Source organism: Anabrus simplex, chromosome 7 (assembly GCF_040414725.1).
Source record: "Anabrus simplex isolate iqAnaSimp1 chromosome 7, ASM4041472v1, whole genome shotgun sequence".
Taxonomy (NCBI): domain Eukaryota; kingdom Metazoa; phylum Arthropoda; class Insecta; order Orthoptera; family Tettigoniidae; genus Anabrus; species Anabrus simplex.
Window position 1 is genome coordinate 80,475,876 of NC_090271.1, and position 144,179 is coordinate 80,620,054.

General features: G+C 38.1%; 1 protein-coding gene and 1 non-coding gene across 2 annotated transcripts; one reads left to right on the top strand and one right to left on the bottom strand.

Moving 5' to 3' along the window:
* Positions 1-25,231: 25,231 nt before the first annotated feature.
* Positions 25,232-78,573, top strand: LOC136877269 (enoyl-CoA hydratase domain-containing protein 3, mitochondrial). The gene is made up of 7 exons (XM_067151178.2): positions 25,232-25,347; positions 42,371-42,501; positions 56,764-56,899; positions 58,764-58,954; positions 63,294-63,454; positions 75,184-75,298; positions 77,516-78,573. The coding sequence occupies exons 1-7, from the start codon at positions 25,303-25,305 to the stop codon at positions 77,631-77,633; spliced, it is 897 nt and encodes a 298-aa protein (XP_067007279.2). The 5' UTR covers positions 25,232-25,302; the 3' UTR covers positions 77,634-78,573.
* On the bottom strand, positions 50,947-51,102 carry LOC136877858 (5.8S ribosomal RNA). Its single transcript, XR_011018621.1, has one exon. It is a non-coding gene; the product is annotated as a 5.8S ribosomal RNA (ribosomal RNA).
* Positions 78,574-144,179: the final 65,606 nt, after the last annotated feature.

Here is a 144,179-nt window from a genome sequence, read left to right on the forward strand (position 1 = left end):
TACAGTACATAAAAACTATTTTAAACATACATTATCTAGATATGTCTTTATATTACAAAGTCATGATATAAGTTCTGCCCGTCATACAAACAGAAAATAACCACCCTTTGCCCTGAACACCCTTCTTGATGCAATCTGGTGACTCGTATATCATCACAGCACACACCACTTTTCAGGTATTGTGGCTTCTGCCTTCAATAAAATCTGCTTTTAAAGATTCAATATTTTGATGGGGATTTCAGTAGGTTTTCTCCTCTAAAATATTCAATTAGCAATAGAATAAGGTCAGAGCTCCGACAACCAGCACTGAACTGAGGCACATTAATTCCTGCTGGAATAATCAGTGCTTACCTAACAAGGTGGGAATTAAGGGCTTCACAACCCTTTCCTGACTGTTGCATTGGTAGTTGGCAGCAAGTATGTCCATTCCTCTTGCACAGAAATGCAGTGATGTGTCTCTATCACATAGAAATAGATAACTTTTTTTTGTTTTTTTGTGTTTTTTTGTTTTTTTTTTGTTTAAGGGCCCACCTGAAGCCCACTTCTTGCTATATATATTTTTTTTAATTACAGCTAAAATCCTATTTGTCCTTATCATAAACAATAATACAAGTTTCATGAAAATCCATCAATCCATTTTCCCTTGATGCTGTAAAAAAAAGCAGACCCACAAACAGACAGACAAAAATTAAACTGAACCTGACATAGGCTACTATTTGTTCTGTTCAATATAAAAACCAAGTATCAGGTTAATATTAAAAAAGTACAGACAAAACTATTTTAAACATACATTATCTAGATATGTCTTTATATTACAAAGTCATGATATAAGTTCTGCCCGTCATACAAACAGAAATGACAACTTCAATAAGTGCATGCATCTTATTTATTCATTAATGACACGGTATACCATAAACAAATAATGCAAAATAACCACCCTTTGCCATGAACACCCTTCTTGATGCAATCTGGTGACTCGTATATCATCACAGCACACACCACTTTTCAGGTATTGTGGCCTCTGCCTTCAATAAAATCTGCTTTTAAAGATTCAATATTTTGATGGGGATTTCAGTACGCTTTCTCCTCTAAAATATTCAATTAGCAATAGATTAAGGTCAGAGCTCCGACAACCAGCATTGAACTAAGGCACATTAATTCCTGCTGGAATAATCAGTGCTTACCTAACAAGATGGGACTTAAGGGCTTCACAACCCTTTCCTGACTGTTGTATTGGTAGTTGGCAGCAAGTATGTCCATTCCTCTTGCACAGAAATGCAGTGATGTGTCTCTATCACATAATAATCTCCACCAAACCATCACTGATACTGGACGGTGACCTCTTTCCTCTTTGGGAAATTGTCAGCAGCTTCCCAAGAGCTGTGAGCACGCACTCAAATCGTTCTAGTTTTTTAGAACATTTTCTTGTCTACGAAGAGAATAATAAATAATAATAATAATACAAATTTAATAATAATTATTATTATTATTATTTATTTATTATTATTTACAGAGTTTACGCCCACATTGGAGCACTTAAATCAGACTATAACAAATTTGTCTTCCTTTTCTTCTCCCAAAAGGTCTTGAGTCTGGTTGACCTGGCTGCCCTCTCCGCATCCGTTATAACATATTGTTTCCTCTGTACAGTGGTCAGAGGAAGCCTGATGCATTTATTCTTCAAAATACTTTTCTCGCCACTGTTTTCTATGGTTTGCATGGTAATATTCAACTCCTCCAAATCACTTTGGACTTCTTTAAACAATTGTTTTTTGATTTATTATTCCAAAAGTAATTAAATATTATTATTATTATTATTATTATTATTATTATTATTATTATTATTACGAAGAGAATTTGGCAGCGACTGCCACTTTTCGTGTTTCTCCAATGGTCTCTTGATGACTCTTGTCTCACTTAAAGCTGCTGAACTTCAGTACACTCCAATGTTAAAATTTTGTTAATGATGTACAATACCTTTTGTGGCGAGATTTTCATTTCCTGTACAATAGTTCTTTGCTTGTGGAGCAGATTTTTTCAAATTCTCTCAGTGATAAATTTGATGGTCTAATTACCTAATGGCCTAATTATGGTACAGCCCCAGCATTTGCTTGGTGTGAAAAATGGGAAATCACAGAAAATCATCTTCAGGGCTGCTGACAGCCCTATCATCTACAGAAGAAGTCTTGTATTGTTTATACAAATCTGCTTATTATTTACAGCAGGTGTAACTCCACTGGAGTCCTGTTACACCTGTGTTATGAGACCACAGCAAAATGGTTCCCTTTCACTCCTCACTCTATTTTGACTGTGCAGAAACTGATCTTCAACTCCCACAGCTCAGATGATGATGTCTTTCGTTGCTAATACCACCGCCCAGGGGCCAACCTAACATATGAAGGTAAGGTCTCCTATTTTTTTATAAATACATAGACCTGTTTATTTCTACAACGGTGTACATCATTTTACAGCTTGAACATTTAGCTACTTTTCTACATAATCACCATTTTGGTCGATGCATTTTTGTAGACGTTGTGACAGGTTTTGTATGCCCATATCGTACCAGCTCGCTGCCATGCTGTTCAGAAGGTGTGGTCTTCAGTCAGCATGCGTGGCACCCATCTCGCGCACACCTTCTGGTATTTCAACTTTTCCGTTACAATTCTGTGAGCGGCGCTTCGGGAAACCTCAGGAACCAAAGTACAGAGATCATCCAGGGTGATCCGCTGATCTTCACGCATGATTTCCTCAACCTTCATGACTGTCTCGACAGAAATTGACGATCTCTCGCTCCTGTGTTCGTCAATTGGCGATGGATTTCAATCGGTTCAGTACCTTTTGCGTTCAAAAACTGAATAACTGCACGTACTTCGCACTTGACAGTAATATCCAATGGGAGCTCCGTTCTCAACGGCTGCCAAGCCAGCACTGAATGCCTCAGCGCGGCGTGCACATGTTTATATGCGAACGCAGGAAACACTCTTCACAATATTGTGACCAACAGCCACACGAACAGAGTTCTGTATTTATAAAAAAATAGGAGACCTTATTTTTGGGATTACCCTCGTATAATAGCTATGTTTGTAAATCGAATAATATTTCACTCAAATTTCGTAATTTTTAAATTTATTTTTGCTACTGGTCTAACGTTCACCAACACAGGTGGTGGTGGTGATTACTGTTTTAAGAGGAAGTACAACTAGGCAACCATCGTCTATATAACACTAATCAGAGAGGAAAAAGGGAAGGGATCCGACATTTCGAAAAATGAAGGTATTGGCCAAAGAAATACAAGGGCCACAGAGGGCGTGAAAATGAAAGACTCCCTAGCCCTCGGAAACCTAATAGCATCGGGGTCGGAAAAGAACAAGAGTTGACCAAGGGAGGTCGAATAGGATAGATGAAAGTGAGGAGCCTGGCACAAGTAAGTGGAAGCAATGCCAGGACTCAGCTAAGGGCCCCATGGTTGCCAACCCACGCTCCAAAGTTCAGAGCCCCTGGGCCCCTTTTAGTCCCTCGTGTCATGAATAAAATTCTAGTTGGTCCGTTGTCTGTCCAATGTTTGTATTTAGAGTCTACCCATCCAGGACGTTGTTTTAATATGCATATCATTTAAGAATCACTAAACAGACTGGAGGTTTGCAGGACGACCAGAAGAGGTTTTTTTTCAATTTTCTCTTACACTATTGATTATATCGTTACCAAACTTCATATGTAGTGTCTACCCATCCAGGAGGAGGTTTCGATATGCATATCATTTAAGAATCACTGAATACACGGGATGCTTCACATGAAATGTTACAAACAGTTCATTGGTCGCTATTCATAAAAGTACAGACATTATAAAAATATAGTAAAAAGCACCCCAGGCCTTTCTACAATCAAATTCTTCATTTGTTAGTTTCTTGATATTTATTTTAAACTTATTGGAAATTTTTCAATTATAATGTCAGACATATTCTGAGTCGTGGCCCTCCTTGTGCTCAGGCGGCTAGGACTACTCAATTCACCGGTGGTCCATAACCCGTTAGAGGAGAGATCCTCACTTGGACTATGCGCAAGTAGGGCAGCATCCTGCTTCATGAATTTACCGAGCTCAGAACACTTTAAGCAAGCCTCGGACCTATGGGAGTAATGGAGTCCCACTCCCATTTGACAGGCGAGGGACTCCTTGGAAACAACTTGGCGAACGAAATGGAATTCGATGGGGAGCTATCAATATTAATGGGGCTTATGGAAGAAAGAAGGTAGAACTGGCTGAGTCAGCAAAGAGGATGCATCTGGATGTGCTAGGAGTAAGTGATATTCAGGTAAGGGGAGATAATGAGGAAGAGATAGGAGATTATAAGGTGTACTTGACGGGTGTTAGAAAGGGAAGGGCAGAGTCTGGGGTAGGGCTCTTTATCACGAATACCATTGCACGCAACATAGTTTCTGTTAGGCACGTAAATGAGCGAATGATGTGGGTAGATTTGTCAGTGGGAGGAATTAAGACAAGAATTGTGTCCGTGTATTCACCATGTGAGGGTGCAGATGAGGATGAAGTTGACAAGTTTTATGAAGCATTGAATGACATCGTGGTCAGGGTCAACAGCAAGGATAGAATAGTGCTAATGGGCGATTTCAATGCGAGAGTTGGGAATAGAACTGAAGGATACGAAAGGGTGATTGGTAAATGTGGGGAAGATATGGAAGCTAATGGGAATGGGAAGTGTTTGCTGGACTTCTGTGCTAGTATGGGTTTAGCTGTTACGAATACATTCTTCAAGCATAAGGCTATTCACCGCTACACATGGGAGGCTAGGGGTACCAGATCCATAATAGACTATATCTTAACAGACTTTGAATTCAGGAAATCTGTTAGGAATGTAAGAGTTTTTCGAGGATTTTTCGATGATACAGACCACTATCTGATCTGTAGTGAACTAAGTATCTCTAGGCCTAGGGTAGAGAAAGTGAAATCTGTCTGCAAATGAATAAGGGTAGAAAATCTCCAGGACGAGGAAATTAGACAGAAGTACATGGATATGATTAGTGAGAAGTTTTGAACAGTAGACAGTAAGCAGGTTCAGGATATAGAAAGTGAATGCGTGGCATACAGGGATGCTGTAGTAGAAAGAGCAAGGGAATGCCTAGGAACAACTGTGTGTAAAGATGGGAAAAGGCGAACATCTTGGTGGAATGATGAAGTGAGAGCAGCCTGTAAACGTAAAAAGAAGGCTTATCAGAAATGGCTCCAAACAAGGGCCGAGGCAGACAGGGATTTGTACGTAGATGAAAGAAACAGAGCGAAACAAATAGTTGTTGAATCCAAAAAGAAGTCATGGGAAGATTTTGGTAATAACCTGGAAAGCCTAGGTCAAGCAGCAGGGAAACCTTTCTGGACAGTAATAAAGAATCTTAGGAAGGGAGGGAAAAAGGAAATGAACAGTGTTTTGAGTAATTCAGGTGAACTCGTAACAGATCCTAGGGAATCACTGGAGAGGTGGAGGGAATATTTTGAACATCTTCTCAATGTAAAAGGAAATCATCATGGTGGTGTTGCAAACAGTCAAGCTCATGGGGAGGAGGAAAATGATGTTGGTGAAATTATGCTTGAGGAAGTGGAAAGGATAGTAAATAAACTCCATTGTCATAAGGCAGCAGGAATAGATGAAATTAGACCTGAAATGGTGAAGTATAGTGGGAAGGCAGGGATGAAATGGCTTCATAGAGTAGTCAAATTAGCATGGAGTGTTGGTAAGGTACCTTCAGATTGGACAAAAGCAGTAATTGCACCTATTTATAAGCAAGGGAACAGGAAGGATTGCAACAACTATCGAGGTATCTCATTGATTAGTATACCAGGCAAAGTATTCACAGGCATCTTGGAAGGGAGGGTGCGATCAGTGGCTGAGAGGAAGTTGGATGAAAACCAGTGTGGTTTCAGACCACAGAGAGGCTGTCAGGATCAGATTTTCAGTATGCGCCAGGTAATTGAAAAATGCTACGAGAGGAATAGGCAGTTGTGTTTATGTTTCGTAGATCTAGAGAAAACATATGACAGGGTACCGAGGGAAAAGATGTTCGCTATACTGGGGGACTATGGAATTAAAGGTAGATTATTAAAATCAATCAAAGGCATTTATGTTGACAATTGGGCTTCAGTGAGAATTGATGGTAGAATGAGTTCTTGGTTCAGGGTACTTACAGGAGTTAGACAAGGCTGTAATCTTTCACCTTTGCTGTTTGTAGTTTACATGGATTATATGCTGAAAGGTATAAAATGGCAGGGAGGGATTCAGTTAGGTGGAAATGTAGTAAGCAGCCTGGCCTATGCTGACGACTTGGTCTTAATGGCAGACTGTGCCGAAAGCCTGCAGTCTAACATCTTGGAACTTGAAAATAGGTGCAATGAGTATGGTATGAAAATTAGCCTCTCGAAGACTAAATTGATGTCAGTAGGTAAGAAATTCGAGAGAATTGAATGTCAGATTGGTGATACAAAGCTAGAACAGGTCAATAATTTCAAGTATTTAGGTTGTGTGTTTTCCCAAGATGGTAATATAGTAAGTGAGATTGAATCAAGGTGTAGTAAAGCTAATGCAGTGAGCTCGCAGTTGCGATCAGCAGTATTCTGTAAGAAGGAAGTCAGCTCCCAGACGAAACTATCTTTACATCGGTCTGTTTTCAGACCAACTTTGCTTTATGGGAGCGAAAGCTGGGTGGACTCAGGATATCTTATTCATAAGTTAGAAGTAACAGACATGAAAGTAGCAAGAATGATTGCTGGTACAAACAGGTGGGAACAATGGCAGGAGGGAACTCGGAATGAGGAGATAAAGGCTAATTTAGGAATGAACTCGATGGATGAAGCTGTACGCATAAACCGGCTTCGGTGGTGGGGTCATGTGAGGCGAATGGAGGAGGATAGGTTACCTAGGAGAATAATGGACTCTGTTATGGAGGGTAAGAGAAGTAGAGGGAGACCAAGACGATGATGGTTAGACTCTGTTTCTAACGATTTAAAGATAAGAGGTATAGAACTAAATGAGGCCACAACACTAGTTGCAAATCGAGGATTGTGGCGACGTTTAGTAAATTCTCAGAGGCTTGCAGACTGAACGCTGAAAGGCATAACAGTCTATAATGATAATGTATGTATAATGAACCAATGTACTTTATATCGGTATAAAACAACATCTTTATATTTAAAAGTTATTTTCCACTTTTTAGTTCAGATTGCAATTGAAGCATGTTTTCTTTTTAGTTTTTTAAACTATAATTTATTTTCATATTTTTTAGTCTCAGAACAGGATCAAAAGTAGTTATAATCAAGATACTCGATTCCTCAGTAATATCATATGTGCGTCGATAGTTCAAAAATTGTTTCATTCATGTCCTCGTAACCTTGCCATTTCATCCAATGCATCTCCATTACATGGAAATCTCCCTGTTAACTTTGTGCAATCAAGTTCTTCTATTCGGATACCACTGAGTGACCTTCTGTGGCTGAGAACTACATAAGCCTGTCCTGCTGCAAACAACCGAGGGCCCAGATAAATAACTGTGTAATCTACTGTACAGCATTGCATTTTGTGTACGGTTGATGCCCAGCTCAGGATTAATGGCAGCATTCTTCTTCCAGCGGAACCATAGCTATATTTTCTGGGAACTGTATCGATATTGGTTTAATTACATGTATATCGTCAGGACCAAAATCAATATGGACTGATGGTATGTCTGTATCATATCACGGATTACAACGGAAATGTGGCCAGATTATATCAGTGATAATACCCATACTGCCATTTACTAGACCTTTTGCCACATCAATATTCGACCTCAACATTACTTTTGCTCCCACAGAAATGTTCGATACCTTAGGAAGACCTCCTGCCTTACTGATATAATCAGGTATAACAGAGTCCAGATTCTTATCAACTAAATTTTGATAGCATCAATGAGTTTATCTTGTACATTTATTGTATGAATACTTATCCTTTTTTTCTCTCAAAATACTGGAGAACTTTTTAGCTACTGTATCATTTGTTGGATAGATCCTTAGTGCTTTCTCAATGGAGAATTCATTGACAGCATCTGTTGAAAACTTTTTGTAGAAGTATTTCAAGATGCTTAGATGTCAATTCTCCAATTCTCAAGGCATTTAGTATATCAATGTGTATATATATATATTTTTTACAAGTTGCTTTACGTTGCAACGACCCAGATAGGTCTCACGGCGACAATGGGACAGGAACGGACTAGGAGTGGGAAGGAAGTGGCCGTGGCCTTAATTAAGGTACAGCCCCAGCATTTGCCTGGTGTAAAAATGAGAAACCACAGAAAACCATCTTCAGGGCTGCCGACCGTGGGATTCGAACCCACTACCTCCTGAATACTGGATACTGGCCGCACTTAAGCGACTGCAGCTATCAAGCTCGGTCAATAAATGTTGTGTCTCCTTTTTGGCGCATGTTTTGTTTAAGTTCAACTAGCGTTAACAGCCATCATAAATGTGTAGCTAGCTTCATATGTTCCGATTGTTGAAAAACTTGATGGCCTCGCACAGGTGGTAATTTCATTAAATCACAGAATAATAAAAAATAGTAGACAAAGCATCTTGTAAGGAACCACAGAAATGTCATCAATGAAGAGAAATTAAACCTTTTGCCATAGTTGTCGCATTACTCTTAAATAGTTACCAGTAAGGAGTGGCATATTGACAATTACACCATCTTTCTGTACTGGCAATTTTAGCAGACGGTGTAATGTAGATCCACCGACCAATCGCGCTGCAACTCCAGTGAGAGCACCAACTTTCCTTACTAATTTTCCATAACACCGGTTGACTTGGTTTTCCAACAACTTAAACAAAAAAGTTTTCCCAGTGCCTGCTCCACCAGTTATCGTTTTCTGTCCCCATTAATTTGGTCCTTTATACTCTCTGTAATAAAACTGAATAGTTGTCTTTGGTCGATATTCATAGCCTGATGTGCCCTTTGAAACTGTTCAGTGCTCATATTTATATCTGGCAATTCTTCCTCTTCTCCTTCAGGATATATCATCTCTGGCTGGTCCAAGATTTTAAATGCATGCACTTGATGGAATGCGTTTTCAAGTTGTTGATCACACTCACAATGTTGCCTTCAATTGGTTCTCTTGAGCTAAAGAAGCATCTTTTGCATTATCATACCCTTTGAGTAATTCAGTTTCTGATCAATAAGGCATATATTGAACTAATAAACTGTAGAAGAAGTTCTCTGGATCAGATGATGCTATGAAGTATGGCACTCTCACAATTGCAGGGACATTCCTCACAGCTATTTTACTGTTATCTGACAGCGTAATAAGTTGATAACAAATGTTCAAATGAGCTTCGTAAGCATCATGATCAATACTTTCTTCTGTTCCACTTGTTTTTTTTTTTTGTTTTTTTTGTTTTTTTTTTGTGATTGAAAGGTTCAAACACCATAGCAAATTCTGCAAGGCTCATAATCGAAATCATAATCAGAATGATCCATAGGGCATTTTTGATATCTTTCAAAATAACCAGTGGCATGACCGGTTTTGTCAAATTGCAGTACTCTATAACGCTGTTCTGGCTTTCTTGTATTAAGGAAAACACACCTTTGTGAACTATCACGTAAAGGAATATGACATAGGCGATACGCACGTTCAGCAGCTGATACTTGCCACTCATGAAGAATCTTCATACAAATCCGAAATAGCTTGCATGAAATATCGGATTCTTCACGCTGTATTTGTTGTATTGCCTGTGCTATTACAGCATCCAATCTCTCAGGTTCTCCTTTTGATAAGTACTTTGCAATATAGTACGCTATTGCATTGTTTGAGCCGAATGGTTGAATGTCCATGTTACCCATCCATAGTCTCAATAGATCTGGATGATAATTATTTACCCAAGCATCTTCCTTTCGATGCTTAAGTAGAGAAATTCTTCCTCCATTATGAATGAAGTCATTGGGGGAATGAGACACTATCTGGGTTACATTGCATTCTTGCCATGAAAAGTTAAATCGACATCTTACAGAAGTATTCCTTTTCGTACAAGTTTGTGTATGTCAATGGATTTGACATTTTTTTTTACAAGTTCATATAGTTCTGGATCTTCTTTTGCTGTGGGCATCTTACAGGAACAGTTATGATCAAGGAGAAGTATTCCTTCTTCTGTATCAAACTCTGGATGATTTTCTATCCAAATTACCATACGAAGGTGAGGATTCTTCGATACACCACCAATAATCTTTTACTTTTCCTCCAAAAATTTTGATATTGCTTTTTATATATTTTGTCAATGCATTTACTCTAACCATAAACTGTTGACTTAAAATTACTGGATATTTTTCTGTAAGGTGTTGTGTCTCGTAAATGTCTAGTGTACTTGGATCTACATCAAGTCTACCATCAGCTAGTAGTAAAGCCTTTCGTTGATCTAACCAGTTGAGATCATTTGAGCTAAATCTTACAAAGTATGCTGGAGGTCCCAAATTGTGCTAAAAGTTCATTCAAAGCTAATCTCCAATAAGCTGCAGACCCTATCAAATTTTTAACATAAAGATGAATATCTTCAACAGCTCCTTGTTGATTAAAAATTGTTTTCCCCATATGCTGATATAGTACTTTTCACCGTGACTATATTCAAAGAATGATAAGGCATAAAAGAGATAATCGTTACGTTGGAATCTAGTGTCACCAAAATTCTGTACTGAAAGTAATCAAGTGGGGTTATGTTTATGGGCCTTGTCTCATTAAGTCTGTTTTTTCCGTATGGAAATAAAAAATTCCATGCAAATTCTTCTGCTTTCAGTTCAAGAGCTACATTGACGATATTGTCGACTGTCTTGCAGGTTATTTCATTAAGGTTCCATGAAACGTGTATTTCATCTTCAATATTAGGTTGCATGACATCAATAGATGCCATCATGGACGTATGCATCAAAATGACTTCTTGTATACGTTGTTGTGAAGTAGGAATTGTTGGAGTTGATACTCCGTGAGTAATCTGTTGAGTTTGAGCTTTTGGCTCCACAAATCAGGTATCTCAAGAACTTCAATATCAATATAGTCTATTGTAAACTGAACATTTTCTTACATACATACATACATACATACATACATACATACATTATCATTATAGACTGTTATGCCTTTCAGCGTTCAGTCTGAAAGCCTCTGAGAATTTACTAAACGTTGCAACTAGTGTTGTGGCCTCATTTAGTTCTATACCTCTTATCTTTAAATCGTTAGAAACCGAGTCTAACCATCGTCGTCTTGGTCTCCCTCTACTTCTCTTACCCTCCATAACAGAGTCCATTATTCTCCTAGGTAATCTATCCTCCTCCATTCGTCTCACATGACCCCACCACCCAAGCCGGTTTATGCGTACAGCTTCATCCATCGAGTTCATTCCTAAATCAGCCTTTATCTCCTCATTTCGAGTACACTCCTGCCATTGTTCCCACCTGTTTGCACCAGCAATCATTCTTGCTACTTTCATGTCTGTTACTTCTAACTTATGAATAAGATATCCAGAGTCCACCCAGCTTTCGCTCCCATAAAGCAAAGTTGGTCTGAAAACAGACCGATGTAAAGATAGTTTCGTCTGGGAGCTGACTTCCTTCTTACAGAATACTGTTGATCGCAACTGCAAGCTCACTACATTAGCTTTACCACACCTTGATTCAATCTCACTTACTACATTACCATCCTGGGAGAACACACAACTTAAATACTTGAAATTATCGACCTGTTCTAGCTTTGTATCACCAATCTGACATTCAATTCTCTCGAATTTCTTACCTACTGACATCAATTTAGTCTTCGAGAGGCTAATTTTCATACCATACTCATTGCACCTATTTTCAAGTTCCAAGATATTAGACTGCAGGCTTTCGGCACAGTCTGCCATTAAGACCAAGTCGTCAGCATAGGCCAAACTGCTTACTACATTTCCACCTAACTGAATCCCTCCCTGCCATTTTATACCTTTCAGCAGATGATCCATGTAAACTATGAACAGCAAAGGTGAAAGATTACAGCCTTGTCTAACTCCTGTAAGTACCCTGAACCAAGAACTCATTCTACCATCAATTCTCACTGAAGCCCAATTGTCAACATAAATGCCTTTGATTGATTTTAATAATCTACTTTTAATTCCATAGTCCCCCAGTATGGCGAACATATTTCCCTCGGTACCCTGTCATATGCTTTCTCTAGATCTACGAAACATAAATACAACTGCCTATTCCTCTCGTAGCATTTTTCAATTACCTGGCGCATACTGAAAATCTGATCCCGACAGGCTCTCTGTGGTCTGAAACCACACTGGTTTTGATCCAACTTCCTCTCAACGACTGATCGCACCCTCCCTTCCAAGATGCCAGTGAATACTTTGCCTGGTATACTAATCAATGAGATACCTCGATAGTTGTTGCAATCCTTCCTGTTTCCTTGCTTATAGATAGGTGCAATTACTGCTTTTGTCCAATCTGAAGGTACCTTACCAACACTCCACGCTAATTTTACTACTCTATGAAGCCATTTCATCCCTGCCTTCCCACTATAATTCACCATTTCAGGTCTAATTTCATCTATTCCTGCTGCCTTATGACAATGGAGTTTATTTACTATCCTTTCCACTTCCTCAAGCATAATTTCACCAACATCATTTTCCTCCTCCCCATGAGCTTGACTGTTTGCAACACCACCATGATGATTTCCTTTTACATTGAGAAGATGTTCAAAATATTCCCTCCACCTCTCCAGTGATTCCCTAGGATCTGTTACGAGTTCACCTGAATTACTCAAAACACTGTTCATTTCCTTTTTCCCTCCCTTCCTAAGATTCTTTATTACTGTCCAGAAAGGTTTCCCTGCTGCTTGACCTAGGCTTTCCAGGTTATTACCAAAATCTTCCCATGACTTCTTTTTGGATTCAACAACTATTTGTTTCGCTCTGTTTCTTTCATCTACGTACAAATCCCTGTCTGCCTCGGCCCTTGTTTGGAGCCATTTCTGATAAGCCTTCTTTTTACGTTTACAGGCTGCTCTCACTTCATCATTCCACCAAGATGTTCGCCTTTTCCCATCTTTACACACAGTTGTTCCTAGGCATTCCCTTGCTCTTTCTATTACAGCATCCCTGTATGCCACCCATTCACTTTCTATATCCTGAACCTGCTTACTGTCTACTGTTCAAAACTTCTCACTAATCATATCCATGTACTTCTGTCTAATTTCCTCGTCCTGGAGATTTTCTACCCTTATTCGTTTGCAGACAGATTTCACTTTCTCTACCCTAGGCCTAGAGATACTTAGTTCACTACAGATCAGATAGTGGTCTGTATCATCGAAAAATCCTCGAAAAACTCGTACATTCCTAACAGATTTCCTGAATTCAAAGTCTGTTAAGATATAGTCTATTATGGATCTGGTACCCCTAGCCTCCCATGTGTAGCGGTGAATAGCCTTATGCTTGAAGAATGTATTCGTAACAGCTAAACCCATACTAGCACAGAAGTCCAGCAAACACTTCCCATTCCCATTAGCTTCCATATCTTCCCCACATTTACCAATCACCCTTTCGTATCATTCAGTTCTATTCCCAACTCTCGCATTGAAATCGCCCATTAGCACTATTCTATCCTTGCTGTTGACCCTGACCACGATGTCACTCAATGCTTCATAAAACTTGTCAACTTCATCCTCATCTGCACCCTCACATGGTGAATACACGGACACAATTCTTGTCTTAATTCCTCCCACTGACAAATCTACCCACATCATTCGCTCATTTACGTGCCTAACAGAAACTATGTTGCGTGCAATGGTATTCCTGATAAAGAGCCCTACCCCAGACTCTGCCCTTCCCTTTCTAACACCCGTCAAGTACACCTTATAATCTCCTATCTCTTCCTCATTATCTCCCCTTACCTGAATATCACTTACTCCTAGCACATCCAGATGCATCCTCTTTGCTGACTCAGCCAGTTCTACCTTCTTTCTTCCATAAGCCCCATTAATATTGATAGCTCCCCATCGAATTCCATTTCGTTCGCCAAGTTGTTTCCAAGGAGTCTTACAAACTCATCTAAATTATCACATTCAATAATGCAAGCTTTTCCACTGTCCTTTGCTTTTGCACCCTTGGACCACACAAATGAGAATCACTGAAGTAATATTTATTGTTATAACGCATTACTCCGAATGATTTACCTTCTGACATCAGTACTCCTGCCATATGATTTATAAAAAGCTCTACAAAGCTTGCCAAAGTGTAAGTCCAAGGTTTGACTGATTAACTTGATCATTTACACTCACAAATAAGCTTGGTTCTTCATCAAAATTTATCTGAAATCTTTTGTTGAGTAAAATCAGGTCATCTTTGATAAGGCTGAAATTTTGTATGAGTACGTATCCATCATGTTGTATAGGATGAGTTATGAGATTTCTTCCTGTTTGAAATCTGATATTACTATAGATTTGATCACCTGTTATCATATTTAAATTAACCCTCTAAGTGATATAACGACTCATTTGTGCCTTTGTGAAATGATAAAGTTGTTATTAACGACTCATTTTTTTAGAGCTGTGTTTCTGGGCAACCATTTAATGAATATGCACTAATCAATAGTTCAGTTCATTGGCTATTTCGATTCATCTAGCTGAATTATCAAATGGGTTTTTTTGCTTATGTACTGTCTTTTTTTTTTTTTTTTTGCTAGGGGCTTTACGTCGCACCGACACAGATAGGTCTTGTGGCGACGATGGGATAGGAAAGGCCGAGTTGGAAGGAAGCGGCCGTGGCCTTAATTAAGGTACAGCCCCAGCATTTGCCTGGTGTGAAAATGGGAAACCACGGAAAACCATTTTCAGGGCTGCCGATAGTGGGATTCGAACCTACTATCTCCCGGATGCGCCGGCCCCGTGGTGTAGGGGTAGCGTGCCTGCCTCTCACCCGGAGGCCCCGGGTTCGATTCCCGGCCAGGTCAGGGATTTTTACCTGGACCTGAGGGCTGGTTCGAGGTCCACTCAGCCTACGTGATTAGAATTGAGGAGCTATCTGACGGTGAGATAGCGGCCCCGGTCTAGAAAGCCAAGAATAACGACCGAGAGGATTCGTCGTGCTGACCACACAACACCTCGTAATCTGCAGGCCTCCGGGCTGAGCAGCGGTCGCTTGGTAGGCCAAGGCCCTTCAAGGGCTGTAGTGCCATGGGGTTTGGTTTGGTTTTATCTCCCGGATGCAAGCTCACAGCCGCGCGCCTCTACACACACGGCCAACTCGCCCGGTTATGTACTGTCTAAAACAAATCTTAGCATCAGTCGCTCGAAGCGCCACATTGCATGGCAGTGTTCTATTGTTGTTCTACTTGATTGGTTAGTATTTCAATAAACTAAAATGTGCGATCCATGTTGTTCTGATGATATTTGGGATATGTTAGGAGAAGATTATGAAAATTATGTTTTCAATGATGACAGTGATTTATCAGGTGACGAAATCCAAAAGACAGTTTCTTTGAGTGGTGACTCGTCAGAAAACGAGGATGATAAAAAGAAAGCGAAACAAATTCTGGTGCCCTAAGTGTAATTGTGGCATTCATCCTACTTCCTACACTTCTACAGGCCCATAGTAAATGGGAGGAAAAGAAAACTCTTGCAAGTGACTCGAAGTAAAGAATTATGCCCGAAGAGGAGATATACATAGTTTTGGTTTTTTGTACGTAACTTTCTGTTCTTTAGTTTTACGATAAATATGTACTCTAAGTCTTTTGTTGCTAACAAAATGGTGAACATTTTATAAATTTACCTTTTGTTTCGGTCTTTTATAGTTTTGAAGCTACGTACAGCAAAAGTTGAAACATTGTTTTTTCAAAAGTGAAAAATTGTAATTCACCACCCCCAATAAAAATGGAATCAACGTCAGTACCCAATATTATCACATAATCACATTCTCTAGTTTATACTGAACAGAAAGATATGTAATATGATATATTTTACTGTCATTGTGTGCTTCTTATGAATTTTTAAAAGAAACTTGTACTAAGACATTACAGTCTCTTATCACTCAAGAGGTTTTTATGTATCACTTGGAGGGTTAAGGATGTTTGACAACCAATGTTGTGGTGGAAGAATACAAACTCTTACAATATTTGCCAATACAGTAGTGCAGCATTGTAGTCCTGCAAAACCTGATGTGAATACATCACCGTTAGCTTGATGCCATGAAGCACGTAGAATTCTTGACGATTCATTAATTCTCATATAAGCAGTAGCATGCTGTGTGATTTCATTATTGGTCTCAGCAACATTCTGTATGGAAGCTTCTTCTACTCTTATTATATCTTCTTCATTAATTTCAATGTTGCTGTCAATAATGACACCTTTGTAAAGAAGGGGGTGCTAGAATCGCTTTCCCGTGCTAACTGCTCTCATAGCTTGTGACGTCACTGTGAGGACATTTCTACAGCGTGTTCCAAGCGATAACATTAGTAAGCGGTCTCTGGTCAGCTGTTTAATTGTTTATTACTTGTTTATTAAGTGAATTAGCACAATGTGCGAGTGATGTTAAGAATATGTGCTGTTATTTACTGCAAGGAGGTACTAAAATTAGTAAAAGCAGGAAAAACTGTGTTGTTGCAGAGTGAAAAAGTATGGCCTATAAAACTGAGAATTTTTGTCGTGGCTTTCCAAAAAATAATTATTTATGGGCTAATGGATGTTATGGTGCCAAAGAGCTGATAAAGTCAACCCTAATGCTGCTAGAATTTCTTCAGCACATTTCCTTCCTCATAACTATGAATGGGACTTCCTTCCTCATAACTAGAGACGGGAATTATAGGCACGAATAGGTTAGAATGCAAACGTATTTGAAGAAGGGGCAAGTGTAATCTAGCCGCCCTACAGTTATGTCGGGGAGTTGCATAAATTTTAGGGGTTCTGTTTGTCCAGATCGATAATATATATGCAAATCTCACCGCAGAACCGTCATGCGGGTAACATGCACCTGCGCCTTGGTTAAATACGTTTGCATTCTAACCTATTCATTCCTATAATTCCCGTCTCTACTCATAACTATGAATGGGACTTAAAAAACTAACTGCTGGGCTTGCCTTAGAAAGGAACTTTCAGGCAGATGCTGTACTCTCCCAAAATATTCCTAACTGGCATGGAAATGACATCGATGCTACAAGTACTGTACAAGAAATGATGTCGATCAGCTGTCAACATTTGCGCCATTAGTGGTATTAAAATAATTACCATGCTGATATTATGAATGGGGAAAATAAATTATTGTGAATAAGGTATTCTTATTACTATATTTCTTTCTCTCTATGATTTTCTACTTGTACACAGAAATTATTACGTTAGGTTCTACAGAACTTCACTAATCATCGAGTACTGACACAATTCTCGAGGTAGCTCACAATACCAAAGAAGAAATCAATCAGCTGAAAACAAAAAGAGACCGAAAATGGAAATAATCTATGGCCCTGAATAAGTCCCAAATTACAAAATATGCTGTACCTCTCACGAAACGATCTCTGCACAATACAAAACAAGAAGCACATAGTGAAGCGCGTCTGGTCCCATTATTTCTCTCTGGGCCAAATTCAATCCCTTCTGAGTAAAAACAAACAAGTGAAGTGGGGCCTCCAGGTCACTGCAAATGCGCTTACCTTAAGAGCTCTTTCTTTTTTTTTTACGTCGCACCGACACAGATAGGTCTTTTGGCAACGATGGGATAGGAAAGGCCTAGGAGTGGGAAGGAAGCAGCCGTGGCCTTAATTAAGGTACAGCCCCACCATTTTCCTGGTGTGAAAATGGGAAAACACTGAAAACCATCCTCAGGGCTGCCAGCAGTGCGGTTCGAACCCACTATCTCCCGGATGCAAGCTCACAGCTGCGCGGCCTTGACCACACAACCAACTCGCCCGGTAGTTCTCTCTCGTTAAGCATATCTTTATTTTGCGAAAACAGAGATATCTTGTATTTTGTCGCTCAACCATTCAAAATTGGGCCAAGCATTTTTAAGTGTAAACCTGGAATTCTCGATCTCATTAAGGCTAAAGGCAGAAACATTTAAGCACTTAGAGAAGGTAACAGTTATCAACTTCGACGAAATGAATATAGATGGTCGTGTGTTACGATCCATCTGATGACATGATTTTACATTCACATAATTCCCTGAAATTCACAACAAAATAATATCGCTGTATGTGAGAACAAAACATTCACTACTACGATTAGACGAACCAGAAAAGATATATGGACATTTTACGAAAGAATGCTGTGAAGAAGAAACTTCTCTTGGTAGCATTATCATCCTTTAAGACGCGTTAATATCTAATCTCCAATAGAACATAAGTCTAAATGTATAACATAATATTCTAAAATTATTGCATTTCCTGTAACCTACATATAATATAACTCGCATTTTTCTATCTTTTGAAGCTGCAATAATTAACTATAATAAGCTGGGTACTAATTGTCCTTTTTATGTAAAGTTGAAAAGTGTTGAATTCTGTGTTTACCTCATTTATATGCTTAGTAGTTTGAGTACTTTGTTCTTTTTCTTCATTTCGAATCACACATCTTTGGGGTACGTCAGATCAATCACTTCTTAGATACTTGTGCTCTTCTCTTCTCCCAATAGTTCTTCATTCTAACTGATCTCCTCCTTTCCTCCTCTGATATCTGAATTGGTTTTCTGGTGTTGTTCTTAACTTGGAACCTCTTAGTTCTGTCTTTGGTCATGGTTTTGACTGTACCATTCTTTAACATGAGTTCGGTAATCTTAAGATCTCTCAGATCCTTTTCAACTTCTTTAAACCAATTGGTTTTAGCCTTTTTTATGTAAAAGAAGTCAACGATCTGTTTAGTTAATCTGTCAGGATTCATTCGGAATATGTGTCCATAGAAATCAATCCTCCTTTTCCTCACGGTATCCGAGAGTCTCTCTGACTTTACGTAGAGGGATTCGTTTCTATAAAAAAGTTTGTTCTTTTGGAATTTGGGACCCATGATCTTCAATATTTTCCTCTCCTTGATTTCCAATTTCTCCATTTGCCCTTTCCTCCCCATGACTAGTGTCTGCTGCATTGAGAGCTTCCGGCTTAATTACTGTGTCATAATGCCTTATTTTGGTGTTCCAAGAGAGAGCTTTCTTATTGTATGTGTTTTTGGTTTTCTGGAAGGCTAGTTCCATTTTATTCCTCCTCGCTTCCATTGCTTTCCTTTCAAGGTTGTTCCATTCAATCCATTCCCCTAGGTACTTCACCACCTCCATTTTCTGAGCTCCTACTTTAATTCTCTTAAGTGTGTCAAGTATACTCGTCATGATCTTCGTCTTTTCAAAAGAAATCTTAAGTCTTATCTTCCCCGCCTGCTCTTGTAATTCGGCAATTTGTTCTTTTGCTTCCTCCCACATTTCTGCGAGCAGCGCCAAGTTGTCACCAAATGCCAAACACTTAATCGTGATTCCTTTGTTTTTTGTTCCTAGTCTTATTCCCCCCCTCTCGTTCTTGCATACCATTCCCTCACAACTTTTTCAAGTGCACAGTTGAACAACAGAGGGGAGAGACCATCCCCTTGCCGGACCCCTGTTCTGACCTCAAAAGGTTCTGATGGTTTGTCCATGAATCTGACTTTAGAGGACGTATTCGTGAGCGTCTCCTAGATGATGTTTAAAGTTTTCCCGTCCAAGCCAAACTCCTCCAAAATATTGAACGACGACTCTCTGTCTATGGAACTGTAAGCTTTTTGGAAGTCTACAAAAGTGACTATATACGGTTTCGCCTCTGCTTCTGGTATGCTAAAATGTTTCTGAGGTTTAAGATATGTTCAGGGCAAGATCTTTCTTTCCCAAACCCTACTTGACACTCCCCAAGTTGGCGATCCAACTGAGGTTCAGCTCTTTGCAGTAATGCTCTGGACAATATCTTGTATGTCACATCCACCAGGGAAATCCCTCTGTAGTTGTTGGGATCCAATTTCAAACCTTTTTTGTGAAGAGGGTGTATCAGGGCCATTTTCCATTCTTCTGGAATAACCTCATTCTTCCATATCTCTTCAAAAATTTTTGGAGTGAGACAATTGTAGTTTTGCTAGCATACTTCCATAATTCAGCTGTTATCTGATTTTCCCCCAATGCCTTGTTATTTTCCATATGAGTAGCTGCCTCTGTGGATTAGTGGTAGAGTGTCAGCTTCCGGATCCCAAGATAGCGAGTTCAAACACAGCAGAGGTAGTCGGATTTTTGAAGGGCGGTAAAAAGTCCATTCGACACTCCATGTCGTACGATGTCAGCATGTAAAAGATCTCTTGTGACACATTTGGTGTTTACTCGACAAAATTAATTAAATCTCAGCCATAGACGCCCAAGAGAGTTTTGGTTTACTCGGTCTGCCATCTAGTGGGCCTAGAGTAGAAAGGAACGTAGAAATTGAAGAGCAGACAGCCAGATGGCGTCAAATTGAAATGTCTGCACATGGTAGCTGAGGCCATATGATTATTATTATTCCATATCTTGCTTATAGATGGTGGTTTAGAGTCAGGGTTGGGGATGACTTTGGTTCACCATCGAACGCCATCTTTTGGCGTGATTCTTCGCAATTGAGAAGTTCCTTGAAATATTCTGCTAGTATCTTACAGTTGCCCATATTACTATACGCCATGTTCCCTTTCTTGTCCTGAAATTGGAGAGTTGGGGGGTCATATCTGTTTAGCTTCTCCCTGAAAATCCGATAATAGTTTCTCATGTTGTTCTTAGCAAAGTCATCGTTTAACTTTGAGTAGTTGGTCTCCTTCTTCCTTCTTAACTTTCTTGATCCCTTTGGATACGATCTTCCTAGTTTCCACAAAGTGTTACCAGGCACTCTTGTCCTTTTTGGTTTGCCAGATGTGCCACGTCTTCTTCCTCAGATCAAGTAGTCTTATCACACGCTTCGTTCCACCATTTGTTCTTCTTCGTCCTGGTAACAGGCACAAGCTGCTCTGCCTTGCTTTTAAGACTCTTCTCCATCTGCTTCCACTCCTGACCTCCTAGGTCGCTGGTTACCTTGCCCCAGTCCTCCTTGTTCTTTATTTTTTCCAGATCATATCTCCTTTGTGCAAGGTTTTTCCTTTGAAAGTTACTCTTGGGATTGATCTTCAGTTTCACTTTAGTAAGTAGTGGTCCGAGTCGAGGTTGGCCCCTCTGAGAACCCTAACATTTTGGATTTCCTTATGAAATTTCCGCATTATCGCAACATGATTTAACTGAAATTTTCCCAGGAGAGGGTTAGGTGATATCCACGTCTTCTGCTTTCTTAGCAATTTCTTAAAGCTAGTTGACTTCAGGACCAAATTGTGTGCCTGGCATAATTTGATGAGCCTGACACCATTTTGGTTGGTCCTGTTATGTGCTGGGTAACACCCTACTATGTGCCTGAACCTTTTCTCTCTCCCCACTTGGGCATTAAAATCCCCTAGAAGGATGAAGTTATGTTTATCGGGTATCTTCTGGATTGTGGCATCTAGTTTATCCCAGAATCTTCTCCTTATTCTTTTTGTTGTCAATGTTTATAGGGGCGTGAACATTCACAATCGTATATACTTTGTAGGTGGACTTAAACGTGAGTAAGGATAGCCTTTCAGATGTAGATTCAAAGCTTGTAATGGAGTCTAATACTTTCTTGTCGATTACAAAACCTGTCACAAGATTGGGAACATTTTTCATAACTGTTGTCCCCGTCTTCCCCTTAATATCCTGAATCCTCCTGATTCAAAGCTGTCCTCATCCAAGAATCTGGTCTCTTGCACAGCCGTTATGATGATTCTATGTTCATTTAATGTGTCTATTAGAGTTTTAAGTTTCCCCACTTTCAAAAGCAAATTTGCATTAAAAGTGGCTAAGTAGTTTTTCTTTCCTGTATTTTATTTTGTTTCAGCTTCCAAGATGCTCCGATTCGTTTTTGTGTGACGTTGCAGACTCCCCCAAATCTGAATGTCTGCTTGCGCACTTATGTGCACCTGGGGTAATTAGTTTCACATCACACTTTTCCATGATTGATCATTCTTTGAATTCAGGGGGTGACTTCTAGAGTCACCTTTTCTTACAACCAAGGTTGTTAACCCCGGAGGATTATTCACAGGATTATGAAGACAGACACTGACCAAAGGCTGCCCAATTTGGGAACAGTCACTTTTAGCTTTTGATTTAATTTTTAATTTGTGGTGAACTCCATGGATGAACTTCAGCGACAGAAAGACAACCTACGGGAGGAGTTCTACCTGAGTGAAGCAGTGACTAGCCAGGAGTGGAGCCAGGGAGGTTACAAACTAAGACATTTAGTAACTAGGCTCTTAGACCATGGATTTCATCACAAACTATACTTAACGAAGTGTTTTCCTGTTCCATGCAGCGACTGTAAATGCAGAAAATGTGCTGAACTCTGTGAAAGATACCATATTTTGTTAAAGTGCAAGTTGAGGATGGAATCTTTAACAAAGTTCTGTATGGAGGTTTGATTGTTTTGTTTTGTATTTTATGTATGGCTATTTGCTGCAATAAATATTTCATCATTTATACCCAATTCTCTACCAGCACCTAAATTTATTGGCAATATCAATCCCTTGATTTGGAGTTGACCATAGGTCAGATGAAAAAAATTGAAAGCCTGCCACTAATAAGCATACAAAATATCACATTCAGCTAGCGGTCCTATGGTCACCACTCCATGCTCCTTGGATGAGAGTATCTGAAGGTAATTACGAGGACAGTTTGAAAAGTTCTTGGAATCACCGCTAGACGTCAGTACTAGAGCAACGAGGTTCCCGTGCAATAATCACACATCCTTTGTGAGTGAACTCTTTGTTGTTGTTCCCGCGTAGTGATTTGTGACAATGGAAAAAACTGAGATTCGAGCAGTGATTAAATACTTTGTAAAGAAAGGTATGAAAGCAAAGGAAATTCATGCCGACTTTCGGAACACACTGGGGTCTCTGCTCCTTCATTTTCAACTGTTGCCAAGTGGACCAGCGAGTTTAAATTTGGACGGGAGAGCTTGGATGATGATCCGCGTAATGGACGGCCAAAAAGTGTTACGACCCCAGAATTTATCGCAAAAGTGCATAAAATGGTCATGGAGGATCATCGACTGAAAGTCCGCCTCCGTAGCGTAACGGTTAGTGTTATTAGCTGCCGTCCTCGGAGGCCCGGGTTCGATTCCCGGTACTGCCAGAAATTTAATACTGGCAGGAGGGCTGGTATGTGGTTGAAATGGTACATGCAGCCCACCTCCAATGGGGGGTGTGCCTGAAAAGAGTTGCACCACCTCGGGATGAGGACACGAATTTACTTATCGACTGAAAGTGCGGGAGATTGCTGAAGCTGTAGGGATGTCTTCTGAACAGGTATATTATATTTTAACCGAAGAATTAGGTATGAAAAAATTATCCGCAAGATGGGTGCCGTGGCTCTTGACACTGGACAATAAACGCACCAGATTGGAAATGTTCGAACAAAGTCTGGCCTGTTTTCAGTGCAACCAACAAGATTTTTTGCGCCGGTTTGTGACTACAGATCAAACTTTGGTCCACTACTATACCCCAGAGACAAAACAGCAGTCAAAGCAGTGCAAACATGCTGATTCACCACCACCAAAGAAAGCAAAGGTAGTGCGTTCGGCCGGAAAATCATGGCCACAGTTTTCTGGGATGCAAAAGGCATTCTGCTGATAGATTTATCTTCCTACTGGCCAAACAATTACGGGGCAATACTATGCAAACCTCCCAGACCAACTACAGGAAAAGATACGCGAAACAAGGCCTAGTTTGGCAAGGAAAAAGGTCATCTTTCATCCGGACAACGCTCCAACGCACACAAGTGTTGTTGCCATGGCAAAACTTCATGAACTGAGGTACGAATTGTTGCCACATCCACCTTATTCACCCGATTTGGCACCATCAGACTTTCATCTATTCCTCAAACTGAAAATTTTCCTCGGTGGACGGAGATTTTCTACAAGGGAAGAACTGACAGCCGAATTGGAGAGGTATTTTGCAGGCCTGGAGGAATCTCATTTTCGAGATGGGATCAAGGCACTGGAACATCGCTGGACCAAATGCATTAGTCTACAGGGAGACTATGTTGAAAAATAAAAGCAGTTCCACCAAGGTAAGATACTTAATTCCAGTACATTCCGAGAACTTTTCAAACCACCTACGTAAATTAGTTTAAAATGAAAATACGGATAACATTCTGCAACATACAAGTCTTAAACAGAAGCGACAACAAATTCCATATTATTCAAGAAACCTCTTATTTTAATTTCAAACATTTTTTTCTAATTTTATTAATGTACTGGATGTATAAAATAATTACTTTTGAAGGAAGTAACTATAGAATTTAACTAGACCTACTATAGTACTGGTATTAGTTATTTGTATCTTTATAAACTTCTGACACATTACAACCTATAATTACCGATATTCGAGAAGCTCACATATAAATTGTTTAGTGTCTGTTTATAGTTTCTGACCTGTCTGAATAACAAGGGAACATACAGGCCTCACAATAGTATTTATTTACAAGACTGAATTTGATCTCAATCCATTTTGTTTTTAATTCCGGAATTAGACTCGTCAATTTCCTAGAACGTTGCGTACGAGAACATCGCCCACGAACAAACAAACCAATTATTCTGTGCGCATAAAATACGAGTTTCCTTATTTAGTTGCCATTGACATACGAAATTAATGTGGGTTTTCCCAAAGGTAACTGCCATCATTATTGATTAAACTTTTCAGTCAGAATACAAGACTTCAGGATAATGACACTGGCCGTGACACGCTGAGCATTTTCAATACATTCATGGATACTGTATTAAGTTATTCTGTCAACGATTCTATCAACAAATTCGCTTCGCCCGTAAGTAGTAAAACATCTGAAAGCCTAGATATCTCTTCCTAAGAGAAAAAACATTAAATTCATGAAATACGTCAAATAAAATTTTCTCAGTAAAATGATATTCAATAAACGTTCAAGCTACTAGTAAATCTAACGAGTAAATTAAATATCGACTAATAGTGTCGTTCATGTGTGTTTACCTACCTTCTGTCTCTGCCATTTTTCGTTGCTCTGAGCAACCCGAGTCTACACGCCCATTGGTTGTTATGCCCCGGACATTCCATGTTGCTATGACAACGGATATTTGGCGTGGTAACAATTGACAGTAGAGGTGCGATCGGAAGAAGTGATGGTTAGGGTAGGATATTTTGATAAATTGTAATTGCAGATAAGAGAATCATTGCTCTATAATGTCTACTGTCGCAACACGTATGTCCATGGCAGTGGGAAAACACGTAGGTATTACATTTACCAACAAAAATATATGGATTTTTAGCTTTTTTTGTTGTAATTTGCTTATGGATGTATGTATTCTACCACTGTGCTTATCATCCAGCTCTTATATAATAAGTACGACACATATTTTACTCATATTTCATCACTTTGTACATTGCATTCTTAAATTATCCTATGTTCTAGACTGCCTCTGATTACCATGTAGGCCTATTTGAAAGGTCAAGTAGCTTATATGGGTTCTTTGACATTTTTACAATAAACTCCTTTTAAATAAATCTTAAATTGCACGCAGTGTACATGGATACAAGGTATTAAACTTCCGTACGGGAAAACCTTAGTGATTCTGTCCTCAATTTGCACTTTAGTACATTGTATCTCTTTCATAGTTCACCACATCTCCAGCACTTACAATCAATGCAAGGTTCCTGGAAACACTTTACACAATTTATAATGAAACCCATGGACAGCACACCTAGTCATTAAGTGTCTCGGTTCATAACCTCCTTGTGTGCATTCTATAACACCACGGCCGCTTCCTTCCCTCTCATAGCCCTCCCCTATTCCATCGTTGCCAAAAGACGTATCTGTGTCAGTGTGATATAAAGCAGATTGTAAAAAAAGTAAAATAAAAAAAAAAAAATCTCTTCTACATAATATGGCTCTCACTAACACATAAACAACACTTAGACTGAACATTCTTTCTTAGAAAGGATGATTTCAAATTATCTATTTATTTATTTATTTTATGCCTTTGTATGTGGCGAAGTTAGGGCTCACGGCCTTCTCTTACACTTAACCACTACGTACAGTACATAATCACATACATGCATTTTAGTTATATTTTCCAGTCTGTAGGTCATTGTTGAACTGGTTTTCAAATGAAATAATTCTATAGCTGTCTTGAGGGACAGGCTGCTTAGAAGTTTAATATCAAGAAGTTAATTGCTTTGGAATCAGCGTTTAATGTTTCTCGAACAAGGAGAGAAAAATGATTTCCAGGTGTCTGAAAAGTAACGCCCAAATATAGAAAATTTGATACTGATTTCAGCTGGCAGTCACCAAGGTAGGAAGCTTCCCGTTTACCTCCTTTTCTGAAGGTCATAGAGACAGTTTTATCTTTATTTAATCTCAGCTTAGTTTCTTCAGCCCAATTAATCACAAGATTAAAGCTAGTTTATAAACTGTCTCCAAAGGGATGTTATGAAAGGCCATATCATCAGCATACCTGAGTAGTTTGACCTTTTTTGACTCTACAGATTCTCTTTACAAAGGTGAAAAAATGAGTGTATCCTCCTAATTCAACACATCATATATTCCATCATTAGACGGAGTAATCAAATTCAAACATGTTTCGGCTCGATTGAGCTAGTTTTTTTTTTTTCTTTACGTTGCACCGACACAGTTATGTCTTATGGCGACGATGGGATAGTAATGGCCTAGGAATGGGAAGGAAGCGGCCGTGGCCTTAATTAAGGTACAGCCCTAGCATGGAAAACCATCTTCAGGGCTGCCGACGGTGGGGTTCGAATGCACTATCTCACGATTACTGGATACTGGCCGCACTTAAACGACTGCAGCTATCGAGCTCGGTGCTCGTTTGAGCCATCTTCAGTGAAAAAAAAAAAGTGGGGGTTGAAATAATTTACATAATACAAGCTAAAAAATGCCAAAAAACATAATGAAGGAACACATGAAAAACAAAAGAGAGCCTAGACGGAAACAAAATTAACACAATATACCATATTTACATCATCATGTGGAGCAAACAACAACTCCCTGCAACAAAAATCAGTGAAAACAGGGGTTAATACAAAACATAATTGAAATGAAAAAACTGTGTTAACATAAGAAGAAAAGAAATGAAAACCAATGATACAGATGGAAATTAACAATAAGTGCACATAGTGATGTTGCGAACCTCTTAATTTACAAAATATTGGTTTTGGTTTTTTCACTTGTTCCTTCATTATGCTTTTTGGCATTTTTTAGCTTGTATTATGTAAATTATTGAACCCCCCCTTTTTTTTCACTGAAGATGGCTCATTACAAGATATTAGAATCATTCCGTATTGAATAGGAGGATACTTTCATTTTTCGCCATTGTAAAGTGAAGATGGCTCAAACGAGCCAAAACATGTTTGAATTTGATTACTCCGTCTAATGATGGAATGTATGATGTATTGAATTAGGAGGATACATGCTTTTTTTCACCTTTGTAAAGTGAAAACCGTCAATATGGAATGATTCTAATATCTTCTACAGATTCTGTAATATCTTCTGTGGCAATGATGGAAAGTAGTAAACTGAGAGGATCACCTTGAAGTACACCAGTAGGTTGCAAAATTCTTGATCTGACGATGCCATCATTGATGTCAATCCAGTTGTTGATGAGTAGAAGAAGGTGGAAACTTGGTCCAGTAAACTTCTGTAATTTCTCTAGCAAGATAGTTCTGTCGATCGTGTCAAAAGCTTTTGAATAATCATTGAAAATGCATGAAGTTTGATTAGGCTATGGGTCAAGAAACTACATTTTGATATTTATTTTCTGATTGTTTCCTCCGTAATCTGGTCAAGAAAAGAGTCCCCACTACTTCAAAATGTACATCTGTAAACGTCTATCTTTTTACTTGCTTGGTTTCGACTTTCTCTTATCTTATTCATATTCCCTAAGTTCCATTTCTTACATGGTTTTCATTACAATTCAAAAATTATTGAAGCTAATATAAGAGGCAGTGGACCCAGTAAAGAAACCTGGCCATATGCTGAAGATGATGTCACTCAGCACACCAATGTATCTAGGCCATTTTGTTGGGCAGCAATCATCTTGGGCTGTACACTGGGGTGACCAAACTTCCCATTTTTAGTGCCAGTCCTCTTCTTCTTCTCTTTCCTAGCATTTTTCGCACCGACACAGTTATGTCTTATGGCGACGATGGGATAGTAATGGCCTAGGAATGGGAAGGAAGCGGCCGTGGCCTTAATTAAGGTACAGCCCCAGCATTTGCCTGGAGTGAAAATGGGAAACCACGGAAAATCATCTTCAGGGCTGCCGACAGTGGTGTTCGAATGCACTATCTCCCGATTACTGGATATTGGCCGCACTTAAGCGACTGCAGCTATCAAGCTGGCATTCTCCATTTGGTCCTGTTAAGTGCATCATTAGGTCTGACACCCACGATCTTTATGTCTTCCTTCAGACAATCAAGCTATCGTTTCTTGGGACGGCCGCGTAGTCAGTTTTCTCCTCACTTGTACTGGACAGCTGTCTTGGTAACTGATCCATCGTTTGTTCTCATGACATGTTCATACTATCTGAAGTGAGCTTCTCACATATAACTATCCCATTTTTTTCTGTCCACACTCACTGTAGATAAAATAATATTTAAAACATCTAAAATCCAAAATTACAATGGTGCTTTGAAAAAGTTCTCACAGCTTGGCTTTGTAGTATTGTTTCCATCATGCCAAACCGGTGCACGTTTGTTAAAGGAAATGGTATGACAAATGCTATCCGTGCAATTTGCTTATTCCTGGAATGACATAGTGTAAAAAACAAGACTGTTCACTAGTCTTTTTAGACTTGGAAAAGGCATTCGACAGGGTATCTCACAGTCTCATATGGCATGCAATGTGCTTTTATGTTTTCCCTGAAACCTACATCGAATGGACAAAAATTTTGTTGTAATGTCAACAGCGCTGTTTGTTTCGGCACCCTTTGCTACCAGCATAGGAGTCCACCAAGGCTGAACCCTCTCACCACTACTATATATTCTCTGCATGGATGCAGTAACTGTGTTGATCTTCAAACACCCTAGAAGAAGAAGAAGATGACAACTGCTTACACGCTCAGCATTGGTTATGAACAATTAACAAAAACCACAAAATTCAGGTATTGTGGTTCAGTGGAGACTTTCTGTTTACGGTTCATACAGTGCTTCTTGTAAGTGAAAGTTCTGTCAAGGGCTACTCCCAAATATTTTGGAGTGACATAGAACTGTAGCTGATACCTGACCACGTGACTTTCAGCTTCTGATGTGCTTGTTTGTTTTACAAATGAAAGCTACAAACTTGTGTCTATGCAGGAGTGGGTCTAAACTGGTTTGCATAATAGCTGGATAAGTTTTTTTGAGGGCAATAGTGAGATTTATTTCCACCATTTCAAATTTAGTGCTTTGTATGGCCAGGGCAAGGTCATCAGCACACAAAAAACTTCTGGTATTTGGACTTACTGGCCAGTCATTAGTATATATCTTGATGTATTGGAACCAATACACATCCTGTTTCTTTACTCTCTATTCACTGTGTTGCCCTTGGGAGTCAATGAAAAACCTGCTTATTTGGAGAAGAGGGACGATGAACCTTTAAAATCCACTGTCATTTATCAAATTGAAGACCTCAGCCAATTTATTATTTATAGTACAATTACCTTCCCCCCCTCACCCCCCCCCTCCTGCAAAAGAAGAGAGTCTGAATTTCTATAATAAATATAGGTAAACGGATTAGCCCTATACGATAAGTTATATAAGAGTAGGCAAAAGAATGAGGCACTTCAAACATTTATGTGAGTTCCACAAGCATGGTTCTTGAAGATCATCATGGAATTCTTGAGAGTAGTAGTGGTGATGTTAAAGATGAAATCTCTATTCAGTGCAAAGGTATTGCAAAAGTTGACAAACCAAGCTCGATAGCTGCAGTCGCTTACGTGCGGCCAGTATCCAGTAATCAGAAGATAGTTGGTTCGAGCCCCACTGTCGGCGGCCCTGAAGATGGTTTTCCGTGGTTTTCCATTTTCACACCAGGCAAATGCCGGAGCTGTACCTTAATTAAGGCCACGGCCGCTTCCTTCCAGTTCCTAGGCCTTTCCTATCCCATCGTCGCCATAAGACATATCTGTGTTGGTGCGACGTAAAGCAAATAGCAAAAAAAAAAAAAAAAAGTTGACAAAAAAATTAGTTATGGTTCCTCGGACACTTAACATCAAGCCGATTACAGAGATGGATGAGAGCTTGTACTTTTGCTTCTACAGGGTCTTTCACTCAAAGTGGGGCCAGCCGGGTAGGTGGGCGAGCTGAAGGTCAGATGAGCACATGGCAGCTCGCCGAGCTTGGGGCTGGGAGTTAAAAATTAAATATTTGAAAAGGAGGTTCAACCTATTCAATACTTAAAAGAAAGAAATGCAGTAATCACATTCCTATTTAAATGGGACCGGTTTCGACCTTAGTCAAGGTCATCATCAGCCGTAAAAACATGTACAATGTTTATGAATATTGGAGGTCAGTTTCACACTCTGATAGGCACGACACCACATTCTGTCATGCACAAAGTCACAACACTATCAACTAATATACGAAGATCAAAAATAACTTGAAGTCGCAGACGAATAAATTTGTAGTAGAATCGCATGTAAATAACAAGCACACATAATAATGCATAATCAAAGTAAAATAATTTCTCACCTTGTCACAGAATATATTGAAAATGTCTTCCACCTACATCTACACATATCTGGCTTCATCTAAGGAAATTTTAATTCATATGCATTAGTTCATATTCCAAGATAGCCTCAATTTCTCCCTTTGTTTTGTAAGTTATGAATTTCATGATGATCCATATTGACAAGCAATCACAATTTAAGGAAAGATCCACCTATTCAATACACATTATTAATTGATGTAAGTTATATTAACAGTAAAACATCATGGGACTAGTTTCGACCTGCTAAAGGTCATCTTCGGCCATAATGACCTAAAGTCATATGATAACTAGGGCCTATACAAAACACATAGGCCTATACATTTAAAATAAACGCTTTAAAACTCAAGTCTGTGGACTGTTATATAGATTTACTAGCTGATGTACCCATGCTTCGCTACAGGATTCTCAGAAAGACTGACTTTGTGGCTTTTGTAACTGAAGTCAACATGGGTCATTACAGAAACATCAGTAGGAAAGTAGCGATTAAAAGCAATGTTATCATATAAAATACTCAATCAAATGAAAAACCGCACATTTCTCACTTTTAACAAATAGTACTACGGTGCCGATCTCACAGTCCAAAGTTCCAGAACTGGAATGACCAGGCCGTAGACAGCCGTGAACACTCATCTGCCATTATTCTGTTAAATCTCCACATTGCTCATTCCAATCAGTGCCTCAGAGTGGAGATTGAATAGCTCGAATGCTATGATGAACCAGTGTGTTATGTACCAGTAGTATCAGAAAATTTATGAACCAGAGGAATGGAATGCTAAAGAAGAAAGTTATCTAACTCCCCAGCTATTTTCCACCAATATTCAGGCAGACTGTTACACTCGGTACAACCGGGCGAGTTGGCCGTGTGGTTAGGGGCACGCAGCTTTGAGCTTGCAACTCGGAGATAGTGGATTCGAACCCCACTGTCGGCAGCCCTGAAGGTGGTTTCCGTGGTTTCCCATTTTCACATGAGGAAAATGCTGGGGCTGTACCTTAATTAAGGCCAAGGCCGCTTCCTTCACACTCCTAGCCCTTTCTTAGCCCATCATCGCCATGAGACCTATCTGTGTCAGTGCGACTTAAGGCAAATTTTAAAAAATACTCGGTACACAGCAGTAATCCTATCTATCGGAGATGAGTGGCAACAGAAAGCACAAAGCACATCACAACAAACAATGGTCAATGTAATGTTATTGTTGATAAATTTTATGAGCTTTCTATATTGTGGGCCTTCACATTTAGTTTTCTTTCGACTCTGTGATAGTAAGGCGTCTTATAAAATTATTTATAGCGTAGACTGTAGTTCCTCATTCTCCGACTTTACATATCGATTTTCATTAAATCCTGCTTACCCATTTTCTCGGGACTCAGCGCTGATATGGATTTAGTAACAAAAATCCAAATTCATGAATATCTCTGTGATCATAGCTGGTACGGTAACAATGTATAAGTCATAAATGATCAGAAATTTAATACTAACTTATAACTAATAACATAATTATTTTGGAATTAAATTTTTGGCCGTCCCCTAAACTACCATTTCACTTCACGTGAATAAAATGATTTATGGCCTAAATTATAGGGACTTATTCTCTGACTTTGCATACCGATTTTCATTAAGATAGGTCCACTAATAACATAAATATTTGGGAATTCCATTTTAGGCCTTCCCCTAAACTATTTTTTCTCAGTGTGAATTCAATTATTTATGGCCTAGATTGTAGCGACTTATTCTCCAACTTCACCTGCCGAGTTTTGTTAAGATACGACCATTAATAACAAATATTTGAGAATTAAATTTTAGACCTTCCCCTAAACTACCGTTTCACTAGGTGTGAATCAAATTATTTATGGCCTAGATTGTAGCGACTTATTCCCCAACTTTGCATGCCGATTTTCATTAAGGTACAACCACTGACAACGTAAATACTGGTGAATTAAAATTTAGGCCGTCCCCTAAACTACCATTTCATTGAGCGTTAACAAAATTATTTATGGCCTAGATTGTAGCAACTTACTCCCTGACTTTGCATACCGATTTTCATTAAATTCTTTTCAGCCGTTTTCTCTTGATGCGTGTACATACATACATACAGACAGACAGAAATTACGGAAAAGTAAAAAGTGCATTTCCTTGTTACTGTGGACACGACTGATACAGAAATACCATCCTTTTTAAATTCTGAGCAATGTACAGACAAAACTCTTATTTTATATATATAGATGGAATAAAATAATAATATTCACAGTCTTTGCTGGTAAAATTCTAATACAGTTGATTCTGGAATCATCAGTTAACAATGTGTATTGAATAGGTGGATCTTTCCTTAATTTTATAATTGTCATGCTTTTTGTCTCGAATAGGTTCAGTTTTTGCTATATTCACTATAGTGAAGCTCGTGCTGATTTCTTGACAGAAGTTTATTGTTGAGTGTATAAAGACATTATTGGAAAAGTGCAAAATTTTTCATGAATTAATATGTTGCAGATATCTTTCCCATGATGCACAGAATAAACCCAGGCCTTTAAATATCAGACAGTATCATATGGTGCCAATAAATCCATCTGTGATCTTGCAGGATTCAGAACCGTCCTGTATAAACTGTGTGAGATTCAGAAGTTGTCCAATGCAGCTTTTGCCAGGACAGAACCTGGCTTGCTGTGGTATAAGTAATGGATCAATCATAGATAGAATGTGATTTAGAATCATTCTTTCCGGTAATTTGTAAAGGTGATACAGAAGTGCTATAGGTCTGAAATCTTTTGTATGGTTCCCTTCTTTGGCAGGTTTCAGTAAGGCAATTACTCTGCTCTTTCTCCATGCCTTTAGTTGTGACACTGTTATTGAAGAGCTGTAGAACCCATTCTTTGGTTTTTGGTCCAAAATGCTTAATCCGTTCTGATCATGTGTCGTCCAGGCCTGTTGAGTTACTGTTTTTACGTTCTTTAACAGCCTTGTCCAATTCCATCGTATTGAAGGGTACATTGAGATAGTTTTTCTTCCATGCGTTCTGTTTGTATTTTGGGTGTTGTGGCTTTATAGGTTGCCTTTCCACTCAGGAATAACTGATATGCAATTTGGTTTGCGTTGATGTTAGCATGTTCAGTGGTCTTCATAGTATTGTTGTTAAGGCGCTTCAGTAGTCTCCATGCTGTGTGACTGTCTCTTATCAGATCTAGATCTTCTACCATCCTGATCTGCTGATCGTTTTTTGCTGTACTTAAAGCTATTGCAGAAAATGATTCATTTTTGGCAACATTCTCAAATACTGGACATGTTAATATGCATTATTCGGCACCTGAAAATCCCAAAAGGATGAGAAACGTGACTTTTTAGCGTCACTGAATGTTTGGTGTGGGATTCTTGATAATGTTGTCATCAGTCTGTACTTCTTTTAAGGCACAATTACTGCTGAATCATATTGCCATTTTCCTTTATGTTTTCTTATATATAATGAAATCAGTAAAGATCTGGAATCACAGATAAGGATATTTTCAGATTGTCATACTGTATAGAGTCGTAAATGAGTTGCAGGACTGTGATGATGATGATGATGCTTGTTGTTTAAAGGGGCCTAACATCGAAGGTCATCGGCCCCCCGCAGGACTGTGAGCGACTGCAGGGGGACTTAAACAATGTAGTGAGATGGACAGCAGACAATGGTATGATTGTAAATGGGATGAAAAGTCAAGTTGTAAGTTTCACCAAGAGGAAAAGTCCTCTCAGTTTTCATTATTGTGTTGATGGGGTGAGAGTACCTCATGGGGAACAATGTAAGTACCTAGGTGTTAATATAAGGAATGATCTTCATTGGGGTAATCATATTAACAAAGTAGTTAAGAAAGGTTACAGATCTTTTCACATGGTTATGAAAGTAATTAGGGGTTATAGTAAGGATGTAAAGGAGAGGGCATATAAGTCTCTGGTAAGACTGCAGTTCTCCAGTGTATGGGACCCTCACCAGGGCTACTTGATGCGAGAACTGAAAAAAAATTCAAAGGAAAGCAGCATGATTTGTTCTCGATGATTTCCGACAAAGGAGTAGTGTTACTAAAATGTTGCAAACTTCAGGCTGAGAAGACTTGGAAGTAAGGAGACAACATGCTCGACTATGTGGTATGTTGATATAGATGTTGATTCCCGTAGGGAACCTGAAATATTTGTCCTGAATGAGTAAATTTATTATACCGATATAAATGGTCCATTATTGGACATTATAAATTTTCCAGCTAACTCATTCCTGGTTGCCAGCGTTTTGTCCCAGTGTGCTAAGTTGGGCTCATCAGTTGGTAAATAGCACACCCACCAAGACACGTGGCTAGTGCATACCGTGGAAGCCACTGTGTAGGCTACTTGGCGTCACCAGCAATGCCAATGCACTATCAGAGACTTTATCTCATTACCAAAAATTGATGCCTGCCTGGCCATCCGATGATATATAGAAGTTGATTCCCATAGAGAACCTGAAATATTTGTCTTGAATGAGTAAATTTATAATACCAATATAAATGGTCCATTATTGGACATAATCAATTTTCCAGCTAACTCATTCCTGGTTGTCAGCGTTTCACCCCAGTGTGTTAAGGTGGGTTCATCAGTTGGTAAATAGCACACCCACCAAGATGCATGCCTAGTGCATACTGTGGAGGCTACTGTGTAGGCTACTTGGAGCCACCGGCAGTGCCAATGCACTATGAGAGACTTTATCTCATTACCAAAAATTGATGCCTGCCTGGCCATCCGATGATATAGATGTTGATTCCCATAGGGAACCTATGCAAACTTATATTGTTTTATTCCTTGAATTGCCATCACTGATGTCCGACTCGTTGGCTGAATGGTCAGCGTACTGGCCTTCGGTTCAGAGGGTCCCGGGTTCGATTCCCGGTCAGGTCTTGGATTTTAACCTTCATTGGTTAATTCCAGTGGCCCGGAGGCTAGGTGTTTGTGCTGTCCCCAACATGCCTGCAACTCACACACCACACATAACACTATCCTCCACCACAATAACACGCAGTTACCTACACATGGCAGATGCCGCCCACCCTCATCGGAGGGTCTGCCTTACAAAGGCTACACTCGGCTAGGAATAGCCACACAAAATTACATTATACATCACTGATGAAGAGAATGGATGTTTTTTCTTAAACATGTATGATAAAATAAATAATTTCAATCATTAACCCTCGAAGTGGCGGTCATTTATCCTGTAATGGCAGCGATATTTTACCGGTGTTGCAGACTCTTAGTATAAATTGTATTAAAATTCGTTGACTTGTTATACATACATAAACAGCACACCCTTTTATCCTCAAAAGTACAAGGAATAAGATGATGATGATACTAAAGCTGTTATTTATCATCCACAAAGTGTAAGACCAAAAATATGTTGAATTTGTTTATATTATTTATTTTTGCAAAAGTTTTGCTATATATAAAATGTTTATATTTAGGTAAATTTAAAAAATGACATATACAAAAGAAGCACCAGTTCGTAGTAAATAGGTGCGTACCAGTATATAGTTTATAATACTGTTCTTAGCTGGAAAAATTATACAACAATGTATACAACAATTGTATGCTACCACTTGTACATTACACTCAGAGTCACTTGGGTGGGTCTTTCTTTTTACTCCATAATTGTGAGGCCTCCAGAAGTGCACTAGTTTATAACACCCCTGGTGAATACCACCATTACATCCTCGACACCAGAATGTAGACTTCTCCTTCTTCTTCTTCTTTACTTTCAAGCACACAACACATAGGCGATTGTTATTCTGTGGCAATATTTTGAGAGCATGAGAGAGGCCTCCTGCATGACCTGTTGGCCTCTCAACTGGAATTGGGGACTATTCATTTAGCAATCCCCTAACTATAGTGATCATGAAGTCTCATCTTGCTAAAGGCTTATCAGTGTTCTTTATGTACAGGACGTATGTGTCAAATAATGTCATATCTAGAAGATTTGAAAAAACTGCTTCCAGTACCTTCTAGTGGGTCTGGAACAAGTGGCATGGAAAATGCACTTACCTTTATTATCTACACCTCCCATGAAGTTATTGTACTTATGAATCAGTAGTGGTTTCAACCCCTCATTTCCCTCAGTGTAACATCCCGTTGTGAGACAATAAACTGGTTTCCTTGTTTTCGTCTCTTTATAAGCAACCAGTAGAACGTCACCTTGCCTAAAGTAAACGATTTGCCTAGGTTCAAGTTTTGTACCTAAAACAATCTGAGACAGTCCCTTTGAAGATTTATTCACTGTTCCTGTGAGGAAATGATTCAGTATTGCTGAGATGAATGCATATCAACACTTCAGATAGATATCAGAAGGAAAGCTGGCGACTAAATATAGCTGGCTCAGCTGAGACATTCGTGTGGCCGGCCGCTGAGTATGTAGCAGCTAGCACAAGACAGCGGAATTATGACGCTACTTTGGCAACGATTTACACTAGATTAGTGTAAGATGTTATTATACAAACTATTTCATGATTATGGCCGAACATTTCTCCTTCAATTGATTCGTAATTAGCACATTTCGATGAATAATAATAAGATTATCGAAATAAAATAAAGAGCATGTCAAAACGCCTAATATCAGGCGTTGCCACTGGGCAAACGCATAAAACGCCTGATATCAGGCGCTTGCCACTTGGAGGGATAAAAGTGTATTGACAAGGTGGATCCAACATAAACTATTTTAAATAGTTTTCTTTAATAGATTGGCAACAGTAAAGCATCATTTTCTAATAATTCTGATAATAGGTAGCCATGATTCAGTAAGGTTGTAGCCCATATCACGGTTGAAATTATCTGGTGTTTACATATTTCAACCATCTCCTTGATGATTCTAGGGCGATATTGTTTTATACAGGCAAGAACATCCACTCCTTGGAACATGACATCATGACCAGATGTTAAGGCATAATCAGCAACAGCTGATTTATCAGGTTGGTGTAGTCTGATACACCTGGTATGTTCTTTGATGTGAGTACATATCATTCTTGTGAAGTCTGCCCAATATAAACCTTGCCACAAGTACAGAGAACTCTGTAGATACCAGGTTTTTGCAATTTAGGCAAACTGTCCTTAGTTGGTCGCGGGAGTTGTCTAATCTTAATTGATGTTCCAAAAACAGTTCTTACATGGTACCTAATGTAGATTTAGGCAATAAGATCCGTCATGTTATGTATGTAAGGTAGGTAAGCAGTTCCTTTTACATCTTTTTTCTTAATAGACATCCGATTATATGTCAATTTCAGAACCGTAGAGATCAAAGCTTTGCAGTAACTGTTGCTCTCAAAGCTGGTTCTCAAGATGTTAATTTCCTCTTGTAGAGCTGACACTTCACAAATCCTCCTGCCCTGGTAGTTAGAGTTGTAAGGATACCATGTTTCTGGGCAGGGTGATGGTGAGAATCTGCGTGGAGATATCTGTTGGTGTGTGTAGGGAAATACACATCTACGAATGGCATTGATGGATGTTATAATTAGTTACTTTCGAAAAGAATCACCGATTGTTTAGATGTTAATGGAGGCTACTTTGGGCATTTAATGAAATAATGTGAAGTTATTACCTGGGTATTTATTGATTTACTTATTCATTTAGTACTCTTTTCTGCTAATGTATACTTCAATGAAAACACCCTATAACTGCTCAGTAATTCATTTAGAAAAAAGTTTTTAATAGAAGTTGCTTAGTTTATTGAGGGGAACTAGAGTATTATTTTGTAATGGTTCCATTTAAAATTCTGAAGTTGCCCCATGCCCCCTGGTGCCTCGTAATGGTCCCTGGAAAAATATTGCCCATATCACAGTTTGGAAGGCCCCTTCCACCAGTAACCTAAGGAAGACAAAGCATTCAGTTTTATCTGTTCATATAAGAGATATTTGCTTGTAACACTTTATATGAGCCACTCAGTATATCATTTTTCTCCTTTCTTGAAAAAAGATTTTCTCTTGCCAGTTTATTTTTAATAGAGAGTAAATTGTAGTAGTTACTTTTATGGGGCATGAAAAGAGAAAAATCCACTTTTGTGTATATTTCTGATTATTGTGAAATATGTTTGTCTTTGTAGATACTCTAGCTTTAATCAATACTTGTGGTTTGTTGCACAAACTTTTTTTTTTTTTTTTTTTTTTTTTTTTTTTTATGACAACACTATTTGCTGCTATGCTACCTTTCTTTAGCTATGGAGTTTAGAGGAATCATACAAGTGGTGCACATACCACCCAGTCTAAAATAACCAGAATCAAGGTCATCAAATTTGAGAACCTGAATTGGCATCATTGTCTTTTGATGTGAAGTCCTCAGGTGAAAGGCTGATTGGATCCTCAACAGCTCCACCTTCAACTGTTGTAACTTAGGGGTCGATATGATGAGACCTACTAGGGAAAAGAGGAGTGAAGTAGTTTTCTGTTGCTTTTCCCTCACCATGCCAGAGGATGCTATTGCCCTTCAGTCTTTCAAGACTACTACTACATGTTAGTTTGTAGTGTGTGAGTTGCAGGAATGTTGGAGATAGCTCAAACACCCATTCCCTGAGCCAAGGTAATTAACAGGTTGTTGAGTTGGGTTTTTTTTTTTTTTTTCATTAGAATCCCTCAACCTGACCAGGTATGAAACCCAGGGCCCTGAGGACTAAAGGCCAATACTCTGACCACTCAGCCATGGAACCAGGTGTTAAGCCTAATGAAATGCATTAACCAGATAACTCTATGAGTGACACCTTCTCATCATTCACCACAGGAACTGTCTGCATAAAGAATGGCATTACCAGCAACACTTACATGTTGTCAAAGCCAAAGATAAGACTAAGACAGATCTATGAAGGTAAAGAGTTTGCTCTAGGCCATACCAGGAGATACAAAACATTGTAAGCATTATATCACACCAGAGATAGATCTGGGCTGCATTATCTAAAATCACTACAAATTATCATGCATCTTCACAGTATTTCACAATTTTGTGCACTGTAGGACATACCGGTACTCAGATTTTCTCCTTCCATTTAACATGAGCAGAATCTTCTCATTGGTTCCAGCAAAGCAAAATCATCTCCACACAGGCCATGAAGGTCCTTGGAGGTTGAAAGGTAAGGGCTTCCACTATCCTTAACCTCAGCACTTGGTGGGACAGAGTGGTTAGCTCTGTGCTCGGCTACCTTTGCCCCCAGGAATTAACCTGGTACTCATTTTTGGTGTAGGCTGAGTGAACCTCAGGACCATATGCACTTCCAGAAGTGAAATCTCATTTCTTACATTTTTTGTCTTCCTGACAGGGAATCAAACCCCACGTCCTTCCAGGTGAGCTGAGCATGACTTTACCGCCTTGGCCTGGCAGCTTCTCTCACTGGTTTTAACTGGTGACTAATCCAACGACATAGTGACTGAGCTAATTTACATGCCCTCTTTTCTGAGAGGGTTATTTCATTGATACGTACATTATAAGTAACGGAAAGGAACGAACACTTCATATATATATAAAAACTAGTGTGTAAGCTTATCTTTGACTGCCAAAATTACTATGTGAAATGTAACAGGAAATTTGAAGTGAATATGTTAATACATCTTAAGAATAAAAATTATATTTCCCATGTTGCATACAAGTCAAATGCATAGCATCATAAGAGGAATTACAAAATTTACTTATGAACCAGACTGAGTGTAGTTGTAGGTGGAAGTTGTACTTTTACATCTATGATTGTCAGAGTCATTTCCAACGTACATTATTTTGTCACCTTTTGGAATGTTCAGAACCCTAATTATGTTCATTTGTTCTGCGACTTTCACGTGTGACTGCAAATAAAAAGCAGATATTGGTTGGTACTGACATTTGAAGTCATTTTAAGTACTTCAATACTTCTTCAGCTCACCTGACTGTAATTTTAATTTCTCGTCATTTATATGTAGATTTATGATTTCTTTCCGAAGTGCATACCTTTCTTTTAGTTGCAACTCCTTTCAACATCTCAGCAAACTCAAATCATAATGCAGAATTTGTGTATTTATGCATCCATTTACTTCAATTCTGGAAGCATGATGGCGAGGTGTTCTATAGTGTGTTATTCTAATTCCATGCTCGTTGGCTCCCAGTATGGCAACGGGCACAAATCTCGGCCTCAGCGAATGCATTGCAGTATATGTTGACATCTTGGTGTTATTCTGTGCTCGTTGGCAACCACCTACAACAAAGCTTCAGATACGTAATTTTCTTGAAAAATTACAAAATTTGTGATTGTGAGAGGTTCATTGTATTTTTATTGTAAAGAAGAGGCAACGACCTATAACTGGTGTGAATTTTAGCTGTGAATGTTGGACACAATAGGGATTTTATATATGGATAGAAACATGAATATGAACACACAGAAGGATACACACAATTACTGGTCGGTATTGTGTTCCTAGTCTTTTACCTACCACTTCTATTCACCTTTGTCTTTTTGTCTCTTTCCTTTTTCTGTGTTTGTATGAGTTTCTTCTTTTCTCACACTTTCTACATTAAGACTGACTATCTGTCAAGATGGCCTTTTTTGGGCATTGAAGCCTGCCCTCGTGATGAAGCTGAGAAGCAGAAATGAGCTTGGCAGGGCTGAGAAGATTTGAGATCCATCCATTTGAAGATGGCAGTGTATGAAGATGTGGAAATTGTCTTTGTCTTTTCATGTTTTCAAGTGTGTCCATGTCTCCTTTTCAAATACATCCTTGTACTTATCCTTTTATGTATTCCTATAATTGATACATTAATTAGACAACTTTATCAATGTATCTTTTACTGTATTGTTATGGCAATATTTGTGGGGTGCGAGAGCACAGTGATATCATCATTATCTTTGCAACAAGTCTGGCATGGTTTGAATCCCAGCCAATATATTTGCTTCTTTTTTTTTTTAAATGATGAATCACATCCCTGAAGTTCTGGTTCCCTATAAAACTAGAGATTCCCTGGCTATGATCATAATGTGGTAGATTCTTGTAAAACTGCAAATTTTTGGTAACATATAACACAACTATAATTTTTTTCTTAATGTAATCTCTGTCAGGGTGCTAATTTTGTAGTTTACAACTCTCATGTACAGTTCGCATATAAATTTGTATTTATTGTAACAGTGTACATATTTTGCTCCACTCACTTGCTAGTCATAAAACATTACAATGTGTTGATTATAAAAGAAATGATAATACACAGTTTCATTATTAATATTTCCTCTCACTTTCCTCCAATGTTTAAATTGTTATGGCTGTTCTTCCCTGTGATATCTACTGGAGAATGTTTGGCATAAAGAAAACTTTTATCTCTAATATGTAAAAGAAACTGATTTATGGATGTACTTACAAAATAATAGTGATGCACATAGGTATAATACTCTGATTGACTTAAACATGATTTGAAATCAGTTATTTCTCTTCAGATTTAGGAGCTTTTAAGTAGATATTATTATTATTATTATTATTATTATTATTATTATTATTATTATTATTATTATTATTATTATTATTATTATTAAATGTCACAGTTATAATCCTAAGATTCATAATTTTATTTAATAGGTGTCTCGGATACGAGGTAAACCAAAACACAATGTCTCCCTTTCATCTTGTGTAGTTATAAATGAGCCTCTCACTAAAACATTTCAATGTGATGGAGTCCGCAAGATAGTCATGACCAGCCAAAAAACAAGGTTCGTATATGAACTTGTCTCATCAGGTTTGAGACTGTTCTGTAGACCATATCTCTGATAAGTGCAAATGCATGCTGCACTTCATATTTTAAATTATATAAAATATCACTTAACTTTCTAATATTTATGAACTAACTAAAAATATAGTCATTAGAACCCTAGGCATAAAATAACTAAAAAATAATATGAAATCTTACACACTAACATAGTTCTTAAACTTGCTAACATTTTCTAGATTAATAATAAAGCTGTAAACTAAGAAATGTTGTATTAAAGTTTCATATTCTTTTTAATCCTAAAGGAAACACTCTTATACCTGAAAAATAATCCTTAGTAATACTGTTTACCCACTTACTTATTGAGTAGTTACATCTACATGCTCAGAGAGCATACTTTGAATCATGTGAACATTTTAGAAATTTTGTTGTACAATACTATTCAGAACTCTTCTTCTTCCTAGCCTTGCTCCAATTTATCTGGGGTTGGCACCTCATATGAATATGGCCCAGTTTTATGACCGGTTGCCCTTATGCTATAATCCACAGTTACTCTTGAGAGCATTTCTTCGGTATTATGCTTCAGAAAAATTTCCTTGTTTGATAAAATCTCACAAAGAAATTGAAATTTTATCATCTAGTAGAGGCAAAGAAGTTGCATGGCATTCTGTGACTGGTATTCTCTGTAACAGGAAAATTCCAGACTGACTTAACTCAAAATATTATATACTGTTCTTAAGTCTGCCTTGGTGCTGGACCCTCACCCATTGCCAAAAGAAAGTAGAACAATTTAATGTCATAGAAACGAAGATGCTCGGTGGGATACCTGGCCTGGCATTTGATGATCATGTCATAAATGAAGAAGTTCATTGGAGACGTGGAGTGGTACCAATCACTGAAAACTACCTATGGTAGTATAGGCACATATTTCGAGCAGCAGCAGCATCAGTTACAATTGGCTTTACGTCGCACCAACACAGTTAGGTCTTATGGCGACAATGGGATAGGAAAGGCCTAAAAGTGGGAAGGAAGCGGCCGTGGCCTTAATTAAGGAACAGCCCCAGCATTTGCCTGGTGTGAAAATGGGAAACCACGGAAAACTACAGGGCTGGCGACAGTGGGATTTGAACCCGCTATCTCCCAGATGCAAGCTGACAGCCGTGCGCCCCTAACCGCACAACCAACTCGCCCGGTAGCAGCATCAGTGGCAAAGACAAGTTTTGCTTTGTAAGTAGATGAGAAATGGCCAGTAGAATGGCCAAAGGAGTGTTGGCTTGATACTCTGTACATGGATCTAAAGATTCTCCATCCTGACTGGGAACATGATCGTGTCAAGCGGCGACATGGAATCAAAACAACAGACTCGCCAGCATGTGGTGCAAACACTAAGGGAGAATATGAAGAAGGTAGTGGTAAAGGAGTCTGTTCGAAGAAAGGAATGGTTGCAGAAGCTAAAATATAACTTTTGCACATAACAGAAGCATATGTCTGGGTAGGCAAATCATAACCCAATTCCCTGTTTTATGCTTCTGCCATTTGAAGCAATACATTTATAACCCATGAAGCTAGAGTAAAGATGATTCTGTAAATAAGGTAGCAGGATCTCTACACATATTCTCCATTCTGCCTTAAGCATTTGTTTTAATATAAGTAGCAAAATAGGAGTTTGGATAGGAAGACAGATAAAATACTAATACTACTAAATGTTTTCATTCCCCCCCCTGAAGGAGGAGGCGGGCCTCTTAGAGGGTTACGCCGTCTCTCAGGCCGGGAGATTTGTTACGGTGAAGGACATGTGCGGAGAAGGTGAGGGGGGTGGGCGGTCATGGCCTATACTACGAACTGTCCCGGCATTCGCCTTAGTTCAGGAGAATGGAAAACCATTCTCTGGACAGCCGACGGTTGGGGCCAGCCGTGAGGTCCAGCCCTGTCCCGTCTCCCAAATGCAGAGGCGTAGAGCCGTGGCCACCTCTCCTCTGCTCGGTTGGCCGGTCTGAGTACAGAGCTGTTGGACCACGGAACAGGGACGAAACCCACTCGTCATCTACCGACCACAGTTAGGATAAACACAATGATAGGTCAGTGTGGGAGGAAAGAGAAACTGAAGGAAGAGACAAGGACAAATATGAAATCATAAAACAACAAGGACAGTCTCCACATTGTCATACATTATCATCTCATAAAGTGGCTTTTTCTTCACCAATCCCAAATTTTATACATCAATTTCTTCTCAGCTCCCGCTGCTCACAAGAATATTGCCACCGAGCTCGAAAGCTGCAGTCGCTTAAATGCGGCCAGTATCCAGATTTCGGGAGATAGTAGGTTCGAACCCCACTGTCGGCAGCCCTGAAGATGGTTTTCCGTGGTTTCCATTTTCACACCAGGCAAATGCTGGGGCTGTACCTTAATTAAGGCCACGGCCACTTTAAGAGAGTAATAGATGAGTAAAATTAAAAATCCACCTTTTCAATACTAATATTAAACCAAATAAGTTATAACATTTGCTTGGAACTAGTTTCGACGCTGGTGAGCATCATCTTCAGCCAAAACAGGCAACCGTAAATATACATATCATCATTAAATCAACGCACATATAAACACTCTTAATATGGGACTTATGATGCCCATAAAAGTATCTGGAGAATAAAACTTCAAAAACTTGAAATCACGATTAGAACGTCACTTAACACAGTATAATCCTTTTCACTCAAGTTAGAACTTTGAAAATATTGTGTTCGACTTAGAACTGTAAGATTCTCAAATAAAGAAAACGTCTTGTCATAAATGAAATGTTATACAAAGATCGAACCACATATAGAATTTCTCTTTAAATATGAGTCACAGTTAGAACGACACTTAATTATTTTACTCATGACGGAATCTTGAAAATCCTGAGTTCTACTTAGAGTAGAAAGATTCTCAATTTAAATAAAAGGTCTTGTCACAATTGATCAGAAGCAGAAATGAAACATGTATGAAGTTTCTTTATAAATATTAAGAGAGTACCGTAAAATCTGCAGAAACCCCCTACTATCGGTACAAGAAGACATCCCTGCGCTCAATCTTCAAAGGTTGAAATCACACCATCCACCTTTGCGTGATGCTGTTGACATGACCCGCAACAACTGTAACGGCTGTGAAAGTTTGGAAGACCGTTGGGAATCTTCAATGGACTTGTCCGTTCACAGCGTGTTTTCTGGTGCACAAATTATTAGTGGATTTTATCTGCTGTGCAGGCAGTGAGTCACTCTTAACAGAGTTCGGACAGGAAGATGCAGCGACTTGCTGTACAAGTGGAACTGCATAACATCACCGGAATGCGACTGTGGTGTCCTACAGCAAACCATCGCTCATATCATTGGCAGCTGCAAACTACGTGCTTACTTGGGTAGCTGGGCTGATTTCCATATACCATCAGAAGCAGTAGATGGAAGGGTTGGACATCCTGATATGAAATTGTTTTCTTGTTATTGTAATATATTCAATTATATACATGTAGATTTTATGCCATACACTAAATAAATAATAAGCCCCCAACAGTCTCGTTTTTGCTTCCCTACTTCATTAGGAGGGCTGACCTTAACACTCATTGAGGGTGTAATCTGTACAGATCTTCATTCTTGATATGGGAAGTGTAGGAAAAGAAGAAAGCTGGCTAAACACTGGAAAAGGTAAGAGAAGAAAGATAAAGATTTAGACGGGCAGTAAAAGATATGTAAGGATTTGTTGAACTTCACAAGTAGGCCTAGCAGCGATTGGGAATCAGAAGTGGAGGGGCACAAAAATTTGTAGACAACAGAAAGTACGCGGGTCCTTGGAATATAGCGTTGGGGGGGGGGGGATCAAAATTTTAAAACGTAGCTGCAAAATTGTAATTTTTTATGCTCTCTCTGTGTATTTCGATAGAGGCGTAAAGGTTAACAGTCTACTAACTTAAGTGCAGAAATAATAGTTTCTTGACATATTGATTCAGTACTATACAATAAAACTTTTGCCAGGCTGAGTGGCCCAGACAGTTGAGGCGCTGGCCTTCTGACCCCAACTTGACAGATTCGCTCCTGGCTCAGGTCGGTGGTATTTGAAGGTGCTCAAATACTTCAGCCTCATGTCGGTAGATTTACTGGCACATAAAAGAACTCTTGCGGGACTAAATTCCTGCACCTCGGCATCTCCGAAAACTATAAAAGTAGGTAGTGGGTCGTAAAACCAAATAACATTATTATTCAATAAAATTTTCACCAAAGGAACAATAATTACATGTTTATTACAAATAAATAGAAATATGGCATGAATATAGAATTAAAAAGTCATTTAGTATTTGACTGTACACTAAGAAAGTAACAGGCACATTGTCTGAATGAGACTGCCAGACTAACAAATGCGCGTGGCAAGCAGGTAACTCATACCTGTGTCCATGACCTTGGAAAAATTATGCCCCTGCTACCCTTCGTCACAGCACATGCTACACATTGCTGCGTGGGCCTCCACCTTTGTGGCACTGTACATATCTGTTAGCCACGACTAACGACATTTTGCGCGTATTTCTGCTAACTGTTTTTCTTAATAAAGGAAAGAAACCAAAAAACCAACCCCCATAGCATTACAGCCCTTGAAGGGCCTTGGCCTACCAAGCGACCGCTACTCAGCCCAAAGGCCTGCAGATTAAATAAAGGAAAGAACTAGCTGAAATTGTTTTTTCTAAATAATTCCTAGCTTCTGGTGGCTAAAATTGAATTTTTTTTTTTTTTTTTTTTCCCCTCACAAAGTGGAGGATAGCTGCCTCTGTGGGTCCGTGGTAGAGTGTCGGCCTCCGGATCCCAAGATAGCGGGTTCAAACCCGACAGAGGTAGTCGGATTTTTGAAGGGCGGAAAAAAGTCCATTCGACACTCCATGTCGTACGATGTCGGCATGTAAAAGATCTCTAGTGATACATTTGGTATTTACCCGACAAAATTAATTAAATCTCAGCCATAGACGCCCAAGAGAGATCCGGTTTACTCTAGGTCCGCTATATGGCAGACAGAGTAAACCGGAACGTCGAAATTGATGAGCAGACAGCCAGATGGCGTCAAATCGAAATGTCTGCAAACGGTAGCTGAGGCCATACGATTATTATTATTATTATTAGTGGAGGATGACTGCCCTACTCGCCCCCCTTAATCGCCGCTACTGAACTTCACTATTCATTCTTAATCTTCTTCTACCTATGTGCTTCTTCAGTGGTCCAAAAGAATGGATATCAGTTGTACCAGTTCAAAACAAGATGATTCAGTGTACCTCCCAATGTTAGCTCTTGTCAATCAATCAATCAATCAATCAATACTGATCTGCATTTAGGGCAGTCGCCCAGGTGGCAGATTCCCTATTTGTTGTTTTCCTAGCCTTTTCCTAAATGATTTCAAAGAAATTGGAAATTTATTGAACATCTCTCTTGGTAAGTTATTCCAATCCCTAACTCCCCTTCCTATAAATGAATATTTGCCCCAGTTTGTCCTCTTGAATTCCAACTTTATCTTCATATTGTGATCTTTCCTACTTTTATAAACGCCATTCAAACTTATTCGTCTACTAATGTCATTCCACGCCATCTCTCCGCTGACAGCCCGAAACATACCACTTAGTCGAGCAGCTCTTCTTCTTTCTCTCAATTCTTCCCAACCCAAACATTGCAACATTTTTGTAACGCTACTCTTTTGTCGGAAATCGCCCAGAACAAATCGAGCTGCTTTTCTTTGGATTTTTTCCAGTTCTTGAATCAGGTAATCCTGGTGAGGGTCCCATACACTGGAACCATACTCTAGTTGGGGTCTTACCAGAGACTTATATGCCCTCTCCTTTACATCCTTACTACAACCCCTAAACACCCTCATAACCATGTGCAGAGATCTGTACCCTTTATTTACAATCCCATTTATGTGATTACCCCAATGAAGATCTTTCCTTATATTAACACCTAGATACTTACAATGATCCCCAAAAGGAACTTTCACCCCATCAATGCAGTAATTAAAACTGAGAGGACTTTTCCTACTTGTAAAACTCACAACCTGACTTTTAACCCCGTTTATCAACATACCATTGCCTGCTGTCCATCTCACAACATTTTCGAGGTCACATTGCAGTTGCTCACAATCTTGTAACTTATTTATCACTCTATAGAGAATAACATCATCCGCAAAAAGCCTTACCTCCGATTCCACTCCTTTACTCATATCATTTATATATATAAGAAAACATAAAGGTCCGATAATACTGCCTTGAGGAATTCCCCTCTTAATTATTACAGGGTCAGATAAAGCTTCACCTACTCTAATTCTCTGAGATCTATTTTCTAGAAATATAGCAACCCATTCAGTCACTCTTTTGTCTAGTCCAATTGCACTCATTTTTGCCAGTAGTCTCCCATGATCTACCCTATCAAATGCTTTAGACAGGTCAATCGCGATACAGTCCATTTGACCTCCTGAATCCAAGATATCTGCTATATCTTGCTGGAATCCTACAAGTTGAGCTTCAGTGGAATAACCTTTCCTAAAACCGAATTGCCTTCTATCGAACCAGTTATTAATTTCACAAACATGTCTAATATAATCAGAAAGAATGCCTTCCCAAAGCTTACATACAATGCATGTCAAACTTACTGGCCTGTAATTTTCAGCTTTATGTCTATCACCCTTTCCTTTATACACAGGGGCAACTCTCCATTCATCTGGTATAGCTCCTCTGTCCAAACAATAATCAAATAAGTACTTCAGATATGGTACTATATCCCAACCCATTGTCTTTAGTATATCCCCAGAAATCTGATCAATTCCAGTCGCTTTTCTAGTTTTTAACTTTTGTATCTTATTGTAAATGTCATTGTTATCATATGTAAATTTTATTACTTCTTTGGCCTTAGTCTCCTCCTCTATCTCGACATTATCCTTGTAACCAACAATCTTTACATACTGCTGACTGAATACTTCTGCCTTTTGAAGATCCTCACATACACACTCCCCTTGGCTGAATGTGGGCTGGTGCAGTGACAAAACAACTGTTCACAGCAACTCAGATCATTTTCTATGGCTATTTTGGTTGTAAATATGCCCTTTTATACACAGAAATGTAATTACACCCCAATGTTCAATAATTTTTCCATCAGACCTGTCATCTTACAATTGATGTTGAGACATTAACTAAGGTGTAGTCTAATGACTATGCAAAGAAATTATGGTATTTCTGCTCTGGATTGGTGGGAGACTGGAATGAAATAGAGAACAATACACATGCTAGAATTTTATTGATTTTTTGCTTGTTGGACCACCTATGTATACAGCAGAGTTTAAGCTCTGGGTACAACTGTTATACTATACGGTATATATATATATATTGTATAATATTTACAAACCATCTATAATTAAGTAAAATATACACAACAAACACACACATACATACATAAATAGAACATCCCACCTGGTGGCCATGATCATTAAAGCATCAAGTCTATATGATCTGACACTGTGTTTAGCCGGTTTGAGTCCCATTGGTGTAAAAAAATATCAGCATCAAAATGATGGCTGGTAGGGTAGGAGAGGTGTTGCTGTACAATTTCTAATTACTAGATTCTCTGCCAAACCTCTTCACATTGTTTATATGGAGTGAGGGAATACGATGCTGTTCATAGTGTTTCATTCATGAGATGTTAAGCCTTGAGCTGACCCGTTGGTGCTATTCGACAGGCTATGTGCCACTACCAGGTTTCATCCTCTCCCTTCCTGCTGTCATACATCATATCATTCATTTCATCTCATTAACTCCTCTGATGAGGTTAATGTCAGGAAGGGCATCTGGTCATAAAAGCTTGCTACATACATTTTTCTCACTTCATACCTGACCCCATACAGAAACAGGAAAAGGGTTGGACGCAAATATATAAACAAAATTTTGAACATCTTGGCCATTCAGCCTGGAGGAGAAGCCTTCACCACGTCATTCCCCAGTTGCCCTCTAAATACTATTGATTTGGGCACTCCTGGATGGTGTAAGTTATTGTCTGCTCTTGTGCTCTTCAATCACACTGTGGGGAATTGATGAGTATGCCCCACTTATAGAGTTATGCATTACATCTTCAGTAGCCTGGTGATGCGCAGTTCAGTCGGCACCAAGTGGCTCTTTTTTCTTCATTTCCTGATAAAGATTGAGTGGAGTCATCTAGTTTGATTTGGTGGGATCTGGGATCGCCATTCCACCTTTCCTTGATCTGGAATGGCTTCGATTGATTAATGTTGTTATCAGCCCAAAATGGCTTCCTGAATTTCAGATACAAATTAGATGGAATACACAGTATTGAATAAATTGGCAGGTGCCAAAAACTATCAAAATTGTACTTTATCCATTCACCTGCAGACTGTTACAGCTGGGAAGAAAATGCACGATTCATCCAACAGTTTACATTAATATACATACCGACCCTCAGCCAGGCGTGGTCCGGGAACGGAATCCATGGACTGCAATGTGCGTTCGAAATGTTGATGTTCATGTATCCTGCAGTTCACATGTCGACGCGCAATTTTGCTGCGTTCTTCATCAGCCCACAAGCCGAGTGATCCACCGTTCAGAGTTGTTTTTTTCATTTTTCGATCGTTCTCTCCGTGGTGAGTGGAGGAGAAACAATCAATTTCATGGGTTTCTCATCACAGAGCTAAGAAATGTTTCGAGCATGGGCGTTGTGTTCATTTAAAACGTGCCTGCCGGACCGAAGCCGCGACGGGTTCCCTCGTGTTATCCTCGCTCCACTGAGTGAGGTAGGTACCCAATGCCAAATATCTGCATCAAAGGAGACATGGCCACGCGGACCGCGACACTCACGCTGTCGGCGACGGACGGAGCCGCCGCTTACAGAGTACGTACGGGACTCGCCATCCCTAAATACTGTGAATAAGTGAAATATGGAAATATTTTTCAATTTCCTTTTAATATGTTATAGACAGATATGTTATTCACAGTTTGCACCAATCAGTCTTTGAAACGTCCATCATTAACATGCACACAAGCTTGGAGTCTCTTTAGCCAGTCATCTATCACAGAACGGATAGTATCAGTCAGGAAATTCTCCACTCCTACCCCCAATGAATACTTCAAGTGAAGGATGTCTTTTCTTGCATACCATTCTCTCTAGCACTGATCATTGTTTTCAGTCCATGGAGTTAAGGTCGGGGCTACCAGAAGGCCACTCAACAATGGAGATGAAGTCTGTTACATGGGTCTGCAACCTCTGTTGAGTCATCCTTGCCTTATGAGCTAGTGAAGAATTTTGCTGAAAGGTTCAGGGCTCATTATTGAACATGCTGTTACTCAAGTTCCCTCACAAGAGGGTCCAGAACAGTTTCTACAAAAAATTAAGCCTGATAATGCCCTCACAGCTCACCCCCACCAAACCATAACTGAGGAGGGGTGGTGAATTCTCTAGGCCTTAGAAACTCTTTCACAATCTTCCCAAGAACTTGCCACATATACCCTATCATTTTGGCTGTAAATGCTCTCTTCAGTTGTGAAGGCTGTCTCGTCGGTAAAGAGAATTCCTCAGTACCCATTGTTCAGTTTCCGCTGCTGATTCAGCTGCAGTGTCACAAAATGTCTGGTATTCTGCCAATGAGCTCTTACCCCGAGGTCTTCAGAAAGTAATCTGGATGTTGGTCATGGTGAAATGTTGAGCTCGTATGTCATTATCTTCAGCTTCCAGATGGGATTTTGCTAGATACAGGCTGGCACTGTTCTCTTACTGATTTTCAGCTGTTTCAGGGTTTGGAAAATCTCAATTGGTGACTTACCAACCTTGTGTAAGGCAGTTACAGCTGCCCTATTTTCATATTCACCCCATTCCATGCTTAAGCGAAGAAGATCCACTCTTTCACTGTGGAACACACACTGGTCAGGAGTGTTATTCAGCACAAGGGTTGCTTGCTACCTGGAAGAATAGTTCTACAGTCTAAGCCAAAACTTTGTGACAGTAGGTGACCTGCGCATCGTGATGAGTTTGAAATGATGATGAAGGTGACGCATACGCCCAGTTCCTGTGTCGGCGAAATTAACCAAAGATGGTTAAAATTCCCGACCCTGCCAGGAATCAAACGCAGGACCTCCGTGATCAGAGGCCAGCACGCTAACCATTTAGCCATGGTGCCAGGCATTACACTATAATATACCTGTAAAAACCACACTATTAAACAATTATTGATAACTGTATACTTCTTGCCATATTTCTTCTGTCGATGATGACATAGACATGTGTCGAAACCGGTCCCAAACAAATTAAACATGTTGTGACATAAATTTTGTGCAACAGTTTATCATTGTATTGAATAGGTGGAACCTCTCTCTTTTTAACATTGTGATTCTCAGTTCAATATGGATCATTTATGAAGTTTTTAACTTTAAATGAAAAGCTTGTAAGTTACATTTAACTGAGTGGTTACTGGAAAATATGGCTTCCTTCTTAACAAATTGTTTTGGGGTGTAAAAAAATTTACACAGTTACTTCACATGTTTGAAAACTCCATGTATAGAAAGATAGGAACATCGAAAAGAACACATAAAATGATAAACATAATGACAGGTCATATACAGTACGTATAGGAAAGGAACAAACAAGTGTCAAACCAAGTCAGAGAGAAACAAAGGGGAATAAGAAAGGAACACAATGCCACATCAGTGTGGAAAGAGGCAGACTGAAGAACCTAACAGTTATTTAAAAAGAAAAAAGCAGGAACAGGAATAGGAAACACAAAAGGACAAGGGCAATCTCCACATATTCATACACTTCCGTCTTCAAATATATGGACTCTCTCCTCATCACTCTAACTGCGGTCTTACCAGAGACTTAATGTACCCTCTCCTTTACATCCCTACTACAACCCCTAAATACTCTCATAACCATATGAGAGATCTGTAACTGTTCCTAACTACCGCATTAATATGATTACCCCAATGAAGATCAATCCTTATATTAACGCCTAGGTACCATTGTTCCCTGTGAGATACTATCACCCCATGAACACAATAATTCAACCTGAGAGGACTTTTCCTCTTGGTAAAACTTACAACTTAACTTTTCACCCCATCTATTGTCCATCTCACTTGAAAAAAAAATGCAAAGGAAAGCAGTGGGGAGACGAGATGCTCGACTATGTGGTATGTTACATAAAATCAGCTTCATGGTCCGTATTGCACTTAAACAGATTCACAACTAAGTATTTTTTATTTTACAACTTGTCTATACACTAAATTGCTTAAGGCAACTTATTGGTTAAAAGTGGTACATGTTTCATATATTATCAACATCTTCAGCCACATAACACTATTTAGATGAAACATTCATATATTGACAGTATTGTCAATCTTCTTATGACACTTCCTCTAAAACATTGATACTTTGTCATTGTATGAGCGATGCTTTTAAAAATAGGAAAGATCATAATATGAAGATAAAGTTGGAATTCAAGAGGACAGATTGAGGCAAATTAGATTAAATTATCAAGGGAAACGTTTGATAAATTTCCAAGTTCATTGAAAATATTTAAGAAAAAGCTAGGTAAACAGTTATAAATAAATGTAAATATGAGGTAAAAAATTGATAGGGAATCTGCCACTTGGGCGACCACCCTAAATGCAGATCATTGATGATTGATGAATCCCAGTTCTTCTACATCCATCTCTTCTCAGCCCCCAACGAGCTTGTTTCTGCTTCCCAGCTTCACCAGGAGGATGGGCTTTAACAATTATTGAGGGACCATCTTGACAGATCTTCAGTCTTGATGTGGGATAAGTGTAGGATAAGAAGAAATCCAGATAAGTACTGGAAAAGAGAAGAAACATAAGACAAAGTTAAATACAGGTGGTAAAAGAATAAGATCACAGGAAAAACACAAAAAGAGAAAAGGATCCCAGTGGAATAATATAGGAAAGGAACAATGTCAAATCAACTCAGAAAGAGTTTATGTTTTCATGTTTGTCCTCGTCTCTTATTTCTGTTGCTCCTTCTTTCAACACTGATCTGGCATAGTGTTCATCCTTCTCTTTCTTCTTCTTTCGTTTCACCCTCTTTGGGGTACGTTGGATCAATCATTTCTCTGTGTGTTGCTTAGTGCCCAGTATTTTTTCATTCTTTCTAATCTTTGTTTCCTCTCGTCTTCCGAGATAATAGCTTTGGCTTTAAACATGAATTTGTCTTGGAATCTCGTATTTTCATCTTTAGTTATTACTTTAGCTGTTCGATTGAACAGCGAATTTTCTGTAATTTTTAATTCTACTAGGTCTTTTTCAGTTTCTTTAAACCAGTTGGGTTTTGTTTTGAGGCTACGGAAGAAGTCAGAGATTTATTTGGTTAATCTGTTAGAGTTAATACTGAGAAGGTGACCATAAAAATTTATCCTTCTTTTTCACATTGTATCTGCGAGTTTTTCAATTTTCTTGTCGAGTGTTTCATTCTTGATGTATATTATCTTATTATCCTGAAATTTAGGTTATATGATCTTTCTTAAAATTTTCCTTTCTTTTAGCTCGAGTTTCTATTACATGTGTTCCTTCTTATTGCCCTTTCCCTGTCTCTTAGACTTGACAATGACAAGTCAGTTTGAAAAGTGAGAGAAATAGAAATAAAACACACAGGGACAATCTACATATGTTCATACACTGCCATTTTCAAGTAGATTGGCTCACTCCTCATTGAGTCCTGGTTCTTTTATATTCATTTCTTCTCAGCCCCTGAAGAGCTCATTTGTGCTTCCCAGCTTCTTGAGTATAGCGGACTCAACACTCATTGAGGAGCCATCTGGACAGATCTGCAGTCTTCATATTGGAAATGTAGGATAAGGAGAAAGCTGGACAAACACAGGAAAAGGAAAGACAGAGAGAAAGAAGATAAATATGAATACGGGCAGTAAAAAACTCTCTGTATTCATATTTCTTTCTCCCTCTCTCTCTCCTTACTCTTATCCTACCTTCCCCCTGTGGTTGGGAGCGGTAGCACTTTCATCTATCATATCTGACCTCCCCTGATCAACTCTTGTTCTTTTCCGGCCCCGATGGTATTAGGTTTGCGAGGCCTAGCGAGTCTTTCATTTTCACGCACTTCATGGTCCTTCTCTTTCTTTGGTCGGTATCTTCATTTTTCAAAGTGTCAGATCCCTTCCACTTTTTTCTCTCTGATTAGTTTTATATAGAGGATGGTTGCCTAGTTGTACTTCCTTTTAAAACAATAATCACCACAACCACCTCTTACTCTACCCTTCCCAAATCAGTAACAAAAATTTGTTAAGATGGCCTCTCAATGGTGAAGATGTATGTGTTTTTTTACAATTTCTCACTCTGACCTGTCATTGTGTTTATCCTATTATGTGTTCGTTTTGATGTTCCTGTCTTTACGTACATATATCAACCTTCGCTTACCTGACATACCATTTTATCCATTGTGTTCGTATATTGTCGGCATTGTTAACAACAGTGAAAAAGAAACAGATGAGGAACAAAGCTTACTTAATGAAGCTGGTACCAAAATAACTCACATTGAAGGATTTTTAAGCCCTTGAAGAAGCACTGAAATACATGGTGCAACAAGAAGAAATCTGCAGCAATGATGTGATACTTCTACAGAGAATGCGTAACATGGAGGTGAGAAAAAAACAGTCGGCAGGCAAGCAAACATAAATTACCATTTTTTAATAAATTTAAATCTGTATCAATACTTTTTTATGCTCAAAACTCAATTTTCATGCACAGTGAATGTAAATATCAATTCTACCAATAATGAAACGCCTATTAGCATTCACAATATTGCTTTTACCTTTCTCCCTTTTAGCCGACATTCCCGCTAATCCAACATCACACCAGCCCATTTATGTCAGATAAGTGTGACTCTCTCTACTGTATATATTTTGTGTATATTGTGTATATTTTGCTGGACTCACTTCAACCCTGCCCGTAAAGTTCAGCAGAAGGATTTTACAATATTATAAACTGGCAGGGGTTCTTCTTTCTTTCTGTTAATATTCTGTTAAATTTAAATATACATACTTTTTGTTAATTTATTTTCAAGTGTGGAAGTTATCATTGTACATTTGTATCCAAATAATTTGATATTTAATTATAGGCATTATTAAGAGTTTTCTGAAGTACTGATCTTACCAGTTCTTTAGCTCTTTACCTGCACCTTCATTAGATTAATTCATGAACTATTTTACTGTTTTAGAGAATAATGATTAACCACAATGATATGCTTTATTCCAGGAATGCCCTTTCCCTCCAGATGATGGAAGACCTCATCGATAGCATTACAACAAACCAAAATGATCCTGCTTTGCGTTGTATATTGCTGTATGGAGAAGGACGTATTTTTTCTGCTGGACACAATCTGAAAGAATTGGTAACTGACTCACATTATATTGCTCTATTTGAGGAATGACCATGAACAGATTTCATTTGGACCACTCACTCGAACATGAGATACCTATGCATTCAACCTTGTGCTAATTCACTCATTGCATCTCAGATCATATATTTATTTTTTGATATTTGGATTTCATTCCCTTTGTTCATTTATGTTGTAGATTATTAATTTATAATTGTGTTGTAGTATTCTGAATACCGTACTTATGATCGCATGTAGTTACAGGCTGATTAATAAATTAAATCCAGGCTGCCATCATGGCACACCACACTTAAACTACTCTCTGCCTACTGCAGCTCTCTAAAGTTTGGAAACAACACAGTGCCATACCACACCACTGCATTTTTGAAAACCTATGCTTACACCCTGCTGGATTCTATCTACCCAGGTGTCAGCAGGACTGGTCAGGGTAGTAGAGCTTTACTGAACAACTATAGATGGCAAACGTCAGCAGACTGTGACTGTGACAGCCAACTGCAAACTGTGGATCATATAGTGTTCAAATGTCCTCACTGAGCTATTCAGGGTAATATGACAGATCTCCACCTTGTGACTGAAAGTGCACGGTATTTTCAAAGTTTGATTATTTTTTGAACTAGTCTCAAATAAGAAACATATTTCTTGCTGTAGGTAAGCTATTGATAAACTTAACCATAATAGGTATTTGCATTTGTTTCCTCACTGACTTGTCTAAAACTATTAAAAACTATTTAAAACAGTAAGTGCTTGGTCCACCTTGTCAATATACTTTTATAATTGATGAAGTGAAGTAATCGGGAGATAGTGGGTTCGAGTCCAACTGTCGGCAGCCCTGAAGATGGTTTTCAGTGGTTTCCCATTTTCACACCAGGCAAATGTCAGGGCTGTACCTTAATTAAGGCCACGGCCATTTCCTTCCACTTCCTAGGCCTTTTCTATCCTATCGTTGCCATAAGACCTATCTGTGTCGGTGCAACGTAAAGCAAATAGCAAAAAAAAAAAAAAAAAAATTGATGAAGGGAATGTACTGTGTTACTGAAACATGTCTGAATAAATTATATTCAATTATAAAAGTGTATTGACAAGGTGGACCAAGCACTATTTTAAATAGTTTTAATAGTTTTTATTAGCTGTAGATGAGCTATACGTTATAAAAATATATTTTGATAGTCAACTTACCAAGCTGGTAATGTTATGAATATTTCATTTTCACAGCCGCAGTGTACTTAAAATAAACTTTCAAATTATTAGGTCGTGCTCAGTACATATAGTGCATATTGAAGAGATGTTAAGTAGTGAATAAAAATGGCCAACAGGTCACCAGTGGGATCTGAACCCACAACCTGCCCAAGTCTGGCACTACCGTGCAGTCTGCATTTGTGCTGGCAGTAGTGCCAGACCTATACTTCCGGTCCTTTTCAACAAAACAAATACGACTTAGGCCACCGTAGCTCAATGGTAAGAGCATCCAATGCAAAATGGGCAGTTTGTGGGTTCAGATCCCACATGTGACCAGTTAGATATTTTTGTTTGGTACTTCAGTATGCACTAGCCATGCATCTTGGTGGGTGTGCTATTTACCAACTGATGAGCCCAACTTAGCACACTGGGCCAAAACACTGGCAACCAGGAATGAGTTAGCTAGAAAATTTATCATGTCAATGACGGACCATTTTTATTGGTATTATAAATTTACTCATTCGGCACAAATATTTCAGGCTCCCTATGGGAATCAACATCTATATCAACTTAATATCTTGTTGATAAGTACTATATGTACTGAATATGACCTAATAAATTGAAAGTTTATTTCGAGTGCTGATGCTATATTTTTTGGTTACTGTTTATGTATTTGTTACAGACCAGCAAGGATGGTTCAGAACATCACCACCAAGTGTTTGCAACATGTTCACGACTCATGCTGGGAATTATGCATTGCCCTGTGCCTGTCATAGCTGTAGTACAAGGATTGGCAGCAGCTGCTGGCTGTCAGCTAGTTGCTAGTTGTGATATTGCCATCTGTACTGAAAATAGTGCCTTCTCTACACCAGGGTAAATTATATTAGATATTGATATAAACTAATTATCTTACTTGCTATAGAAAGGTTTGTTTAGAAATCATAATTTCAACATAAGGACAGCACATAACACATTTCTCAATTAATTTTGGTGGTTGATTTTTCTTCTTATTATTATTATTATTGTTCTAGTCTGTTCAGTCCCCTGCTGGAACGAAGGCCTCCCCTTACTTCTGGCTATGCAGTTCTCATCCAAAGTGAACCTGAAGCCTGCTTCTGAACATCAAACCATCTTGTTCAAAAGCATCCTCTGCCTTGCCGTCCTATAGAAAGCACTCATTTACACATTTACCCTCTTCATATGATCTACTCTCATTATATGACCTGTCCACCATTGAGTCTAGATTTCTCTTTTGATGTCCTTTACTCTCATCTTGCACCTGATTTCATTGTTTTTCAAATGGTCTTTCAGATAAATATCTATCTTTTCCATTTTCCTGTGCCAAACTGTCAGTTTATTTAGCTGCCTCTCCCTTTTGATGTTTATGGGCAAATAATTTTCAAAGATAAAATTTGGAGACTTGTACTGATAGCAGACATTTCCCATTCTGCTTCTTCCTTGTCTTGACTGTTAACGAATGGAACTGTTCGACCGAGATATAGATAATTTAATACATAATGTGGTGAATCACTTTATTATGATCTCCTACATTTGAGGTTGGCAGCGTGTAGCCCATGAAGTACATCACGTGTCATGAGCTGTAGCATGGTGGTTTTATGAGGAGTGCAATAGATCATCTCCACACATATCACTCATTATGGGTAAAAGGGGAAATTTATCCACATTGCACAAAGGAATTGTTATTGGCTTTTGGATCAACGATATCAGTATTTCTGAAACAGCAAAGTTTGTGAACTGTTCACATGATACTCTGGTGAAAGTGTATCATGTGTGGAACATTGGCACCATTGGGAATAATCTACATGGAAACTCCAGAGCACCATTGCCATTGATGTGGGAGGTGAACGTCTACTACTAGACATGTACGTAAAATGGTAGTTCAGCAAAACCTGCTGTGAAGAAGGTTCTGAAACAAATGCATGGTCAACACACCTATGCTAACAAAGGTTAATTTCAGAAAATACTTCAATTTGTGCGGAAGTAGCAAAATTGAACCTGCTGCTTATTGGTAGGGGGAGGAGGGTTGCCATCTCTGATGAGTTGTGTTTTTAACTTCATCAGACAAATGGAAATCGGCATGTCAGACGAGAAATGCAGAGAGCAAACACCTTGCAATCATTACTGGAAAAATACAAATGGTGACAGCATTGTTATGGTCTGGAGAATGTTTTCATAGTATTCCTGGAACCATTCATCCATGTGGAAGGCACTCTTGACTTATTTAATCATGAATCAATTTTAATTTTATTTTACAATTTGTTTTACGTCACACCGACACAGATGGGTCTTGTGGTGACGATGGGATGGGAAAGGCCTTGGAGTGGAAAGGAAGTGGCCATAGCCTCAATTAAGGTACAGCCCCAGCATTTGCCTGGTGTGAAAATGGGAAAACCACGGAAAACTATCTTTAGAGGTGCTGAATCAAATTTTACAAATCAGATGCAATATGCTCTTTGTCTTCCTTAAGGCAAATGTGATCTTTTAGCTAGACAATGAAACTTATCACGTAACCAGAAATTTCTGACAGTGGTTGGAGGAGCATGACCAAGACTTCCATGTACTTTTTGAGCCACATAATTACCCAGACTTCAACCCAGTTGAGCATCTGTAGTACCATTTCGTTTGTTGTGTTCAAACTATGGTTCCACCTGTCAATGATTCTGAATACATTATATACTTTAAAATTAACCAAGAATTTGTTTCAAATTAAAATAGAATTGGTATATGAAAAAAACATAATCCCTGGTCATTATGGAATCTATAATTTTTTAAATATCTCCTTGAACCTCCCATTGAAAGTTTTTACCTCTTAGGTCATAATTCAAGTACTGTAGATTATTCCAACTTGAAGTATATATGGCATAACAGGTGCTAGATGATTAGAGAATGTTGAATTATGAGGCATATTATACATATAAGACCATGAGAAGTTTACTATGTAAAACATATTTTGCTTTATTTATGTAGAAAGGTTGGGGCATAAGTCATGGCAACTGCTTTTTTCTTCACTTTTGCACGATGCTACCATGCAATGGTCATATGTCCTGGAAAGCATGGCATTCATAGTAAGTACATGGACAGAGCACAAGATGGCGGTACGTTGGACATGTACAACATACGGGGTGATGGGACTGCAATAGTGAGTCAGGCTTCATTCAGAATGGATGTAATGAGGCAAGAACAGCATGCAGACATCAAACTGGCTGTTCGCCAGGGTCGCAGTGCCAAAGAATGTCATAGAGAGCTTGTGGAAGCTGTGGCGAATAATACACTTCTGTACCGTACCGTTGCAAGATGAACAGCAGCTTTTAGCATGGACGTGAAATGAGCAGTGATGTGCAACAGTCCGGAAGACCTGATAGTGTCTGGACTGATGCATCATGAGCAGTAATTACCCAGTACATGGATGTGGACAGAAGATGGACGCCACTTGAGTTACAAGCCAAAACAGACATTGAAAGACAGACCATCCATAGAATTTTACGGAAAGATATTCATCCATGTAAAATTGCATCACGGTGAATGCCATGTGCACTCACTGACATGCAAAAGTGGACATGGTATGCCATATGCTCTGACCACCTGATACGCTACTGATGGGAAGGCAAGCAAATGATGGAGAGAATAGTGACTGTGGATTAATTTTGGCCAGGGTGTATGAATCATAGCTCAAACGCCAGTCTTCAGAATGGTGACAGGCAGGATCACCACGAAGACAGAAGTTCCAGCAAAACTCTTCCCTCATACAGCTGATGGTCATTGTGGCTTACAATGTCAGGGGCATGATTGCGTGTCACTTTGTTCCACATGGTACATTGGGTGACAGCAATGTACTACAGAACCTTCTTGAAGAGACAGTACATCGTGACATTAGGGATAAACACTCTGATTATCCTAGAAAAATAGCTGCTCATATGCTGTTCACTGGCCTACCTCTTGTCGCTGAAGAGGCTCTTCAGGCTGGCCTTGTGAGCAAAGTAACAACATTAGAAAATCTAGGTAAGTAAATAGCAGTGGCATGCAGTGAACATATTTGTTAACCCAGCTGCAGAAAAATGAAGCATTTGCAGCCCCAACTCTCACTCTAAAGCTTATATTATCATTTTATGAACTCACTTGATAACTAAATGTAGCAAACAAACTTATCAGAAAGTAAATAAATAAGTCATCATTTAGGTATTAAAGAACTCATGATAAATATCATCCTTCTCCATGACAACGCAAGAGTGCATGCAGCAGAGGTTGTACTGAGGCAACTTCAGCGTTGGGTGTGAGAAATACTGCAACACCCGCCTTACTCACCAGACATGTCTCTGTGCGATTTTGACCTCATCCCCAAAGTGAAAGACTGGGAGACTGGGACACAAGAGGACATTGCCAATGATGTGAAATATGAGATTACAGAATTCACACAAAATGAGGCAACTGGTATCCAACGTCTCCCACATCATTGGCAACATGATGTGGACAATCTAGGGGACTACTTTGAGGGTTTACCATAATAATAATAATAATAATAATAATAATAATAATAATAATAATAATAATAATAATAATAATAATAATAATAATAATAATAACAACAACAATAATCGTATGGCCTCAGCTACCGTGTACAGACATTTCAATTTGACACCATCTGGCTGGCTGCTCGTCAATTTCGACATTCCATTTTACTCTAGGCCCACTAGATGGCAGACCGAGTAAACCGAAACTCTCTTGGGCATCTATGGCTGAGATTTAATGAATTTTGTCGGGTAAACACCAAATGTGCCACCAGAGATCTTTTACGTGCTGACATCGTACGACATGGGGTGTCGAATGGACGTTTTTCCGCCCTTCAAAAATCCGACTACCTCTGCCGGGTTTGAACCCGCTATCTTGGGATCCGGAGGTCGACACTCTACCACTGATCCACAGAGGCAGCTGGTTTACCATAAAAGTTACTGTACTCCCTGAGAATAAACATTATGTTGCACAAGGATTTCATGGCTGACAGTTTCTTATCCTACACCTGGTAAACCTACTCGGCATTATTCGTACATTCCACAGCGTCTTATGCTCCCTGCTCTCATATATATTATTTCCATTTGTCTGGTAAATCCCACATTTGTGCAGAAAAGTTAGTTGCCACGACGTATGCTCTAACCCTCATATAAAATCTGTTTTTCATTCTCATGAACTTTTTCAGGGCCAATGTAGGCATTTTCTGTTCCACTCCTGGTATTGCAGTAGGGCGAGCTGTTCCTAGAAAAATAGCTGCTCATATGCTGTTCACTGGCCTACCTCTTACCGCTGAAGAGGCTCTTCAGGCTGGCCTTGTGAGCAAAGTAACAACATTAGAAAATCTAGGTAAGTAAATAGCAACGGCGTGCAGTGAACATATTTGTTAAACCAGCTGCAGAAAAATGAAGCAATTGCAGCCCCAGCTCTCACACTAAAGCTTATATTATCATTTTATGAACTCACTTGATAACTAAATGTAGCAAACAAACTTATCAGAAAGTGAATAACTAAGACATCATTTAGGTATTAAAGAACTCATGCAATGGTAATTCTCTTGAATGATTTATGGAGGTGAGCTCGACAACTTATTTGGTCAGGAGCTGGTACTCTGGAGCCAGGAAGCAGGTTTAAATCCAGTGTTGAGCTTCATGATGTGTAAGAGTGCTGAAACACCAGAACAATATGCCTTTGTTAGTTTGCTGAACCTTGAAGAATTCCTCCAAATTAATATTTCACCACCCTGCCAATCTTTTGACTGCTGAAGTAAATAACAAGATGAATAATTTCATGTTGATTTGTGACAGAGTGGCCTTTATAAAATGCTGTGCTGGACCATGTTGGCAATGCCCGACATATTTATTAAAATGCAAAATCCATTCTTCTCTTCTGCGTATCAAAGTAGTGTACAGTACTCTTGAAAAATGAATCTTTCTGGCCAACATCTTCCAAGAATGCTGCTTCAGTGAAACGCAGCCAAGTTTGAAAGTCTTTTTGTCTCCTGTTCTGTTCCTTGTGTATGTTTTGATTCTTTTTAAGCTGAAAAGGACTTTTCCACCAATTACGTAGACACTGGTATGGTACACATGATCATAATTAACTTAGAAAGTTGTGGGAAAGAGGAACTTAATGATGGTTTTGAAAAGAGGCTCAGTAATTCAAATAGACTCTTCTTGTTAATCTCTTCTCTACTATAGAACACAGTTATTTCATTTTTCAACCCGATTTCATCTAAATAGACAGGGTATGACTTTAGAAGACCAGGAATTTCGGCTTGTGGAACTTTTTCTGATAAATTTCTTATTTTCTCTTCTCCGCAGATACTAGTTTTGTCGTAATCCTGAAAGTGCATTTCACGGTAGCTGTCAACATTATTATTTTTTTATGGTAAATTTGTTTGTAATTAGGATTGTTTCCTTCTGTTGGCTCAGCTATTTTATGTACTTTTTCTCAAAGATGTACACGCACAATCAATGAATAGGTGCCTAAAACTTTATACATGTCAGAATTCAAAAATAAAATAAATACTTTTATTACAATTAATTTCATAAAATGGCTCTATTTTTATCAGCAAGACGATGTGCAAGTAGCTATATGGTTAGTATATTTGATCGTTCTCTTGTAGCCTCTTGTGTGTGTTGCTAAACGCTTCTCAAGTGTTGACTATTACAACTAATATGTGGTGCGACTCTGCCCTACTCTATCTAGCTTGTATGTTGCCATAAGGCGTTGTGAATCTCCAGGTAGGCCCACAGCCTCACTAGGACAAGGTGGCTTAAAGTGCATGCATCAACTCAGCAACTTGAATTCTGCTTGGGCAGTAATTTTTCATACACTCTCACTCAGATGGAACAAAAGTTTTTACATTTTCTTTGCAGTCTTGATTTATTGTTAGCTTAACATTTTCTGCAAGATTAAAAATGCTCACTGCTTTACAAAAAATTATTCACAATGTCATTGGCTCTTAATGTGTTTAATTACCATACAGATCAGCACTGGTAAGCAGCATTTTGCTTTTAACCCTTAACTATGGACGTGCGGTCAACATGACCGCGGTGGAAAAGTAAACACGTGCCACACCTCGCTTATCGCCCTGCCAGTATATTTGCTTGCAGTACCTTTCTATTTCAAGATGACCTCTCCACTGTATTTATCTTATCTGTCATAAATAACCGTGCAGCTGCGATAAGAAGCTGATGAGTTTCGTAGCGGCCTGGGTGACCGCACGTCCATGGTTTGAAGCAGTCTTCAGTTGATAGTGCTGTGTGTAGCAATGAGTCAGCGTGCAGGTACTTCGGCGAGTGTCCGAACATGTGATGCAAATTACGAAGGAACAATTACCGAGTGGTTTGAAGAAGACATGAGTGATGTGGACGATGGTGATAGTGAAATAGAGAGTGATCACAATACCGATACTGAGACTGAAGGAGAGGGAGAAGAAGATGAAAGTTCCGCGCTACTGCCTGATGATTCACGTTCTAAGTGTTTTTATGGTAGAAATAGGTACAAATGGTCGTCTGCGGAACCTCCACAGAATGTGCGTACACCTCGTCACAATATCGTGATTCACCTTCCCGGTTTGCGCCCTTCAGCTCAAGTTGGAAACAGTGTGGATCCTGTTACGGCATGGACACTAATATTTAGTGAAGAAATGGTGAACTTACTAGTGCGATGGACAAATGTGAAACTCAGTGCAATGAGAAGTAATTACCGAAAGTCTACCCGACCAGAATTACAAAATGTTGACGCAGTTGAAATGAAAGCTTTTCTAGGCCTTCTTATTTATTCGGCGGTTTTCAAATCTAACTAAGAGGACATCGCTTCAGTCTTCGCAGCTGACGGTACGGGCCGTGAAATATTTCGTGTTGTGATGTCAGGTACAAGGTTTTCCATTCTCCTGTGCAGCCTGCGTTTTGACAATCCTGAAGACAGAACGCACCCATATCTGAGCTTCTGAATATGTTGATTCAGAACTCTCAAAGGTGTTACTCCATTGGCACAAATGCAACAGTAGATGAGATGCTAATTGGTTTCAGAGGTCGGTGTAAGTTCAGAATGTATATTCCGAACAAGCCTGAGAAATATGGAGTGAAATTGATGTGCCTAACCGATTCGAAAAATAGTTATTTGTACAATGCATATATTTATGCAGGGAAGGACACTGATGGAATAGGTCTTTCAAGGGAAGACAGAAAATTTTCAAAGCCAACTCAGGCAGTTTTTCGTTTATCGGAACCAATACAGGGTACAAATAGAAATATAACAGCTGACAATTGGTTCACCTCAGTGGAGCTTGTTCAGGAGCTGAGGAAAAGGGGACTCACTTATGTTGGGACAGTAAGAAAGAACAAGAAGGAAATTCCAACTAACTTCTTGCCTTCCAAGCAGAGAAAGGTCGGTTCCTCTGTGTATGGCTTCACGAAAGACATCTCTTCTCTCACACGTTCCGAAAAGAAACAAAGCTGTTTTGTTAGTATCCTCTATGCACTATGGGAAAGCAACTGATGCGGACACGGGGAAGGAAGTTGTTTTTTTTTTTTTTTTGCTAGTTGCTTTACGTCGCACCGATACAGATAGGTCTTACGGCGACAATGGGACAGGAAAGGGCTAGGAGTGGGAAGGAAGCGGCCGTGGCCTTAATTAAGGTACAGCATTTGCCTGGTGTGAAAATGGGAAACCACGGAAAACCATTTTCAGGGCTGCCGACAGTGGGGTTCGAACCTACTATCTCCCGAATACTGGATACTGGCCGCACTTAAGCGACTACAGCTATCGAGCTCGGTTGGGGGGGGGGGGGGGGGGAAGGAAGAGATGATTCAGTTTTATAATTCTACGAAGTCTGGAGTAGATACTTTGGATCAGATGTCAGCCAACTACTGCACAGGTAGAAGAACAAGAAGGTGGCCGATGGCAGTCTTCTTCCGTATCGTCGATATTGCAGCTGTGAATGCGAATATCTTGCATCAGTCCTATCGCGAGAGCCCCCAAATGACCAGGCAACATTTTCTGAAAGAACTTGCTGCTCAACTCACTAGGCCACAGATGATAAGAAGATTATCAAATCCCAGGATTCCAAGAGATATTCGAGGCGCTATCTCTAGAATTTTGAGCATCCCTGCGGAGCGTATCAACATTTCCGAGGAGAAGCTTGAAAAACGGATAACTTGTCGTCTGTGCCCACCAGCAAAGAAGAGAAAAACATATTACAAGTGCTACAGATGTGAAAAACCAGTATGCTTGGAGTGTACAAGGAAGATCTGCTTCGAATATGTTGAGTGAGAGTAACATTGAGGGCCAAGTTCAGTGCTTGCAATTTCCACCCCAACAAGAGATCAGTCTAATGTGTCGTTAATTTTCAGTTCAGTGGTTATCAAACATCTTTAATACCCAAGTTAGGGTCAATTTTTGTTGATAGTGCAAAGGATATGTGTGTGTTTAAATAGAACAGTGTATTCTGAATAACGAAAATTGCTGCGACTGCAATCTGAAGGTATGAGGGTTATACAAATTAACAAATGGAAAAAATTTTTGTGGTTTTGGGTTCAATAAAGTGTAATTATTCAAATAAAAGCAGCTAGCAATTTATCTCATTAACCGTCCCTTCCGTAGTCAAATTAATTTTCATGCGGTCTCAGTGACCTCACGTCCATGTTGATGTCACTGAAAATGTACGTCAATAGTTAAGGGTTAAATCTGGTAGATTTGGGAGGTAGCAGCCATCCATGTTGTGCCATCATGAAATGCTTTCTTGTAGTTATAAATGTATTTAAACACCGATAAATCAGCAAGTGCATTCACAAACAGCATTTAATTATTGTGAAATTAAATTACTCTTAAGTTCATAGCTCCTGAATTCCAAGTTATTTTGCAACAACAATAACATTCCTGGCTTTGTATAAAATTGGCAAATTTGTGCAAGTTTAATTTCAAGTTAAAATTCAAAATTTGTTGTATAAACATTATTTAAGCATGAAACCATTGATTTATCGCAATTCACACAATTCATGACCGTAAACTATTCCATTCCCCATCCATGGGAATTTGATTGATGTGAGTTGTAAAACTCATGGTGAAAGTGTCCTTTTATTTTATGCCTCTGAGATATGATCACCCTAGGAATATCAACCAATCTACCTGTCTATTTATCTATATCAAGCAGAAAGTCTGTCTGTGTTCCTTATACAGATCTATACTGTTTTGCCAATCTGAAACTTTTAGGACCCTGCAGGTAAAACAATGTCTACAATAAATTTGGACAGTCCTCTCCATTCCACATTGGCACATTGGGTAATTTAGGCAAAATATCTAATTTTTCATACATGTACAAGACAGCTCATTTTAAGCCTCATGACGCGAGGAACAGAACCACAAAAAAACACATTTTAAGGCCCTAAAATCAACCGTTTTTTTTTTCCCTTTCTTTTTTTAATATATAGACACCACACTAGTTCCCACTGTTTGCTTATATCTGCCAAAGACATTATAATAATTTTTGTGCCATGGTTAGTAGTTTTCATGCCTAGGCAATGGCCCTCTTCATGTAATATCAAATAACATGCTATATCAAAAATCATTACAGTCAAAGAAACTTCAGTAGAATGTACAAATTCTTTCTGAGGAAGTAATGCACATTAATATATATAGGAGCTTTATTGTGTTTTGTCACAGTTCATTGCCTTTATAGAGGAAATCAAAAGTTGTCTCATATACAGCAATACGATCATACGTACTTCCGCATGCAGCAGTTTCATTTACAGCAATACAATCAGATGTGCTTCTGCAATGTATCAGACAGCTTCATACTGCTCATGTAACTATCTTTTATTCGTTATCGTCTTGAATGTATATATAGGTGTTCTATTCTATGTTGTTACAGTTCATTGCCTCAGCCTGTTTTGATTTTCTCTCTGTTAGATCATTCCTACTTTACTAAATACAAAAATGTTCATTCCTTACCCTGAAGGGGTTCAGCTGGCTTCTTAGAGGGTAATTCCCTCCCTCAGGGCAGGGAGATTTGAAGCAGGGAAGGTGATATATGGACAAGATGAGGGGGTTGGTGGCCATCACCTATACTAGGAGGAGAATGGAGAATCACAGAAAACCATTCTCAGGACAGCCAATGGTGGGGACCAGTCCCTCTCCATCTCCCGAATGCAGAGGTGTAGTGCCACGGTAGAGCTGTGACCACTTGTCCTCTGCTTGATTGGTCACTTGGAGTGCAGAGTTGTCGGACCACGGACCAGCCGTGGCCACTGTAGGCCAAAGCCAAAGCCAACCTTCTATTTTACACTAGAATCATTTAAGAGGCAATAGAAATTGCAAACTGCAATTGCAACTGTAAAACTCATGGTGAAAGTGTCCTCTTTTTTCTGCCACTGAGATATGATCACCCTAGGAATATCAACCACTTTATCTGTCTGTTTATCTATATCAAGAAGACAGTCTGTCTATGTTCCTTATACGGATCTATACTGTTACACCAATCTGAAACTTTTAGGACCCTGCAGGTCTACAATGAATTTGGATACCCTCTCCAATTCAGAAAAAGAAAAAGGATATGTAAAATTCACCTTTAATAACCCGAAGATTTACGAAATCACCAACTTATTCAAGAAACACAATACCAAAGTAGCCTTCTCTACAAACAACAACATGAAACATAGATTCTTTAGTCACAATAAAGTTAATAAACTTAAAGATGACGAATTCCAGGAATCGGGTATTTATAAGCTGACTTGTGCTCAGTGTAAAAAAAACTTACGTGGGACAATCTGGAAGGAACTTCTTAATTAGATATCAAGAACACGTCAACGCTGAAAAATACAAAAGATTCTCCGCCATGGGATCCCATATGAAAGAGTCCAACCACAAATTCACCAATATAAAACAGGACCTTCAAATTATCTGTATGATAAATAAAGGTAATCTTATGAACAACCTGGAAAACATCCACATCATTCTTGATAAATTGGAAAACGGTGAAGAGAATCTCAACTAAAACAACGAGCATAAAAACATCTTATACGAGAATATTAGCAAATACTTAGAATGGGTAGACATGAAACAGACTAGACGAACAAGAGATATATTCAAACACGACATCGCAAAAGCACAACCCAATCTCCCTCCTCCCTCACATGTTATTTTAGATGACGATAAAACTCTACTTCCCTTCTCTCCAGAGCTTACCATGAACTGTCAAACTGTATCACATCGTTACTTCACCAGGTCGCGCTCAAAGAGAGACCCTCTAGACAGCGCAGAATAAACATCTTTTCCAAACAAGAACAAGAGGCAAGATGTCCTATTCTGATGACCTCCATTTTTATCAAAGGAGTCTCGAAAGAACTTTTATTTGTGCTTACTGTCATAATGTTTTGTTTTTGTTTTTTTGTTTTTTCTTTTTTTTTTCAGTTCTTTATTTATACAGCTGAAGAGGACCACTAAGTGGTCGAAATATGTCCTGTAAGTTTTAATTTTATTCAATTTAGCCTGAGGCAATAATAAAGTATCGATTAGGTGGTTATTTATACTTCTTGCTTAAACATCGATACGGTCATGAAATGAACAACTTGTAATAAAGCAAGTTGTAAAAATAAAAATTGCAAAACACCCAAATAACTTCAGTTTGTTTATTTGTCCAACCCTTGTCCCGTTTCTCTTTGGGGTTGGGTATGAGGTGAGATGAATCTGTTGTGGTGGGTTTTTATGATCAGATGCCCTTCCTGACGTCAACCTCATCAGAGGACTTAATGAGATGAAATGAATGATGTGATATATGATAGTAGGAAGGGAGAGGGTGAAACCCAGTGCTGGCACATAGCCTACTCTTGTCGAATAGCACCAAGGGGTCTGCTGAAGGCTTAACGTCGCCATAGGACAGATGAATCACCATCAACAGCATCATATGCCCTCACTCTATATGAGCACTGCGAAGCGGTTTGGAATTTAATCCAGACTTTTGGCACACAGTGTAGTGATTGGAAATTGTACACCACCACCTCCCTTAACCTGCTGGCCAACATTCTGATAGAGAAATGTTTTTGAGCAGTGGGATTCAAACCGGTTAACCACGATGTCAGACCGTTTAGACTTCAACGCCTTAACGATCATGGCCATCAGGCAAGCAACACAAATAACTTCAGAAAAGATTAAAAAAGACTTGCATCGCCTGGACTAGCCTGATGCAAATCTTCAAAATTGACAACACAGGGTTGACTTTCATAACATCATTCGGTGGCGGCGGCAGTCGCTACTCGTTTACGAGAATACGTTTTTCTCCTGCAATTCTTCTTAAAATCTGTTGGCTCTGTGGAGATGTCGCTGATGACTGTTCAAGCCAGTATTCATATGAAACATGCGGCCACACAGGTCACATCTAAAGGTGGGTGGAAGACGCAGTTGGATCTGATGTAGTTTCCACTTTTCATTGAAACTATTGAAATGTCACCATTACCGTTCTAGTAACTCAAACCAGAAGAAAATTTCTTATTCTTCGAACCAAGACAATCCTAGATTTTATAGATATGAACTCCAGGCGAAGCTCTGGTTGTACTGGTATTTCAGTGAAAGGCTTTGGACATCAAGGCTATGAGCACTGCTTGCTTACCATGGGGATTAGATTTCTTTGACAGAACTAGACTTTCAAAAACTTGGTGATGGGAAGGCCTGTGGAGAATGCACATATTACCCAGTGACATATCATTTTGAAGTCTTTACAATATAATTTCACAAGATGTGTGCTATTTTATAAGGCAAGGGATTTCAGGAAATTTGGGGCCTTTGTAATTGTTAGGCCAGGCAAAGCTTGGTATGACAGCTAGTAGGATATAAACTCAATATTATATCCTGAGTGTTTGTCCTACTTTGTAAAGGCTGGTGTTTTTCTTTTTTGGTCAGTCATATTTTCTGTTTCACAAATTTTTAACCATCCTTATTGATTCACTGTGCCAAAATCTTTTTCTCATATTTTCAAGTAATAAATCAGTGCTGTGGTACCTAAATTAAGTTTAAAAGCAGGATTCTCTGAGAAGGATATCAAATAAATTACTCTTGAAAACAAATTCATCATGTAATTATTATTATTATTAAAGTCAGAAGAAATGAGAAGTTTTACTTTTTAACTAAACAAAAGAGAGCTTGTTTGAACTACTCTTGAATAGAAAATAATAAAGGAGAGGAGGAATGGAAAAGAAGCAGGATGAACACAGTGTGTTGAAATAGATGATGTGTAAAACAGAACGAGGGATGAGGAGAAGGGAGGCATTGAATGAGATACTGAGAAATATAAAAATGAATTTGATTACTTTCATATTTAATTTACTTCTGTATCTATTTGGCATCGCAGTTACACAGATTGGTTTTCAGTTATGTTGAAACAATATACATAAAGGTACTGAAAGGTAACAGCCATGACCTTAAGTTCAGTCTCGGCATTTATCTGCCATGGAAATGGGAAATTCATGTTCAGAGCTGCTATAGTTTGAACCCACCATCCCCCAAATGCAATCCTGCTACCATGTGGGCCATACCATGTAGCTGCTTGCTCTTTACAGGAATATAATTATATACTGAGGTAAATTGGAAAGGTCAGTGAAGATAATTTCCTTCTAGACACATGCAAAATATAGGCACCGAGCTCGATAGCTGCAGTCGCTTAAGTGCTGCCAGTATCCAGTAATCGGGAGATAGTGGGTTCGAGCCCCACTGTCAGCAGCCCTGAAGATGGTTTTCCGTGGTTTCCCATTTTCACACCAGGCAAATGCCGGGGTTGTACCTTAATTAAGGCCACGGCCGCTTCCTTCCAATTCCTAGGCTTTCCTATCCCATCGACGCCATGAGAACTATCTGTGTCAATGCGATGTAAAGCAAATAGCAGAATATAGGTAACACAGTTAAGCTGGGAAAACCATAATAGTTAGAAAGAGTGTTAAATTTATCATATACAAGTAAACGGGAGATCCTGAACTGCTGATGCATACTCCATGTGCTTCTTTTATAGAAACATTGACCTTCTCCCCTTCCAACTTATAATTTCAACATACAGCTGATATTTTTATACATCGATCAAATACTGTAAATTGGGACAGTTATCAAAACAACAATTTGTGACATAGTTAATTGTTGGTTTAGTGTCATGTACAACTATAAAAAAATTGAACTGCACTATCCTTCTATACATAAATTAAAATACCACTAAGCTGTGGTATTTATACTTTTAAACTACAGTGGAAGCTTGATTTAATGTGGTTGTTGGGGGACATGCTTTACCCATTAGCTTAACTGCAGTAAATAGAAATTGACCTATAAGGCAACAGAAGATTGGGAAAAAATAGTAGGCTACAAGAGAACACAATTTTATGAAAGATGCTGTATTTAAAATACACACATTCAACATTCCATTCTTTACACGATCGATTGTATTCAATTTATTGTTCACAGAGTATGCTTTTCTTTTTTTGTGACGACATTCTCCTGTGGTTGGTGGGGCTGGTAGTATATCACCCATGGTATCCCCTTCCTGTCATAAGAGGCGACTAAAAGAGACTCCAGGGACTGTTAACTTGGGAGCATGGGTTGGCGACCACAGGGCCTATAGCTGAGTCCTGGCATTGCTTCCATTTACTTTAGTCAGGCTCCTCACTTTCATCTATCCTATCTGTCGTCTCTTAACCAACTCTTGTTCTTTTCCGACCCTGACAGTATTAGCTTTTGCATATCCTAGGAAGTCTTTCATTTTCATGCCCTTTGTGGCCCTTACTTTCTTTTCGAAGTTTTGGACCCTTTCCTTTGTTTCCCTCTGATTAGTATTAATAGAAGGTGGTTACCCAGTTGTACTTCCTCTAAAACTATAATTATCACCACCACCTTTTGTGACTTCACAGCACTTGCACTGAACTCAAGATTTTACTAAGATAAAGAAGCCAAAAATCATGGTGGTAATCACTGCCTGTCGTAAGAGGCGACTAAAAGGGGCCTCAGGGGCTCTGAACTTTGGAGCGTGGGTTGGCAACCACGGGGTCCTTAGCTGAGTCCTGGCATTGCTTCCACTTACTTGTGCTAGGCTCCTCACTATCATCTGTCCTATCTGACCTGGCTTGGTCAACTCTTGTTCTTTTCCGACCCCGACGCTATTAGGTTTCCGAGGGCAAGGGAGTCTTTCATTTTCTTTTTTTGAAGTGTTTTACCCCTTCCATTTTTTTCTTTCTGATTAGTGTTACATAGAGGATGGTTGCCTAGTTATACTTCCTCTTAAAACAATAATCACCACGAGCACCTCACATGTTTTGTGAGCACAGGTACAGGCAGACAAGTGCAAGTCGTTGAGGGACGTGGGGGAAGGTCAGTACACAAAAGCTTGGCCAATTATTCAAGTCCTGTTATTTCTATGAATTGATAGGCACGCATTTTCTAAAACTCCATCCAGTCATCCCTTGAAGTTCTGTTTAGTGCAGAGCTGGTAATAGTTATAGATTGTAATGCAGAATTCCTCTATGCAGTTTGTTACTACATTTAAAATAAAATGTTATTGATGATTCGCTTTGCACTGTGTTCAGTCTGAATCTGTGGTGAATCGGACCACATTTAACTGGGCTTCCTCTGTATTAAATAATTTTTTAAGATTACATGTTAGAAATGTTACTTGTTGCATTTGAATCCTTTATTAGGTTTACATCTCTCCAAATATATTCATATTTTAAAAAATACCTATGAATCTGTGTTTTTAAAAGTGGCGGTGGTGTGGCGATTACTGTTTTAAGAGGAGGTAGAATTGGGCAACCATCCTCTATTAACAATAATCAGAGAGAAAATATTGAAGGTGTGTTTTTAGACCTTCAATATGTATACATATGTTTTTGTCACTTGTGAAATATGCTCAATCCTTTTAGGAATATATGTTAGAAGACAGTTAGCAGTTGATCCTGCTTATTCATCTAAACCAAAGGCAAACTGCTCACTACAGCTTACATACCTGCTGCTATAAACCATGCTGGTTAAAAGCTGTATACCTCCACCTATGCATGAGTTTTTTTTACATTTGGATTTATATCAACAGCCATTTTTTCTTTATGTTACAGATGAAGAAGTAAAGAAAACTGTTGATGCTATCTGTAATAAGAGCCGTTCCATTTTAGAACTTGGGAAGAAATTTCTATACCAACAGTTGGAGACCGATATCAGAACTGCATACAGGTTTGTAATGGATGTATTTATTCTCTTACATTACCATATGTAGGCATATATCCCCACATAGTTCTTTTAAAATTAGGTGGCGAAATTTTATGAAAGATGTTGTATCTAAAATACACACATTCAACATTCCATTCTTTACACAATTGATTATATTCAATTTATTGTTCACAGAGTATGCTTTTCTTTTTTGTGATGACATCCTCCTGTGGGTGGGGCTAGTAGAATATCACCCATGGCATCCCCTTCCTGTCATAAGAGGCAACTAAAAGAGGCTCCAGGGGCTGTTAACTTGGGAGCATGGGTTGGCGACCACAGGGCCCTTAGCTGAGTCCTGGCATTGCTTCCATTTACTTGAATCAGGCTCCTCACTTTCATCTATCCTATCTCTGTCCTCTCTTGACTAACTCTTGTTCTTTTCCAACCCTGAAAGTATTAGGTTTTGCAAATCCTAGGAAGTCTTTCATTTTCATGCCCTTCATTTCATGTTAGGGTGTGGGTATTAATTGCATCAAGTTTGGTACAATGCTCCTGACTTATAGAAATCTGAGAGAGAATATTTTTCCGCCTACTCTGTTGGTAACTCTATTCCTGCTTCAAGTGAGAAAGGCGCCATGAACATATCGAGTCATTTGCAGGCGTCAGTCTAAGTATAGCATGTGTTTAGAATGGCTGGTTTAAGTCCTCGTTATAAGTAATTCTAATTCCACATTTTGAAGAAGCAGAGCAAATTGGTAATTGCGCTGTGGGAAGAAAGTACAGTGTGGATAAGAGTCGCTTGTCTAGAACAGACAAAAAAGTTAAATTTCAAGAAATCAAAAACAGAATATGCAAATATATGAGTGAAAAGAGACAGTTTGGATGTGCAGTCACGAGTGAAATATGCCAAGATGTACAATATTATAGGTTAGGATCCACCTTTCAATACTCCGTAATAAGATGGTAAAAAGTAGTTACAACCTGTTTAATGGGACCGGTTTCAACACATTTTAAGTGTCATCATCAGCCAATTTGCGAAGATCTTAAAACAACTAGCACATTGAATACAGGCAAAAAATTACATTGTATCATAACGTAGCAATTCAGTAAATGTTCAAAACACAATTGTGTTAGTTGTGCTAGTTGTTTTAAGATCTTCGCAAATTGGCTGATGATGACACTTAAAATGTGTTGAAACCGGTCCCATTAAACAGGTTGTAACTACTTTTTACCATCTTATTACGGAGTATTGAAAGGTGGATCCTAACCTATAATATTGTACATCTTATTTCTCTATTCAATACGGAACAATAATGAAGTTTTTAACTTTAAATGAAATATGCCAGTTGAAAGCTATAGCAATATCAAGATAGTTAAAAATGGGTTTTAAGGTTAGCCATGGATGGATCAAGCATGTTTTTTAAACAAATTAATTTCAGTTTCCTTAGGAAAACTAGTACTGCACTGCACAACATCTTCCAGCCAGCTATGAAGAAAAGATTGTGAATATCCACATATTATGTCAGAGAAATTCATAAGTACTCTTGCAAATTGGTAATGCAGACCAGACATCAGTATATTTTGAAGAGTTCATTTCATAATAATTTATTGCACTGTAGTATTTACAGTTTTCAATACAAACATTTAACAAGTCTATACAGTTACAATTACATGGCTTCACAGAAGAATGTTAAAATGTTAAAAGTCTCCTGGGTTTAACATGTAAGCAATGATCAGGTTTTACAACGGGCACACAGTAAAAGAGAACTGCTGGTTACTATTAAGAGCAGAAATATAGCCTACTTAGGCCATATAGTTTGTGGCAAGAAATACAAGGTTCTGCAACTTACTTTAAAGAGAAAAATTGAAGAACGAAGGGGAAGATGGAGAAGTGTGCTCCTTTTGAGTAAGACTAAGGAATCTTGCTGAAGTCTAAATGTCCCCACCTGATGGATGAATGAGTGTCACATGCCCTTATGCTGCATGAGAACTGCGATGAGGTTTAAAATTGAACCCAGGTTTTTGGTACACAGCAATCTAGAGATTAGGAATTGTGTACCACATCTGCTCGCCAGACTGGTGAAAATTTTTTTCAGGAGACTTTAAAAACTGCTCTGTTGTTTTTCTTATATAAATTTGTATTGATTTTTATCATATTCGCCATTTTAACATCTTCTTTACTTGTTATACCTAAATTATTAAGCTTTTTTGCTTTGCTTTGTTTTGTTTTGTATACTTCAGGCTTGGAGAGGATGTCATGGTTAACAATTTAGGCCTGGCTGATGGACAAGAAGGTATTCGAAGTTTCTTGGAGAAGAGAAAAGCATGTTGGACCCACAGCTTCGAAAGAATTCATTGAATCTGGAAGGAATTAACTGTCTGAGAGTTATAAGTAAGATTTGCCAAATATCACTATTCTCTGATAATTCACGTTCCTATCTTATAGTCTCCATTTACTCATAGTGTTCATTATAAGGGAAGTATGGAGTAAACAGCTTACCTTTCCATGTTATGAAAGATATAAACTGTTGTAGGGACAACATAGTGTCTAAATAGCTATCTAATGTTTAAAAGTGTATTTGTACATAATTGAAAGTTTAGATGACGCAGTTATCCAGTGGTTAACTACACTCTTTTTAAACAAATTTATTTGTCATGCATTATTGATCACAAGGGAACAAAAGGAAAATGTTCAGGAAAGTCATGAAGTATCCATACTAAAATATAGTTGGTAAAATAAAAAAGGTAGAAATGGACAAAATAATACCAGTATATCATTTCACATGACACAGGACTTTAACTATAATACTTTATGAAAATTGATAGTTTTGTTGTTGTAATATCACAAATACAAAGCCTCGAGAAAGAAGGACAAAAGAAAGCTTTGGTCTCAGGAAGAGGTTTATTGAGAAAGCAATAATGTAGAACCTTGAAAATAAAAAATAAATATATAACCATTTCACAAGAAGGTGAACTTGGTATCACTAGTTTCTGTTCTGAATTGTTGAGAGTCCCTTGAAGAGCAATTGTTATCAAATTTATTTGAGGTTGACCACAAGTAGATGGTGTACAAAAATTTTCTGTTTTTAGTTACTGTGTACTGTACATCTTTCCAACTTGCTGGTCTAAAGGAGTGGAAGTTACTGGATGAAAAGGCATTCTTCAACTGAAGATAGGTTTCTAGCTGTTAAAATCAAACAAAAAGGCCTCATTGAAAGTAAAAGTTGTTTGATTTAGGAGATACAGCATCACAATCATCTCCTGGAAGCCATATCGGCTTAGATTTTAGCCATTCAACATAGACTTCAAAGCCCCTTGAAAGTGTGTAACTTATTGTGCAAAATTATAGAGAATGTTGGTAATGCAACCATCTTTCTAGTTGATTCACAGCAAATAGAACAAGCAAAATTGAATGGCTTACTATCAGTTAAAAATTCATCCAGAATAGGTGATATATGCCAGGAAAAGCTATACTAATACCTGTGTTCTTGTAGTTGGCTGACAAAAATCAGTTGCTCAAGAAATCGGTGGTGATTTTCGGTAACAGTACTCAAGAGATGATTCAGACTTAGACCTATGAAAAGATACACCAGTTATCAACAGTACATATAAGACATGCAAGAGTCATATGAAAATAGAAATCATGCTATAGCTGACTGCTAAACTGTACCCCTGGAGGCTGGTTGGATCCCCAGACTTTCCACCATCAACTGTCAGAAAAATCCCAGATATCATTGAAGAAGCATATTCAAGAAATGAAGAATAAGGCAGTTCGCTGTTGGGGTTTTTTTCCTCTCTTCATTTAGCCAGAAAGTACTATTTCATTGCATTCTGCCTAGCTCAGTGAAACATATATATTAACCAATCCTACAGGCAATACTTTCTCACCATTCATTGCAGGGGTTGGCTTCATAAGGAATGGTGTTTCTAGTATTGCTCATACTTCAGGCACTTTCATATTGTAAAGACCATTGATTAGACTGAGACAAGCCAATGAAAGAAACAAGCTCGTTCTAGCCCATATCAGAAGACAAAGTGCAAAATTGCTGAAATGAAGGCTAATATCTCCTGAAAGATTAATTGATTAATATGAATGTTTTAAGGGACCTAAACATTTCTTTAACAGCATAGAAATTAAAATATAACTAAAAGTGTAATATTTAGTTAGTGGTATCATTACTGAAAGTGAGGTGAAAAGAATAATGGGATGCAACATAAAGACATCACTGAATATATTTTATAAGATGTCATTAATAACTGCAAGAAAAAGGTTGAATACTGAAATAGAAAACTGCTAGCCATTATTCACACCCTGTATGTTTGAGTCCTCAGTCCAAAGGCTAGTTGGTCAGATCCACCATCAGCTTTCATAAGTAGAAAATAATTTATCTTGAAGCTAAATAAAATAGATAAGTCTGTTGACTTGTTCATTGCCATACTTATGTTTAGTAGAGATAAACAATGAGGCATCACTAATATCAGACATCTTTATGCGGCAGTGGAACCCCTGGCAACTAAAAGACCACTCTGATGTCATGGACACGAGTCCTGTAACTGCACAGTTGCTGATTGCTAGTCAGCTGATAAAATGTGTATGAACTGCAAGAACAGATGGTAATAGTGATAAAAGGAAAATATATTTTACATTGTATAGAGTAAAAATGGGACCAAAGGTTTCCCAAATTTGCTACTCATTCTGCTTATGGACTATGGACTGAAAACTGACCAGTAGGGACAATAGTCGATTACAAATACAGAAATAAATTTCATTGGGTCAAACATACAGAAGACCAGAAGGAACAAAATCAGAAATGTGTTCTATGTAAGATACAGAAATGCATTTTGAAATATTGAGAAAAAAATTATATTCGTATCAGGTGTAAAAATGTTCATATAACCAGGCAAATGATATAAAGGTATTAGAAAAGGTAAATGAGGACATAGTAGTGGCAAGTGTGAAAATATGTGCACTTCACATATGGTTACGAGCAGTTGTGGAAAATGGTTTCTTATTGTGGCACAGGAACTGATTGGCTGTGGTGTTTATAGGTCAGTTTCAGCTTCAAACATAATTGCTGATTGTGCTGAAAACATGATGGAACATCTTTGACTTGGGAACTATATGCAACTTGGAAGTACAGTATTTCTGGATGTTGAACAGTATGCCGTATTTCCTTGGTACTTGTTCAAGCTAGATGTTCTACATGTCAAGGCAAGAAACACTTTATGATTCAGATTGATTTTCCTGAGTTTTCCATTTTTTATATATAGTGGAGAAAGGGTCTAAACCTTATACAGTTCTGTTTCCAAACTATTATGGGACTAAAGGTTTCCCAAATTTGCTACTCATTCTGCCTATGGACTATGAACTGAACTGAAAACTGACCAGTAGGGACAATAGTCGACTACAAGTACAGAAATAAATTTAATTGGGTTAAACATACAGAACATACAGAAAGAACAAAATCAGAAATGAATCAGTCTACCTTCAACTACAGTAGAGCTACAACAGAGTGTACGTGATATTCTAGAAGAATCAAGACTGAAATGGTTTGACCGCATTATGAGAGTGGATTTAACAAGTATAGCAAAGGTCTACTTTGAAAGAGAGACTGTGAGACAGGCTTAGCAATGGTTGGACAAAGCAGATAGAAAATTATTTGGCTAGGGAAGCTCAAAATGGAAGAAGATACTAGAAGAGAATTGGTGGCAAGGTAGAAATTTATTCATGTTCATTCCCACACACCACCTGCTGGAGTGGAGAATCGATGATGATGATGATGATGTCTTTTGTTCAGTTGTATGATTTTCTTTTTATGACTTCCTTGCTCGTTTCTGTTCATTTTATATTAAAGGTTTGAAAGTTATTTTCTGAAGACTAAAGATAGCTGTTTCCTTCATATGTCTCCTATATTTTCATGGTATAGTTCCTAGCAGCAGCAGTTTACTGTAGTTACAATTAAATTTCTTATTGCTGTTCTCAAAATGTCTTCACCCACAAATTATAAAAGCTATTGACACAATGAAGAAACATAGTTGAATTATTCTGTTTTATAATGGTGATTGGCATCTCTATTGTTAAGAGGTAGAGGCTCTTGTATGGAAAAAGGTTAAGCACTTGTTTGATGTCCACTGACTTACCTGAAAGCATGCGGAAGTGTGCTAAGTAGACTGCCTCATTTTATGGAATGGAAGTCATTCTTGTAATGTACTGGATCAGATGTTGTTGTTGGTTTCTTTACTAGTCCTCAAGGAAGTGTTTATAGATCATATACAAATTTTCCAGCTGTTGAATTCATATGAAATCTGGATTACATTTGGTTTAGTTTATAGAAGTTATTTTGAAAATATTTTTTACAGAGTATTTAGCCATAAAGGCAGGTATGTTGTTTCCAAAGGGTCTTTTCTAGTTCTTCATTCATCTCTCCCCCTCACCCTTTGTTGTAGTCCTATAGTCACTCAAATGGTTATCTAACCATATGTTAACTATATCTAATTTTTTTGAACTTTGGATTTTGATCACAATCCAGTGTTTCAACAGGTTGAACTGTAAGCAGACAAGATATCATGTGCCAATATTGTAAAAATCAAACAAAATAAAATCTGATAATTGTAAACAAATACATTTTAATGATATTTTCACACAGAAGTACAATTTAAGAAAAACATCATCAATTTCCCTCTTCCAGCTTCAGCTGGGTTGGAAGGTTAATGGCACCTTTCCATCTTCTTCTATCCAACATTGCTGCTCCTTTGTTCCAATCCATGTTCCTTCTTATAATGCTGTTCTTGATGGATTCTACCGACCTTAGTCTGGATTTACCTCTTTTTCTCCTTCCTTCAGTCTTGACTCCATCATCTGCTTCGGTATCCTTATGTCTTCTATTCTCTTAACGCAGGGCCTCTCAGGGTGCATGCACTGTGCACGGTGCAAAAGACGACTTCGCTTGGTTGACCAGAGTGCAGACCCCCACTCCTCGATTTGGAGCAATAGCACTGTCTCTCTCTTTCCCCACGCCTGTCTCGCTCGCTCCCCCTGTCTCCCTCTTCCTCACTTGCTGCGTAGTGCTCCAAATCCAAGCCGAATTGATCCAAGTTGAGCCGAGCTTAGCCGAGTAGCCCAGAGACGAAGCGTTGGTACGAGCCGTGCCGAGCGGGAGCGATGCACAGTGCACGGAGCTCTTGCGCCTCGATTTGCACGCGTGAGATTTTGGGCGTTTGAGAGGCCCTGTCTTAACATGTCCATACCATCTCAGTTTATTTTACTCCATTCTGTTGAAAATTCTCTAATTTCCTTCCAGACATCCTCATTTCTTACTTTGTCCTTTCTTGTCTTTTCCTATCGCATTTATTAAAAGTTTAATCTCATTGGCCTGGATTTCACTCTTGTCTTTCCATTAGTATCCAGGTCTCCGCTGTATATGTCTGTATGGGGCAATAATACATCTTATAAATCACCTGTTTACACTTCCTTGGTAAATCACCTGTTTACACTTCCTTGGTATTTCCTTCTTCTAGATCAAGTTCCTCATAGTCCTATAAAAATGCATTTCGCTGCTGTGTTCTTATACTGATCTCCATGTTCAGTTCTGCATCCTGCATCAGATTGCTTCCCAGGTATGAGACTTGAAGTTTTTCACAAATTAAAGGTCTTGTTCCCAATTTTTATAATACCTTTCCCTTCTCTATCTGGCAGAAATGTAATAGGATCTTGAATTTTCCCAAAGGATTAGTTTGAAAAAGATTTTTTGGTGAAAAGTACGGTCAGAAAAGGAGCAAAAAAGCTTCTGAAAATATATACAAAAAAGATGCAAGCAAGGTGTTGATGAAATTTTTTAAATTAATGTTTAAACCAGTTACATGAACTTTATTTATCACATTTACTGGATTCTAATAATTAATCAACATGTTATATTGGATTACACACAATATTTCAAAGTTTTTGACAGTAAGTCACTGGCGCTTTGAGCTCAGTAGATCCTTATATAGCGAGAAACTCCTCTCAACATCTACAGAAACCAATGGAGCATATGTTGTCAGCACTCATAAAGGGAGTTCAATTGAAGTTGAAAAAGTTTCCGCATGTGGATTGTTCTTCAAATTTAATTTGAATTTGTCTTCAGCAAATCTATAGGGGTTGTCCATGTTTTTGTGTAATGAAAAATATGCTCTGGTCTGGACTGGTAAAGAAGTGATAAGGCTTTTTGCAGATGATGTTATTCTGTACAGAGTAATAAATAAGTTACAAGATTGTGAGCAACTGAAAAATGACCTCGATAATGTTGTGAGATGGACAGTAGGCAATGGTATGATGATAAACGAGGATAAAAGTCAGGTTGTGAGTTTCACAAATAGGAAAAGTCCTCTCAGTTTTAATTACTGCATTGATGGAGTGAAAGTTCCCTTTGGGGATCATTGTAAATACCTAGGTATTAATATAAGTAAGATCTTCATTGGGGTAATCACATAAATATGATTGTAAATAAATGGTACATATCTCTGCACATGGTTATGAGGGTATATAGGGGTTGTAGTAAGGATGTAAAGGAGAGAGCATATTTGTCTCTGGTGAGACCCCAACTAGAATATGGTTCCAGTGTATTGGACCCTCACCAGGATTACTTGATTCAAGAACTGGAAAAAATCCAAAGAAAAGCAGCTCGATTTGCTCTGGGCGATTTCCGACAAAAGAGTGTGTTACAAAAATGTTGCAAAGTTTGAGCTGGGAGGACTTGGGAGAAAGGAGACAAGCTGCTCGACTAAGTGGTATGTTCCGAACTGTCAGTGGAGAGATGGCGTGGGAAAACATCAGTAAAACGAATAAGTTTGAGTGGTGTCTTTAAAAGTAGTAAAGATCACAATATGGAGATAAACTTGGAATTCAACAGGACAAATTGGGGCAAATATTTGTTTATAGGAAGGGAAATTAGGGATTGGAATAACTTACCAAGGGAGATGTTCAATAAATTTCCAATTTCTTTGCAATCAATTGATTGATTGATTGATTGATTGATTGATTGATTGATTGATTGATTGATTGATTGATTGATTGATTGATTGATTGATTGATTGATTGATTGATTGATTGATTGATTGATTGATTGATTGATTGATTGATTGATTGATTGATTGATTGATTGATTGATTGATTGATTGATTGATTGATTGATTGATTGATTGATTGATTGATTGATTGATTGATTGATTGATTGATTGATTGATTGATTGATTGATTGATTGATTGATTGATTGATTGATTGATTGATTGATTGATTGATTGATTGATTGATTGATTGATTGATTGATTGATTGATTGATTGATTGATTGATTGATTGATTGATTGATTGATTGATTGATTGATTGATTGATTGATTGATTGATTGATTGATTGATTGATTGATTGATTGATTGATTGATTGATTGATTGATTGATTGATTGATTGATTGATTGATTGATTGATTGATTGATTGATTGATTGATTGATTGATTGATTGATTGATTGATTGATTGATTGATTGATTGATTGATTGATTGATTGATTGATTGATTGATTGATTGATTGATTGATTGATTGATTGATTGATTGATTGATTGATTGATTGATTGATTGATTGATTGATTGATTGATTGATTGATTGATTGATTGATTGATTGATTGATTGATTGATTGATTGATTGATTGATTGATTGATTGATTGATTGATTGATTGATTGATTGATTGATTGATTGATTGATTGATTGATTGATTGATTGATTGATTGATTGATTGATTGATTGATTGATTGATTGATTGATTGATTGATTGATTGATTGATTGATTGATTGATTGATTGATTGATTGATTGATTGATTGATTGATTGATTGATTGATTGATTGATTGATTGATTGATTGATTGATTGATTGATTGATTGATTGATTGATTGATTGATTGATTGATTGATTGATTGATTGATTGATTGATTGATTGATTGATTGATTGATTGATTGATTGATTGATTGATTGATTGATTGATTGATTGATTGATTGATTGATTGATTGATTGATTGATTGATTGATTGATTGATTGATTGATTGATTGATTGATTGATTGATTGATTGATTGATTGATTGATTGATTGATTGATTGATTGATTGATTGATTGATTGATTGATTGATTGATTGATTGATTGATTGATTGATTGATTGATTGATTGATTGATTGATTGATTGATTGATTGATTGATTGATTGATTGATTGATTGATTGATTGATTGATTGATTGATTGATTGATTGATTGATTGATTGATTGATTGATTGATTGATTGATTGATTGATTGATTGATTGATTGATTGATTGATTGATTGATTGATTGATTGATTGATTGATTGATTGATTGATTGATTGATTGATTGATTGATTGATTGATTGATTGATTGATTGATTGATTGATTGATTGATTGATTGATTGATTGATTGATTGATTGATTGATTGATTGATTGATTGATTGATTGATTGATTGATTGATTGATTGATTGATTGATTGATTGATTGATTGATTGATTGATTGATTGATTGATTGATTGATTGATTGATTGATTGATTGATTGATTGATTGATAACACGGCCAACAAGAGAGTACCGGTACACAGTAGATAGGTGGAACCGTTAAATTCATGCCAGTACTAACTGAACTTAGTTTAAACTGTTGCAGTATCATTGTTTAAATTTTAATTTGATTTCATAGCTGTAGATTGGCCATCGTTGCTAGGATATAAATGACTGGTGGTTCCCATAAATTATATTTTAATATTTATTTATTGACTAGTGTTGAGTTCTGATCAAACAAAATTTAAAAATCTGTTGAAGAAAGCAAAAATGTCTAATCTTAAAAATGCAGATAAACATGGGGTGAAAGGTGCTGAAACATGAAGTAGAAGGTGGCAAAATACAAATTGTATTTATTTCGCTTCATTTCATGTCCCCACATACATATATCGACTTATCTGTATGAAAATAGCTATATTTTTTAAAAGGTGCTGCCCCTTCAAATCCTTCGCTAATTAAAAGTGTGATCAGTATACTCAGAAGACAATAAATTAATTTCATTAGTTAGTAAGGATTGAAATAATGCTGTGTACCCAGTGATTTCCTCTTAGAAGTTGTTCAAAACAAACAATTTCATAAATCAAGTAGAGTTTGTCGTTCATGTGATTGGTTTTTTTTTTTTTGCTTTATATCACACCGACACAGATAGGTAATATGGCGACAATCATGTGATTGTTGATATTGTGGTAATAGCCATCTAGTTTTACATAGAATAAACAGTAGCATAATGTTAAGGCCTACAATGCAGGCAGGCCCAAGGCATAAGGGACCTGCAACTTCCCCAGAAAAAAATTAATAAATGAATACATAGTTTTACTCAAATGGCACTCTGTAAAGGAAGGTGACATCCTGATGTTGTAGAATGAGCCAAGAAAGATTGCTTTTACAGTTCATTAAGTAGACTAATTGCCAAAATATAATTTCTTTTAGACCAAATTATCCCTGTTACTCTTTCTTCCACAAAACAACCATTTTTGAAATTGAGACATAAGAACTGCAAAATGGTATGACCCAAGACAGACTCAGCGAATTCAGCCTCCTCAGCATCATATGTGACATCTACCGATGTCACTGAAATTTTCAATGTCTTTGGATCGCAGTACATCGCATGGTCCAGTTTCTTTAAACTCTAATATGAGTACAATAAAATTTAAAAAATTTAAAAACAAAAGATAGAAATATATTACTTGTTTATGTTGTACAGTGTTCAGTCCCTACAAAATATTAATTTTCAAAATAAAATGACTTATTTAGTTTATACGAGGGTCGAGTCAAATTTTTTTCTCGCGAAACAGAGACAATACGGAAAATCTAAGATATTAATTTGGAAATATAGGGCATGTACTTATGTATAGTGCCTGAAGACAAATTCTGACTTCAGGAGATTCTCGTAGGAAAGTGACAGAATACAGGCTATTGGTAAACATTGTTTTATCATGGTATAGACAGCAAATACATAAGACTACGTACAAAGGACAGGTCTCCACTGGTTACAGACCTTCGAAATAATCACCCAAGGTTTCCACTGTGCGTTGCCAGCAGTGGGGTAGGGGCTGAATACCATTCGCTGCATGTGTATCGCTAACGTGCGACACCTCTTTCCGAAATGCTGTTATGATGTCCTCTTTGTTAGCAAACCATTGTCCACGTAATGGCTTCTTGACTTTGAGGATTAGATCATAGTCACATGGGCTCAGATCAGGCGAATAAGGCAGGTGTGGAAGAACCTACCATCCCCACCGTTGTACGCGACGCTGGGTGATGGCTGCTGTGTGAGCTGTCGCGTTATCATGTAGGATTATGGTGCTGTCCTCATGTAAACACTGATCGATCACCATTATCCGTACATGGACACTGGACGGCCTGGACGAGGCAAATCGGCAGTTGATACTCTACCCCGTTTCAACCTCTCCACCCACCTCGCCACTGTTCTATAGGGCATGGCATGCACACCTAATGCTTCCTGCAGCTCTGCATGGCATTGGCGTGCGTTTCTGCCGCGGAGAACTGCTATTTTAATATACGATCATTGCTCCTGCTTGTTGACTTCTATTTTGTGACGCTCTCACTCACACACTGAACTTGGGGACGTGCTTAGACCCACACTGTTGTTTACATACACCATCTAGTGGCATCATACGCAAGTACATACCATACATTTCCAAATGCATATCTTAAGATTTTCCATGTTGTCTCCTGTTCGCGAGAAAAAAATAGTTGCCATGACTTATGACTCGACCTACGTATATCATGAAATGGATATAGATTGCATTAAAGTTATGCTTGTATCTGCTGTAATTAATTTTGTATGTGTTACTGATAGGTTGTATAACCGAGTGGAGTGGCTGTGCATTAACATGCTACAGCTATGGAGCCAAGCTCTGCATTTGGGAAGCGAGTGAATTCGATCCCTACCGTCAGCTGTCCTGAGAATGGTTTACTGCTGCTTCCCATTTTCACTTCTTCCGAGACAGTTCCTATTCATAGGCCACTGCCAGTTCCTTCCACCTCCTTACCCAGTTTCATTCACCATCATTCAATTCATCTTCATTAGCTCCTCAACTGAGGTTGGCATCAGGAAGGGCACCCAGCTGTAAAAACATGCCATATAAATTCATCCACTTCATCCCTGACCCCATATCATGAAAATGGGACTATGGGATAGATATACAATTGATAGGTTTTATACAGTTTCTGTGAGGAGGTCTAATTTTGTTTCCTGCAGGCAGGCCTGTATCATATTTATTATGCTGCTGGGAATAAACTATATGAGAATCACTTTTTATTACAAAAATCCCACCTACATTCGTCAGAATTTAAACTACAGTTGCAGTGGTGAGAAGTTAACAATGTAAATTGACTGTCATAGCCCAATTATATAAATATGGTTAACTGGATTAAAGCCATTTATTTATTACTAAAACAAAGCCGAGATTTCTGCCAAATTATGTTGGCATTCATCAGGGCATGTGAAGATCTGCTTCTGACAGTGGTAGTAGAAATTCTTCAAAGAACGTGGAAGTCACAACCATACTATCCATGCCCCCCCACTAACTGGACTCGGGTATCATTGTGCTGTGGTGGTTAGGAGTTATTTATTCACCGCCCTTTGTCAACAGTTTCTGGAGTGCGTCGCGCTGTGCCATGGTGTTATGCATGAATTTATGAAGTACAAGTCTCCATGCATTTGATAACCTGAAGCTATCTTCCCTGTTGGAGTTATTTTGGTGTAGCTCTATCTGTATCGCTTCCCTCACAAGTTGAGCATAGAAGTCTTTGACAGGCGTGATGACCCTCACCTGGTCAAACAGGATTTGATGGTCTGTATTTTAGAAGTGTTGTGCTATGGCCGACTGGTTTATAGCATTTTCTGTGGAGGATGAAATAGTAACATTTTTGACTGACCTGATGTGTTCTTTCACCCTGGTGCTAACAAGCCTTTATGCAATGCCAATATATGAGCGACCACAACCACATGGAACTTCATAGACGCCCAGTGTTTCAGGTCTGTGGTGAAAACTGGAACTATACTGTACTTCCTAAGAATGCACCCTATTCTGTCAGTTATACCTGCCACGTAAGGAAGGAATACATGCAACAACTCAAGTAGAGGACTGCTTTTCAGAGTGGTAAACAATGGAGACTTGACCCTTGGCACTGCAACAGTAGTTGTGAATGTTTGACTAGACGACAGTAAGGTTGAATATATGGAGCCTAAGCTTTGCGCTAAGCCTTGGAGCTCTTTTTTAATTGTTATGAAAAGCATTTTAAAAATTCATAAAATTGAATGCAGATACAACTCAGACTGGGATTGACCTATATTCATATAACTAAAGCTTACTTTTCAAATATACAAAAAACAGACAACATAATATAAATTTTACAAAACCTGTTCAAGGGAGTAATTTACCTAAACTCTGTTCACAGAATATATGAAGTAAGATCACACTTGTTGTCATTCAAGAGAGGATGGCATCTGACTGCGCATGCTTCCTTTACTCTCTCCCAGCCAGTCAGCGTCAATGTGATACTCCCTCTCCCGCTCTATTCCTTTCGCGTTGACTACTCATTGGACAGCCAGATTTGGCACTGCATGCACAGAAGACTTGTTTTCTCAATGCCACTTCACAGACTCCATGAACGGAGTATAGTAGACCTAGTAGTGATGGTTGTATGTGTTGTTTTAATAGGTAAAACTAATAGGTTATCATCTTCTCTTAATATTAACTTTAGGAGAGAGCTCCCTCTGTGTATTAATAGTAGTATGTCAGCTTCGGATCCCAAGATCACAGGTTCAGACCCAACAGAGTGAATTGGAGTTTTGAAGGGTTGATTAAAGTCAATTTGACACCCCAAGTTGTACAATATCAGCACGTAAAACAGTTCTGGTACATTTGGTGTTTACCTGACAAAATTAAAAGAACTCAGCCATAGGTCACCCAACACAGATCTGTTTCTCTGCTCTCTCGTAGAGTAAAACAGAATTGAAATTGACATGCAGGCAGCTTACTGTAAATGGCATATCAAAACAACTGCACATGATTGCTAAGGCAACTTCTTTTTTTCTTTTCTTTTTCTGACTCTGTGGCTAAATGGTTAGCATGCTGGCCATTAATTCATCTGGCTTGGGGACTGGGGTTGTGTGCCATCTTCATCATTATGATTCATCATAGTAAGCCCCATTATCACAGATGTGCCGGTTACCCGTAAGCATCAGTTCAAAAGGCTTGCACCAAGCCACTCTAGAGACCTTATACAATACCAAAAAATATTATTATTATTATTATTATTATTATTATTATTATTATTATTATTATTATTATTATTATTATTATTATTATTATTCACCTCTGTGGTGTAGTGGTTAGTGTGATTAGCTGCCACCCGCAGAGGCCCGGGTTCGATTCCCGGCTCTGCCACAAAATTTGAAAAGTGGTATGAGGGCTGAAACGGGGTCCACTCAGCCTTGGGAGGTCAACTGAGTAGAAGGGGTTTCGATTCCCTCCTCAACCATCCTCAAAGTGGTTTTTTTTTGTTGTGGTTTCCCACTTCTCCACCAGGCAATTGTTAGGATGGTACCTAACTTAAGGCCACGGCCACTTCCTTTCCTCTTCCTTGTCTATTCCTTCCGATCTTCCCATTCTCCAACAAGGCCCCTGTTCAGCATAGCAGGTGAAGCTGCCTTGATGCATTACTTTTTCTTCTGCCCAGTTGTATCCTTCGACCCAAAGTCTCACTCTCAAGGACACTGCCTTGAGGCGGTAGAGGTAGGATCCCTCGCTGAGTCCAAAGGAAAACCAACACTGGAGGCTAAACGGATTAAGACTGAAATATTGTTATTATGCCCAACTAAGGAGCGTGATTGAACCTATTTAGCTGATGCCGTTGCCTTTTTTCTTCTCCCAAAATCTTGTCAACTTCTCGCTGTAGCTTTTCTTGCAATCCTCTGACCAGGTTTTGTTGGTGGTAGTGCTTGGATGGTGTGTAAAGTGGTGTTTGTCCACTAATTTTCTGAACTTAGATCTGTCTTAACACAATGTCATCTGTGATGCCCATTTCCTGTAGATCTTTTCCAACTTCGAGCAGCCAATTGTTTTTTAGTTTCATTGATAGGGCAAGGTTCAGAATCTTTTGGTCATTCTCTGATTACTCATTCTGAGAATATGTCCGTAAAATATCAAACTTATTTTCCTAAATGTGTCTGAGATTTTCTCCGAGTGCTGATACAGGTTGTGAGATTTCCTTACCATCCAAATTATTTGTTATTATTAACTTAAGGAGAAAGAGTTCCATCCTCTCAAAGAATGAGGATATCATGTAATGAAAAGGAAGAGCCATGAAAGGGAAGAAAATGAATGACTCCCTAGGCTCTGCAAATCTAATACCATCAGAGCTGGAAGAGAACAAGAATTGAGCAAGGGAGGTTGGACTGTAGAGATGAAGGAGAGAATTCTGGCCCAAGCTCGTGAAATCAGTGTTAGTCTTATCTGGTATGCCTGGTATCCAAGCAGTGTCTCACAATTGTGGCTCATCTGGGCAAGGACAAAAATTACACTTGCATCGTAGAGATAGCCAACAAAAAAAAGCCTTGGTTTGACAACTTTTTTGTGATGTTGTACTCAATGATATGAGAATCTTTCAGATCTCTATTTAGACAGGTCACTTTGTTTCTTTACTTTTCTTTCTCCAGCTTAGTTTCTATTGACGTTGGGAAGAAAGTAAACTGGACAATGAAATGCAGTGTATAATAGTATCTTCTTCTTCCCCCTCCATGGTGCTGTAACCCTGATAGACTTTGGCCTACCACGCAACCACTGTCAGCCTGAAGGCCTGCAGATTATGAGATGACACTGGTCAGTGCAGCGAATCCTTTTGGCAGTTATTCTTTACTTCCTAGACAGGAGCCGCTTTCTCACCGTCTGATAGCTTCTTAATTATTCTTATGTAAGCTGAGTGGACCTTGAATCAGTCCTCAGATTCTTGTAGAAATCCTTGACCTGAATAAGTATCAAACCCAGGGCCTGCAGGTAAGAGGCCGGCTCGCTATGCCTAGACCCTGGGGGTAGTGTATAATAGTATACTTGTCATCATTAAGGGCAGAAAATAAATGTGAAATTTGATATGGAATTACATAGTCCAGTATTCACTTTGAATGAAATAGAAACAACACTGTGATAAGTCTCTTAAAGTTATTGCTCTGGAAGAAAATGACCTTGAAATGTTTGTGTATATTAAGGCTTTTGTTTTTTAAGGTAAATAAATACATTAATCCATGGTTATATAAATAACATTCTTTTATATAAATAAGGACTAATTTACAGGCAACAGCTGATCCAGTACTTATGAAGCGAACTTGAATAGAGTACAGAATGATTTCAATTTGAAGATATTGAGAGATGTTTGGAGCAAACTACTTTAAGTAGAAACAGTTTTATTGTTAGTTAATTGGTTGGTTTTGAGACTTTTGATCATGAGGAATGAGGGATTATACAGCTTTTTGTACATTTTTAAAGTACTTGTGTTAAATGAACTTTGAGTCACTTTTGCTTATCAAAATATACAAGACTATTGTGTCTTCCTCTCAGCCTTCTTTGGCTAATCTCACAATCATTTGTAAACTTTCCTCTCTTCATTGCCTCCTGAAAATAAGCCAGTATATAATTGTATTCCAGAAGTCCTCACATTTGTAACATACCATCTAAACTCAGTCTTTTGGAGAAATATCTCAATAATTACCTTATTTTCATAAACTGCAATTGATGAATGCCATGTTTGTTCCATATATCACAGACTGAAACATATTCTAATATATGTATTTTTATCTTACTAAGTATTCAGTGGTGGAAATACAGAACATTCCAATTAAAGGAATTATTATTTTATTATTTTTAGAAGTTTGCTGTTGTTGAAATATTTGCTTGTGCCAGAAGGAAATCAAGTGTTTTTGAAACGATGACATTTGCTAGTCTGTTCCTGTCTGCAGTGAGAAGCAGAGCAGATGGTTGTATTCTTACCTACTCACAGACAAATTTTATTAATTTGTGTGTATTAGCACACTTCTCCCCAAAGTTTAGCTCTTTCTCATCTAACATTCCTGAACCAAGCCTTATGCTGCACTTCTAACAAAGTTGACAACAAAACAAAGAAACTGACTGCCAAAATCCACTGAATGGCTAGGTGGCGTTCCAAGATGTTAGATAGCGAGTTTTCAATGCAGTCTACAAGTCATTAGCTTAAGCCAAATTGAGTCCAACGTTGCCACTTTGTGTTTTTCTGTAACTGATCCATATAACCTGTGTGGTATGCATGTATGTATGCATGCATGCGAGTTTTCAGCCTGAAGACTGGTTGGATCACCATCAGCTGTCACAGATAACCTAGTTGTCACTGAAGAAGCGTACTAGTGAAATGAACAATGAACATCTTCCCTTTACTTTCAACAACGAGTCAGATGGTACTATTCTACATCAGTCTGTCAAGCCTACTGAAACGCACAAACCAACTGAACCTATGAGTGACACTTTCATACCATTCTGGACAGAGAAGACCAGCTGTGTAAGAAATGGCATTACTAGCATCGCTCATACCTCAGTTTCTCTCATATCGTCAAAGCCAAGGATGAAACTGAGACAGATCTCTGAAAGTAACAAATTTGTTCTGTAAACACTACATCATACCAGAAATGAATCTGGACTTCCATATAAACCATAAAAAATAATATGAAACATCACATTCTTATAATGATTCCTGTATATAAATTATACTGTCTACTCTCACTGTGATCTCATTGTCACCATAGGTGCTGTTGATTGTTTTGAAAACCTTCTCTTGGTCCACTAATTCCCCAGGATGGTCGATAAGTACCTTTTCTTTTTGCGCTCTGCCATACACCTCCTCGAGATCTACAGAACATGAACCTATTTATTCCTCATATTGTACTTCTTAATTATTTGACACATACTGAAACCTTATTAACGATTCTCTACGCTAATGTCTGTGAAAACTTTCTTGTTATGCTTATAAAAAACAAAATACTACGATATGTGTTCTGCTTGTCTTAATGCCCTCTCTTCGTAGATTAGTACAGTTACTTCTGAGTCCAGTCTGGGTGTACCTTACCCAAACCTCATGTTAATCTTATTACTCAATGAAGCCCTTTTATCCCTGACTTTTCACTTTACAGTATTCATTTTTAGGTACTTCAAGCATCGTAATCATGAACCATCTACTGTACTACAAAAGTGTAACTAAGAAATGGAAAGGAACAAAAAGTGTTTATTCCATTATGCATTCCTTTCATAACGTGTAACTAAATGTAATTATAAATATTTGACACGAGTTTGTTGCAATGTTCTCGAATCCTTAGAAGGATTTCGGATTACTGCTTTGGTCCAATCAGAATGTCCTCTTCATTTATCCCCATTTTCAGACACACAGTGGGTAGGATAATGTACCAAATTCCTCCACTTTATTCTGTCTTTCGACTGTTCTTCTTCATTGGGCTCTGTGTCTGTTAGCATGCTGGCCTTTGGTCTGAGATGTCCTAGCTTCAATTCCCAGCCAGATCGGGTATTTTAACCTTCATTGGTTATTTACTCGGGCTAGGGGACTGGGCATTGTGCTGTCAGCATTAGATTTTTCATCTTCGGAATGACTCTGTCCTCACAGACACACAGGTCACCTATGGGAAAAAAATAATACCAGGCCTTCCAGAAGTCATATACTGTACCTTTATTATTGCCATTCTTCGATCACTGTGCTGCTGTCTATGCCTCTTGCTTTGATGCTTCCCACTACTGAGTCCTTCTGTCTCATTCAAGGTCATACTCTAACTCTCTTTACAGAGATCAATTGCTGGAAGGTTTCGTTGGAATCTTCTTCTTTTTTATTCACTTCATATGTCCAAACTATCTTAGCTTTTCTCTGTCAGTCCTTTGTTGCAATTTATGAACACATACTCTTTTCTGTATCTCATCATTTTATATTCTGTCTCATCGGGTCTTTCCTTGTATATTCCTTTGGAATCTCATCTCTACTGCTGAATTCTGCTGTTGTTTCTCCTAGTCAAGGTCCAGACTTCTGAAGCATATGTCAGTATTAGTACCAGTACTGTACACAATAAGATCAATCTGACTGTGCTTTACCCAAATCGCATGCTAATCTTATTACTCAGTGAATCCATTTTATCCCTGCCTTTCCACTATATTTCACATTTCTAAAGACAAGCAAATTACCTTGTTCCATTTCCATCACTGGAATTTCCTTGTTGATGCACTTTTTTCCATGTATACAATCATCTTCAGCTACTGACTGCTGAAAGAGGAACTCTTGAAATGTAATTAAGAATATGAGTTTGTTGTAATGCTCTCAATTCCGAAGAAGGAACACGTAAGCATATACTAAAACCACTCATTAGATGTTGTTATTTCATTTAAGGGACCATCAGCCACATAAGTAAAACCCATTATTTATCACTGTCCAAAATATAAGCAGATCATTTTCTTTCGCTTTTACCATCTAAAATTCGTAGTTTGCACAGATTTAATATCTTTATTTAATGTCTCAGTCTTCATGTAAAATGACTACTTGTGGATAGAAATGTCCTTAATATAGTTTTTCAGTGCTTTGGACCATACTAAATCAAGGTAGACTGCAAGTTCCCAGAAACACACATCATATTTTTCCTTTTCTTTTATTTTGACCTTGGATCAATGAGACGATCATACAGCCAGCCTGAAAATAACTCTTATCATCTCGTCTTACAAAACCACTATTTATTTATTTATTTAGTTATTGATGAACTTTGCACATTATCGGCATTGGTCAATAAAGAAAACAAACAAATAAGTGAATGAAATTAATCAAAAATACAGAAGACACTGCTATTTACCACTCTCCTATTTGTAGGATGGTATTTTATTGTACTAAATTATAAAAACTGTAATAAATTGTTTTAATATTCTTAACAGTGAGCTTATTTTGAGTTATAACTCTGGTTTTCACCACTTTCCTAAGGGGAAAAAGTTGGTAAATAATGGGTAAACAAAACAGTTCAACTCAAAACTTCAGCATAAAAAAATTAACGTTTCGTACTTCATAGCTGCCATTGTCTTCTCAGTTTTATATTTAACATAAATGTGTAAGAGTACTGTATATTTGTGACTATCAAGATGTACTTGTTTATAACATTTCAGAGGTATGATTTAAAAAAAAAATTATGATTCTGTTTGTATTTATGCATATAAAAAACTATTTATTTTTTTATTTGTTGACCAGGGCTGTTATGCACTAGTCAGTATGTTCTGCTCATACTATTTGTTTAGAACTTTCTTACCATGGCATATTTTAATATTAATTGGACTACCAAGTTTTGGGGGATCTTCAAACTGCTTAAAGCAATAAATTTGTAAATTATGTCATGTACTGTATAATTATAAATTGAAGTTTCAGATATGGTAAATTCATGAAAGATTTTCTTGTCTCGTCTTACATAGAGGAAAGATACTCAGGGTATCACATACTGTGAGGTGACTACAGTCAAAAAGTATTACCATTGTCCTAAAAACATATTTAAGAGTAGATTTACATGTTTATCACATTAAATAAATCATCTGGAACTGAGGAAAACTAACAGAATTCAGATTTCAAAAATGTATTTCATAAATTGGTCTCTTATTATTTTTAAATAGTTTTAGGCCAGAATCTCCCCTGTGGTTGTAGTCATACCAGTTGACTACTTTCGCATTTTAAAAAAATTGTCTCTTGTGGAAGAGAAAAGAAGTTGGTTTCACTGGGTGCATACAGTTTAGACCAGAGGTGCTCAGCTGGGTGCCCATTGAGGCTAGGCCAGTGTAGCCGAGCTGGCGTAACGTAAATGCAGGTAGCGTATGCAGCAAGCATACGTCACAGTGAAGTAAGAGAGCGAACACACTTTGCAGGGAAGAGAGGGAGCATTGAAGTTTGATTGTGATTTTGAAGCTCTCCTGCATTACTCAGCGAAGTGCTGATTGGCATATATTATTTAAAATGAAACTTTACAATCACAGCAACAAAAACTGACCTTTTCAAGATATTCTGGTTTGATTTATACTGCGCTCGATATAAACAGTCAGTTTTATTTTCTTATATTTATTTATTCATTCAAAGAAGAACTGACATGTTATAATTTTTGTGTTACAATCTACAAAGGTAGCCTACAGGGTTTAAGCGTACAAGCTACGATTTACAATTCCTTGGATGGGAATGACGGTATTTTCATTTAAAAAAGGTAAAATTCCTGTTATTCATTAAACAAAAAGTACTATAATTACATAATGCAACAATGATTTTGCTCAGTGTTGTAGTGTATTGTGACTTTCCCTGTTTGCTGAATTTCTGAAAATAGTATATAAAATTTAACAGGTGTCCGGTGATAGCAGCTAGACTCTAAATAGAGAAGGGGAGTTTCATCACGAGTGAGGACATAGATATTTACTATCCTACATCCAACATTAAAGTACAACACCACTGTTCACATATCTTCCAGATAGATGTACGGTATGCCGTCAAATAAATAACCTCATTGATTTTATTCCTGGTAAGCATGATTGGATTGTTGGTGAGTTTATCAGATAATTTAAACCCAAACAACCACAAACCACAGCTTATCCACCTTAACTCTGTATTATATTAGAACTGTTTTTAGAGCATCTCTTAAAATGTACTCGTAATAGTGAAAATTGCAATTCATTACGTACATTATAAAATATTTGAGGTTGTAGCCTAACTCTTTATTGTATTCGGTCAAAATACATAAACTGCAATGAGCATATGTAACTTATTTCTTACAATGTAAATTGAAAATGATGTGGATTTCTGCCCTCTTTCTTTCATTATTTTCTACCTCCATTTCAAACCTGGGTATCGCAGCAGAGATTGAGAGTGATTGGGAGAAGTTTGCCCAACCTTCACGGCCTGTGATGTAGCCACGTCATTGTGGTTAAATAGCATACGCTGCACTCTTCGCCTGCCAGCCCGCCCATTTAAAGTGTTGGGCCCACGCGGGACAGAATGCCCAGCGTGAGCACCTCTGGTTTAGACTGTACACTTTACAACATTTTATTCTAAAATTGAGGAAATTGGGATAACTCCCTGACTTGACTGTCTTTACCACACAAGAAATCTATCTCATACTTATTTTTCCAGCACACTGTGTTGTTCTGACACCACCTAGAAGGTTGAACATAAAGTCAAAGACATTTGTGATTAATTGTGATAGAATGTTAGCCCTTGTAATCAGGAAGCTGAAGTCTTAACCATTAAACCATTTGGCTCACATAGTATCTTTGTTAATCTGAACAAGATACAGAAAAGTGTTCTCATAACAAAAGTTGTAAAAACTACTGAAAATCTGTTCTGCAAATACAGAAATTCATGCCTTAATACTTGATGTGATGTCCTTTGTTCTTCAAAACAGCATCAACATGTTCTGGCATGAATTCCACCAATTTTTCACAAATATTATTTATCTCTTCATCGTGAAGCAACACCTTGATAAGCAAGCATATCGTGCTCGCTTTGGCTGATCTATCCAGTTTTGACGTTCTCTTTTTAGAAATGATCCGTAATTTTTTTGATGAGGTTGAAATCAGGTTAATTGCAAAGCCAAAGGAGCATTTGGATGATATTTATTTTATTTTTATTTTATTTATTTTTTTGTTCTTCAAAGAATTTGTTCACATTTTTGGTTCTGTGATATGATGCAAGATCTTGTTGAAAAACACTATCACCACATAGAAGAGAGCTTTTGTAATTCAGGCACTACCCTCTTTCAAAGGATTTCTATGTACTGGTCACTGTTTATAATACCCTTAACAGGGACTAAAGATCCTGACCCCTTCTATGTAATACATCCACAGAACATAACTTTCAGAGGATGTTTAGGTGCTTGGTGAATATGGGCTGGTGATGTTTTCTCTGATGTTTGTGTACACACATAAGGAACATGCAGACCACAAACTTCAAAATGGCTTTCTTCTGAAAATAAGACTTTCTTCCAGTCTTCCACAGTCTAGTCTGTATGTTGTTTAGCCCATATCAGTCACTTTTTCTGCATTACTTTCATCAAAACTTGCTTCTTTGTTGGTCTGTGCACTTACTTCTTCCTGCCACCAACACTCTGTGGTGAACTGTTGTAATGTGAACATTTCACCCACTCTGACTTAAATCTTGGTTTAGCTTAACAGCTGTGAGCCTGTGGTTTACTTTGCTCTTCCTAATGAGTAAACGGTCTTCTTTTGGTGTACTGAAAGTTTTGCACTTCCAACCTCCATTTCCTTCCTTCACCAATAAAAGGACTGGTTTCTTGATTAATTTACCATAGCCACACCAGCAGCACAGAATAAATCAATGTGTCTTTGTGTCATACAGGAATGCTCAGCTAATGTCACAGTTTTTTTTAATTTCCACAGGAAGATATCCATTTTCAATTTGCAGTACAGTAACAACACAATGCTGAAAACTTATACAACCTTACTCCGAGGCATTCATCTAATGATTGTATTATAAATAACATCCAATAATGTTAACAATAATGCCCTCACACACTTACAATGCAATTCGCTTGAAAGCAGGAACAGTATTTAGCGGGAACACACAAGTCTGCCAACATTAGTTATAAATGCCTTAGAAACAACTGGGTATGGATTCATTTGCCCACCACTTTATTGTTATTTTAGATTAAAACTAGCAGAAGCCTGCTCATACCATCTTTTCATAATAATAATAATAATAATAATAATAATAATAATATTTTTACTTGGAAATGTGGGAAATCTCTCATGAGACACTTGTGAGAGTTCGCACTCCGCAAGCATGTGAGATTCCTACTCACTAAAACCCACACACTCTTTTCCCAGGACGTATATTTCCACCCTGGAACCACTCTCGCATTACTTCAGGGCGGTGTAATGCTTGTAATTTCTCAGTTTCTTCTTCCTTTATTTCTCCTTTACTGCCGTTCATGAGCATTCTACATATAATGCTACCTGATCCCAAGATTCTTGGTTTCGTAGCATCATCTGCACAATAGTTTCTGGTGTCACTTTTCCTTGCTCAGTTTCTAAACATCTTCTCTGTGTTGACCAATAATAACATACAAAAAAAGGTGTGAAGTACATCGTCAACATCATTGCAATAAATACACGCCAGATCACTCACTCTACCTACTCTGTGTAGAAATTTCCGGAAGTATCCGTGACCCATCAAGAGCTGCGTAAGGTAAAAGTTAACCTCACCATGAGCTCGTGCAACCCAGTCAAACATTGTATCAGCCGCTTAGTCCATTTTCCTCGAGGATCTTCCTCCCATCTTTGCTGTCATAGTTCCATTCGTTGCCTATGAGCTAGCTCCTTAGCACGCTTCTTTCTGACCTTCCCTTGAGTTCTCCAGACTTCCTGTCTCTCTAAGGCAAGTAAGTCAATCGATGCTACCGCTCCTACTGTAAGAACTGCAGGTTTGGATACTGTGCGATATGCATTTGTAATACGCAAAGATGATCTCTGCTGTATCGCAGCTATCCTTCACCGGTATTTTTCAAACTTAAGAGATTCAGCCCAGACTTCAACACCATATAGAAGTGTCAAGTGAACTATTGACATCAGAAGTCATCGTTTGCTAGATTCTGACCTTTAACATTGCTCATTAGTCTACTCAGCACAATCGTTGTTTTCACCGCTTTATCTGTCACCCATTTGATAAGATTCCAAAATGTAAGTTTGGTATCAAGTATCACTCTGAGGTACTTTATACTTCTACATGTTTCGATTTCTGTTTGTCCAATATACATTGGAATAACGATCGTGACCCTTTTTCTTGTCAAGAGAACTATCTCTGTTTTATGATCTGCCAGTTGTAATCTATGATTCGCCATCCAATCTTTTACCCATCGCATCACTTGATTTAGCTTAAACTGAGCCAACTCCCAATTTCGAGCTAGTATCAAAACAGCTATATCATCAACATAGCCCACTAGCATCATGTCTTCTGGCATCTCTAACCTCAACAATCCATCATACACAATGTTCCACAGATGATGATGATGATCATGATTGTGATGATGATGATGATGATAATAATAATAATAATAATAATAATAATAATAATAATAATAATAATAATAATAATAATATGACGTCAGCTAACTGGTTGCAGCCCTCAGAAGTGGTGTCATTTAACTGACATGCGTATCAACATTGATGCTGTAAGTGCACTCGCGTCTGATAATGAAAGCAGAACTCGACTGGTCAGTCTTAAGTTGCGTCATAAAGTTTTATCGGGTGGTGTACCATCAGAGATCTTCAGCATGCCAACAACATAGAGTGCCAAAATTCTTGCTCATTCTTTGAAAATCAACTACCTTGACTGGAATCAAATCCGCCATATTGGGATCATGAGTAGGATACTCTAGCTCTGACTCATTAAGGCACCTATACTTCCTATTAATAAGTAAATCTGAGATCATTGTCACTACTCTGTGTTCAACAGGTCCAAAACCTGTTCATATATGGACAAATGTTGCCAGTTTCTAATGAGTTTTAACTGCTAAAAGTCATTTAAAAGAATTAAAATTAGGCCACTCCTGGGGAAGAATATTTTATGAAATGCTTTGTATATGAGAATTGTAGAAGCTCTGTGATGTAATCAGTAATGCTGTATAGCATTGTTACAAAGCTGAAAGGTGATGGCAGGTGATGAAAGTGTAGTTTTAATCTGTAGGCTCTGTTAAAGACCTTGTGTCTGTAACCTTTTATAAATAATTATACAAACATTGTTAATTTCTTATTGTTCCACTGTTACCATTGTAAATTTGGTAAGACTGAGTATTGAAAATACTGTAGACATTTATTTTATTTGATAATTGTATTATATGAATCAATTGTGTTATTTAACCATTTTTAGTTCATTATATATCAGTGATAAGTACAGATGAAATATGGTAATTTCTCATGTTAACAATCAACGATGATCTTATTATTATATTCTTCAGTAGAATATAAATTGAAAGTTTCTACTTCTTCCTGATGTAAAGAAGAAAATAGAATACTTTTTCCTTTTTTTCCAAATGTGTTGCTATGTCCACGGCCTCTTTCCTTCTACACTAACATCAGAATTAAAACTCCTTTGTTTTTAATATTATGATGCAGAGTGAGCAACTTATGGTGAAGGATGGACGTAGGGCTATGGCTTTGGGACTTCTTGGGAGATTCTCTTTTGGCATTTTCTGAGGATTAGAAAGAGGAGAAATCAATTTGCCTGTTTTCCAGTGATGTCAGTTTAGAAATCATGTCTGCTTTACCAAGAGCATCCAAATTTTAGCCCAAGCTGGATAGAATCTACTGTTATCTACTTCATACTACAGTATGTTCAGAATTGTTTCGTGCAGTACAAATATATGCAGTACAAATGACGTATATTTCAATCATCCTTAACAACATTTTTCATTCTACAAGTTATTTAATGAAATTAGTTGCACCTAAAGGAAATATACTAGCTTATATAGCTAATTATTATTAGTACAGGGTGAGTTGGCCATGTGGTTAGGGACGCACAGCTGTGAGCTTGCATCTGGAAGATAGTTGATTCGAATCCCACTGTTGGCAGCCCTGAAGATGGTTTTCCATGGTTTCCCATTTTCACACCAGGCAAATGCTGGGGCTGTACTTTAATTAAGGTCACGACCGCTTCCTTCCAACACCTAGACCTTTAGTATCCCATCATCGCCATAAGGCCTATCTGTGTCGGTGCGATGTAAAGCTACTAGCAATTATTAGTAGTAGTATGAACCTGGATACTTACCACTCACTTGTTTAACATGGTGGTAACTTCTTCTGCTGCATATGATGGTTTATTCTGAAGTACAGTGTTGGAACTGCTTGTTTCCGTTATATTAAAAGTGGAAATAGGAAATGCCATTTCCTAGGTATATCCTTGCAGTAATTATACTGTATATGTTTGTATTTTATATGTGAAGTCTTAACTTAGTAATCACAGGTTCCTTGTCATAGAGTAACATTAAAAAGAGGAAAGATACAAACTTTGGTTCTGTATCTTTACAAATAAGGTTAAGTATAGGCATATAGCTACACCTAACCTTTAATATGTACAGTAGCTTGACATATACGTATCACTTTGATTATCCATCACTGAGGTATAAAGTTATTGTCATATTAAGATATTAGTTACAAATAGAATTGCATTATGTACAATGGTTTTAATGTTACATAAAGGTAAATAAAAATATGCTGAGTAAGATATACCTGGTAAGAATGCTATGAATAGCTTACACTTACAAAAAAATTATCACACTGATTTGAAATTTTGGTGCAACCTTCTCTGGATTCCTTAACTTGGATTATTATACTAACATTTTGTACTTTCCTATCTGATTTATTGGGGTCTATGCCAGTTTAAGATAATTACAACAATTCAATTATTGTAAAATATTTTTATTTATTGTCAATCAGAAAAATACCTGGAAGTTATAAAAGTTAAACTAACCTGGTCCATTTCCAAGACATACACACTCAGGACAGCTATCATTGTATTGACCAATAAAAGAAAAAAGAAATAACAGAGAAGTTAACAGTCTCTTAACTAGGAAATTCTAAATGTTCAAAGCTTCCAATATATTTCAAACTATGAAGAAAATATCTTAATACAAAGTAGGTTTTTCTTGTAATTTAAATAATTTCTATCTTTTCTAAGTAGACTATGGTATATTAACATATCCTCTTACCTAAGAATATAAACATATACTCCAGTTAACTCGTCTATTATATCTAGCTTTTTAAATGTTATTACTGTAATTCATATTGATGAAGTTCCACTCGGACATAATATCTCGGTGGCATTTCCTTTAATATGTGTTCACGGCATTCTTGCCTTAGTGAAATATTTTGTTATGTTGGGTTTTTTTTTTTTTTCCCCCATGTTTGAGGTAGTGCAATATTCTTTGTTTGTATACTTCATTCATTATAAGAAGTCCCGTACAATACTTTAATTTAATGTTTTCTTCCTATTTTTGGTCTCTGTGAATACAGTATACAATGTAAATGTCACTATAGTTGGCGTCAACTCAAGTCCTGAGCGATCCCTTTTATGTTATACAGGTAGGCAACTGAAAAACTGAGGAAAATATCCGTCTGCGTATGAGCACTTCTTCTCTTTCCCCTTCTCCATCTTTGTTTTTCTCCTGAACCTGACAGGTAATGTAAGCGGCCTTCATATAACATGTATAACATCAAAGGGACTGCTTAGGACTTGAGTTGACTCAGGGTAAGAATGGACTCAGCAGACTGAAAATAAGTGCTGTACCTTTATACAGAATGAGAAAAGAGAAAGAAAAAGGAAAGTTATCATTCCGATGTCAATATACATTAGTTATTAAATAAATTTCCATTGGGGTAGTTTTTCCACATTTTATTGTGAAGTTCTGGGATCACTATCAGTCTTATTTCTGCATGTTTGTTACATCATAGTATGCATGCATTAAACCATAATATTTATCTATTGCATAATATCAGTATTACCTTCTAATCGCCTTCAAATGGAAAATTGACAATAAATGCCAATGCCTGAATCTTAATGTCTCTCTGTTCCAAAGTTGGTATTTATTTCACTCTCAGACTGTAAGTGATATATATTGACAATAGATAGTGCTACTGTGCAATCAGATGTGCATTACAGTATAATTATTAAATATCCTTACTTCCAAGCACTGAAATATCTTTATTATCCTCAGTATTACTGCAGGAACTGAAAACTGTTTAAACATTGTTGTTGTCATTAACTTATACATACTGTTTGTTGATAATTTCTCAAAGTTTTAAAAGAAATCTGTTCAAACAACTTGAATAACAAGGTTATAAGCTAAAAGCTATTGTATATTAGAAATTCACGTTGAGAATTGATTGTGATTGTTCTGATGAATTGAGTTGAATGCATTGCAAGTTTCTATTATTTCAAGTTCCATGCATTGTCTACATACTACCAAAGTATTTATTGTTTGTCAAAACCTGCACATTTAATGCAGTTATGATCATAATGGCACAGTTTAACCAGAATATTACTCTCTGTTGTTTTGACAAAATCTACTTTACTCCAAACTTTGTATCCACCATAAGCTGTGTTACATGTTCTTTAATGATCTGTTGATCCATTGATACTTGCTATGAATGTATTTTGATGTTATGTATTGATTGATTACAATAATGTAAAGTGACCTAAAGTAAGACAACTGTTAATTTTATCTGGAATGATTTAAAGTGCCAGAATCAAGATAAAAAGTTTAATTAATTGTTATTAACTGGTATTTTAAACTCTAAGCTTTGATAGTGTTTGTGTTTCTGTTGCTCTGTTAAATTTATGTATAAGATTTACATTGTGATTGCTGCAGTTTTGTATTCTACATATACCATCAAAATAATAGTCTAAAATGTAATATCTTGTTCATGGGCTTCTCTGACTGTGTGTGAGTATAAGGAGTGATATGTACTCTTGACGAAAATTAAAGTAGTATTGTAATGAATTGGTTTCGAAAAAGTGACCCATGCAGCATTAACAGAGTAAAGAACCTTCTCTACTTGTGCAATGGTTGATTTGGGGGAGACCCTGAATGTGGACTCATCTACCTGCTAATCAGGAGCCTGACAGCTTTATCAGTTCTTTTGAGAAGAGTTCATCCCCAGCTTGCTTGTTGCTTGGAAAATAATGTACCCTTGCATGAAAGGCATATGCAGGTGATATGCCGGTGCTAATATGCTTGAGAGAGAAATATGATTTATTAAACGATCAGCTTCCCATATGTACGGGCTGCCAGTAATGGACAAAGTGTACAGTAGGCAAATGAAATATATAAAGCTACAAAAGTTGAGAACGAACATACTTCCTCAATTTAAGCGGCAGACTCCCTGTTTATGGTCCTTCCTTCCTCTCTCCTGATCGCAGAGACTTATCTCCCAATTTTGAGAACAGATTTAGTATTCCTGAATTTTTTGAGAACCCAAGGGTGTTTCCTCATTCTTTAAGTTGGTGGAGAGAATTGATGTTCAATGGACACTGGCAAAGACAGATGCAATCAGCTGGTGGTGTTCTTAATTATGACAGAATCTGTAACATAATGCGTTTTATTTTATTATTTCCACATAACAATGCTGACTGTGAAACATATTTTAAGCATATTTACAAGGACAACTACTCAATTGAGATCAAAGCTTCTTGATTCTGAAGAAAATTAACACTTTAACTCTCCCCAATTTCCACACACCAGGGATGCCCATAATTTTTAAACTGGTGATTAACAATTCTGAGGTCTGTATAATATGGTCATTATTATGGCTGTATTCTTTCACCATTCAGACATCAGTCAGATATTTTAACAATGACAAAATTACAGTTATTTGCTGGAATGCTGGGAATCTTGACATGTAAATATGTCAGCAGACTTTTTTTTAAATTGTGTTTTGTATGTATTTGTTATACAGGTATAGTATTCTGAACATATCAGTACTTTTATTCTTTGAAAGTATATTAAAGTTGAGAGTTTACATTTTAAGGTTGTTCTTATAGTTGGTTTTCCTCTTTGTTAGAGCTTTTGTATAATGATACTGGGTTAGAAATTAGGAAGTTTATTTGAAATGCCAGTCAAACTGTGCAATAGTAAGTAAAATGCTGCCAAAATTATGCAATGTTTGTTAAAGCACGAAGTTTATAATTTTCTAGAATATTTACCCTGTATAGATGTTTACAAAAAGAAGTAAATAAAATATTTTATTGTTTCTGTGATCTTATTAGATTATTTCATTTCTCTTCAGGATAAATAGTGCCTCATAGATTTCAGAAAATTTTATTCAAGCAGATTCAACATCCCTTATTCCTTTAACCCAACAGTGCCGAGTGTCGTGCTGGGTACAGCATGCCTCAAATGTTGGCAGATGTAAAGTGCCGTACTAGTACGCAACGTGCAGCCCCTGCATTATGCTGCCGTGTGCCTTAGGAATTTTGAACTATGTTGTGGATTTCACAGACATTCCGCAATTTTGCTGAGTAAGAAGAATGTCCAGGCCAAAATATTTTATTGCAGTTATTTAGAAGCTTTGAAAGTCTCCAATTTCAGTTCTGAACTGCTCAAAACTGAAGGGTATAATTTCTCTATTCCTGGGCATAGTGCAAATATAGAGAGGGTGTTTAGTTTGCTCAGTGGACAGAAGAAAAGATTAGGTCATGAGAGGCCGTAGTTTTTTGAAGGGCGAGGAAGATCTACGCACCTTATCACCTAAAGGGGAAGACACTCCCCCCCCAGTATATTCTTGTGGTGCCGAATTCACCGTGGCCCACATTCTCACAGAGTGTGCCGATCTCTCTGGCCTAAGGCAGAACCTCGGTCTACAAGAAACACTCGAACTCATATTAGTGGATGATGGGAATACTGCTGATCTCGTCATTCGTTATATGAGTGAGAGTGGACTAAACAAGGGGTTCTAAATTTCAAGTTTTCAGTGTCCTTTTTGGCTTAATAAAATAATTTTTATTATTTTTTATAATTAATTTTCAAATTTCTCCATTCAATGAATTGTTTAAAATTTATTTTCATTTTTGTTTCCACTTAATTTGTTCAGAGAAGACGGTTACCTAATTGTACTTCATCTTAAAACAACACTCACCACCAGCACTAACATCTGTAAGTACAACATGAAACATAAGTTGTAGTGAGTTTCATAGGCTCATTCAAAATCAGACCAAGTTCCTTCCTTCTGTTCTTGGCTCTGAGAAGTACGAGTGGTATATAATTGCTTAATCTTAGTGCATTATAAGTATGCATTTCAGTAGTAATACAAGTTTCAATTAAATGTTGATACAAACATACTAGCATTATTTTCTTTTGATAAATGCTTCACTATATTTGCTGTACTGATACGTAAATTAATTCCTGGCTTGGGACCCTTAAATTGCGACAACGTTCTGGTTTTGCACTTCTGTATTATGGCAACTGTATATATACCGAGTGTAACTAAATATGTGGGAAAGCTCCAGGAATTCAATAGAGGACCTGACAACAAGCAGAACATGTCCTGTAAACATATGGTTTATTTGCTTTCGTTTCTGTGTTTCCCATTTTCACACCAGGCAAATGCTGGGGCTGTACCTTAATTAAGGCCACGGCCACTTCCTTCCAACTCCTAGGCCTTTCCTATCCCATCATCGCCACAAGACCTATCTGTGTCGGTGTGACGTAAAGCCCCTAGCAAATAAACCATTTATTTACAGGACATGTTCTGCTTGTTGTCATCAGGTCCTCTATCGAATCCCCGGAGCTTTCCCACATATTTAGTTACACTCTGTATATACTGTATATACATCAACTCTCTCTATTGATTTTACCTCTGAGCAACTTGAAATCCATCAATTTTAGCTCTGTGACAATCAACCGACCATCGCAGGAAGAAGTAAAACCCAGCTTTCTGATGAGATAAGACTTACCATGACTTGGGTGATAGTGGTCTTGATTCCAATACGGTTCATTGATAAGGGATGTTACTGGGTGGAAATGAATGCAGAAAATGAAAGCAGTAACGAGGTATGCGATGATGAACCAATGCTTGCGCGACAGGCGCCTTTGCACTTCAGTGTGAACATATGCCTTCTTATGTGGTTCGGAGAAATTATTTTGTGAGGTACCCATCTGCCTCCATAGCGTAACAGCACTATTAGCTGCTGCTCTCGGGGGCCCGGGTTTGATTCCCAGTACTGCCAGAAATTTAAGAATGGCAGGAGGGCTAATATGTGGTTAAAATAGTATATACAGCTCGCCTCCATCGCAGGTATGCCTGAAAAGAGCTGCACCACCTCAGGATGAGGACAGAAGGTAACTTACTCTATTATGAGGTACCCAGCTCAAGCAACAAGAAAGAGTGTTATTATATGAAACTTGTGCATGCATATGTGTCAAAACTATCAAGCAACAGCAGTTCCAATATGGCATGTTTTGCACTTTTAACTCATGGTGAGTAATGGCCGCCTCCCTCGCTAGCAAATGACATGCTGTGACTGTGACTGTTCCTGTGGTGAGGGCTGAACAGGCGATGCCTATTCAGTACAGCTTCTCTTACATTTTAGAGGTAGTGGGGTGGTGATTATTGTTTTAAGAGGAAGTACAACTGAACAACCATCCTCTCTCAATAGTAATCAAAAAGGCAAATGGAAGAGGTCTGGCTTCAAATATTGGTCAAAGAAAGGGAAGGGCATGAAATTGAAAAGACTCCCTGAGCCTCACAAACTAAATCTCATCAAGGTTAGACAAGAACAAGAGTTGACTAAGGGAGGTCGAATAGGAAGGATTAACGACTTATCGTGTAAGAAAGTGTGAGTAGGTACAGATAAAAGAAAAACATGCATCCAGAATTTTCAGCTGCAGCCATCATCAGTGGAGGATACAATAATTTTGGATCCATGTCTTTCTTTTTTAAGTGTACTCTATCTATGCATTCTTACATGGTAAGTCACAGCTCACCATCTGTTCCTAGACATATATATACTGTATATTGCTCCTTGTAGCTTTCTTATCTGAGCATTTGGGAAAGATTAAAGTGAGGAATCATCTAGGGACCCCATGGTCGCCAACCCACACTCCTGTGTTGAAAGCCCCTGAGGCTCCTTTTAGTCACCTTTTATGACACCCAGGGGTTTGCATTTTTTGAGGAACATATCTCTATTATGAAGAAAAAAGTAATACATATCAAAAGGTTTCCTAAATCAGACAGTAAATTTGTCAGTCATGCAACAAACAGACAAACTTACATACCTGATTATTGGAAAGGAACAAACAGGTGACTTATATACCTGATTAAGATAAATTAATGTGGGAAAAAAGGTAGTGATCCCAAAAAAATCCAAAGGAGAATAGGAGAGAACTGATGACCTAGATGTAAAGCTCCACAAAGCAACAATCATCATCAGAACAGGAGGAGAAAGAATTAACAGTCTATCTTGTTCTTACTCTGCCACTTTTCCTACACCATGGTGAGGTTACAGGTACAATCTATGGCCCAGTTTTACGGTTGGATACCCTTTCTTATGCCAACTCTATCTAGAGGGATGTATTCAATTACTATGAATTTCAGTGGTGGTTACCTGTGGGGGTAGTAGAATAACACCCACAGTATCCCCTGCTTGTCACAAGAGGAGACTAAAAGGGGCCCCAGGGGCTCTTAACTTGGGGAGCGTGCGTTATCAATCATGGGGCCCTTAGCTGAGTCCTGACATTATTTCCGCTTACTTGCATCAGGCTCCTCACTTTCATCTATCGTATCTGACCTCTCTTGGTTAACTCTTGTTCCTACCTAACCCCAACAGTATTAGGTTCGCAAATCCTAGAGAGTCATTTTCATGCCGTTCGTGAACCTTGTCTTTCTTGGGCCGATGCCTTCATTTTTCGAAGTGTTGGACCCCTTCAATTTTGTTCTTCTAATTAGATTCTTTAAAATATTCTTCACAGGTATAAAATTGATTTTTTAAAAGGACTGGTTATTTCATGTCAAATGAAGAAACTACTTCGTGAAATCATTTTAAAATGACACTAATTTGAAATTTTATACAGATCATGAAATATACCAATATATTCAGTTAGGTATTTAGGCCAGTGTAATAACAACAATAATTATTATTTTTATTTTATTTTACATTTTATGGCCTTCATTGGACCACTTTTAGTCAATTATACAATGGATTTTTCGATTTTCTCAGCCTAGTACTTCTTCATTCTCTCGGATCTTGATTTTCTCTCCTCGTCTGAAATCACTATTCCCATGGTTTGCCTGTTGATGTTGGTCTGTAGTCTAGTGTCTATATTTCTGAGTGTCTTGATTCAGTGGGTCTTGTTTTTTTTTTAATCCTCTACTGTGATTTGTAGTTCCTTCATATCTTCTTTGATTTCTGTAATCCACTTAATATTACTCTTACTGTTCCACTCTATTATTATCCTGCTGATTCTATTTTTGGGTGTTCTAATTAGGTAACCAAAGAGTGAGATGATGATGATGATGATGATGATGATGATGATGATGATGATGATGATGATGATGATGATGATAATAATAATAATAATAATAACCTCCCCTGCAAACCATGAGACCTTGCCGCGGAGGGGAGGCTTGCATGTCCCAATGAAGCAGATAGCCGAGCCGCAGGTGCAACCATATCGGATGGGTATCTGTTGAGAGACCAGACTAAGGAATGGTTCATCGAAAGGGGGGTAGCAGCCTTTCGGAAGTTGCAAGGGCGGCAGTCTAGATGATTGACTGATACGGCCTAATAATAATACTCAACATGGGTTAGCTGTGTTGATACTGCTACATGGCTGAAAGCAACAGGAAACTACAGCCGTAAATAACTCCCGAGGACATGCAGCTCTCTGTATTAATGACATACTGATAATGGCTTCCTCCCGGGTATAATATTCTGGAGGTAAACTAGTCCCCCGTTTGGATCTCTGGGTGGGGACTACACGAAGATCATCAGGAAGATGGATACCGGTACTGACATTCTGCGAGTCAGAGTGTGGAATGTTAGAAGTTTGAATTGTTGTGGTGGGTCAGAGAATCTGAAAAGGAAGATGGATAGACTAAAGTTAGATGTAGTTGGTATAAGTGAAGTACGTTGGCAGGAAGAACAGGATTTTTGGTCAGACGACTACCAAATTATCAACACTAAATCAAACAGGGGAAATGCAGGAGTTGGTTTAATAATGAATAAGAAAATAGGGCAGCGGATAAGCTACTACAACCAACATAGCGAAAGAATTATTGTCGTAAAGATAGACACCAAATCAGTGCCCACCACAACAGTGCAGGTCTATATGTCTACTAGTTCAGCGGATGATGAGGAAATCAAAAGAATATATGAAGAGATAGAAGATTTAATACAATATGTAAAAGGTGACGAGAATCTAATTGTGACGGAGACTGGAATGCAGTGGTAGGCCAAGGAAGAGAAGGTAATACAGTAGGAGACTTCGGATTAGGACAAAAGGAACGAAAGAGGAAGTTGGCTGGTTGAATTCTGCACTGATCATAATTTAGTCCTTGCCAATACTTGGTTCAAACACCACAAACAAAGGCTGTATACGTGGACGAGACCTGGAGACACTGGAAGGTATCAAATAGACTTCATAATGATTAGGCACAGATTCAGAAACCAGGTGTTGGATTGCAAAACTTTCCCAGGAGCAGACGTGGACTCTGACCACAACTTGTTGGTCATAAAATGTCATCTGAAGTTGAAGAAATTGAAGAAAGGAAAGAATGCAAAAAGATGGGATCTAGACAAGTTGAAAGAAGAGAGTGTGAGGGATTGTTTCAAGGAACATGTTGCACAAGGTCTAAATGAAAAGGTTGAAGGAAACACAATAGAGGAAGAGTGGAGAGTCATGAAAAATGAAGTCAGTAGGGCTGCTGAAGAAATGTTAAGGAAGAGAAGATCAACTAAGAATCAATGGATAACTCAGGAGATACTAGACCTGATTGATGAATGACAAAAATACAAGAATGCCAGAAATGAAGAGGGCAGAAAAGAATGCAAGCAATTAAAGAATCAAGTGGATAGACAGTGCAAGGTAGCTAAGGAAGAATGGCTGAAGGAGAAGTGCAAGGATGTCAAAGGTTGTATGGTCCTGGGGAAGGTAGATGCTGCATACAGGAAAATCAAGGAAACCTTTGGGGAAAGGAAATCTAGGTGTATGAATATTAAGACCTCAGATGGAAAGCCACTTCTAGGGAAAGAAGACAAAGCAGACAGATGGCAGGAACATATCCAACAGTTGTATCAAGGTAAAGATGTAGATAATCTGGTTCTGGAACATGAAAAAGCTGTTGATGCTGATGAAATGGGAGACCCAATTTTGAGGTCAGAGTTTGACAGAGCTGTGAGTGACCTAAATAGGAACAAGGCACCTGGAATTGATGACATTCCCTCTGAATTACTGCCTCCCTTAGGAGAAACCAGCATGGCAAGGTTATTCCATTTAGTGTGTAAGTGTATGAGACAGGAGAAGTCCCATCCGATTTTGGGCAGAATGTTGTTATACCTATTCCCAAAAAAGCCGGTGCTGACAGGTGTGAAAACTACCACACCATTAGTTTAGAATTTCATCCCTGCAAAATTTTAACACGTATTATTTACAGAAGAATGGAAAAACAAGTTGAAGCTGAGTTGGGAGAAGATCAATTTGGCTTCAGAAGAAATGTCGGAACACGTGAAGCAATCCTGACTGTACGTCTGATCTTAGAGGATCGAATCAAGAAGGACAAGCCCACGTACATGGCATTCGTAGATCTAGAAAAGGCATTCGATAATGTTGATTGGACCAAGCTATTTACGATTCTGAAGGTGATTGGGATCAGATACCAAGAACGAAGAATTATCTACAATCTGTATAAAAATCAGTCTGCAGTGATAAGAATCGAAGGCTTTGAAAAAGAAGCAGCAATCCAGAAAGGAGTGAGGCAAGGCTGCAGTTTGTCCCCCCTCCTTTTCAATGTTTACGTAGAACAGGCAGTAAAGGAAATCAAAGAGGAATTTGGAAATGGAATCACAATCCAAGGAGAGGAAACCAAATCCTTGAGATTTGCCAATGATATTGTTATTTTATCTGAGACTGCAGAAGATCTCAAGAAACTGCTGAACAGTATGGACAAAGTCTTGGGTAAGGAGTACAAGATGAAAATAAATAAGTGCAAAACAAAAGTATTGGAGTGCAGTTGAACAAATGCAGGTGATGCAGGGAATATTAGATTAGGAAATGAAGTTTTAAAGGAAGTAGATGAATATTGTTACTTGGGTAGTAAAATAACTAACGATGGCAGAAGTAAGGAGGACATAAAATGCAGACTAGCACAAGCAAGGAAGAGCTTTCTTAAGAAAAGAAATTTGCTCACTTCAATCATTGATATAGGAATTAGAAAGATGTTTTTGAAGACTTCCGTTTGGAGTGTGGCATTGTATAGAAGTGAAACATGGACGATAACTAGCTCAGAAAGAAAGTGAATAGAAGCTTTTGAAATGTGGTGGTACAGAAGAATGCTGAAGGTGAGATGGATAGATCGAATCACGAATGAAGAGATACTGAATTGAATTGGTGAGAAGAGATCAATTTGGATAAATTTGACGAGAAGAAGAGATAGAATGATAAGACACATCTTAAGACACCCACGACTTGTTCAGTTGGTTTTCGAAGGAAGTGATGGTGCTAAGAACAGTAGGGGTAGACCAAGCTATGAATATGACAAACAGATTAGAGCAGATGTAGGATGCGGCAGTTACGTAGAAATGAAAAGTTTAGCACAGGATAGGATGGCATGGAGGGCTGCATCAAACCAGTCTATGGACTGATGACTCAAATAATAATAATAATAATAATAATAATAATTTAATGTTCTTTCATTTACTATAGATTTTAAGAGATGCCATGTATAAGAATTTTTCTCTGATGAGTTCCTTTATGTAAGGGATGACAATGATGTCCATTTCTTCTTTGTCCTCAAAAATCTTTCTGCTTTCCTCCAACTCTCTCAGAAGGGTGGACATCAACACTCACTGAGGCACAATCTTTACAGATCTTCAGATGGACTTGTTTATTCCTTTCCATTACTTATAATATTGTAACAGTGTGTTTTGTATGCTAATGTAAAAAAGGGGCTGATCAGGGTCTTGTGGCACATCAAAGTTTACCATAAAGGATTGGCACATAAATCCGGTAAACTGTTGTTACTTTAATGAATTTAAGTGGATTATATACTGTAGCAAATATGTAGCTATTATTCAGAGACTCAAAGTAGCTAATCATGGAGTCAGACCATATAGACTTGATCCCTTAATGATCATGGCCACCAGGTGCGCTATAAAAGTCCAGGTTAATACCTGCTTAAAATGTAAAAATGGTTAAAACTTCCAACTGGTAAGTTATAACAATAACTAACTTATTATTGTTAAAAGTTTTTTTTTTTTTTTTTTTTTGTTTTTTTTGTTTTTTGTTTTTTTTTGTTTCATCTGAAAAGGCTGGTCTCCACTGATTAACATTTAACAACAGCATACCGTATTAAATGTTAAAACTGTTAAATGTTAACTGGTGACACTACCACTACCAACATGCTAACTATTTCATTTAACATTATGTCCACACTTATAAACATTTTAAACTTGACTCCTTTCTTTATACACAGCTAGTTTATCATATTAGTTTGTGTTAATACATTCAGGTGGTGTCTTGCATTTTCAAACAAGGACCATGGACTCAGATGAAGATTTAGTTTTGTTATTGCCACTGTTGCTTCTTGCAGGATTTTGAGAAGCATGATAATGATGATGATGGTGATGATGATGATGATGATGATGATGATGATGATGATGATGATGATGATGCTTGTTGTTTAAAGTGGCCTAACATCTAGGTCATTGGACCTTCTTGAGAAGGTAGGATAAGGAGAATGTGGGTATGACAATATCTGAATAGAAGGCACAATGTGGATAAAATTTTGAATGATCTTAAAGTAGAAGACAGGCTTGTATTTAAAAACTTTCTAGAATGTCTGAGCATGATTTTAATGTAATTTACCTATACAAAATTTGTCGAAGCCATGCCGATACCACACGAACAGTGAATTGATTTAACATGTTTTCCAATTCCACCGGAAAACATGCCAGCATGTTAGATATGTTAACTTCAACATATCAAGTTAACATGTTAAGTCAACTAACAATGAAATGTTCATATACATGTCAATTTCAACATGTCATTTTTAACATGTTGTTGTTAAACTTTAATTAGTGGAGACCCGGCTGAAAGCAAACATCCACCTACTGCCATTTCTTGATGTGATGGATGCAGTACTTTTGCACCTGTCTCTTGTCCAGCTCCATTGCTAAATGTTTAGTATGCTGGTCTATGATCCAGAGAGTCCTGGGTTTGATTCCCAGCTGGGTCAGGGATTTCAAACATTTTTTAATTCCGATGGCTCGGGGGCTGGGTGTGTGGCCGCCTTCATCATTAGAATTCATCATTGGTAGGGCCCAGGTCAAAAGACCTGCACCAGGCTTCTTTGGAAACCATACATTATTATTATTATTATTATTATTATTATTATTATTATTATTATTATTATTATTATTATTATTATTATTATTATTATTATTATTATTATTATTATTATTAACAGTCTCTTGGCACAGGCCAGAGCAAAATATAGCATCCACCGAAATCCGAGTCTCATTCATGGCTATGATACTATGGAAGTTGTGAGGTATGGGTAGTGCTGGGTAATGATATTCGGAGCATAACAAGTTCATCTCTTTGCTATAAAAGGTGTTGTTCGTGGGGTCAGTCATGCTGCAGTAGCACTTTCTGGCCCCATGAGGAAAGCAATGACAAACTACCTCACTCCTCATCTTGCCTGGTACGCCTCATTTTGGAGCCACCATCGGTTCTTGCAGTTTCCCTATAACCAGATAACTTTGGTGATGCTATTTGAGGATCCAACCAGCCTCTTGGCTGATGACCTGGCACACAAAATAAACATATTGAATGGTTGATAAAGAAAAGTACTTAAGATCTAAAAACATTTAAATCCTTTTATACACCTATTTACATGTCAAATATTTTATAATGACATACTTCTTACTCAAATCATGTTTACAATAATCTGTAGCTTCTAATGGGTTCTGGTTGACAGTTCTGTGCACTGTTAAGTCAAATCTGTGTTCTGGCATATACCATATTTAAAGGTACCTTTGGTTATACATTCTCTTTTATTATGATGTCATAGAGTTATAAAACTTTAGATAGCAGGCTCATGGTGATACTAAGTAAGACAGTAAAGGAGAGTCAGCATGGAGTAACAGTACTCTTATTCAAAACCCATGGCCTTCTGTAATCTCTAAATCAACTTACAATACCTCAATATTATTATTCAAAATGATGAAACATGTGCAGATCAAAGTATATGCTTCTTTACTTTTTACCAATGTTTGAAGTGTTAAAAAGCTAAGAGGCATGAACACCTAGCATCATTTAACTTTGAAGGTAAAAAAAGAAAGAAAAATGAAAACATTGGAAGTTAGAACAATTAATAAGTAGCAAGTAGAAGAAATATTTTAGTTTCCACTGCCCTTGTACTTCAATAAAAAACCTAGCAGAGACTTTAATACAGGCCGATGACCTTCGATGTTAGGCCCCTTAAAACAACAAGCAACAAAGACTTTAATACATAGCTATAATTTTATCATCAAATATTGAGAATAAATTTAAAGAAGAGAAAATACTCATGCAGATATTGAATGATTAAGTTATGTATTGGAAAACATATTAGACTGCATAAACTTGATACTGATTTCAACAAAATATGAACTAAGCTTCTTGTTTTTTTGTTGCTTTTTTAAAGTTATGTTGATATAGATAATAGGGAGTTCATAATTCAGTTTTGACCAAACTCAAATTTTCTGGAAGAAATTTAGTCTGTCAAACCATTATACTTGGAAACACCATGCAAACAGAAGTGGATAAGCTAACCATTACAATAACTTTATATGGAATTTGGTACCAGAAACCCTGGAAATTATACAGATGAACTGAATGGTGATGATAAGAATGCAGTGGATTACGTTCTGATGTACTGTCTATAAATGAACATGATTAACCATGGCCGAGTTGTCAGGGACCCGGGTTCATTTCCAGGCTGGGTCATGGGATTTTAATTATTAACGGTTAATTCCCTTGGCTCAGGGACTGAGAATTTATGCTGTCCTCAACATTCCTGCAACTCACATTTCACACATTACACACAATACTGCCCTCCACCACAATAACACATAGTTTTCCATACATAGCAGATGTGTCCAACACTCATCAGAGGGCCTGACTTACAAGGTCTGTATCTAGCTGTAATGGCCACACAGAATTATTATTACTAAGAGTTAACAGTGAGACAAGAAGGTCCCCCTGTGAGTGGGGGCGGTAGGATAAAACCCTCGGTATCCCCTGCCTGTTGTAAGAGGAGACTAAAAGTGGCCGCAGGGTCTCTCAGCATGGGAGCTTGGGTTGGTAACCACAGGGCCCTCAGCTGAGTCCTGGCATTGATTCCACTTGTGCCAGGATCCTCACTTTCCTCTATCCTATCCAACCTCCCTTGGCCATCACTTTTTCTTTTCGACCCTGACGGTATAGGTTGCCAATCCTAGGAAGTCTTTTATTTTCATGCCCTTCATGGTCCTTGTCTTCCTTTGGCTGATATCTTCATTTTTGGAAGGTGTCGGATCCCTTCCATTTTTTCTCTCTGATTAGTGTTGTATAGAGAAAGGTTGCCTAGTTGTACTTCCTCTTAAAACAATAATTTCCACCACCACTCATGAGAGGTGACTGAAAGGAGATCTCTCAGGGGTTCTCAACTTGGGAGCTTGGCAACCATGAAACTCCTAGCTGAGTCTGGTGTTGCTTCCACTTACTTGCGCCAGGCTCGTTTTTTTTTTTTTTTTTTCCTAGTTGTTTAATGTTGTTGCACTAATACACTGAAGGCTTTCGGCGACCCAACGATGGGAAGGGTAAGATAACTGTGGCCTTAATGAAGGTATAGCCCTAGCATTTGCTCCTTATTTTCAATTTTCCTAGCTGACCTCTCAACACTTGTTCTCTTTTAAACCCATCTGTATTAGTTTCACAAGATGTAGGAAGTCTGTTGTTTTCACACCCTTTGTGGCCCTTATCTTCTTTTTTACTGACATCTTCATTCTTTGAAGGGTTGAACCTGTTCCATTTTTCCCTCCAATTAGTGTTAAGAGAGAATGATGCCTAGTTGCACATCCTCTTAAAAGAATAACCACCACCACACCACTTTAACATACAGCTTTTGAAAGACAGCATGGTGTGTAGTCAACTCAATCTTCTCTCACTTCCACTTGGTTGAGCTAGATTCCTGTTACCTTCCGACCTAGAGCGCTAGCTGTTTGAGGCCTAGAGAACCTTTCATTTTCCCCCATAGGCTCTCACCCTGGAGGCTTGGAGTTGCAACCATGGAGTCCCTTCCTGAGTCTGGCATTGCTTTCTCCTGTAGATGGGGGTGGTAGAATAAAACCTATGGGCGACTAAAAGGGGCCCAAGGGCTTTCAACTTGGGAGCGTTGGTTGGAGACCACAGGGCCCCCGGCATTGCTTCCATTTATTTGTGCCAGGCTCCTTACTTTCATCTATTCTACCTGACCTCCCTTGGCCGATCTCCCTGTGGGTGGAGGCAGTAGAATAACACCCACGGTATCCCCTGCTTGTCATAAGAGGCGACAAAAAGGGCTCCATGGGCTCTGAACTTTGGAGCATGGGTTGGCGACTATGGGGCCCTTAGCTGAGTCCTGGCATTACTTCCATTTACTTGTGCCAGGCTCCTCGTTTTCATCCATCCTATTCGACCACCCTTGGTCAACTCTTGTTCTTTTACAACCCCGACGCTATTTGGTTTCCGAGGGCTAGGGAGTCTTTCATTTTCATGCCCTTCATAGCCCTTGTCTTCCTTTGGCCAATATCTTCATGATGACTCCATGGAGTCGAAACCAGTCTTCTCATAATTGAATAAATTGTTGTAATGTGTTGAATGGTGGAACATCCCTCAAACTCTACATTATTGGTTAAACGTCAACACGGAAATGAAGATCATAACTTACGATGATCAAACTGTCGGATGCCTTCCATTTTTCTCTTTGCCTAGTTGTACTTCCTCTTAAAACAATAATCATCACCATCACCATAGAGAGTGTTTAATTTTCACACCCTGTGTGGCCCTTCTCTCTCTTTTACTGATACCATAATTTTCAAAGGTTCAAACCCCTCTCTTTTCCCATCCTCCCACAAATAATAATAATAATAATAATAATAATAATAATAATAATAATAATAATAATAATAATAATAATAATAATAATAATAATAATAATATCAAAAAAGGGATAGAATCTGATTATGGTCTTTCAAGAAATAAACATATCATTATATTTTAATCATGTCTTTTTCAGGTATGCTCTGTTGTTGTATGTTTGTTTTTCAGGTATTTTCTAAATTTTATTAATTCATTAATTAGTCTTGACAGACTGAAGAATGCAACAGTTATAAATTAACTTGAAAATTAAAAGAAATGGCTTCCACTAATAAATGATAGGTATAAATGGTAAAAGGTTAAGTATCATTAAAATTCATGACTTTCCAACTAGAAAAATTATTATACAAATAAAATCCTTCTGTTTCATTTGCAGAGGAGGTTGTCATTGTACAAGATGGAGCCAAAGACATCTGATGCAAGTGTTCATGACGAAAATATAACTCGTATTTTAGTATTTGATCATCAAGAATGTGAACCAAAAGTCCAAAGTGACACTGAAGACAATGAAGGACTAGAAGAATTCGTAGAAGAAGTACTCATTGATGATGAAAATGAAGATAACTTTCTATCAGAGAGTGACAAGAAGGGTCCACCATCAAACATAGTATTTGAAGAAGAAGAAGGAGAACATAATTTGTTGGTAATTATATGAGGCTTATTTTCTTCATGCATCACTTTACAAATACAGTATATAGTACTTACTAGCTGTTGTGTACTTGTATGGGTTAGTTTTTTGCAGCATTAATGCCATTTAGCAGGGATGAGGAGCAGTAGAAGTGATAAAGTACACCTCAACTAATAACAACAGTCAATCAGAGCAACAATGTTAGTGGGGCTTAGGATATTGCAGGCCATCATATTTTGTTTACTTCCAGAGTAGTGATATTATAGCAGTTGAGATCTAGCCTTTTGTCAATCATTTTCCTCCTTTATTCATTTTTCTTCAAGTGACCATTTCTAGGGACTTACAACATTGCACCATCACATTTTTTTTCTTCCAGCTTGACAATATTAGGGCACGCAGGCTTGTTATAAAACAATTGTAATTGTCTAGTGGAGATGAATGGTATTATTAGGTACAGAGCACACCTCAGCTAACAACATTTAGTGTAATGTTATTGTTGATCATTTTTATGGGTTAGGACATTATAGGCCATCGTTCAGCAATATTAGGCTATCCAAGGTCAAGAAAATCTTTCATTTCCCCCTCTTTTTATGACCCCATTTTCTATTATTATTATTATTATTATTATTATACATACATACATTATCATTATAGACTGTTATGCCTTTCAGCGTTCAGTCTGCAAGCCTCTGAGAATTTACTAAACGTCGCCACAATCCTCAATTTGCAACTAGTGTTATGGCCTCATTTAGTTCTATACCTCTTATCTTTAAATCGTTAGAAACCGAGTCTAACCATCGTCGTCTTGGACTCCCTCTACTTCTCTTACCCTCCATAACAGAGTCCATTATACTCCTAGGTAACCTATCCTCCTCCATTCGCCTCACATGACCCCACCACCGAAGCCGGTTTATGCGTACAGCTTCATCCATCGAGTTCATTCCTAAATTAGCCTTTATCTCCTCATTCCGAGTACCCTCCTGCCATTGTTCCCACCTGTTTGTACCAGCAATCATTCTCGCTACTTTCATGTCTGTTACTTCTAACTTATGAATAAGATATCCTGAGTCCACCCAGCTTTCGCTCCCGTAAAGCAAAGTTGGTCTGAAAACAGACCGATGTAAAGATAGTTTCGCCTGGGAGTTGACTTCCTTCTTACAGAATACTGTTGATCGCAACTGCGAGCTCACTGCATTAGCTTTACTACACCTTGATTCAATCTCTCTTACTATATTACCATCCTGGGAGAACACACAACCTAAATACTTGAAATTATCGACCTGTTCTAGCTTTGTATCACCAATCTGACATTCAATTCTCTCGAATTTCTTACCTACTGACATCAATTTAGTCTTCGAGAGGCTAATTTTCATACCATACTCATTGCACCTATTTTCAAGTTCCAAGCTATTAGACTGCAAGCTTTCGGCACAGTCTGCCATTAAGACCAAGTCGTCAGCATAGGCCAAACTGTTTACTACATTTCCACCTAACTGAATCCCTCCCTGCCATTTTATACCTTTCAGCAGATGATCCATGTAAACTACAAACAGCAAAGGTGAAAGATTACAGCCTTGTCTAACTCCTGTAAGTACCCTGAACCAAGAACTCATTCTACCATCAATTCTCACTGAAGCCCAATTGTCAACATAAATGCCTTTGATTGATTTTAATAATCTACCTTTAATTCCATAGTCCGCCAGTATGGCGAACATCTTTTCCCTCGGTACCCTGTCATATGCTTTCACTAGATCTACGAAACATAAACACAACTGCCATTCCTCTCGTAGCATTTTTCAATTACCTGGCGCATACTGAAAATCTGATCCTGACAGCCTCTCTGTGGTCTGAAACCACACTGGTTTTCATCCAACTTCCTCTCAACGACTGATCGCACCCTCCCTTCCAGGATGCCAATGAATACTTTGCCTGGTATACTAATCAATGAGATACCTCGATAGTTGTTGCAATCCTTCCTGTTCCCTTGCTTATAGATAGGTGTAATTACTGCTTGTGTCCAATCTGAAGGTACCTTACCAACACTCCATGCTAATTTTACTACTCTATGAAGCCATTTCATCCCTGCCTTCCCACTGTACTTCACCATTTCAGGTCTAATTTCATCTATTCCTGCTGCTTTATGACAATGGAGTTTATTTACTATCCTTTCCACTTCCTCAAGCATAATTTCACCAACATCATTTTCCTCCTCCTCATGAGCTTGGCTGTTTGCATCACCACCATGATGATTTCCTTTTACATTGAGAAGATGTTCAAAATATTCCCTCCACCTCTCCAGTGATTCCCTGGGATCTATTATGAGTTCACCTGAATTACTCAAAACACTGTTCATTTCCTTTTTCCCTCCCTTCCTAAGATTCTTTATTACTGTCCAGAAAGGTTTCCCTGCTGCTTGACCTAGCCTTTCCAGGTTATTACCAAAATCTTCCCATGACTTCTTTTTGGATTCAACAACTATTTGTTTCGCTCTGTTTCTTTCATCTACGTACAAATCCCTGTCTGCCTCGGCCCTTGTTTGGAGCCATTTCTGATAAGCCTTCTTTTTACGTTCACAGGCTGCTCTCACTTCATCATTCCACCAAGATGTTCGCCTTTTCCCATCTTTACACACAGTTGTTCCTAGGCATTCCCTTGCTGTTTCTATTACAGCATCCCTGTATGCCACCCATTCACTTTCTATATCCTGAACCTGCTTACTGTCTACTGTTCGAAACTTCTCACTAATCATATCCATGTACTTCTGTCTAATTTCCTCGTCCTGGAGACTTTCTACCCTTATTCGTTTGCAGACAGATTTCACTTTCTCTACCCTAGGCCTAGAGATACTTAGTTCACTACAGATCAGATAGTGGTCTTATCATCAAAAAATCTGCGAAAAACTTGTACATTCCTAACAGATTATTATTATTATTATTATTATTATTATTATTATTATTTATTATTATTATTATTATTATTATTATTATTATTATTATTATTATTATTATTATTATTATTATTATTATTTTGATGGTAAATATGGGCTGACGACCATGCAGTTTTATACCTCATGAAAACAATCGCAATATCAATGATTATCACCAGTTATCTCATTATCATGACAGTACAACAACATTCCCATATTAGCAATGTTTAGTGTTGTTGGACTTGATACTAAACATTTTAATTAGTGAATATCTGTTCTCATACCCAAACAGTAATGAAATGAATGGCATATGGTTTTTAGTGCTGGGAGTGTCTGAGGGCAAGTTCGGCTTACCAGGTGCAGGTCTTTTGAATTGACTCCTGTAGGCGACCTGCGTGTCGTGATGAGGATGAAATGGTGATGAAGATGACACATACACCCAGCCATGTATAGTGAGACATCTTAAGGGTGGACTAATCCACACACATACAGCCCCACAAATTTTGTACCAGCAAAATTAACCAATTATGGTTAAAATTCCTGACCCTGGCAGAAATCAAACCTGGTACTCCTTTGACCAAAGGCCAGCACGCTAACCATTTAGCCATGGAGTCAGATCCCAAACAGTAAAAATATATGATATATAAATTATCGGAAATTGCACTTCGAAAGCTTTTATTTTTATGAACAGCTTTTAGATACAAGTAATATATTTGGTATTTTGTGAAAAATGTAATAATTGTGAATATCTCTATTATTTTTCCTTGTATGGTAAAAATGCACGAAACCTAAAAGTCAGAAATAATACAATATCCAAAAGAATTAGTGGAACAAGTTTTTGAACATCTGGTATGTTTTGACATAATTGGTATTACTGACCTCATTGCATAGACTGAGACCTTGTGTATTCAAAGTAGGAAACATCTGAGTCATACAGTCTTTATATCTTAGCCCTGCCAGGAGACCCCTCAAAAGGAAGTGTCAATGTGCAGGTGTGCCATAGCGAGGTAGACAGACTGAAGTTGCAGTTTGTGGAGTTTGTATATCTTCAACATGTACAGTGAGACATCTTAACAACATACAAGGTGCAAGAGCAGTCACCTTGATCCAGGAAGGGTGGACTTACAGTCACATTGTTGAGGATTTCAATGTCTCCCCATCTGTCATTTATTGGTTGTGGAATAGATACGAGACAGGTCATTTCACCAGGTGGGTTGGACAAGGTTGTCAGTGCATCTCAACCCAACATGGTGACCAATATCTCGCTATTTCTGCGTTGCATTGTTGTATTGCCAGTGCCAGAGAACTGCAACAGGAACTCAGAAGGGCAACAGAAGTCATGTTATCTGATCAGATTGTAAGGAACGGGTTACGCAAAAGGCACTATGACCCAGATGACCTGTTTGAGAGTTTTACTTAATGCAGTAACATCAAGCAGCTCACCTTCTGTTTGCATGTAACCACATCAATTGACAACTTTGCCATTTGAGAGCTTTGTTGTTCACAGATGAGTCACATTTTCCCCTGTCTCAAAGTGAGTGTCCTGTTTTGAGTGTTACTTGCCAAATGTTATACAGCAAGTGCACAGATCCGGATACAAGGTTCTGTGGTGGTGTGAGATGGCTTTAGTGTCAACAGCCATAGAGATCTTGTTGTTGACCCTGGCCAGCAAGGAGTACAGCTCTTGTTAGACCATGTGATGGTTGCTGCAGTGTTCCTTCTCATGCACAGGCGACACAAAGGATTTCTTGAGAAGGCTTCACATTCAACTGAGTCCTGATATGAATTGCATTGAGCATCTGTGGGACACGCTTGTTAGATATGTTCATGGTCATCCTGTTGCACCACGGACTCTCCAGGAACTCTCTCAGGCTCTCATTGAAGAATGGGAATCATTACCACAGAGTGACCTCTGTAGACTTGTAAGGAGTATGCCACATAGGTGTCAGGCTGTGATAAATGTTTATGGAGGAACACACACACGATACTAAATTTCTCATACTCGGAGGAAGACCAAATTGGATGACTTGATGAGCAGTTATTTTCACTTTGTTTTTCACACTGTTCAGATTTATTTTTTATTTTTTCAGTTTGCTTTTCCATCGCACTGACATAGGTAGATTTATGGCACTGATGGGATAGAGAAGGGCTAGGAATAGAAAGGAAGCGATCATGGCCTTAATTAAGGTACAACCCCAGTATTTGCCTGGTGTGAAAATCGGAAGCCACAGAATTATGTGAATAAATTAATTTGGTTGTGATTTGAATAAAAAAAAGATAACAAGTAAAGAAACAAGCAATTTTAGGCTGTTTTTCCACAACTGCATTTAGGCTGGAAGTGATTTTCGAAATTTGTTTTTTTAGTGTGATAAAGCTATCTAAGACTCACAATTTAAAATCTTTCCAGGCCCTTTAGCCCTTCAACATTTGGCAAAATCGAAATTGCTTAATTTTATATATTTTTCGTAGTATGGGTACCCCCTACCCCTGCCCTACTTTGTCTGCTAAGAAACATTTTCAACAAAAAAGAATTTTCTACATACTTTTTTGGTTTTACAATGGAGAACATTAAAAATGTAATGTGTTATAGGTGCCATTTTTACACACAAATTACAGTGAAGTGGAATATGAAACTAACATGATTGTAGGTTTTAAATTTAATTATATACATTATAACTGTGGGAAAATGAGAGACTAAACTACTCCATTGTGAAACTAGCTAGTACATTTTTAATCTCAGACTGTTGTTGACAATGCTCAAAGTTTGATTTAGAGTTACTTATAACTAAGACATCATTACATAAGGCAACAAGGAGAAATTGGTATTGTAATAAAAAATTAATTAATACAGGGTTGTAAGTCAAATAAGATAAATTTCTTAATAGTTATGAATTTAACACATAAAATTTTCTGGCATTTTTCGTCAGTAGATAGTGTGAATAGTCAAAAATATCAATATCTAACTTATTCACATTTCTCATCATTCTCTGTATTGGACAATGAAAGGTATAATTGGTTCTATTCCAATTAATTTCAAATGACTTTTCTAGGGAAAATATTCACCTTTTGCAGCAAATTCAGAGAATTTGAGAGTTAAATACTTTATGATTTAAACAAATATCAATGTTTCATGTCATTCCTGAAGATATAGTAATTTTAAAGAGCCTTCCAATTCTTTATATTCTATGCAGACATTTGGGATATCAATTCTTTAACAATAAATATGCAAACATTTAAGTTGGGCAGACTCTGACTCTATTCTAGATGGAAAGAGTATAGTTAGGATTCCATATCTGGGTACAATATTTTAGCAATGGACGTACCAATGTTACATACAAGTGTTTATAGGTGAGTAAATTAGAAAAATCTCTGGAAAACCTTGTTATGCAGCCAAGTCTTTGCAAAAAATTTTACATATTTGTTCAATATGCTTACTGAAGTCCAAAGTACTTGTGATTAATACATCTAAGCCATTTATCTGTTCGACAGTATTTACAGGAATTTTAGAATTTAATTTATAGTTGAAGAAAATATTATATTTCCCTTTAGAAAAACAGATTAACTTCCATTTTTCTTAATTGAACACAATTATTACAACAAACCTGAAGTGAATTTAAGCTTTCTTGTAATCTAAGATAATCTTTAGGTGTATCGATTCCTGTAAAGAATTTTGTATCATCAGCAAATGTTAGGAATTCAGAATTAAAAAAGAAAAAAACATAATATTGTCAATATACAGCAGAAACATCAATGGAGGTTAGCATTTTATGGTATTATAAAGGCTAGAAAGGTGATTGTGAATCTTAACTCTCTGTGTACGTCCTTGGAGATATGATCAAAACCAGGATAGAAGAGATTCATGAATACCATATTTTATTTAGTTGAAGGCTATGGTCAACTTTAGAAAATTCTGTAAATAAGCAGTAAACCTGCCCGTGATTTTCCACAACATCGACAACAAATTGATAATATAGCATGATGTTAGTACAGGTTGAACATCCAGGAACAAATCCATGTTGCTTTTCTACCATTATTTTCTTGATATTATTTGATCAGCTATTATAATGTCATCAAAATGGAGAAAAAATCATCCCAGGAGATATGTTATTCTGAAAAAATTTCTCACACTTTTCAGAAAAGACGATTGAATTTTATGGACACATTATCAGAATGAACACTAACAGGCTAACTAAAAGAATTCTCAACCTGGCCCTTTCATTAAAAACCAAGAACAGCTGGCTTCATGAAATTGAAACAGATCTCCAGGAAATCAACATCTCAGAAGACATTGTACAGGACAGATGTAAATTCAGAACCAAAATCGACAGTCACCACTTTGAAGACAAACCCAACACTAGAGCTACTATTACTTGGACAGAAGAACGAAGCGAGAAGCTCAGCGAGAGGATGAAGAGATTTTGGGAGGAAAAGAAGGCCAACATATCAGCTAAGCAGCCGTGCTCCTGAGTAGGGGATAACAATGTAAAAAAAAAAAATTGAGGCATATTTGTCACAGGTCTGTGTTCTTTTATATCCATTTTACACCCATTTTTAAACACTGGGATTACAAAACTACACATACATACATACATACATACATACATACATACATACATACATACATACATACATACATACATACATACATACATACATACATACATACATACATACATACATACTATTTGCGCACCTTTTCCGGATAGATTTACACCCTAGTGCTGAATTGGTCGACCTCGGCAATCTTCAAGATTCGTACTGGCAACCTTTGAAACACAAACTATGAATCGCTTATGCATCGCTGTGCGACATCTGGCATACACTTTACGTACTAGTACCGTTGTTATTTACATAGCAAAGCCAAACTATAGAATTCACTCTAGGAATAAGATTCGCATCGAGAAATGTTATATAATGTTATATAATGTGTGTGTGACACAGTTGTTGGCTTAAGATAACAAAGGTTTAGCAAAATTCGTATCGATCGATCATATTATCGATTCAATTCAGATTTCATTTCCATTCAGTTGGCAGTACTACTGGAACCGGAATTGCTCCCTCCTTACTCCTCAAACCCGTACACAAATCTATCGATAAAAAGTGTGCAGATAATACATACATACATACATACATACATACATACATCGTCATCATCGTCGGCCACTATTCGTATTCGAGTGTATGTTTTCCTCTTGCAATTCATGTACAGTCCATTTAAATGACGTTGATGACTCATCAGGCCAATTCTTGCACAGAATATGCGAACACATTTGGCACACTTGAGAGAAGGGGGTGGACGTGGTTGAGTTTGTCTGAGTTTTCTTCTAAGACGAGCCTCTGTTTGCAGTCTTAAGCGCCCAATTTCAAACTGCAATACAGCGGTGGATGTGATTGCGCACAGCCAGGGTGATCTTCAGCAAGTGTGTGCCAATTACTGGGGTCAATGTTTGTGATCTTCAAGGTTTTTTTGAGCTGATCCTTGTAGCGTTTCAGAGGTGCACCACATGGCCTCCTGCCAGAACTGAGTTCACTGTATGGTATCTGTCGGGGTAGCCTATTGTCATGTGTTGGACATGACCAATCCATCTAAGCTGGTGACTTATGATGGAAGCTTCTATACTGTTCATCTGTGCCCTTTCAAGTACTACAACATTGGTGACATAATCCTCCTATTTGATATTCAATCCTCCCATTTTATATTCATGCATACATACATACATACATACATACATACATACATACATACATACATACATACATACATACATACATACATACATACATACATACATACATACATACATACATACATACATACATACATACATACATAAGTTATGATGATACATGTTTTTACCCTCCATCAATGATTCAACTACGAATATTTGAACATTTTAACATGTTTCTTATATCCACAGCAACAAATAAGAACCTCACAGTATTCCTCAACTTCAAGTTTTTATGCATTATCTTAAAGCTCCGTTCAACATTGTACAAATGCACTGCAGTCATATGTGACCTGGATCCTAGGACGTTCTGTAAATATTAATGTGTTTTATGTCATATAACCCATGTCAACCATTGTAAATATATTTAAAGGCAGATTTCATGTTGATTGTTGTTAAGATCCTATGATTTATTTATTTACTGTGAACTGATGATGATTCCAAGGGAATCAAAACTGGTTTTCACTTAATAAATATTATGTAATATATATTCTGTTGAATGGTGGAACATCCCTTAAGTAATTCCTATTATATAACACATACTTACATACATACATACATACATACATACATACATACATACATACATACATACATACATACATACATACATACATACATACATACATACATACATACATACATACTGTAACTAGAAAAGCCCGTACTTTGTTCATTTATTTGATTGAGCATGAGAGTTCACGGGGCATGTACGGCACACTATTGGAGTGGCTACAGAGAGTGGTGGTGGTGATTATTGTTTTGAGAGGAAGTATAACTCTTGTTGTACTTGAAAGGGCACAGATGAACAGTATAGAAACTTCCACATAACATTAATCAGACACTTCAAAAAATGAAGATATCAGCCAAAGAAAGACAAGAGCCATGAAGGGCATGAAAATGAAAGACTCCCTAGGATTCGTAAACCTAATACCGTTGGGGTCAGAAAAGAACGAGAGTTGACCAAGGGAGGTCAGATAGGACAGATGAAAGTGAGGAGCCTGGCACAAGTAAATGGAAGCAATGCCAGAACTCAGCTAAGGGCCCCATGGTTGCCAACCCATGCTCCTAAGTTGAGAGCCCCTAGAGCCCTTTTAGTTGCCTCTTACAACAGTCAGGGGATGCTGTGGGTATTATTCTACTGCCTCCACCCACAGGGGGATGGCTACAGAGAGAGGGGGATTAGTTCAATAATTTGTGTCTTTTCAAAGAACTGAGTTTATTCAGTAATGCAAGAGTATATCACCGTTTACAAGTGCAACTGTCTGGGGTGTTGTCTTCCTCATCATTCGGCAGGTGATGTGTTTCCGATGGAACCACATACCCTAGGCTGTCTGCTGGGCTGTCCTCGCCATAGAACTCCTATCGGCACCATCGCATCACATTCCCTCAATGGAAGTTCTAGATCTTCTGGATGGTCTGGACGGTCTCGTTGTGGGCTCACCTTACTCGTTGGTTACTTTGCACGAGTGTCCAGAATTAAAACGTCTCCCGAATTCTAACAGAATCAGCATGTTCTGTATCACTTGAATACAGCTTGCACTTGTTTAAAGAAAGTTGTTGACTTTCACTGATCATGCGAATACTACATTGAGTTAGGTCTTAACATCAGCTAGAATCAAACATGTGATTACTAATCCCGTAGGAAACATAGAAAACTGAGTTTCATCCGAATAGTTATCAGGATCGAACTTGTGGTTACTTGCCACACAGAAAAGAAATTGAACTATGTTCGAATGTCCACTAAAATTGAACTTGTGGTTACTTGGCTCACAGAAAGTAAATTTACCTAATTTAATGGGTTAATTGAAAGAGTTTATTTGTAGAAACAAACACTAGTATTTAACACTAAAGATGCAAATCTTTGTGTTGTTTGAGTCATCAGTCCTTAGACTGGTTTGATGCAGCTCTCCATGCCACCCTATCCTGTGCTAACCTTTTCATTTCTACGTAACTATTGCATCCTACATCTGCTCTAATCTGTTTGTCATATTCATACCTTGGTCTACCCCTACCGTTCTTGCCACCTACACTTCCTTCAAAAACCAACTGAAAAAGTCCTGGGTGTCTTAAGATGTGTCCTATCATTCTATCTCTTCTTCTCGTCAAATTTAGCCAAATCGATCTCCTCTCACCAATTCGATTCAGTATCTCTTCATTCGTGATTCGATCTATCCATCTCACCTTCAGCATTCTTCTGTAACACCACATTTCAAAAGCTTCTATTCTCTCTCTTTCTGAGCTAGTTATCGTCCATGTTTCACTTCCATACAATGCCACGCTCCACACAAAAGTCTTCAAAAACATCTTTCTAATTCCGATATCAATGTTTGAAGTGAGCAAATTTCTTTTCTTAAGAAAGCTCTTCCTTGCTTGTGCTAGTCTGCATTTTATGTCCTCCTTACTTCTGCCATCGTTAGTTATTTTACTACCCAAGTAACAATATTCATCTACTTCCTTTAAAACTTCGTTTCCTAATCTAATATTTCCTACATCACCTGCCTTCGTTCGACTGCACTCCATTACTTTTGTTTTGGACTTATTTATTTTCATCTTGTACTCTTTACCTAAGACTTCATCCATACCATTCAGCAACTTCTCGAGATCTTCTGCAGTCTCAGATAAAATAACAATATCATCCGCAAATCTCAAGGTTTTGATTTCCTCTCCTTGGACTGTGATTCCCTTTCCAAATTCCTCTTTGATTTCCTTTACTGCCTGTTCTATGTAAACATTGAAAAGGAGAGGGGACAAACTGCAGCCTTGCCTCACTCCTTTCTGGATTGCTGCTTCTTTTTGAAAGCCCTCGATTCTTATCACTGCAGACTGATTTTTATACAGGTTGTAGATAATTCTTCGTTCTCGGTATCTGATCCTATCATCTTCAGAATCATAAATAGCCTGGTCCAATCAACATTATCGAATGCCTTTTCTAGATCTACGAATGCCATGTACGTGGGCTTGTCCTTCTTGATTCGATCCTCTAAGATCAGACATAAAGTCAGGATTGCTTCACGTGTTCCTACATTTCTTCTGAAGCCAAATTGATCTTCCCCCAACTCAGCTTCAACTTGTTTTTCCATTCTTCTGTAAATAATACGTGTTAAAATTTTGCAGGCATGAGATACTAAACTAATAGTGCGGTAGTTTTCACACCTGTCAGCACCGGCTTTCTTGGGAATAGGTATAACAACATTCTGCCGAAAATCGGATGGGACTTCTCCTGTCTCATACATCTTGCACACTAAATATGAAATAACCTTACCATGCTGGTTTCTCCTAAGGCAGTCAGTAATTCAGAGGGAATATCATCAATTCCAGGTGCCTTGTTCCTATTTAGGTCACTCCAGCTCTGTCAAACTCTGACCTCAAAATTGGGTCTCCCATTTCATCAGCATCAACAGCCTCTTCATGTTCCAGAACGAAATTATCTACATCGTTACCTTGATACAACTGTTGGATATGCTCCTGCCATCTTTCTGCTTTGTCTTCTTTCCCTAGAAGTGGCTTTCCATCTGAGCTCTTAATATTCATGCACCTAGATTTCCTTTCTCCAAAGGTTTCCTTGATTTTCCTGTATGCAGCATCTACCTTTCCCAGGACCATACAGCCTTCGACATCCTTGCACTTCTCCTTCAGCCATTCTTCCTTAGCTACCTTGCACTTTCTATCCACTTCATTCTTTAATCGCCTGTATTCTTTTCTGCCCTCTTCATTTCTAGCATTCTTGTATTTTCGTCGTTCATCAATCAGGTCTAGTATCTCCTGAGTTATCCACTGATTCTTAGTTGATCTTTTCTTCCTTCCTAACATTTCTTCAGCAGCCCTACTGACTTCATTTTTCATGACTCTCCACTCTTCCTCTACTGTGTTTCCTTCGGCCTTTTCATTTAGTCCTTGTGCAACATGTTCCTTGAAATGATCCATCACACTCTTTTCTTTCAACTTGTCTAGATCCCATCTTTTTGCATTCTTTCCTTTCTTCAATTTCTTCAACTTCAGATGGCATTTCATGACCAACAAGTTGTGGTCAGAGTCCACGTCTGCTCCTGGGAAAGTTTTGCAATCCAACACCTGGTTTCTGAATCTCTGCCTAATCATAATAAAGTCTATTTGATACCTTCCAGTGTCTCCAGGTCTCGTCCACGTATACAGTCGTCGTTTGTGGTGTTTGAACCAAGTATTGGCGAGGACTAAATTATGGTCAGTGCAGAATTCAACCAGCCGACTTCCTCTTTCGTTCCTTTGTCCCAATCCAAATTCTCCTACTGTGCTACCTTCTCTTCCTTGGCCTACCACTGCGTTCCAGTCTCCCATCACAATTAGATTCTCGTCACCTTTGACATATTGTATTAAATCTTCTATCTCCTCATATATTCTTTCAATTTCTTCATCATCCGCTGAACTAGTAGGCATATACACCTGCACTATTGTGGTGGGCATTGGTTTGGTGTCTATCTTGGCGACAATAATTCTTTCACTATGCTGGTCGTAGTAGCTTATCCGCTGCCCTATTTTCTTATTCATTATTAAACCAACTCCTGCATTACCCCTGTTTGATTTCGTGTTGATAATTCGGTAGTCGCCTGACCAAAAATCCTGTTCTTCCTGCCAACGTACTTCACTTATACCAACTACATCTAACTTTAGCCTATCCATCTCCCTTTTCAGATTCTCTAACCTACCACAACGATTCAAACTTCTAACATTCCACGCTCCGACTCGCAGAATGTCAGTATCCATCTTCCTGGTGATCGCCCCCTCTCGTGTAGTCCCCACCCAGAGATCCGAATGGGGGACTAGTTTACCTCCGGAATATTTTACCCGGGAGGAAGCCATCATCAGTACATCTTTCATACAGAGAGAGCTGCATGTCCTTGGGAGGTGGTTACGGCTGTAGTTTCCCGTTGCTTTCAGCCATGTAGCAGTATCAACACAGCTAAGCCATGTTGAGTATTATTACAAGGCCGTATCAGTCAATCATCTAGACTGCCGCCCTTGCAACTACCGAAAGGCTGCTACCCCTCTTTCGATGAACCATTCGTTAGTCTGGTCTCTCAACAGATACCCATCCGATATGGTTGCACCTGCGGCTCAGCTATCTGCATCATTGGGACTTGGGTTGAGTGTCCTGATGAATGAGAGGCACTATTTCTATTATTAGCAGTCTATGATTTCATTCGCTGTGGAGGGATTCTATTACATGTTCCCTTGCAATCACATATGTTCACTTGTTAAATGGAAAGAGTTTTACTCTACTAAAGTTCTACACTTCAAGAATAAAATTAAGTTATTTGTCAATGAGAAATGTCCAAAGTTCTTTACCTCAGCAAAATAAATGAAGTTAAAGTTAATCTCAGGTGAAATATTCAAAGTTCAAACAATGTTGAAGTCATTTCAGTAAGAAATATTTAAAGTTCATTCACACAATTGTTAGAAATGTAAGTTCAACTCACCAAGAGAAATTCTATGTTCTCAAAGAGTTCATAGTCCACTTCGCACTTGCAAAATTCTAAGTTCTTGAAGAGTTTAAGTCCCACTTCACCCCTGTGGAATTCTAATTTCGTACCAGAGTATAACTTCGTCCTAAGACAGAATGTTGTCATAGCATTCAATAGTGAGCCTGTTAGGCATAGAGCTTGGTGGTGAGTAAGCTGATTAGTGCTCCGACTGGCTGCCTTATATACTGCTAGACGTACTACGTCACATAATTTTGTCAGTTTACATCATGTTGAATAACTTCTCTTTCTATGAAGGGATTTGAAAGATATTTGAACAAGTTGAGGTTCATGAGACAGAGCACAGGGTAGTACCTTAATTAGTTTAGGACTTATCAAAATTGGCAAGCAATCAGGTGATATGCAGTGACATGGCTTAGTCTTCACAGCTAGCAGTGGGGCTTGTGTCACATGTTCCACATCAGCCAGGATGGAGCAGGTTGCCTAACTGCACCCTGAAATACTTGGCAATTTTAAAGTAATATTTGCTGTACCAGTGTTTCTAGTACAATTCATAAATACATATACTGTATCTTCATTATAGACTGTTATATCTTTCAGCGTTCAGTCTGCCAGCCTCTGTGAATTTACTAAATGCCACCACAATCCTCTATTTCATGGCTCCTCAGGGTGTATTGCACGGTGCAAGGTGCAGGAGACAACTTAACTAGGTTGACCAGAGTGCAAACCCCCACTCCTCTTTCCCTACAACTGTCTCACCCTTCCTCACCTTCCGCACTGTTTCTCCCCTCACTAAGAAATGTTTACGTGCAGTGAGTGGAGACACTCAGTTGTACAGGGCAAAGTTACTGGTGATAAAAACTCATCTTTCAATTTGGTGTGAGCAGAAAATTTATCTTCTCTAGCTCTTCTTTTCCTTTTTCTTTGCAGTTATACCAGTAATGTCTGGAACAAGGGATCAGCTAACAGCAATTCTGAGAGTTTTCTTTAAATTACAATCAGAAATACTCTCACGCAATCTAGTTTTCGCACAAGCCAAAACAGTAAAAAGCCTTTCACATATGCACGTGGAACCAAACATAGAAATAATCTTAACTGTTTCTTGATGCAGCTTAGGAAAATCTTCCTTTGACAAATTCTGGTAGAATTTGAGCAAAGTTTTTGTATTGATAAATAGATATTTTTGATGATCATTGCTTTGCAAATCTATTAATTCGTGCAAATCAGGAGTCACACATTCAACTGCTATTGAAAAGGGCTCTACAAACACATCAAGTAGTGGCTGCAGGTTAGCAATATCCTGTAACTAAAAACACAGTTTCTTAAAATAAATTTTTAAAAAAAATTGCTTTGAGGTACCTAAAAGGGACATATTTTCATAAACAGGTATTGTAGATGAATGATTTTTAATTTGATGTTATGCTTGTACACTTAAAATAATCTACTTTTTTTACAGTTAGTGATATATCAGTACTTTACCTCGAATCAGTCACTAAATTCATTTTCAAGTGATTGTAGCACCTCGACATACTTTTCAAAGCACGCTCCTTCCTGCACAAATGCTGTCTAAAAAAACCATAGTAACATTTTGAATAAAGCACTGTGTAAAATCTAGAGTATTTATTAAAGGTTATAATATACACTCAACTCTTGATTAACCAGGATAATGTAGGGTTAAGGCTTACTGAATAAGTAAAATCACGCTTAACGCGCAAAACGTTAAAAATAGAACAGTCATACTGAAAGTACAGTTAAAATGATATTAAATGATCCTACTGTAATACATTGCAGTAATTAGCACAATTAATAAATGGATAAATGAACAGCACTTTTCGTTGAAACTAATAAGGCAAAGAAAAATATTCAGACTGCCTAACTTTACTGTTTCTGAAAATAATAAGTCATGGTTTTCCGCTTTTGTGCCGAGAAACACTTTTTATTTATTTTGCTTCTCAAATTTCACAAAACAAGTTTTTCGGTGATGAGAATATCATCTTGGCCCTCGATGTACTCCAGCAATTACTCGACATTTGCCAAGGGCGTAACTGTTTGTTGTGCTTGTGCGGTGTGAGCAGCCGTTTCTGCCTCCTCATCACTTTCACTTACCGCTCCCTCCCTGCCCTTCACTTTGTCAACAATCTGTTCATCTGTCAGCTCTTCATAGCCTTGGTTGTTCTGGTCACAATCGAACCACTGATGAATATTGTCTTCATCAAATTCCTCTCCATCTGGGACACATTTTACGGCTTCAGTCACTGTACTAACTGCACATAAAATAAATACAAATTTTTTTAATCCACCTTCTCAATACTTGACAATCATGTGATGTTTACAAAAACATCACAATGTGCTATTCCAAGGTACTAGTTTTGGTCCTATAAGGACCATCATCAGCCTAGCCAAGATACATAAGTATATACCATAGTCCTAAAACAGAGTTATGCAGTGAGAATGAGAGATGAAAGAATGGACTGGGGATGTGGTGGAATGATATACATATAAAATGGTGAAAATATGAACTGTTGTAGATGTAGTAAAGTTATGTTGAACAGTGACAAATAAAACCTTTTTGTATAAGTCTCGTAAAATTACAATATTAAACAACAATTATCTCAAAATTGAATAAAATAATATCTAGTTGACAAATAGTCCAAGGTTGCATATTTAAAAATTGGTTTATGTCGGATTCTAAACAATGTCCAATGTTTGTACTAACTGTATCAGCTTTATCAAATCCGATAAATCCATCATCTTCAGAAATATCTGTATTACTATAACTCCTAACACTCATGAATTTTTAGTGTTTTTGATATCGCAGTTAAGCCGCAATGCAGTTGATCTGATTACAGTAAATCGAGAGTTGAATGTATACAGACTATATATATCACTTACCTAGCTTAGGAAAGTGTTCCGGATTTTTTCCCGAAAGGTTGTTTTTGAGGAGTTGACGTTTCTGTTAGAAAACCTCTATTTTGCTGACCATGTTATTGAGATAATTTTTTTTTTTGGAGCTTCAGAGCTAGATCATTTAGAAGAGCCATAACATCTACTAAAAATTCTAAGTTATATGCCCATTCAGGGTCATGTAAAAGTGGCTCTGGACGTCCTTTTTCTTTCAAAAACTCAGAAAGAGCATGGCATATTTGAAAAAATTGGGAAATCCCCTTTCCCTTGCTTAACCACCGTATCTCTATACGGTAGGGGATATCGGGATACTCTTCCTCGAGTAAAACTAAAAATTCTTTGAATGCACACCACTACATTCATCAAATCTTGAAGGCCGATAATTTTTGCACGAAGAGCCTCTTGGTGAGCGAAACAATGAATGGAAGGCAAATTCGGCATATTAAGCTTATCCATAGCAAGCCAATAAACCCCTTCATTTTACCATGCTTTTCTCAAGTGAGTCCTATTCCTTCAGCTACAATTTCGACCGCATCTAAAATATCCGCCCCTGTAGTAGTGTCCTTCATTGAAATCACATCTAGGAGCTCATCCGTTACATGTAGGTTGTTGTCTATATCATGTAACAAATGGCTAACTGGGGCGTATCCCTAATATCCATTGGCTCATGAAGTGTGATGGAATACGCTAAGAAATCTGCAGTTTCGGCTGCCAATTGTTCACGCAAATTCCCTGCAATGTCGCTGATTCACCAAGTTATTGTCATACTGGACAGTGGTATTCTGCTGTATGCTGGAGCTAATGTAGGATTCATTGTCTCTACTACATCCAACAAAATACTCTTTATTAGTGGCCCTTCCATAAACAGCTTCCCAGCTATTGCTAACCGTAAAGTAACTTTATAACCAGCTCTAAGAGCAGCATCACTACACCCTTCATCTTCTTTACACTAAATTAGATATATTAAGAAAAGTGAATTAGAAATACACATACATGTTTGTGTAGCAGCTGGTGAGCACACATCACATCATAATAATAAGGAAATATTGAAAATAGAAAAACAGAAATAATATGAAATTTGAAAAATATGAAACTTACAGGTCTAACAAACGACAACTACGGAAGGATGTGGAAACGTGGAAGGAACCCTATTAGGCCATGAGATCATATCTCGTTGTGGGGGAAAGGGAAGCATGCAGCAAACACCCTTGAAACAATATAATTATTAACAAAAGAAGAGAATACAAATTAAATAAAACAAAACAAACAAACGACATAGCCGATGACAATTAAGCACATTAAAACAAAGGATAATTAAATAAATTTATAAAACACAAACGGTAATCTTCCGACGATATGGATTAAACTTTTAAATTGGGAGTGTGGAAATCTAGAGGAAACTCCGACATGCAGAACCTATTCATATTATCACCAAAGTTACATTAAATGAGAAAGGGCCGAAACACAAGAAAGGATGTAATTAAATCAAACCAAAATAACTTAGCACTTACCATGAGAGACCGGGGACCCCCAGGCTGGGTAGACCCTGAGCGCATGCGCTCACTAGGTCGGTCCGATGGAAAAGACGTAGAACACACACATCGTGCACACAAAGCCGGCGGAGGCCGGAAATGGACCAATCACGAAGTAACCAATAGGGACAGAGAATGTCCCCAGATCTCTATATTCACCAATGGAAAAGGTAGTTATTCTGACAACTGAAATAGCATTTATGATGATAAAGTTTTTCAACTTCTCGAACATTTCAATTGCAACACAAAAGTTGCATCAGCGGAAATTGCACGTGCAGTACAGGCTGCCTCAAAACTAAAGACCGTTCTAAATTTTTCAAATTCTAGTTACACATTAAGTAATGAAGGTAGGTTTTCGTGGCTCATAGTATTAACGTAAATAAATAAATGAATACTGGATTAAAGCCACTATGTTTATTTAATGAAGCTGAGCTTTCAGCCAAATTGCATTGGCCTTCATCAGGGCAAGTTAAATCATGCTTCTGACAGTGAGCAAAGAAATTCAAAGAAACGTGGAAGTCATGGCCGTTCTATCCACGGCCTGTCCCACTAATAGGACTCAAGGATCGTCGTGCTATAATTCACCGCCCTCTGTCGACGGTTTTGTGAGCGCGTCCCACTGTTCCATGGTGGTGTTATGCATGTATTTCTGCAGTACAGATCTCCATGTATTTGATAACTTGTCTTCCCTGTTGATGTTATTTGGGCGCAGCTCTATCTCTATGGCTTTTCTTACCAGTCGAGCATAGAAGTCTTTTACAGGTGCGATGACCTTCCCCTGGTCAAAGAGGATTTCATGGTCTGTACTGTGGAAATGTTCTGCTATGGCAGACTGGCTTATGGCATTCTCCATGGAGGATGAGAGAGCGACATTCTTTACCGATCTAATGTGTTCTTTCAGCCTGGTGCTGACAAGCCTTTTCATCATGCCAATATATGAGCAACCACAACCACATGGAACTTCATACACGCCCGGTGTTTCAAGTTGTGGTTTTTCTCTGAATGGTCGAAACAGGGATTTGAGCTTCCGGTCTGTGGTAAAAACTGGAATTATATTGTGCTTCCTAAAAATGCACCCTATTCTGTCAGTTATACCTGCCACGTAAGAAAGGAATACTTTCTTCTTTTAACTGTAGTCCTTGTTGGTACTATCCCTGTTAGGCTCCTTGATTTTCACATCTCGTACTAGTACCGTTGTTGTTTACACAGTGAAGCCAAACTATAGAATTCATGCTAGGAACAAGATTCACATTGAAAAATGTTATATAATGTGTGTGTGTGTGTGTGCGCGCGTGCGTGCGTGCGTGCGTGCGTGTGTGTGTGTCACAGTTGTTGGTTTAAGATAATAAAGGTTTAGAAAATTCATATCGATCGATCATACTATTGATTCAATTCAGATTTCATTTCCATTCAGTTGGCAGTATTATCAGAACTGGGAGAGCTCCCTCCTTACTCCTCAACCCCGCAAAACCAGGCATCACTAAAAGTTTCGCATGTTGAACATGATTGTATTATTTGTGAGGTTATGTAAGGGAATTTTGGGGTTTAGCATCTACTAAATCTACTGATTAGCAGTCAAATACCTTTTCCTAATTTTATGGATAGAGAGGAAAATAGATTATTTCAGAATAACAGTTTGGATTTATGAAGGGAAGAGGCACATGCAAAGCCATCCTAAGTCTTTAGAGTCATTATTGAAAAATCGCTAGAAATAGGCAGACCAACGGTAGTTGCATTCATTGATATAGAGAAAACCATTAATAACATAAACTGGAATGTGCTCTTTGAAACATTAAGAAAGCTGAAAATAGACTATAGGGTCAGAAGAATACTCTACCACCACCTTTACAAGAACCAGGTAGCAATACTAGGCAAACAAAGAATGGAAGCAAAATTGGAAAGGGTATAGGGCAAACTTGTGGACTATCACTACCATGTCATACAAGTTAATAACAAACTGTACAATACATGAACAGAAATGATATGGAAAATAAGCCATCTACTGTGTGACAGAAGTCTCAGATTGGAGACACGTCACAACGTGTTTTTTTTTTTGTTTTGTTTTGTGTCGCACCGACACAGATATGTCTTATGGTGACGATGGGATAGGAAAGGCCTAGGAATGGGAAGGAAGCGGCCATGGCCTTAATTAAGGTACAGCCCCAGCATTTGCCTGGTATGAAAATGGGAAACCACGGAAAACCATCTTCAGGGCTGCCGACAGTGGGGTTCAAACACACTATCTCCCGATTACTGGATACTGGCCGCTCTTAAGTGACTGCAGCTATCGAGCTCGGTACAAGTCACAACTTATTCAGATGCTATGTATATTTACTTTCTAATCCTCATTTGCTGTGGTATGGTCAAGATTAGCTATTTTTTGACTACATGATTAACATACAATTCTTGCATTAAATCACATCTGTGAGGAATACAATAACATTTGTTTCTTTTGTACTTGGTAGAAGATTCCTTAGACACATTGTTGCATCCTTACTGACCTATTCTAGAGTGAAAAATTTAAGGGTAAATTTTTAACATTTAAAAGATGTTTTAAATTGACAACAACAACAACAACAACAACAATAACAACAACAAAAGAGGTAACTTGCAAAAGTTCAGTTTTAAAGCAAAATGCCTATATTGTGATATTTCCAGAAATATTAGAACTTCTAAGGACCTACAGTAGAAATGAGTGTTGAATGAGCACTCTAACAGCTAATTCCTGCTTCCCAGATTACTACCAGTATTCATTTCTCTGTCCCTTCTGTTTTCTACCTATATACTGCTCTTTCCACATCAAGATTTAAGATCTATCAAGATGGCCCTATAATGAAGCTGGCCTGTCACTGTGTTTGTCCTATTGTGTGTTCTTTCCTTATTCCTGTTTTTCTATACAGGGTGGTCTGAAACAAGATAAACCAGGTATATGAGCATAAGACGGATAGTCATACTGCTAAATAATTTGAAAAAACATTTGATATCTCACACAGTTGTATTTTATCAGCTGCTGAAATTAGTCAATCAGATTGCTTTGCGGGTGAAAACAAATGGTCTTTGCGAGGCGGTGTTGTAAATCTGTACGTGCCTTAACACCAGCCTGACAGCACTAGTTGAAGAAAGAAAACTTCACCAGAAGAGGAATTTGAACACGGACCTCCGAGTTGACAGGTCGCGCCATAGCAAGTGCGCTGCATTGCCACCAGCTGAAACCTATGGTGTGTTTTGTGTTTGGTGCTGATTTCTCAGTGCGGCTCCCAAGCCAGTGTTAAGCCACGTGCAAATTTAGCAACACCACCACACAAAACCCATTTGAATTCACCAGCAAAGCGATCTGATTGGCTAACTTCAGTAAATGATAACATGACAATGGGATGACTTATCGAATTGTTTCAAATTATCAATCAGTATGAACAATCCTTTAATGCTCATATACCCAGTTCACGTTGTTTCCAACCATCCTGTATATGACAATGCCTGATTAGTGTGGGAAGGGGGAGCATCAGAAAAAAAAAAAGAGACAAGAACAAACATGAAAGCACAAAAAGGCCAAGAACAAACTCCACATCTTCACACCCTGCTGTCTTCAAAGAGACAGGTCCTCTCCTCATCAATTCCAGTCCTTCCACCACCATTTCTTTTCAGCCCTGGTCCCCCTGTGGGTGGAGGTGTAGAATGCATCCACGGTATCCCCTGCCTGTCATAAAAGGTGACTAAAAGAGAACCTAGGGACTTTAATCTTGAAAGCATGGGTTGGTGACCACAGGTCACCTAACTGAGCCTGTCATTGCTTCCAATTACTTGTGCCAGGCTCCTCACCTCCATCTTTCCTATCTGACCTCCCTTGGTCAATTGTTATTTTCCAACCCTGACTATATTGTTTGCGACGGTTAGGAAGTCTTTCCTTTTCAAGCTCTTTGTGGACCTTCCCTTTCTTTTGCCAACACCTTCCCTCATTCTGATCATCGTTAATAGAGGATTGTTGCCCAGTTGTAATTCCTCTTAAAACAATAATCATCACCACCACTACTCATAGCTTTTTTTTTGCTAGGGGCTTTACGTCGCACCGACACAAATAGGTCTTATGGCGACGATGGGATGGGAAAGGCCTAGGAGTTGGAAGGAAGCGGCCGTGGCCTTAATTAAGGTACAGCCCCAGCATTTGCCTGGTGTGAAAATGGGAAACCACGGAAAACCATCTTCAGGGCTGCCGATAGTGGGATTCGAACCTACTATCTCCCGGATGCAAGCTCACAGCCGCGCGCCTCTACGCGCACGGCCAACTCGCCCGGTACTCATAGCTGTAGACAAGCTCCTTCTGCTTCCAGCTTCATTAGGAGAACAATCAATGATTCATGCTGAGTGGCCGCTATCTTGATATATCTTCAGTCTTGATGAGGAAATTCCAGGGAGGAAAAAAAAAAGCGGGATAAAAACAGGAAAGCCGGGCTGAGTGGCTCAGACGGTTGAGGCACTGGCCTTATGACCCCAACTTGGCAGGTTCCATCCTGGCTCAGTCAGGTGATATTTAGAGGTGCTCAGATACATCAGCCTCATGTTGGTAGCTTTACTGGCACATAAAAGAACTCCTTGCAGGACAAAATTCAGGCACCTCGGCATCTCTGAAAACCGCAAAAAGTAGTTAGTGGGACATAAAGCAAATATCATTATTGTTATAAACAGGGAAAGGGAAGAGAT

Excerpts from the sequence above, each read along its gene's own strand:
- LOC136877269 (XM_067151178.2), top strand. The coding sequence starts at position 25,303 with ATGTCTACTGTCGCAACACGTATGTCCATGGCAGTGGGAAAACAC. Across the intron at positions 42,502-56,763 it reads ATGACCAGCCAAAAAACAAG|GAATGCCCTTTCCCTCCAGA; the intron begins GTTCGTATATGA and ends GCTTTATTCCAG. Across the intron at positions 58,955-63,293 it reads AGTGCCTTCTCTACACCAGG|GGCCAATGTAGGCATTTTCT; the intron begins GTAAATTATATT and ends GAACTTTTTCAG.